A 144179-nucleotide genomic window follows, 5' to 3' on the forward strand; every position below is an offset into this window, starting at 1 on the left:
GCAAGAGGCACTCAAGGGTAGCGACTCGCTGATCACTGATGACTTGAAAAAAACACTAGAAGAATATAATGAGGGAGCGGACAATGAACAAAAGCATATGTGGAAGTATGCTGTGGCTAAATCTTACGGCGAGGAGGATAGATCAGGGTCAGTGCTGGCAGCATTCGCTCAACGCCAAAGAGATTCAGGCGGGGTATCAGAACTGATTGATGAAGATGGCAGCATATATAGTGATCCCTCTGAGATAGTGCATACATTAAGCAGATATCATGAAGATCTAAACAGCTCCAAAATAGCACTCAACGACAATGCCATATACAATTATTTAGAACATGTGGAGTTGCCTTGGCTCTCCAATGGGCATTGAGCGTACTTGAGACCTCTGTATTCTACTGAGATTCAGGTTGCCTTGAGCTCTATGCGGAAGGGGAGTGCTCCAGGCCTAAATGGGCTAACTGTTTCCTTCTATAAGGCCTACAAAGATCTATTGGTCCCCCATCTAATTAGATTGTTTGAGGAAATCGGCAAAACAGGCATAAGGCGGTCAACAATAAGGGATGCTTATTATTACTCTGCTTAAGCCAGGGAAATCCCCACAGACCTGTTCATCCTATAGGCCGCTTTCCCTCATTAACGTGGACATGAAAATATTTGCCAAATTATTAGCCAAGGGGCTTGCTCCCCTTCTGCCGAAGCTTGTGGGCCCAGAACAGGCTGGCTTTGTGCTGGGGCGCAAGCGGACCCAAAATCTTAGGACAGTGTTTGGTGCTATACAACACGTCAGGCCAGAAGTCAAAGCAGCAGCTGTATTCCTGGACACAGAAAAAATGGCTGATACGGTAGAGTGGTCTTTTATAATGGAAGTACTACAAAGACTGGGCGTAGGAGAGATCTTCCTTAGATTGGTCCCAGTTTTTTTACAATAGCCAGAGTTTGGTCAGGAGATTGTTACATCTCCCTTCAAGATATCCCGGGGCACCAGGCAGCGTTTCCCTTTGTCTTATTGTACACCATTGAGGAAGAACCCTTAGTGTGTGCACTCAGAAGTACCATGGGCACCGGAGGATTAGTTTTCCAAAATATAATCTCATAAGGTCTGCTTATGCAGACGATATGCTACTGTATACAAGGGATCAAGCCACCAACCTGGCACCGTTGATCCGAGAGCTGATAAGATTCGGCTGTATCTCTAGGCTGAAAATGAACTGGAATAAGTCCATCATTGTCCCTTTAACGGCAGCTATGGTTCCTTTCGACTTGGACTTTCCCCTTCAGTGGACCGCTGACTCAGTGCAATACCTGGGAATACAAGAGCATACAGATTCGGAGATAGTTATGTGGGACAATTATGGAAAAGCGATAACTAAGCTAGAGGAAGACATTGACAGGTGGATAAGGCTAAGACTATCGCTTAATGGCAGGGTCTCACTGATGAAAATGATTGTGTTGCATATATTATTATTTCTCTTTAACGATATCCCAATGGTTATATCGAAATATATCTTCAAGAGGGCGGGTGCTTTGATAGTACGATTGGCATGGGCAGGAAAATTCAATCGTGTCATTATGGATACACTCACACTACCATACTCTATGGGTGGGCTGGGTGCCCCAGATCTAGAGCTATATTACAGAGCAGCGCAAGGTTAACAGGCTTACACCTGGTGTCATGGCCAACACACACTCGCTAATCTTCAAATTGAGAACATAGCGGCCGACCCTTCCCCTCTCCCTAGGCTGCTCACTCAATGTCCGAAGGGACATTGCGGAGTGTTAGACTCTATAAACTAGACAGTACATGCCTGGCACGATTTATTAAAAAGACAAGCAGGTACATTATTGTACTTTCCTCGGTTGCCGGTGGAATGGTGTTAATGGCTCTCAAGGAGTACAAAGACAGGGCTGTACGGGCACTTAAGTCTATTGGTATCCATACTATGGGTGACTTGGCTTGGAAGGTAAGGTCAGCACATGGGAAGAGGCTACCACCAATGACCAGCAGGCGTCCCCACTCTCGAAGTTTCATTATTTCAGGGCTCGACATGCAATGCAGGTACTGCTAGGCGATGATTATCAGGAGCCCCTGGCCCTTTCTTCCTTCACTTATCTCCTACGTGCAAAATTTCCAAATAAATTGGTGTCCAATATATATGAGATGTCGCAAGAGTTTAGATGCACACAATACACCAAAGCTAGAATGCTATGGCAGGCAGATTTAGGTATAATACTAGATGACAGTAAATGGAAATATTGCTGCGAGGTCACACAAAAGGTGTCGCTAAACATCGATTCATTCACTTTAAGTACCTCAAAAGGGTATATTAAACCCTGTAGATATTGCACAGATATGGTTTAAAAAAGACGGACCGCTGTGAGCGATGTGGCGTAAGTGGTGCCGACTTTCTGCATGTCGCCCGGTTATGCCCTCAGATCGCTGCCTTCTGGAAGCAAATATTTCATTAATTGGGAGAAATATTAGTAATGCCACTCTCCCCAGACCCTCTGACTGCTCTCCTGGGATATACAAAATCCCTAGAAAAAGATGTGAGGAAATGGACAGGACTGGGTTTGCTTCCAGCGCAGGGGGCTATGCGCTGGTCTCGTGGCCCTCCCCCCTAAAAATCCAAATGGGAAAAAGATATGATGTTTTTTAATACGCAATCTGAAGCATAGTGACCTGATGCCCCCACAGAGCTGCCCGAAAAGTATTTGGGGTTTGTACAAACAATACATTATGGTTAGAGATATGGGCGAGTCGAGTGAAGATTAGTTTAAAGGCACTAAGGCATGACACTTAGTCTTAGGCTGTTTGAGTCAGTCGCCATGGAATGTAGTGCTAATTCAGCAATGTTAATGTACATGATAATGACCTGTATGTTTAGGACGTGGCAGATCATGTATACGGATCCTTTAATTCCTAGAACATAGGAATTCTGTAATGTTTTGTGCTTGTTTGATTTCCTCTCTGATTGCCATATATCCATTGTGAGTGAAATATTGTACGCTGCTGTGAAGTGTTTAAATAAAAATTCAATAAAAAAATGAACGATGCGTCTGGTAGCACAGTCTGTGGAACAGGGTCGAGAAAGGGCTGCCCTTTGGATACATTTTGTGTGTTCCACCACTGCAGAGTGTGATGGGTGCGGCCATCTACCAAAACTAGATCGGTCAACTGACCCAGCGATTGGTTCCACTGACTTGCTAAGCATTCTTGAAGGGGAAGCATGTGAAGTCTTGCGTGGGGAACAATTATAATGCAAGACGCCATCATTCCTAGCAGTTGAATGAATACTTTTGCTGGTAAAGATTGGTTGGGCTGAAATGGAGTGAGAATGGACTGGATATTGTGAATCCTGGCTGTACTGGGAGAGGCTAGAGCTTTCTGAGCGTCTATTCTGGCTCCCAGATAAGTTTGTGTGTCGGAAGGCTGTACATGAGACTTTAATGCATTTACTGTACGCCCTAGTTGGTGAAGTAAGTGAATAGTGATTGGAGTGTGTTAGAAACACATTTGTTAATTGCTGGCTTTGATGAGCCAGTTGTCCAGGTATGGGAAGACATGGATGTGTTGTCTTCTTAGATGTGCTGCGACTGCCAGCCATTTGGTAAAAACCCTGGGAGCAGTGGTGACTCCGAACTGAAATACTTTGCATTGGTAATGATGACCCTCTATCATGAATCTGAGGTATTTGCGGTGAGCAGGATGAATTGGAACGTGGAAATATTTGTATTAAGTCTAGAGTAGACATAAAATCACCCCGCTGTAAAAGTGGGAGCAGTTGGTGAAGTGTTGCATGTGAAAATGCTCTGAGTATGTAGAGGTTTAGTTCTCAGAGGTCTAGAATAGGTCTAAGGGAGCCGTCCTTTTTGGGGATGAGAAAGTACAGGGAGTACACACCTGTTCCTTGATGTTGTAATGGCCCAGGTTCTATGGCTCCTTTGGACAGGAGTGACTGGACCTCTTGCTGAAGTAGATGTAAATGTTCTGGCGACACTTTGTGAGAATGTGGCGGAATGTTTGGAGGATAGTTGGTAAGCTCCAGGCAATAACCATGTTAGATAATTCCTAGCACCCATTTGTCTGTAGTTATCGATTGCCAGATGGGGAGGAATGGTAAAAGACATCCCCCAACAGGTGTTAAATGATCGGGGGAAGAGTAGGCAAATCACTGTTTGTTAGGAGAGGGGGGGGGGAGGCACGCGTTGTGGAACCTTTACCTCTACCCTTGCTATTGTTACCCCTGAACCCTCCTCTAAAGAAGCCTCTCAAGGAGGATTGATTGTTGCCATTGTAGGGTGCAGCAGTAGTGTCTGAAGAGATGGTCTTGGACTCCCAAGATAGAAGGAGCAACAAGAGGAGCCACGATTAGGAGACTGTAGGGCTCCCATAGATTTAGCTACCTCTGTATCCTTTTTCTTCCTTTCTAAGGACTTCTCTACTACGGGTCCAAAGAGATGATGTTTATCCAATGGTGTATTAAAAATGGATTGCGGGACTTCAGGTTTAAATACAGAGATCCTGATGTATCCCCTGAAGTCTCGTAGGGGCCGTCTCATCGCCATAGCACTGGGGGCAGCCACACCAAACATATTAGCACACTGGAGAACACCACAGCCCCCCGCCCCCCACACACGGGTTGGTTGCACAGGTTGTGGATGGTACTTGGCATGGAGAAACTGTCCCTGGTACAGGTCGGGCGGGGGGACGAATTTCCATAGTTGTGGCGACCCTTTCTAACATTGCTCACAGGAGAGTTTCGCGAATTGAGCTGCCCCAGATACCTACGGCTTCTCCGATTGTCAGACACCCCAATCCCGGAGCCGAACACATCCAAGTGCAAGCGGAAGGGCAGGCGCTGATAACCCTCACCTAATTGCTTTCTCCTTGCGGTTTTGGGGATATTTCTATAATTGGTGGACGGTAGGGACACGTTTGATTGTTCAATAGTGATATATATGGCCTATGTTATTGACCAGCTCCAGCGGACACTGAACATGCCTCACTCACTCACACTAGAGCTTGACATGTCATACTTGTCTGATAAATGGTGGTTCTATTGTCCTATTTTTGGTGGAAATTCAATAAAAGATTTAAACCATAAATACAGAGATCCTTAACCATGCATCCCTCCTTAATATACTAGTATTGGATTGCTCCAGCTGCAGTGTCAGCAGCATCTCAAGCACACCTAATTGATGAATTTGAGATGAGCTTTCCCTCTTGGACTAGATCTTGAGCTTTAGCCTTATGCTCATCTGGTAGAAATTGGAGCAATTGCTCCATTTCGTCCCAGTGTGCCCTATCATAACTGGCTAGAAGGGCCTGGGTGTTTGCAATATGCCAGTGATTTGCTGCTTGAGCCGCTACCCTTTTAACGGCGGCGTCTATTATTTTTGACTCTTTGTCTGGAGGAGGCATCCCCTGAAGTTGGTGAATTGGTACGTTTACGGGCATTAGAGACTACAAAAGAGTCCAGTGGTAACTTCCCTTTAATAAAAGCTGGATCTGTTGGGGCAGACTTGTACTTTGTGTCTATCTGGGAAGGGGGGGGGGGGGAATAAGAGCATGAACAGGGTCTTTGAATAGATAGTTTGTATGTCTCATCATGCCTTTGAGCATAGGGAGAGTGTGAGTGGACCTATGTGAGTTACTATGGGTTTCAAATAGAAAGCCCTCTTCTAAGGATTCTTTATGTAATTGTACCCCATGATACTCTGCAGCTCTAGATAGTAATCCTATGTACCTTACATTGTCGTATGGTGGGGGGGGGGGGGGAAGGCTTTGTAGAGTAAAGGTCTGGGTCATTATCTGTGGGTGAGTCAGTGTTATAGTCTTTCCTGGGATCTGCTGGTGAAGGATCATCCCTACCTTTACCATCATCCTTATCAGGTTGTTGAGGAGAGTTAGTTGTTGTAATTAGTAAGTGATTTAACTGGGGGGAAGGAGGTGGAGGAGGTGAGGATTTAGTACCAACATGCTTCCTCTTCAAAGGAATATGAGAAGTGTCCTGACTCTGGTTTACGTTTGAGGCAATTTGGTAGAAAGATGTCCTCTGAGGATTAATATAGAGTTCTTTCTGTTTGGGGTCCGATTTCGGGTTGGGGCATCAAGGCATCCTGCTGCTGCAGAGGAGCATATTTCTGTTTCGGACCAGAGATTTTCGGTGCCTGGGTCAGATGAATTTTTGGTGCCAAAGGTTTAAGTTCAGAAGCCGGGTTTGGCGTTGAATGTTTCAGCTCCGAAGCAGTTTTCAGGTTCGAGCCCGAAGGTTTCAGCTCCGTGCCAGACTCGATCCCAGGCCGGAAGGCTTTGGTGCGTATTTCGGTGCCAAGCAGGAAGGCGGGGCGCGTTGGAAACACCTTCTCGGTGCAGACCGTGGCCGAAGGCGGAGGAGGGACTTGAGCCTTTTGCTTGGGCTGAATAGGTATTTGGGGCAAGGGGTGTTCAGTACTCACAAGACGCTGACCTTGCAGCACGTGTGTTTCTATGTCAGAGTCAGATTCCAAAATGGATACAGGTTCTTCCTCGGCCCCATGCGCATCGTAATGTTGTTGCTCAGAACCTTCTCCAAATATGTCCGGCGTGGATTCAATGTTTTGGCTCTGCATTTGACGATGTCAAGCCTTTTAACGGAAAGATGTGCACGCATCCAGGCTCTGTTAGTTGTGCTCCGGAGATCAGCAGAAGATGCACACTTCGCGCGAGTCGGTGTGTGGATACTTTGCGTGGCACAGAGGACAGAATATGAATTGAGTTTGTTCCATCAACTGCGAGGTGGTCGGACGCGGTGAGGCACGATAGCCTTCCAGGAGTTTTCCGATCGAAATAGAAGTTTTGTCCACCAATACAATACGCGGAGAAGTGGAATACAAGTACGAAAACAATACAGTCGAGGGTAGAATGGATTGCACACCAAGGGGAACCTGAAGAGAGGTTTCAAACCGGAGCACAGCAATACACTTTCAAACCCGATGGCGGAAAAAACCCAAAAACAATGGAGTCGATGCCTATGCGCACTATCACTGAGAGGAGGAGTCACCTACCTCGTGACTGCAAGTTGTTTTTCATTGAAGTCTTTCCAAACATCCAGACCCAACACTAAATGGTAGCTCACATGCCTTGAACCAATTGTTTTTCCTGACCGAACCCCCCAGACACTTCCCTAGAGATGCTGGCAGTGGCCTCCCACATCCTCTTGTACCAGCTGCCCATGTGATAACACCAGTCCCTTCTCAGCCTCAGGATGCTTAACCTGGACGCCGGTAATTGGCTTCAAACTTTCACACCCAGGATGTCTGTGTGTTGACACGGTTCTTTCTTTACTCTGATGAACAGTAACTTTTCGTAGAGATACCACACCATGGCTGCCTCGTGCACACACCCCGATGCACTCCAGCTGGCAGTACATCCTTACCTCTGGGCTTCCTGCCCACTCCTCGTGATTCAATTGTCCCGTCTTCTCCCACATCAGCACGTGCAAAACGGTAACCTGATCCTGAAGATGACCCTAACTTACCACGGGTCGAAAGGCTGTTGACCTCCTAGCGCAACTTTCGGCGCTATGCTCTGGTTCACAAAATGTTAATCCTTTGTAACTCTTGTAAATAACTATTTGTGAACCTTAAGTACCTCGTAAATATTATCACTATTGCTCACTCTGCGCCGCTCTTCGCTGTGTCACTTGTCACCTGCGCCATCCACCTTGTTTGTCACGAGCACTTATGTGCACAAAGTTTTTACGGGTTACACCCAGATTCAGTGTAAATAGTGTTGATACTGTTGTTTTCCCATACATGTTATGAATATATAGTGCCCATGGCAGATCCTTTAACCTTGAAGCCTCCCTGCTCTTCATTTCTGCAACTATATGTGCATGTTTTATTTAATAGCCTATCAAATATTACCTGTTGAGACATTGTTTTTGATACAATCAATTAAATGTCAGGCACAAGCCTCACAGGTAAACTTGCCATCCTACATCCTTCAGATGCCAAGAAAAAAAGCTCCTCGATTCTTTCCCCTGCATAACAAAATGAGTTCATCAAGCATTGAGTGGCAAAGGTACACAAGAAGCTTGTAGGGACGGTTGTGTAGAGCATAGGAGTGAGCAGTCTCTCTCAAGATTAAGCTCTTAAATTGCCTTGGTAGCAGCTCTCCCCATCCTCATAAAAAGGTCTGAAGAGTGGAACACAAGAAAAACATCCTGTCAAAAATACTGAATGTTAAGCATGCTGGATAAAAGTTTAAATCACTACCATGGAAATGATCGCCTCAGGTGGATAAAATAAAAGCCAACCTGATATACCATTCATAGGCATAGTCCTATCCATTTACCCGTTTGCTGAAACTGGTGGTACTTGAATCAATTTACCAGAGAGGGGAACAAAATCCAGCGTAAAAGAAGGTGGGTAGGAGCTGAGTGAAGAGTAATTTGAACTTCCTGCTGAAAAGTGTTACTAAGTGGAGTATGATGCTCCAAAGATCCGACATCAATAATGGCTACTGTCCAGTTACCTCTTTGCCACCTCCCATGCATGAAAGGATATTCTTCCATTTGTAAAAGACGTTTTGCATGTTGGTTATCCAGAGATTACAGACATGTTCTCCCGCAAGATAAAAAAGTAACAGGGTCAAAAGCAAAGGCAAGGATTTTAAATGACTTTCAAGTTCTTTTTTTTTTTTTTTAATGGTGATGCCAAATAAAGCGCACAGACCATGCCTATAACTTAAGTCTTCTTTAGATTAAATACAAATACCTTTAGGTGTTATATCTGCAAATTGAAATAAAACTGACAAACATTTCATTGGGGTGCGGTTTTATTGTTTTGGAAATCGGAGTTAAGTTAAGAATACCACAAGACGTATCAAAAAAAAAAAAAAAACACTTCAGCTGTTCAGTCATTTTGGTCATCATCCCAGTCCTTTTTTCCTGTTGGAGCTTTTGGCCCACCAGACGGCTTTGCCATGATGATCTAGGAAATAACCAGGAAACAACCAAATTACAAAACAAAATCCTCAAGGCCTCGAGCATGCTAAGCAACATGCACATTTATTCATGCAAACTCAAAACACAAAATATGTTCAAAATATTAAAAGAATAAATCATTCATATGGTTCTACCATTAAGTCAGTGCTCACAAGGAAGCCAGCCTATATTAAAAAGGAGTGAAAATAAAATGATTTTCATCTTATCGGTTAATGTACATTCCATTTGCAAGCAACTGCACTATCACTCAAAGGTCACAGTGTTAAGAAAGTGAATATACCCAAACAAATGCATTTGAATGTGAAAAACGCCTGTTAGTTGTGTGTCAAAAATCCTTTCATGCAACACACAGATCATTTACTTATAAATTCAGCAATGTAGGCACCAGATGTTTAACAGATCACTAAAACGTTTCAGGTTCATCTTGCCAATCGTCTTTATCCCAGTGTCCTTGTGTTTTGGGGGCTTTAGGTCCACCTGCTGCTTTTGCCATAATGATCTATAGGAGTTTACATACATCAATATGAAAACGAGTTTCTTTCAACTTCATCTAGAGTACAAACATTTAATAGGTCACACTACAAAGGTACATTACTCCAGCTAATCATTTCACCAGCAGTCCTTTCTTTTGGGTAATGAGCAGGACAACAAAAAAGGTGGATAAAGAAGTTTACCATAGCACTAATCCCTAGCATTAGTTATCCCAGTCACTCCAATTTCATACTTTGTTAGTGTTTCTTTGTAACAATTGGTCCATTTGCATGTCAGAAGTGTAGGAGGTAAGCAGATAGGAGCTTTGTGAATGTACCACAAGAAATGATCTGAGGGATATCAGATTCTGTTAACATTATATTATTGCCCCTAAAACAAGATAAGGTGTTACTTGTTTACAGGATCTCTGAGAGACAAGTTGGTTAGTGTGGCACGAAAGGACCATGTCTCACTGGGAAGGCAGTGAACACTCCGTGCACGCTTACATTTTTGCTGGCCTGCCCTGTGGTTTTCTGCCAATGGATGCGGTCGGAAACTGGGTTTTTGTTGTGGTTTACCCCCAATTTTTGTCTAAAATGTGATGCAACTTTTACTGAAGTGCACTGGGAGGCTACCGACAGTATCTGTCCAGGAAGAGGTACCTGTGCACCTACAGATCAGATCCATCCTCCATCCAAGTGTGGGGACCCCAGGACCGACCGGAGCTGCACAACGCCCAATACTTGAGGTATTGGACCACTTGCGGCAACAAAGGCTTGTTGTGACTAGACCGGACAATAACAGCGAGGAACACAAACCTGCACAGAGGTACATTAGGAACAGTGAGACCCACAACGAGAGTGGCCCAATTGTCATGTTTGCCCACTTCTGCAGAAACCAAAGACCAAGAGTGAGTCCTCGACCAACCAACTAACACCTCAAAGCACCCCAGCACCAGAGTCAGAGTGAGGTGACAGTGCACATGCGACTCACAAGAGCAGAGTCCATCCTTGGGTCCAACCACGAAGGGCTCCAGCATCAAACCAGATGCCAAAAGACCACTGCACCCGAACCACACAGCTCGAGAAGTAGGCCAACGGTGTCCCTACTTGCCCAAGCATCTCAAGGGTCGTTCCCCCGGACTTGTCCCCCAGCTTGCAGCCTCTTTCTGACCAGACCATTCCCCACTGAAGTAATGAGACCTGTTGGTGTGGCCTTGGACCTTGCTCCATACTCACCTTAAGTCCCAGAGAACAGTCCTGTAATTTGCCGTTACATGCCAGAATGCAGTATATGCTCCCCCAGGATAACATTATTGCACCCAAACATTGCACTGTCAACTTTAAAAAACCTGTAAAAATTCATGAATCCAAAAGTACTTACCCGATCATCTTGGTATCTAAATTTATGTAGAAATATGATTCTTTTTTTAATAAATTGGTGTCGGATTTCTTTACAGCCTTTCCATGTGCAATAATTACTTAGCAGTATTCTCTGATATGCATAACTGCTCATCTACTCTACCACAAAAGAGAGCATTTGGCGTGTCATTTGTACCCGAATAAACTGATTGGGTTTTGCCTGGACTCTTTACACAGGGTACCGCTTTTTGGTCCACTATATAAACAGCCAGCTTCCTACAGATGTAACTATCTAAGAGTCCACTGAAAGTCTTGCGTGTCAGCAACAACATTCAACAATGCAACTAAAGGAGCTACTAAAAGAACAGGGTTAAACACGCTTCATATAGCTCACCATTATTTTAATCGAAATTTCCATCCTGAAAGATAACATTCTGTCTGTGGGACTGATGGAACTGAAATGTATCTGGCCTTGGTGGTGTCAGAAAAACTAGAACAGTTTGGTCTCAACATCTCCACAGCATCATGAAATTTCTCACAAAGTAACAATACCCAGGTCCAGTAATTTAAGATATACCCAAGAGTTTTAGGTTTTCATGCTCAATTACTAGAAGAGCAACATTTGTTTTCAAATTAACAGAGAAAGCTATGTTTCACTATATAAATACCCTTTAGTTCGTTGTCAGACAGCTTTAAAGAGTGCCTGTGTTTTAAAAACTGCTTTTCCAGTTTACGATATGGTCATGAAAAAGATTAATTTCAGGTTATTAGCCCTCGCATTTTAATATATATTTTTTAAATATCCTGAAAACCCTGTTCCTGGATCAACAGACTCACCTGATCGACTCTGAGTACTGTTACTGCAGCATTTGTTGCCAGTTTAATTGCCCAGAATTTCCCAAGATATGTGTCCAAAACACCACCTTCTAACATATCTTTTACAGCTGCAGCTTCAGCCTGGAAGAAAGTACAAATCGATATCAAAGACGGACACCTATAAATCAACACATTTTTTACATGGTCTCTGCCCTGTGCATGCAAGCCCTAAGTAGGAAATATGTAGGCTTACACAGAAGTTACCTTAACTGTAAATTCCTAGGAGCCATATCACTTATTACCAATATGTGACAACCCTTACCATTAAAGACACTACTGTGTGGCCGGTCATTTAACTGTTTAGCTAGACTCGGATTGTATTGGAGAGCAGGTGCCCCAGTACTGTAAAAGCCTAGAAGCCGAAGACTACATGCACCAGATAGTCACCTCTGTTAATTTCAATTTAACACCCCCTGGATTGTACCGAGCGCACTTACTGTTAACTCATTTGTAGCTCTAGCGTCGTCAACGTATTTTGTTTGAGAAAAATATATATTTAATAAATGACATATACACACACACACTATATACATTTACAGGGGCTTTCAGTCAACCCGCTTCATCTACTGGACTGCTGCTGTGCCATTCAAGTTTACTAAAAAGCACCAAAGCTTAACAAAAAATTCATAAAATTAGCAAGAACTAGCAAAGCCAAGAGAGCAGCAGCTAGTTGGCTTTGCCAATGCCCGTTTTCCCTGCAACACAAACATCTTTAGCTTGTTATGTTGACATACATTTTGTACAATCCTAAAGGGTTACCAATTTGACTTCATGGTTGCACTTTTATAGTATTCTCTTCGCATTTCGATTTCCTACACTTCGCATCTTTCTTTGGTGGGTGGGGGGGGGGGGGGGGGGGAGGAGAAACACTATTTTTTGTTTGTCCTATTTAACCTACAAACGCTATCTAAGAAGATGTGTTTTACCCATTTTTTTGTCATTAGGATGTATTATGGGTTGTAACAAGGAATACGTTAAGTTAATAATCATTAAGAAGCATCTGATTGAAATGCTCGTTTTTCTAGCTCCAATCAAATTTACTGCCTCATTGCACACATTTTTTTCAGTAAACTCCAGGGACAGGATTACCAGGAGATGGTGTGTATGTATTTATATTTTTATATAGGAAATCTAGCTCAGGAGCAAGGAAAAGTTGTACTATACTGGAGGTGATGGGGGGGGGGGGGCCTATAAAAGAGCATGCACATCAACTGGGGATTTGCACCTTTGAACTGGGCGTGAACATTGCATTTAATACATTTACAAAAGCACTACATTTCATCTGCCCAGAATCACACGATTTAGTCAGGTGCAGGAGCCAAAACCAGAACCCAGAATGGACTCCAGAACCAGAATAAAAATAGTAAATAACCCGGATTGACTATTCTAGGTAAGGATAAACCTTCTCCCAAAATATAATCGGACTAAGAAGATTGATAAACGTTATAGGCATGACATATCTAAGCCAAGCACACAAAAAAAAGTGATGTAAAGCTAGTGAATGTTGTAGACATGGATTAGAATCTTTTTTTTTTTTTAGATTACAAGACACCTCAGTGTCACACTTTCAGCGACTGCAGTGCACTTTGTGGATGACATACACTTAACACTACATTTAAAAAAAATATTTTGTGACTAATCTTCTATGCAAGTCAATTGGTTCCTCTATCAAAGCTTTGCGGTCAATTATTAGAAGACATTAGATAAATTGAATTTATTACACATACCACAGTGGAAATAAACTCAAGAGAGCGCACTGTAGGCAAGTGTAACAAGCTATGCCAAGCTTACATAATTTTAATGGGATATTCAGAGAGCAGCACGCTTTTTAAACACTTACCTCCATATCGAAACCCATATTTTTGTTGCCTTCTTGATGAACGGCGTACAGCTTTGAGAGGACTTCATTGGCTTTCACTCCAGAGTTCTCTGCCAGAGCTCGTGGTATAGCTTCAAATGCTTCAGCAAATTTTTTGATGGCATACTGGTCAAGTCCTGGACACGTCTAAAACACATTTATATTTATTTAGAATGTTAGTATAAAAACAAAACATACATGGTAAATAGCAAAAGATGACCTTCCTGGTGGAACTAGCACTCTTCGTAACATTCCTCTCTCTGTCCCAATTGATTTGGACATGTCTGTACAAGCATGCGGGCTGGTGAAGCTTCACTCAAAAGAGCACTGCTACTGTATAAGAATTTGAGGCTGTGCCAACATTCCTCCAGGCTTTATATACCCACCTGCTTATTTGTACAACACCAGCCACCATATCCAGTTGCTACGTTTTTTCAGACACAAGGTTGCAGCACAACACATGTTAGCCGAGGGGATGGCTGTGTGGGTGCTGTGCAGGAGGAATAGCAAGCTTTGAGAGTAACTCTTCCAACCTCAACAGGCTGGGAATCGGATTATACAGCCATTAATGCTGGGGCGGGAAGAACGATGATGGATTCAACACAGAGAAGTGTGGCTCAATGGTTAGAGCGGCAGACCCTGATGCAGAAGTCTGGCCCGGGACCAGGGTTCAATTCCCGCCTCGGCAGGTCTCTGGCTCAAAATTTCCTCGGAGCTGATAATTCTCGCCTCGGTGCCTATTCTAATCATGAGTCCCACTCTACACCTCTGGGCAATAGCTTGCTTAATCTCCACAACGGCCCCAACAACGCTGAGGATGCCTGGTTTCACCTTGGGGGTGCCCAGGAGTGGGTCACCTCACAGGGAAAAGACAGGAAGGGTTCCTCAGCGGTATTCGTGCAAGCGCAGAGATGCCTCCGGGTAGTCGTACGCTATACAAGTGCGTAATTATCATTATCTGTGACTAGGTGGGCGTGTCTGAAAAGTTTCAGCACTCCGTCCATCATCTTCTTGTGCTAGCTGCACAAATAACTGTCAAAATCATCCATAAAGAAATGCTCGGACACGGAGGGCTACACAATTGTTTTATATTGGCAGGATGCGTTTAAGAGATTTTTTTGTTCAGCCTGCCAGGACATGCAACAGTCAATCAGCTGGGGAAGAAAGAGTAGGCCGAAAAGTAATTCCTAAGGTACTGTGAACAAACTGTGCAATCCACTGTGAATTTTATCGAGTGTCCGGAATTTGCTAGACATCTCCTTTCAGTGTGATTAGAAAACACTGACAAGCTGCAATGTCCTAAAGCGTTTGTGGGCATTATAGATCTAACAGGAAAGTGCAGCAAAAATGTTGTTTAAGTCAGGGACTTTTAAAGAAAAGGCTAGGCATCTAGAAAATGAACTGACTATCCTCATGAACAAGGTTCTGTAAGTAGCTATCTGCAACTGCACAAACGTTGCTTAATGTATCAAACATTGGCACTTAACTTTTATTCATGAACAAAAAGAGTAGAAACCAATTGTTTCCAATCATAGCCAAAAGTCTTCCTCTGCTTAATAAATATTGCCGACTTTAGAGTGCAAATGCGGAGGTGCGAATAATAAAACAATGGTTCTCTTATAGTGGTCATGTACTAGAGAAACTATCTTTGGAACTTAACGGACTACTGCCCCCCGCAGACATAGGTTACCCTAAAGATCAGAAGTGATATGAAACTCTTTAGAGATTAGTCCTAATATCTTAATAGGTTCAAATTTGCAGAACTTACTTCACCATAGGATGTAATATGCTTGGCTAATTCGATCTCTGTTGCACCACCGCCAGGAACAAGACGCTTATCCTACAGAAATTCAGAGGGAAAGGTGAATTAGTTAAATATTTTACAACACACATTTTAGTATGAAGTTCATAAACCAAATTGACTGTATTTAAATGGAACAAATATTCACAATACTGAGAAATTAAAAAAGAAAAAGTAATAAGTTAGAACATGCAATGGCAAAGACAACAGGTCTAGCCTTGGTCCTGTTTCACACCACGTGCAAAAGCTATAAGCAGTGTAAAAGATGGCAACACCGACCTAGCATAATGGCGGACACCAATTTATGTAGTCTATGATTTGCTGCATGTTAAAAATCTATCTTGATATCAAAAACATGTTTTAAATAAATCAATGAAGGTTTACTTACCCTAGTCAGAACTTTAAAAGTGTTAACACCATCATCAATAGCTCGTTCTATATCATCCATTAGATTGTCGGTAGAACCACGAACTACAATGGTAGAAATGGCCCCATCTTCCTTTTCTACAAAAACCAATCAACAAATAAGCTGCATGCAATACACAAAGAATCTCATTTCGGAACAATTAAGCCATGTTACAGAAACATACTGCTTTTGTTTATTAGACCAACATTTAAACTGTCATATTTGTGCATTCATTAATGGCATAAGTAAAAACCCATGCTATTGAAGGTGAAAGGTGTACATGGACCATGTCACAACCCTTCTCTTCACATGTACCTCATTAATCATCTCACTTCTAGTCCACTCGTACTCCCTCACCAGCACACCTCACTCCCATCAGCACTCCTACCATCTCAGCCACACTAGTTTTATTTTGTATTCAAAAGACAATTCATGACATTTTGCCAATTTAAGTGTAGGAAACTGGGTTTTTGTTGCAGTAGGCCCCCACTTTTTGTGTGGTACTTGATGCAACTTTGACTGGAGTACACTGGGGTCCCGCTAACCAGGTCCCCAGTGCCAGTATTCTTTCCCCAAAACATGGTAACTGGTCGACTGATCCGCAACTGACCAGATATTTAGCCCCTCTGTAAGCCCCTAGTAAGTGGTACCCCCTGGTACCTAGGGCATAAGTACCAAAGAGGGCCCTAAGAGCAGCAGCATATCTTGTGCCACTCTAAAGGACCCTGCACCAAACCCAGGCAGACAGCCTCTGCAGACAGCATGACCAGGTGCTATAAAAAGTGAAAACACCACATGGGGCACACAGTGTGTGCCATGTCCCCTAACACTGCATGTAATATTTGCATACAGCAGACCTTACAGCCCTAAGGCAGGGTGCATTATATTACATGCAAGGACATTTGCATGAACAGCTATGCGCTTGTTAGGTCAATTACTGACAGTACAAGTGAGCAGGGAAGCCATCTTAGGTATGTACTGGGCACTGGTCAAAACCAGTTTCCCAGCTACATAATGGCTTCACTGAAACCTATGGTGTTTGCTATCAAACATCTCATATTAATAAACCCACACTGATTCCAGTGATGGATTTATTCATAAATGCACCCAGAGGGTAGAGGTACTCCCTGAAAACCTACTGATCTCTAGTGTGTTGGCTGACTGGTCCTGTCCAGCGTGCCACCATAGACGGGTCTGTGATCCCCTGAAGATGAGAGCCCATGCTCTCAGAGGTCAGAAACCATGCCTGCACTGGCAGATGTCACCTCCTTCAAGCAAGATCACTGGTAATCTGCATGTCAAGGAAGTAGGGTTCAAAGCCTCCACCGACCGAGATATGCAGCTCTAGCTTACCCCAGACAGGGCAAATGCCACCCCCGACCCAGGGCCCATTTGGCACCAGGACAGGTGGGAAAATAGGCTGGTAAGGAGTTGTCATCACCATCAGGCCAGTACCACCCCTAAGGTGGGCTACCTAAAGTGAACACGACTAGGAAAATTCCCCCATCTTGGTTTTTGGTGGAATTAGTTCCTTTGTGTCCTTTCCACTTCCCACAAGAAGTGGTCATACAGAGGGTGCAGTTACGCTAAAGGTAGGCAGCCCATTGGCTAATACCCGACACTCCCAGTAACGCCACCTAAATACAATAGTTGGGTGAAGCCCTGATTCCAGGACTTCAAATTTGACAGACACAAAGAAGAAGTGGACAGAGAAGTTTGCTGCCGGAGAACAGAGGAGCGACAACTAACCCGCCATCAACCCTGCTGCACCAGACTCTCGTGGAGAAACAGACTTGTCCTGCCGCTGTGCAGACTCCAAGAAACCCAGAGAGTTGCCAGTGCTTCACAAATCAACAGAGAACTCCCTTGGTGCAGAGGATATACTCTCTTGCAGCCGCAGGCATCAAAAGAAGCTAGGTCCGGTTCCCCACCCTGCCACTTACCGGGACTACTGACACTGCAGCCGCCCAGGAAGAGGTCACTGTGCTCCCACAGGTCTGATCTGTCTTCCTTCCAAGTGTGGGGATGGCAGGACCGACCAGAGCTGCACAGTACCCATACCTGGGGTACCAGGCCCCTTGCAGCAACCAAGGTTTTTTATGTTCAGCCCGGACACCAACACCAAGGAAGACTGAACTGCAAATTGAGGGACTTCAGGGACGGTGAGACCCACATCGAGAGTGGTCCAGCTGTCCCATTTGCCCTTCTTCTGCAGAACCAAGACAAAGAGAGCACCAGACTGCCGCCACCAGACACGTCAAAGTGCCTCTGCACCCTCACCCCGCAGCCCAGGTCCGAGGGAGGTAATGGTGCCAACATGGCTCTGAGACCCTCAAAGGCTGAACCCACTTGGGTTTGCCTAGACTGGACTCCCAGTAGCCGCCTATAGCCTCTTTCTGCAGGCCCCTCTTAACCATGAGTGTCTCCTGTGCAGGAACCAGACACCTAAAGGCACCACTGCACCTGAGCACTATTTGCAGAGGAGAAGCAGACTGTTTCCCTACGTGCCTGAGCAACTCAATGACAAAGCCAGCCCCGCACCCCCCACAGGTGGGTTCAACCGGACAGGTTGCCAGTTCCAGCTTGCAGTCTCTTTCTGACCAGACCTTTCCCAATGAAAGTGAACAGACACCCGACACCAAAACAGCCCTCTGCCCCCAGACGCCCCAGAGCCTCCCGATGGGACCTGCTGGTGTGACCTTGGAGTAGTTCGAAATGGAGTACGCAGTACTGCCTGTCCAACATTAGATTGTTGGCGTGCTGCCACATCTACACAATAAAGGTTTTTTTAAAGTGTGTGGTGTGGGCCATGTTGCTGCTTTACATATTTCAGCAACTGGAATGTTCCCTAAAAATGTCATAGAAACCCCAATCTTTCTAGTGGATTGATCTTTAGGAGTAAACGATAGTTGCCTTTTAGCTTTTGCAAAACATGTTTGGATGCATTTAACTATCCATCTGGCAATACCATTTTTTTAAATTGTTCTCCCAGTGTGTGGAGGTGAAAAAGCAACACATAGTTGCTTTTTCTTTCTGAATGTTTTAGTACTGTCAATATAATACATGAAAGCTCTTTTGACATTTAAAGTATGAAGTGATCTTTCTGCAACTGAATCTGGGTTTGGAAATAACAGGTAGTTCAATGGATTGGTTCATATGAAAAGGATAGTCCACTTTAGGAAAGAACTTTGGGTTTGTCCTTAAGACCACCTTGTTTTTGTGCAGTTGAATAAATGCTTGGAGCTCACTAACTCGAAGTGAAGTAATTGCTATTAAGAAAGCAACTTTTCAAGATAAATACTGGAGCCTACATGAATCCAATGGCTCAAATGGTGGTCCCATGAGCAGTGTTAATCCAACATTTCCATTACAAGCTGGTGCTAGCTTGGGAGGAATGATTCTTTTAGGTCTCCCCATGAAAGCCTTAATAACATATCTTAAATAAAGATGTATGTTGTCTTTTTTGTAGACAGGCTGCAAATGTAGCCTTAAAGAAGTGTACGCAAGACCTGATGTTTGTAGAGGTAAAAGAGAAATAATTGTTTGTACTTTAACATCGAAAGGGTTTTGGTTTTGACAATAAACAAACATCTTTCATTTAACGGCGTAACACTTTCTGGTAGTAGGTGTATGCGCCTTTAAGAATATCCATACATGATTGTGGAAGGTTTAGGGGCCCACATTCTATGACTTCAGGAGCCATATTGCAAAGTTAATTTATTTGGGATTGAGATGTCTGATTTCTTATGTCTTATGGTTCTATGTGAGAAGGTCTGGGTGGGGAGGAAGTGTTCATGTGGTACCTGAGAAAGTTCCAGTAGAGTGGTGAAGCATGGTTGAAGAGCCCATGCGGGAGCCACTAGTATTAGCATAAGAGCGGTTCGCTGGAGTTTCCGGACCACAAACGGAAGGGGGGGAAAAAGCGTACCCAACATTCCCCGACCAATTCATCCGTAGAGCATTGCCTTTGGATAGTGGGTGTGGGAAACTGGCTGTGAAGTTTTAGCATTTTGCGTTTTCTGGGGTTGCAAATAGGTCTATTTGTGGAGACCCCCATCTGCGCAACTATGTGAATAGAACTTTGGGTTGAAGTTCCCATCCGTGTACTTGTTGCTGTATCCTGCTGAGGTCTGCAACTTGAATGCTAGTCTCCGTTCTGCTAGGAGATTACTGTTGTGATGTAAAGCTAAACGCCATATTGTCTGTGCTATGTGTGATAGCTGAAGAGTGTCCCCATCCCCCGTTTTTGTAAATACATTTTTGTCATATTGTGAGTTTGGAATAAGACAACTTTGTTCTGTAGGTGAGTTAGGAATGCTTTCGGTGCAAGGTGAACAGCTTGAAGCTTTTGGTAGTGGATATGGAGACTCTGGTGTTGTACATTCTTTATCCCTTGGATGGCTAGAAGTTGAAGGTGAGCTCCCCAAACCGTAAAAGAGGCATCCACTGTAAGAAAGAGTTGGGGAACTAGGTCTAGAAACAGCAGCCCTTTGAATAGGTTTTGTTGGTTCCATCAATGCAGTGTGAGATGCGTGCGGCTGTCTATCAACACTAGATCTTGCAACTGACCCCGTGATTGAGTTCATTGATGTGATTCTTGCAGCGGTCTCATATGTAGTTGGGCATGTGGAACTATGGCTGTGCAGGATGCCATCATGCCTAGTAGTCTTGGTACCAACTTGTCTGGGATTTGTACTCCCGTCTGAAATGGTTGTGCTCAAGATAGAATCCTGACCGAATTTGGATGTGCTATTGCTACTTGAGTATTTAGTATGGCCCCCCAAGTATGGTTGTATTTGTGCTGGTTGCAAATGAGATATTTGCAGGTTGACTGTGAACCCTAACTGGTGTAAGAGAGTTCGAGTTCTGAGAGTATATTAGCTGCATAAGCTTAATCAATTTGCTTTTAGAAGCCAATTGTCTAGGTAAGGGAAGACATGAATATTTTCTCCCTTCATAGCTGTGCTGCTACGACTGATAGGCATTTTGTGGAGCTGTGGTGACTCTGAAGGGAAGCACTTTGAACAATGTTTTCCTTGGAATAGAAAACGGTGAGCTGACTGAATGGGTATATGAAAGTAGGCACCCTTGAGGTCTAGTGTTGGACATGAAATCTACCAGCTGAATAACGGTAGGACTTCCTAAAGGCTAACCATGTGAAAGTGTTCTGCCAGAATGTATTGATTTAATGCTCAGAGATCCAAAAAGAGTCGGATTGCGCCGCCCTTTTTGGGTTGAGGAAGTATAGGGAATATATCCGTTCCATGTTGTTGAATTGGAACTGGCTCTAGTCCTCCCTTTGTTAAAAGGGCTGCTATCTCTTGTTTGATTAGAGCTTGGTGCTGTAGAGAGGTTGTGTTTGTGTGGTGGGATGTTTGGAAGAGTGGTGATGAGCTCCAGACAGTAACCATGTTGGATAATATCCAATACCCATTGATTGGTGGGAATGTCCTTCCATCGCTGTAGAAAAATGTAAGACGTCCCTCTACAGGTGTTAAATGTTTTGGGAGAACGTAAATTAAGTTGTTGTTTGTTATTGGGTGTGCGGGTGGAGTTTCCACAACCATGTCCTTTGAAATTGCTCCCCTTATATGATCCTCTGCAGAAACCTCTAGAAGGTGAGGATTGATTCTGATTTTTGATGGAGGTTGCTAATGTATCAGTAGGGGCAGACCTACCGCCTTGTCTAAATGAGGACACGAAAGGCACCACAAAATGTGGTGGTTTGAAGCACCCCATTGATTTTCGCACATCTGTGTCTTTTTTTTTCTTCTTCAAAGTCCGAGTCAACTTGAGGCCCAAAGAGGAGTTACCTATAAAAATGTAAATTAAGGACAGCCTGTAGGACTTCTGGTTTAAAACCAGACACCCTAAGCCAAGCAGGTCTACGAAGTAAAATGCTGGTATTGATATTCCTAGCTGCAGTGTCAGCTGCATCAAGGACACATTTAATGGAATTATTGGAAATTAGTTTTCCTTCTGTAACTAATTTAAACTCTTGTGGGAGATGATGGAGGAGCCCCTCCATCTCATCCCTGTGTGCTCTATCGAAGAGAGCGAATAGAGCCCGGCTATTAGCTATCATCCATTGGTTTGCTGATTGCGCTGCAACCTTTTTAACCAGAGGATTACATTAATTTAGATTCCTTGTCTGGTAGAGGTAGCACCATCAGTGGTTTGGGAATTTGTTATTTTTCAAGCATTTGCTACCACTAAAGAGTCCCGTGTTAATTGATCCATAATGTATATAGGCTCTGAAGGTGCAGCCTTGTACTTGTTGTCTATTCTAGGTATGACAATACAAGTTTTAACTGGGTCTTTAAAAATGTCATCAGCAGGACTAAGAACCCTTTTTAGCATTGGTAAATTATGTGTTCCTCTTTCAGCATTAGTGAGTCTCGAGGAGAATGGCATCTTTATGTAACGGGACATGACGGAAGGCTGCTACCCAATCAATTAAATCCTGGAAAGCTGAGGCATCGTCTGGTGGTGAAGGCTGTGAAGGATAGAGGTCAGGATCAGTATTGTCGTGTGTTTCTATAAAATAGTAATCCCAAGAGTCTTGAGGCTGTGGATGGTCTAACAAGTCCTCATCAATATCCTCTATATGTGAAGGGGATTTATGTGGTTAGATTTCTTCATCATGTGAATGTGGTGAAAAATGAGGAAGTGGAGTGGTAGGTTTTGAATGTGATTCATGGAAGTGTGACTGTATACGACTTGTATCGTTGTACTTATGTTTTTTAAGAGGGGGTGGTGAAGTGTCCAGAACTTCTTGAAAAGACAAAGGCTTCTTCGAAACTTTAGGCTTTGCTGGCTGAACAATAATCTTCTTTGTACCAGGCTGTACAAAGTTTGCTGTTTTGGATCGAGTTTTTCCAGACATTGCCTCGAGAATTGTTTGAGGAGGTGATTTCAATAAGTCAGCAAAAGCTTTTGGGCCCGAAAAAGAAACATTTTGGTCCAGGAATGATTTTCGATTTCAGCGCCTGCCCACTCGGTTCCAAATCAATGGATAGTTTTGTTTCAGTCCTAAAACTCCTGTTTTGGATATGGAGTCTGATTTGACAGAGGCTCCTGCTAAAAGCTGATCTTTGTGTGCAGAGCTAGAGGGCGGAGCTACTGAAGGTATTTTTTGGTTCACGCCATGGCTTTCATGCAGTGGCGGCCCGTGAGAAGTTTTATCAGTGGGCAGTGATTTTAAAAAAAATGTTCTGATCAGGGGCGGATGAAATCACTATCAGACGATCTTGGAAGGATTCCACCATTTCCAAATCTTGTTCGGAGTCGGAACAGTGTATCGAGATGGATTCTTCTTGGGCTGCGGACGCTTCTTCATCTCGTTCCCCTCGCAGACTGAAGATGTCTGGCGTGTTGTCGGTGTTTCTAAGCTGCATCTCTAGACGATGCGCACATCGGTCGCGAAGAGTTTACTTCGACCAGAAAGATTTACAAGACTCACAAATACTTTCCTGATGATCGGGCGAGAGGCATAAGTTACAGACCGCGTGAAGATCTGTATGAGGATATTTGGAGTGTCCCTGTGAACAAAAGCGAAACGGAGTGCGGTCCATTAACAGCACATTTTCTTGGAGCACCGTTAAGAGTGGAAAACAATCGAGTTGGGCGTGGTCCGTAGGCTGAGGAAGAAATCTGACAATCACAAACTGTTGAAATGTCTCGATACGGACAATAAACTACCCGATGGAAACAATATCGTCGAACTAGCTAACGGAACCGGAGGCCGAAAACATCCTCGAACCGGAGCGCAAAAAAGTACACCCGACCCAGTCAGCTGAAAAAAAGAATCTAACAATGGAATCGATGCCCATGCGCAGAGTTAAGGGAGGAGTCACTGCCTCACGACGTGAAAATAGTTCTTCAAAGAAAAACGAATTATAATCATCCGAGCCCAACACTAGATGGCGCACTTATGCAAAGTATGTGTCTCCACAGCCACACATGCATTGAACATACATTTATGAGGAAACAATAAATGGCAATCATTGTTTGTATGCACATGTATCATCTTTGAAATTGTGAATAATTCAATATTTCTGTTGTGTGGGACCCCAGCAGACACTTACATTTCCAATTTAGAAAATAGTTTATGCTAAAAAACATGCTAACCTGCAACAGTTAAAGATCTTTGTTTTTCCATAACAAAGTAAACCAACTCATACCTTTTAAGCATTTTTATATGGAAAAACATAAAAGCAGAAAATTGCGCTCCATGTTTGGGCCGACAACATGAAAGATAATCAAACTCTTACTTTAAGGATTATGGCAGCTGGAGGGTCACAGAGGCAGTGTGCCTTTTCACTCTGAGCTGAATCCTAGGACACTTGGCTTTTTGTGGGTTTTTGACAGAAAATTCAGTTTTGATGCTTTTTTGCCTCGATCAGTGCCCAAGAGACTCTAGCTCCATTTTTTTTTTAACTAATTGAAGGTAGAAGTCCTTTTAATCAAGTTAGAGTCACTCAGGCGCTTTCTCAGAAAGGAGCAGGTGAGTCTTAATGACTACTTCACTATGCAGCCAAACATTTTCCTTTTGTCACTCTCTACGAATGTCAGTGACTCATGTAACTGAAAAGACAGACTTACCATGTTTAAAGACTACGACTTGGGTGTCCCCAACCTCCGACAGGTAAACGCTATCACAATGACCCATTTCTTCTGGCGTTGGTGCAGTCTGTAAAAACAGTGATTTAATTAGCCATAACATCCTGGACATAAAAAGTTACTTGTCACTGCGTAGTAACTTTTTACTGCATAAAAGTATACTTTATATTTGTGCCAGAGTGTTTTTTAGGTCTCGCGACCTATCGATGCGCGCATGCGCATCGAGCGGAGCGAGAATTCAAGCGGCGAAAACATCATGAAACCACCAGCTTTTTGCTGGCGTTTTCATGAAGTTCATGTGAACCACGTGTTCAAACATGAACGCGCATCAGCCTCCCTCCATTTGCCGCACAGCACATCAAAGGGCTTCGCCCAGCGTGCGCTCTGCGGCTTCTCCTCCCCTAATTACGCCGCACACAGCCTTCCTTTCTTTTCTCCTCCCGCTCCCCAGCCAGCTTCCCCCAGGCCGTGTTCCCTCAGATATGCTATTGCATATCGTTTGCTACCTCTTGTATTTTGTTGCTCTTGATACTTGCACAACTGTCACTATTGCCTCATGTAACGTAACGTTTGCTTTTGTAACATGCTCACTTGTAATTTTTGCTTCATGTATCACTACTGTTGTCCGCACTATATAAAAAAACGCCTCCCTCGCTCTTCTGCTGCCGCCATTGCCTTGGGCTCTCGCGCTCCTTTCTCCCTCTCTCCCGCTGCCTAGTCCTCCCACCCCCTCCCTCTCCAGTGCGCGCTCCACTCGCATCTGCCTGCTGCTCCCCCGCCCACCCCCCCACCCAGCAATGCAGAGAAGCTGGTTTCCTCTAAGAACATATCGTTTGCTACCTCTTGTATTTTGTTTGCTCTTGATACTTGCACAACTGTCACTATTGTCTAATGTAACGTAACGTTTGCTTTTGTAACATGCTCACTTGTAATTTTTGCTTCATGTATCACTACTGTTGTCCGCACTATATAACAAGCATTGGCATAGCCAATAGGTCTCGCTTGTGGGACCTTAGAAGTATTTAGTTTTGCAGCACAATAGCCTTGTTGCATAATCGGATATTGTGCTGCAAAACTAAATACTTTTAAGGTCCCACAAGCGAGACCTATTGGCTATGCCAATGCTGGTTTCTGATGTGATAGTCTAGCACAAGCAGGATTCCTTGCTCATCTCAGCAGATCAGATCTTGGAACTGCTAGTAAATAGACCGTCAGAACATCATATACCACAGAGGTATATAGAACACTTTTACTACTGTATCATAACCGTCCAGTCCTCCTAAAACTACATTTATAGTGAAGTTTCCCATTCCAAACAGTTCCCTCCAAGGAGTATAAGGACACCTAATGAGGTAGAAATGGGTAAGGAACCGAAGTAAGTCACAGCAAAGGGAAGTAATAATTCTGTTTTAGGATTTTCCAGAACTGGGACTGATGGAGAAAGGCGCTATGAGACTGGTGACTGGGCCCAAGAAGCAGAGCAAGGAGGACAAATGCTCATGAAAAGTCACCTAAAAGAGGTTTTGCATCCCACAAAGCCACAGTTCCTATGGTGAACCACAGAGTTAAGCAAATCCTTGGGGATTGGTGGGCAGCACAGGGAGGATTACTAGCACTCAGGCCGGTCCAAAAGGATTCAACTACAGTAACAGCTATGAAGGGAATCTTTAAAATCTTGAAACGTGTTTGGTTGGGGAAGAAAGGAATGTAGAAGAAGTGGACAGGATTGATACAAATACCCATGCTGCGCACGGCTAACCCCACGCAGAGCACAGTGAATTTCTAAGCGTTTTGTTTTGTAAAGTAAGATATTATACCCGAATGTAACTTTAACCTTTGTTTTTTTCAGTGAAAATATATGGCTATAAGCACTCCAGGATGTCTTTCAATGACAGGCTGTTGGAAGTTTCTACGTGTGCATACAAAAATGTACTCCAATGTATGGAGACACCCATACTGTGCAGGTTAACAGCAGTGAGTGGACTTGGTTTGTGAGACTTATAGTATATAAAGAAAATCTTTATCTTACAATTGCAATAACCACTATGAAGTTATGGTTTAGCCACACGTTCCATTGAGAAGACCCCTCACCCTCCTATAACTTCTGAACCCATGGACGGATTTACGCAAACCTTGGAAATCATTTAAAATATTCACCTACAGTACGGAAAGCCAATATCCGTGCAAGGGAAGACAATTTAAGCGAGAGAGTTGAAGACGCACCTCTTTAAATAGGTACTATATCACAATGCATTAATCGTCCATAAACCAGGTACCTCTCCTATCATTTGTCGTCTTTATCCCTGCGCAGCGCTCTGCAGAATTTTGGCTAGCACAGACATACAAAAGACAGGGGGAGGATGGTGGTGGTGGTGGAGGGGTGTTTAAAAGAAAGGGGCAGGAGGGGGACATTGTTCCCCAATATAGATCCCATAGGCAATTTTGCTTGTACCTACAGCAAAAACAAAGGATGTTGGCATACTTGGCATAAAAGCAGAGCTTTATTAAAAAAATGCCTTTTTGGGATATGGATTAAATATGTTCAACAGTTTGAGATAAAACCTTTAGAAAAGGTGCAGTGTGAGCTTGAAACAGTTAATTTCATATATCTTGGCTGTTTTCTTCCCTACCATTGGTTGAGGGAGTGGTGTGCTTCTGTCTACCACATCGGGTCTGCGGACACAAAACCCAGAACATGGTCAAGGCACTAATCAGTTGAGGTCAAGATTAAAAGTTCCTGCAGTTTCTATTACAAGAGGCAGATCAGGGTCCATTGTAAAAAAAAAACACAAGGCCACATAAGGGTGAAGAGTAAGCATACTCTGTCCCTGCATGAGCGAACATACAAACCATATAAATAGGGGCCATTTAAACTTTTAAAATACCCTACTTTTAGCAACAAAGTGCCCCACTGATGCATTTGTAGATAAGGCAGTCAGGAGATGCACACCTGCCAGGAATAACATGTACACCCGGAAATGAAGGTGATGACTTTTTGCAGTGCCATGGCGACACAGGAGAGTAGCAGTCTACCACTTGGGGGAAAAAAGTCAGTTATGTGCAAAGTCTGCAAGGTCAAGCTGAATCATGGGACAAGAGCTCACTGTTCCTTCAGCACAAAGTCTGAAAGGTCAAGCTGAGCCACGGGACAAGAGCCCACTATTCCTTCAGCACATACCGATGCAGAGACACTTCGTTCAAAGCACGAGAAGGAGTACAAAAAGCCGAAAAAGCCTTATTGGAGACTCAAAAGTGCACAACACTGGCGAGCATGTCAGATAAAATGCTCCAGAAAGAAAAAGAAACAACCTGCACCTAATCGTGTTTGAACTGTACAGTATGGAGTTGAAGGTGCATAACTGGAACCCCCCCCCCAAAACAAGTGGTTTCTCAATTAATGGACTTCCCCAGTCAGGTGCCTATGCTGCCTATTGGACCTTAGTGTCTGTGGAAACAGTGACCAAAAACCAAGTAAACAGATCCTTCTGTTTGGAGGTCATAGACCCTATGAGAGCCTTCATACCTTCAAACATTCTAATGCAACATGTGTGCTCAAATGACATGAATAAATATGCAAACATTATTTACCAGGTGAACAGTTACACATTTTGAAGCACAATCTAAATGTACCAATCTAAGTGTTAATATCTAAAAACATACCATTCTGGGTAGGGCTACAGCACCAACTGTTTTGCACAGTCTTCTCAGATCCCATTTGGAGTTCAACCTAAAAAAGGGGAAACACAGGGTTATATATAAAGAAATAATTGGATGGAAAGTAAAATTTATATTAAGGAGAACATGACAGGCTCTGCCTTTAGACTTCTGCACATTAACTGACCTACCAAAATTGCCCTTGCATGTTAAACAAGGTCAACTAGCAGGTTTCTAGTCTGTCCATTAATAATTCGGAGTCAGAAAAAGAAGGAGTGTATATCTTTCCTCTTACACACCCTTTAAATGGGGATGACATATCATTTTGCACAAAAAATTAAAAAAAAACTCCCCAAAAAAATCGAAGTTCAAAGTGGAATGCAAGGTTATGCTAAGAGGTGCTGGTACAGATGTGCATTTAGATGTTCCCCGCTGACTGAAGACTTTCGCACTCTGAGTGCCCCATCCTGAAGTATATACTTTAAAAAAAAGTCCAGATTTGTGCTATTTATGCCAGCCGAGGAACCAATTTGGCCATTCTCGACATTGGCTTGCAGGCTTTTGGAGTGTATCTGTGTTTCTTAGAGTTTCCTAATGTTGCTATGTCCCACTCATGGCCGCCATTGATTAAGATAACCAATTTTAAGGCATAGACAAGAAATGCATACACTTTTCTTCACATGCGGAGCTCTGTGTTAGTTCCACGCAAGCTACAATGTTGAAAACTTTGTTCCGTCAAAGTGACTACAATGAAAAAGTTATTAGAACTGTAAGTCTTTTGCCAAATGTAGAAGCTATAGGGCTTTAGGATAGTACTGGGGTTTTGGTGCATTTCCCTTGAAGGTCCCAGGTCGTAGCTGTACAGGGTTAGACACTAGATGACCAGCTTCAATAAAACCATTAATATGGCGGCGGTCTAGCTAGAGGTTTACCCAGCAGAAGGATGCCATACTAGATCGGATCTAATGCAGACCTCTCTATGTAGGACAATGTTGGTGCAAGATTTTTTGCATGCATTTGAAAACTCGGTTACGCATCAAAGTCAATGTGGTGCAGGTTTTTGTAATCAGTTTCTGTATAGCTGCTTTCTGTACAGCTGCTATACTAGCTGCTGCTTTTTGACACAGAAGCAGGGTTAAAATATGGAATTCTGGTAGGCCTACAACCAGTATGCTGCTGCCTTCAAATTAAGAGAGAACGAGGGTCTAAGTGGCTGTACTGGTGCGTTAAGATGCATTCAAGGTGTATTACAAAAACAATGATAAAAAAAATACAAATCTCCTTTCTCAGACTTACCGCACAACCATGAGATTGTATTTATTTGCATAATGGAGAGCCATGTCAGCAACCTTTCCTCCGGTTACAATTATGTTTGCACCTGCATCAGCAATTGCCTTCACTTGTAACTCCATGAGATTCTCCTCTCCTTTGCTAAAATTCATAAGTTCATCTGCATTCTTAATAAGCACGGTACCCTTTAAAAAGAATATCAGTTTTGTTGTAAGTGCCAAGTTAAAAGTACTTTGTTACAATTCAGTAAAGGTACAATAAAAAAAACCACTAAGAAGTTAGAATATGATTTCTTGCTTGTACAAAGTCTTCCAATGTGCGTGTCCGTTACTGTAAATTAGCCGAATTACTGGAACCATCCAACTCCACTTCTGTCATTTTGGAGAATGGGGGGGGGGTGGAAGGGAGATCAGTGGTTAAGTAGAACACCTTCCAAAATTATTTGAAATGAAAGGACAACCAGTCATTAAAGCTAAGCACTTTTACAATGACAATTTAAAATCTGGGCATTAGTGGGAATCTTAGCGCCCCTTAAATAGTGGATAGATGTCACAACTCATTCATTGGGGCAGGGGGAGGTGTACACCTCTAGACAACTTAGCATGGAATGTGCCATAGGCGTTCTACTGCAATGTGATTCTCATCATCTAAGGTGGTACACCGTTTTAATAAGTTGTGACCATCAAAACAGTAATATAGGATTCTGTTTTGTTAAATTGGGATCCACAAATCTCATATCATAGATGTACGAGACACTGTCACAAGCAAGTACTCCATTGCAGAAAGGGATCCTATAGAGAGTTGTATGATAAGAGATTAAAGTATTTTATTCCCTAGGCTGCAAAGGAAGCCCAAAGGCATACACGGCAGCATCGGTGGGCACCCTCGGCAGCATAGGAGGGCACCCCCCTGCACAGAGGCGGCTAAAGCTCCGTGAGCCTGCTGAGCCGGAACCGCCCGCCCGCTCCACCGCAGTGAGACGCAGTGAGTCTCAGAGGCTACGGAGGGCTAAGTAAAGCCGCAGCAGAGGAGCTACAGCGAAAGCCAGAGGATTGAAAGTGGCCCCCCCACCGTCCGCTCCACGGTGGAGGACGCCGGCTGCTACGAAGGAGCAGTCCCCCCCCCCCACCTCCTCCTCCTCCTCCCCCCCCCCCCACACCGCAGCACCGGAGACAGGACACGGGCTCAGGAGATGGATGCGCCCGGAGGGTATTGCGCCGCCGCTGCCCAGGGGAGCGACTGAGGAGAGCCCTGAGACCAACAACGGGAGCGGTTCTGCGACAGAAGACTGAAGCCTGCCCCCATCGGCTTAGTTAGATACCGGGTGATTACCTATGCTGCGTCTCATGGTGATACAGGCTTGGAGCCATGATCTGATCTAATCTGTGGAGTTCAATCACAAGCAATTCACAAATTTTAGCAAATCGGAAGGGACTGAGACACTTTGTGGAATAATGCATTGCTTCTGAAAGACTCTACGGTCGGACTCAGGGGGCACACAGAGACTTGAGGTATTTGTATTTCTCCTACCCGCCTGCTCACTTTTAAACTACCTCCTCTGTCCAAAATGGCTGGAGCCATAAACCTGTAACAATAAATCCCCCCCCCCCCCCCACGGTACCTCCGTCCACGAGGCTCCTCAATTTAACTCCCCCACACAGAGATAAGCATTCCTCCCAGATAGCTGGAGCATTGCTGGCTCGGATAGAAAGTGAAACTCCTCCCCCTAGGCTTAAAGTAATAGCAGCAGACAGAGGACTAATATCTCCACCTCCCCTGCATGCATGAAGGAGAGGGGATACTGCTCTTCTATGCTAGCTAAGCAACAGCAACAAACAGAGGACTAATGTCTCTATCCCACCTATTTGGCGGACATGTTTGACTATTCTCTCTCATGGGCGGACATCCTGGATTAGTCATTTTCTTCTTTATCTGAACACTCGCCAAGAATTAATCACTCTAGACTAATCACAACTACTGAGTACTTGGCTCAGTTAGGTATCTACACCCTCTTGTGAAAGAATGCCTGCCTATTATTGTATTATTATTCTCTTAACTATACTCTGAACATATGTAATGCACAGAATGCCACCTCATATATGCAAGAATGTCTGCTTATTATTGCAGTACACTCCTAGCTTTACTCTAAACATTTGTAATGCAGATTGCTACACCATATCTGAAAGAATGTTTGCCTAGTTTTGCAGTATTGTACCTATACCTGTATGTTGAACACTTGTAATGCGCAGATTGCGACCTCATATACCTTTTACCGCAGTATTATTCTTCTACCTGTATTTCGAACATTTGTAATGCAATGCTACTTCATTTACCTTGGTTGCTAACTAATGTCATTTCTGCTCTCTAGGATTTTGGATTCTTGATGGTGGCACTACCCCATATATATATCTGGTTGATCACCAGTGACACTGTTGTACTCTATAACCTATTGTAACCTATTGTATGTATATGTTTCTCTGCACACTCTTACATTTGGGATACGCCGATTGATCACTAGTACTATTCTTACACCGTATAACCTACTGTATGTTTTTGTTTTTCCTACACATGTGTACCACTATAGTGCATTCTCCTAGTCCCACCTAAACCATCATCGCAACATGGATCCCCCCCATCACTCTCTCACTTCCTTTCTTAGTATAACTCCCCCTCCCCACAACATGACCACTCCCAATCCCATTTCCCCTCCTACTCTCAGCCCCCATTACCCTTCCTGCACCCCCACCTCGACTATCAGTCTCCCAGCATACACCCTGACCCACCCACCTACCATCATTGCCCTCACTCACACCACCAACCCCCTCCCCACCTCATACACACCCCTCCCGCCCAAAACATCCCTTCTCCCTAACACCCTCCCGTACACCAACACTACGCACATCTCCTCGAACACCAGCCCACGCTCCCACCTGCACACAAATTTCCTGGTCAGCCATTCCCCTCAGACGGCCGCCCCCACCTCCACCACCTACCCCACGGTGGACAACATCATGGCCACCCTTGCTCAGATCAAAGATGACATACACAACATCAAGGAACTACTCGCCACACACCCCATACACCCCTCACCCACCTCCCCTCCCAACTTATTCCCTACCCACCCGGCTGACTCACTCACTCAACACGCCCCAAACCGGGCGTCAATCCCCGCTCTTAGACGCAGCAAATACCCTCGTCGCCCCTGCAACACCTCACACAACTACACCTCCCCGCCCAACGGGTCCTCCATCCTTCCGTCGAACTCTCTCACTCAACCTTAATCATTTTTATTAATTGTCTGATTCCCACATGATTAACTTTGTAGCCATTTACGTGTGCCATTTATTTGTACTATATTGTACATAGGTTGGCTTGTAGCCACCTATTTGTACCATTTATACTATGTGACCTATTGATTTATCTGTCTGACTATGCGTCCCCAGGTACTCCTCTTTGTAAAGCGCTCGGATATCCGCAAGGATCTTGTCCGCGCTATATAAAACTTTCAAAATAAAAAATAAAATAAATAAATTGAGGAGTGAACCAATCTGCATGGTCAGATGCAAAATAAAGTAGAAACGTATATGAAAAATAATTAGAAATGTCATGAAAATAAAAAAATAGATAAGTACATGAAAATGATACACAGGAAGCGCCCATGACCAAGACTATCAACCATGACATTTCCTGCATAGTCTTAACACAGAATCAATCTTGTCAGTCATAGAATTGTCATCTTAGCAGCTTAGAGAAACGTAATCATTTTAGAATGTCAAGCCCTTAAATAAAAAATACAATTTGAGAAATTATTTTCCAAAATGCTTTCCACCCACTGGTACTTTCCTAAACTAGTTCTCTAACCTCAACATAATTTTAAAAAACACATTTTCTTCTAAAGGAGTGTATCCAGGCCAGTTCAGTTACTTAATAAACATCAAATACGATACTTAATACTAGCTACATGAAACTCTAAAAAGGGTTAGGACAGGTTACCATGACCACACCTTTCTCATTTATAAAAGCAAACAAAACCCCTACATTTTTCTGTCGTTACTCCTAAACTCACCCCATTTGATTATTTATTTTGCTGTAGTTAGTTTTGGGAGCAGGGCAAGTAGCCTTGCCCTTTGCTTTGGAATCGGAATCCAAGCAGTAACATTCCCACAAATAGAAAGAAAAGTCAATGTTGAATTCTGCCTAGGTGTGCTACGTAATGACCTATTAAATGTGGCTTCTTGGCACTGACCGCAAAAAGTCATAAGAAATTATGCACGTCATAAGGTACAGCTACAACTAATGTTTTAGGCTTTCCATGACGCCGATTATCAATGTTGCTGATGGCACACAGCAACTGATTTCTAACTTGGATGTTGCAGTGCATAGGTGTGTATTTGTGTGCAGAAGTGAACTAAACACACCTGGAATTCTAAAGAGAAACAGCATACCCAAATGTCAATAAAATTGATGTACTACATAGAGGAGTTCCATATGGATCAGTCTGGTGAGAAGTAGGAAATAAACTACAATTAGAATAAGAAAAGCATTTTCCTATATGCAATTTGAGAAGACGGTCTGCGCAGTTCAGAGCTGTGCAGTCTTACAGGGTGTTGCCCTGAGCGAGCCCATGAAACAAACATGTTAACAAATATGAAACTCACCACCGACAAAGTTCCCTGAGCAGTAGGTCCACATAGTTTTCTAGGAAATTCTGCAGGGAGCTCATGGTAAAACTAGTATTCAAAAATGAATAAAAAATGCAATGCGGATGTGACCTGAAAGGGGAATTGCCCAGATGTATCCCCCTCAGTAGAGGAATCGTCCACCGACAGAAATCACTGCCCACAGTGAGGAACAGTTGGCATTTAGGGGATGCAATCTCGTGCTAACAGAACCTACAGAGAGCGATGAAGTTGGATTATGCGGGCTGCCATCTTGGGGGTTTAAGTGGGGGATGTGGTCGGAGGCTAAGCAGCCGAGAAAGGGCACAGTAAAACACCTGCAATTCCTCGATGATAGCAGCAGAGGCCACTGCAGTGAGGCTGTGTGGCAGCAGAGCAGCATGATACAGACTGCTTCAGCACTACGCAGCAATCAAGAGCAACAGGGTGGACTGCTCGACCCTCTCCAGAAAGCAATGGCCAGTGGAGCTCGGCAAAGGAAGCAGTGACCACCGGAGGCATAAGGTGGCCAATCAGTAAAAGTGTACAGTCCTTTTGGTATTGGGGTGGTGGCAGGGGCCATTTGTGATCTCCACTAAAGAGGATGGTATAAAATTGTAACATGAGGCCCCGGTGAAGGATGAAAGGACAATGGGCTCAGATATGGAAGAATGTGCTGTGCTACTCTGAAGAGCATAGAAGGACGACGACCTAAGTGAAGAACAAAATGGCGAAGGGAGGAAATAGGGGCTAACTGGAAGCAAGAGAGCAAACTAGAGCACCCTAGAGAGGGAACGTGAGGTGACTCAGGCCCCACAGGGGATGGAGGGATAGGCCACAGCGATCTGACCCTTAAACAATCAGAGGCGATTGGAGTCGTTGAACAAACACTTCGGACAATCAGGAGTAGCCGCAGTGCCTCAATACCTGTGGAAGTAAGAGAAAACATGGGAGGTCCGAGAGCTTAACTCGGAGACCAGGTCCGGAAGATCTGATACGAGATCAGAGATACCAATGCACTGTCAGAGAGGCCTCAGCGGGTCAAACTGAGCCTACTCATGCTAAGCAGATGGCTCTTAAAGATGCAGAAGCCCCCTGAGAATCAGGGCAGTTGAGGACCCCCCCCCCCCACATCTCCATCAAGCTAATGAGAGAATGACAGAAGGAAGACGGGACATGCAGAAAGAACCAAGAACAGAAGATTGGGCAGGGTGACATCAGTACTGTCAGTAACACAGATCAGGTAAGGGTGAACATAGTGGCTTCCATGACCAAGAAAGAGCAACCAGTTAAGGAAATGTACAAGTCTAAAAAGGGTCCAAGAGCTAGAAAGGGGACCGAACCGAAAGACTGACTAAAGCATTCCCCAAAAGGAGAGTTACCAGCCCAGTTTGACACCTTAGGGGGAGGTAGTTGCGTCTCAAGAATTCCTGCAGCACTTTTTGCACGAAATAAAAGAGCTGGGTTCCATAAGGGCAAACATGAAGTCATGCCCACATGACTTAAGCAAGTCGTCAGTGCTGTGGGCCAGAGGATCCAGAATACCAGCACTTCCCGACTGGTAGGATCCAAATCTCTGGAAGAAATGCTTGAAGAGCATCAGACCTACTAGAAGATAATGAAACACTTCTCACACCAACATTTGGATCGGGGCTTACCGTAGCGGGTGGGACACGACATCCAAGTCTACAGTGGCAGATTACTACAAACTCTTAGGGGCAGACTAGCTGATTCGCCTCCCAAGCTTAGACCGATCAGTGTGATAACAGAAGCAGAAAAAATACCTTCCCCAAGTACACCATTAAGACAAAAAAAGGAGAAAAGAAATTAAGGGAAATTAACCGAAATTCCCTAAAGTGAGAAACTTTTTGGTAAAAAAGGATGAAGGACATCTGCAAAGGAAAAGGAACAATGTTTCCCCCATTTTACTTATTCAGAATATTTACAGGAGCCATGAGGTGACATTGGTCTCCTACAAAAGACCCATCTACTGAAGCAGGATTGGGGTGGGGATTTTTTTTCATCTGAAATGGATTCCCATTCAAAATTCTTCACCATGAAGGAAGGAGTAGCTATATCATGTTAGGAAGAATGAGATTGCCGATCACAATGGTACCGAGTGATACGGTGGGTAGATCAATATAGATGCTATTAGAACTATGGTGATGCATGTGGGAAAGTGCCCCTTTCTGACATGGTCACCCTCACTTTTGCCAGGTATCTGATGCAATTTCGACAGAAGTGCACTTGGTGTCTGCTATCCAGGACACCAGTGCCAGTTCTCCTTCCCTAAAACTGTACAATTGTTCCACCGTTTAGCAATAGCTTTAGGACCCCCTGTAAGTACCTTGTAAATGCTATCCCTTACACCTAGGTAAAGGAGGCTAAAGAGGGTCCCTAAGGGCTGTAGCATGTATTGTGCCACCCTAAGAGACCCCTCAGCACCCTCATACAATCTGCCATTGCAGACTGCATGCCTTAGTGCAGACTAAAGTGAAAATACTAATCACCCTGCCATTAGCACATAATTCTGATACTCATTTTCTTACCTTGGTTTCGGTTAACATTCCATCAAAAGCACACGAATACACTGCAATTTTGCCATCTTTAACAGAGGTTACATCTCCTTCGGTTTCTTTTTTGAATACCATGCCATGCAAAACAGATGAAGATAGCATCCCGGAGCCCTAAAAAAAACACATCAAAGCACTATATATAAGTTTGTATTGTATTCAAGCTAACATAGTAAATGATTGTAATCCATTATTTAAGAAATTCTAAAAGGGCCGTGTTCTTGGAGAAAGGGCATGGTTTCATAACTTCTATTAAAGCTTTATAACTTAAAATCTCCTCCAAACTTATTCAAGAGAACATATATTTTCTGACAACTGTTTAAGCAACAAACTGTTATAACCTGCATGTCTGAGACACAGGACCATAAATGAAAAGGCACATATGGGAATTAATTGGTGTGAGAGCCATCAATTTCCATCAGTCCACTTCAAAAGAGTGAGGAATCCAGTTAACCATGAAAACAGCACAATAAACATGGACTTCCCCATATAAAGGCCTTACTGCATTACTTTAGTTGTATTATTCAGTAGCACATGCAACCAGACCCTAGCTACCAATTACTCGTCAATGGCTTTCCATTTGGCTACTCAGCAGGTTATACATACGCTAACGGCGTAATTTGTGAATTTTGACACCATAAGTCACTTCCCTGCCCTATGATATTCTATTGCACAGGCACATTAGTTCGCAATTGAGACCAATTCATTTTAACATTATGGCACAAAATAAGAAAAAGAAATGCAATACGAAGGAAAAACTCACCAAAATTTTGCACACTCTGACGTTGTCAACATTGAAATTACCAGAATCTGAAAGGATGGAAACTGAAGGAAAAAATTAGTATGCATCAGCAACTTTGTATTGCAAAAACTGCACCTCAACAATGAGTGGAAATGATAAGGCATAAGGTAAACAGAATAAAGAAAATAGGTCAAGTAACTACATTTATAGAAATGCACCAAACCAACTTCACCAATTGCTTCAGTGATGCAATTTTATTACAGAAACCACCCCCAATAAAAAAAAGAGCATTAGATGCAATAGATTTCCCTATTTCAGATTTACAAATATTTAACTTGTACGGCTGGTGTGCTTTTATACATGGCAGGGCCTCACTGGGACAGGTTTGCCTTATGCTCATATTTTTAATTTGGACCACCCAACGGCGTGAGCCATGAACAAATAAAAACTTAGTACAAGACAAACAAACACTTAATTAAAAAACAATAAGAGCAAAATGATAAAACTATCTGCATATTAGTAACTTGGATAGATGTTGCGTTTTCTACACGTATTAACTGTGCAACTTTGAGTGCACACAGTTGGTCATCAAATTGAAACAGCAGAAACCAGGATGTCTAATTTATATTGTCTAAAATTAATTTAGTGTTCATATTTGTTTACAATTGGCTGTTCACTTTATAGTAAAACTAGCTTACCCGTCGCGCGTTGCTGCGATCTCCGAAGAAATGAAATTCAAGGAAACTCGTTATGATAACATTCAATTTACATTGTGTAATTTTTATTGAAACTTGTTCATTTTAATATGGAAAACTTTTCAAAGTGTCGTTTTAATTGTATTTATTTATTAGAGTGCTTGTGGATACACGATTTTTTGTTTTTCCGTCTGGTGCGCACATCAGTATTCGAAAGATTATGGAGGGCCCTGGGGAGCCGATATTTAAAAACAATTATGCCAGAAACCTTCGCGGGAGTGTACTCAACAACTTCCCAAAGTTTCCTGGCGATCGGATGAATGCTGTTTTAATTCTATTTATTTATTCAAGTGCTTGTGGATACACGATTTTTTGTTTTTCCGTCTTGTGCGTACATCAGTATTCGAAAGATTATGAGGGACCTGGGGGGCCGATATTTAAAAAAATTGTATGCCAGAAACCTTCGCGGGAGTGTACTCAACAACTTCCCAAAGCTTGACGGCGATCGGATGAATGGTGTAGTAATGCATAAAAGACAGACAGACATTAGTATATATATATATATATATATATATATATATATATATATATATATATATATAAATAAATAAATAACTTACCACATGCTTCGCCAATAAGCTTGGACAGAAAGTCTTCATTGCCGTTTTGTTTGCTCATGACAGACGTTTTCAGCAGAGATGACACTTCTTGAAGATCACGAAGATTCTTCGCAGAGCAACAGGTCAGGTCAGGGAGGATCTCTAGGGCTTTTTTGCAAGCCTTTTCATACCCTTCTATGACCTAGGATGTGGGTACAAAATTTACCATTTAGAAATGTATAGAGTACACACAAGTCGATAGTTTCTCAATAAAAAAAAACAGGAGCTAGCTACAGAAATTGGAAATGCGTAACAATCTATGTCAAAGCTGCTTATTGACTTAAATCAGACTGTGGTTGTTTCATGCCCTCCCTTTGCTGTGATGTTAGGACAGCCTAAGGAAAGTTTGGGACAACTGCACTAATCACACCATTGAGGAATCTGTTGTACCTCGGCACTCAAATGCTTGTTTATCATAGAAGCAAGTGCTTCTAAGGGAGTTAGTTCCCTGTCATGACCTGCTTAAGGAATCACGACTACTAATTGCTCATGTGAACAGCACCAATATTTAACCATATGAAGAGAAAATCGAATACGCGAGATTCCTTTGATGTTTAATCTTATGTCACACAAATATTGCCTGTACAGTGTTTTTTAACAGTACATGATACAAAGATGGTTAAAAATTCTTCTGTATTTGGATCCCCCAAAAAATGGAACAGGCAGCCGATACGTGTTTCGTTACTGGAACGTAACCTCCTCAAGGCTTATATGTCACGTAGTTGGGAAACATCAAAGCAGGTAGAAAGTCTCTCAAAAACTAATGGACTGTCGAATCTTAAATTAAGAGGACGAGTTGCCTCCCAATTCTGTGAGTAAAGCTGCAGTACCCCCAAACGTCCCAAGAATACAATTCTTTCCTCGAAATTTTGCTCATCTGTGTGGAATTTTATTTGTCCACAACCAATAGGCACATAGTCAGGACGATCATTGGGTAGACTTGTGTGAAAACTGTAAAGGCGACGGCGTGTGAAGTATGTATCTCCAAAGTTAAGATTCCAATCAGTTCTATGTGCATATACGAAAGCACATTGCCAAGTATGGGGTCTCAGTATGTGTATCCTTCGGCAAAGTGGTGGGAACTCTAATAGGCCCCTGAACAAATTCGGTAAAAAGGATCTGTGGCTGAAGCGGTGGGAACTATAATATGCCCTGAGAGAGCTGCCGCGCAAAACGGAGATCCAGGTAGTTCAGAGGAAGTGTTTGCCTCACCACTGCTCCAGCAAACGTTCCAAACATTACACAATATCAGATGTGCAAAATTCACCTGTATGTTCTCCCATGGGCATAAGGTTCTGCTCTAATGTGCATGCAAATTTAAGTAAAGAGACGGCTCAAAAACAGATTTGCTGTTAGCAAGCAGGTATTTTCAATTCATTGAAAAGTGAAAAACCAGGCACAAGAGACATGGAATCAAGATCTGCAACAGGCTTGTTTAAACAGTGAACTGTGCTAAACCTCCCTCTTACTTAGAACTCAACAGCTGAACATCTCACAACTTCTAGTGCCAGCAAGAAAAAGAATGGTTGAAGAAAATCGGTAGAAAATTACTCTCAACCGGTACAAAGCTTGAAAATAGCCTTTACAGGGGTGGTTCTGCAATACAAAGTAGTAATGCACACAGAATATTCAGGTTGGCCAACCATGAACTAGGGCACTTTCAGGATTTGCTGAACATCCAATCACTCATGTCCAATGCACTGTGTTTGTACTACTCTTTACATGGATAGGGAGGACTGCTGTGTTTGCCTTGCACTAAACGGAAAGAAAGCACAGTTTGTGAGTCTACAAGTTGAAGAGTGCATACAAACATGTTTATATATTTGTAAGCACACCGAGTGTCGTTAACTGGAGACCTACACGAATTGAACTTCTGAAATTCTACTTCTTGGCGATTTCAAAATCTAACATGCAAAGAGGGTAAACACGGGGTACAAAGAAATAGCAAGTCAGAAAATAAATCATTTTGGTGAGGAGTTAGCCAGCTGGGAAAGAACCTTAAAATGTAAGTAGTCAGTGTAAAACAAATACAAACCTCTGAAACAGACAATCCCATTCTCAACAGATCTTCTGCCATTTCGAGAAGTGCACCAGCAAAAACCAGGACAAAGTTTGTTCCATCACCAACTTCTTGTTCTTGCATGTGAGAAGCCATGACAATCATTCTCGCTGCAGGATGCTGGACCTTGAAGGGATACAATTTAACACTTACTTAATATTTTAAACCACATTGGTGCATCCCAAAACCCAAAGGTCATCTAACTTCAATGCATTGGCCTCTTTGGGAACCCAAATTGAAGTGGCACTGAGCAACGTGCAGCAGATGCCTTAAAACTTAATTTTCACATTTCCATAGTACAACTGAAATAGTGCACGTACTGCTAATAAAAGAAAAACTTTTTCTCTTTAAAACCCACTCCATAAAAAGATCAGTGTGCAGGCGTTTATTTTCTATTTGCTCGTCTGTTGATTGAATGTTGAAGGCAATTTTTTTGCTAGATATGCTCGATTTGTGCCAAATATCGTGAACCCCCACCCATTTTCTGCCCTCCTTTGGGTACTAGATGCTGATTATCGACTTAGACAGTGCACAGAGGTCTGCTAACCAGACCTCAGTGCCAGTGCTCCTTCCTTAAAACAAGGTAGTCTAATTGTGCTTCAACTGGCTAAGGGCTTTAGCATCCCTGTAAGTCCCTAGAAAATGGTACGCCAGGTACCTATAGAAGGCCTACTGAAGAGGGTCCCTAAGGGCTGTAGCATATCTTGCGCCACCCCAAGGGATCCACATACCAAGTCCACACAGACTGGCTGCCATTGCATGCTGCGTGACATGGTGCAAACATGACATGAAACACTCCTTTATGTCATGCCGAAGTCACTGCATCTAATATATTAAAGTCATCCCTACAGCAGACCTTTGAGCCCTAAGGCAGCGTGCATTATATTTTACGCGAGGATATATCTGTATGAGCAGATACGCCCCTGTGATGTCTAGTTCCGTTACTGGATAGTGCAAGTGATCAGGGAAGCCATTTTAAAAGCATGTGCTGGGCAATGGTTAAAACACAAAGGTGAAAACAAGTTCCCCAGTTACATGATGGCTTCACTAAAAGTAGGAAGTTTGGTATCAAACATCTATTACTGAACCCAAACTGATGGCAGCATAAGATTTGTTAATACATGCACAAAGAGGGCACCTTAGAGGTGTCCCCATAAAACCTACCAGCCCTTTAGTGTGCTAGCGGACTGGTTCAGTCCAGCCTTATGCCACAGACAAGTTTCTGACCCCCCCCACCCAAGGGTGAGAGCCGTGGCTCTCAGGAGGTCAGGAACAATGCCTTCTATGGGGAGAGGTGTTACTACTTCCTCCCCCAGGCAAACCTGGTAAATTAGCATTCTGAGGGAGGGGGCTTTAAAGACCCCCACCGCCTTTTGGAATGCAAGTCAGGATTCTCACAAAGGACCCCCTGGGTCAACTGGCACTAGGGCAGGAAGGAAAATTAGCTATGCACGAGGCATGTTACACTGCCAGACTGGGCACACCTCTAGGGTGAGCAAGTCTGACGGTGAACGCGACTTTAGAAATTCCACCATATTGTGTGGTGGAATAAGGAATTCTGGGACACGGTGATGCATACTCCTCACAGGAAGTTGTCATCTAAGGGGGTGTTGGGACCCCAGGGATACGTACCCTATTGGATGCTACCCCTCACTCCCTGTAACACCCCATAATTGAGTATTTAGAGGACCCCCTGACACCAAGACTTCAGATTTCAAAGAACACAAAATAAGAAGTTGACAGAGAAGACTGCTGACCTGAGAACCGAGAAGCACGACTCACTTGGTGCCAACTCTGCCAGCTGCACCCAGTCCTTGTGGAACTACCGACTCGTCCTACCGCAATGCAGACTCCAGGAAACCCGGAGGGCTGCCAGTGCTTCGCCAATTGCCAGAGAAACTTCCTAGGAGCAGAGGAGCTACTCCCCTGCAGCCGCAGGCACCAAAGAAGTAAGACCTGGTACGTCGCCCTGCCGCCTATGGGGACTACAGACACAGCAGCCAACCAGGAAGAGGTAGCAGTGCTCCTACAGGTCAGATCCATCCTCCCTCCGAGTGTGGGGATGCCAGGACCGATCGAAGCTGTACAGTACCAATCCCTGAGGTACCAGATCCCTTGCAGCAGCCAAGGCTTGTTGTGCCCAGATACCAACGCGAAGGAAGACCGACCTGCATGTCGAGTGACTTCGGGGACAGTAAGACCCATAGAGCTTGGCCCTGCGTTCCTGTTTGCCCCTCTGCTGCAAAACAAGGACCAGGACACAAGTCTGTGACCACCGCCAACCGACTCCTCAAAGCCCCTATGCACCAGCGTTTCAGAATCAAAAGATAGGTGACCGTGCCAATGGGGCCCCCAGAGACACAAGAGTCAAGTCCACGTTGCGGTTAGCCCAGACTGGTCTTTCAGTTGCAGCCTGCAGACTCTTCATGAAGGCTCCCTCAAACCACAAGAGACTCCTGCACCAGAGCACCACAGCCCGAAGAAGTAGATCAAAGGTATCCCTTTGTGCCCGAGAATCTCAAGGGTCAACCCCCCGTACCTGCTTGCAGCCTCTATGTAACCGGACCGTTCTCCCATTGAAGTGAATGCAACACCTGACGCAGTGATACACCTCTGCACCCACATGCCCCAGAACCTCCAAAGGTGACCTATTGATGTGGCCCTGGATCATGTCCCATACTATACTCAAGTCAAGAAGAACAGTTCCACAAGTCGCTGACAAGTGCCCAAATGCAATACATGTTTTTCCTCTATAGGATAACACTGGCAGTCCATAAAATGAATCAACGGCCTGATTAAGAGTTTGGAGATGCCGGAGCGGGGCGGCACGCCACCACCCCCACACCATATTACGAATTTTCTGTCTGGTGGATGGTCCTTTGGCATTCCCACAGTGGTGCCTTTCAAAAAGGCAAAGCAATGGAACACCAAAGCAAGTTCCTGCACGGCATGGACTGTTAAGTCCAAGCCATGCAGGAACTGGGCAGGCATGCACACAGGGGGTCACACCATGCCCCCCCTGCATGCATCCCATGGAGTATGAGGCACCTATGTTTTCTCACCACAACCTTAACAAATGCAGTCTCACAGCTGTGGTTAGGGTTGCAGTGAGAAAACTTGTAATATCCTTGGCGGTGCCGCAGCAGCACCGCCAAGCATACTGCTGCCTCAAGACCGCCACTCCAGGGATCGCGGATCCCTGGTGGCTGTAATGGTCCACCCACAGTCCGACCGCTGTGTTCGTTAACAAAGCAGTCAGACCACTGGTGCGGCGCTCCCCGACCACCACCAACGCTTGGTTGTCTGATGGACCGCCAAATTTGCAATCAGGCCCCAAGTGTCCATTTCTGAAAACTGTAAAAATTCATAAGTAGAAAAGTGCTAACCCGATTCCGATATCTAATTTATATAAAAGTGTTCTTTTTATAAATTGGTGTCGGATTTCTTAATTGAGTGTGTCTCTCATTTACTGCCTTTGTGTAATACATGCTTAACACTACCCTCTGATCTTTCCTTTGGGGTTTACCTGGACACTCTACACACTATCTCATTTTAGTTCTCTGTATAGAGAGACAGCTTTCTACAATCACTAAGTTTCTTTGCCCTTAGTGACCACAGTCAATTAAACAGTGCAGCTTGCATAGCGATGCTGCACCAGTAGTGTTTAAACAGACAATGCACAGGCATCTTTTCCTGCAGAGGAAGTAAAGGAGTCAAGAAAAAAAAAAACATTTGAGCTAACTCACTAGGTTAAAAGCAATAACATTGGTAAACAAACACTGTCACATGTAAACCAACATAGCAGTGTTGACGCATAGGTATGTTTGGCATTGCTTTAATATGCAAGTAGTGAGTACTCTTCAGTACAAAACAACAAACTGTTCCAGAAGAGTTAAAAGCAAATGGCAATGAGGGTAGAGGAGGGGTGAAGACCCATCCACATTTATGCCAATACACTGTTCCAGACAAAGGAGGACAATACAAGAGCTGAAAATAATTAGTTAAAGGCGCAGGAAATCACAGCAATGGTTCCTGGAACAGATGGACCGCTCAACTGTAAATGGAGAGTGTCAGTATGGCTCTAACATTCACCGCTTGCATCAAGGCAGAACCACTTGAGGCATTAGGGGATACAACTCTTGGTGCCAATGGTGGTAGAGTTAAACACAAACCTGAAGCATCTGTTGTCAACCTTTTCACTTAGTGAATAGCATTATGCTTTGTGTTGTGCTCCGGCATGCCACCATGTACATCTAGTTTCCTGATGTCTTCTCGTCTGTTATGTCAATGTGTTTTTACCTTTCTACTGGTCATTTTGCCTACTTTCAAGGTTTCTCTTGAGTTGTAGGCCCCACTGAGTATAGCCTCGTTTCAGCACCATTCTGAGATGTGTGACTGAAGTGTTTTCACATTAGGCACAGGAAGAAAAAATATTAAGTGAATCTAAATGCTAACGCATTTATCTACTGCTTATCCAGAAAACCTAACAAGGTCTATAGTGAACTAACCACATGAAGCCAAAATACAGAGTAGAACTATAACAGGTGTAGAAGAGACAGGGGAAGAATGAGAACGATATTCTGGGAAAGGATGGAAAAAAGGCTCACATGGGTAGAAGAGTAACTCAATAAACCTACTGAATTACTAAACAGTTCTCGACTTAATAAGGCTGCTGGTGTGCCAAGTACAGTGGAATACTGGGAGGGTGGCAGGCCAATTTTTGACACTGTGGTTTCATGTCTTAAGATGGATTTACTTCCCAATTTGTTGTGCCTTCTGAGATTTTTCATTTATCCACAAGATGGTGTGGAGGCAAATTTATGAATTACACAATAGGGCCATTCCCTAGATTCACCAAAGATAATACAGCACGCTAGATACGAGATGTGTGATCTTTTACCCTCTGAAATACTGTCCATGCATTTGTACTTGCTACTGTATATTAAGAAAACGGTGCTGTCATCTACAGGCAACTTCAAGTGAATGGAAATAGGAATCAACATGGGCACATCACAGCTCTCGTGGCAGCATTTAAACCATACTACAAAAGACTCTCCACGCTTCACTGCCAGATACAAAAAAAGCTAACGTTTATTTGCCACAAACTACTCTATCTATTTCCGATGGCCTGACGATTCTCCAAAAATTCCGAATAAAAATACACACAAAAATACATGGGCTTCTGATCAACTGGCATTCATATTTTCCATCTACTGGTCACAGCATAAAGCACGGTGCAACGGGTTAGCCCAATGCGTCCACTTGCTGCCTTGCACTGACGTTGTTGCATTTTGTCTGATCACATATGCATAACTGGTCGCAATAGGGGTGCAAAAAAACAGCGCGTGCTTACCAAACCTATTTGCTTCAATGCTAGTTACTCTCATGAGAAGATGACAACTCATTTTTAATCTTCAGCAACTACATGTAGTATGTACTAATAAAAATGGAGAGTTTGTAGAAGTGTAGTTTTGTTGGAAGCATAAAACAATGACTAAGGCCCTCCTTACGAGTGACGAATTTCACTCACTGTGCGGAACTGTGCCACCCACAACTCCAAGCATATCCAGTCTTGGAATTATTGGGTCTGCAATGTCCAAACCAGTTATTTACAGGCCCTTGGATACCAGTCCATGTTATATGAGGCAGCAGCTGCAGTCAGTAGCACAGCATGGCTCCCACCAGCCCCACGCTGCTGCAATAGGAAAATGCTCCTCTTGAATACGCCGGAATCTACTCCGAAATGTGATGACACTTTCTGCCTTTTGTGAGCAAGTGGAAAATGTCAGCAGTTCTCCCACTATAATCGGAAAAGGACCTGGCAATATCAGGACCATGAAGTTATTCCCTATTCGAGGAAGAAAAGCTGTAATCACTATACTGTTATGAGCTAAATGAAAGCAAAGGCCAGTAGTTTATTTCAGTGTTTAGAATTCCTGAACATAACATAAAAGCGACAGGAGTCAACTTCTGCTTCTACTGGGGATCATCACCTGGGCTGTTGTGAATTATTGACTGTGCAGGTTGTAAAAAAAAAAAAAAAATTAACATATATAATGTTATCTGAGAATACAAGTGACCCTAACAAAAAGCAAATACAGACATACTTCACATGGTTTTATAAAACCATGTCCAGCAAAGATGATGAGAGAAAATGTTTACTGGGTGTCGTATAACCTTCCTATAATAGCTCTCATTTGGGAAATACTGTTCCTTAACAACAATTAAAACACATATTGCATTAACATCCACCACAGAAAACAAGTTTGCATGCTTACCTCAAGCTCTCTTAAAATAGTTGCAGCATCGTTTGTTACAAACAGTTTCTCTAGATGGTTAATCACCATTTTATTCATTCCTACAAAAATAAAAACAGAAATGAGAACTGGTCATTCAAATAACACAATCACTTAAGAGCAAGTGCTGTACATCAAAGAAAGTGAAAGGAGCGCATTTTCAAGCAGTGATTCATACTCACGAGATTTGAAGTATATTTTAATTACGTTGCTACTGCATGGACAGCGTTGTTCACGTCAAATATAATGTCATCTACAGTGTTGACTACAAATCATTCACCCATACATTCTGCTAACATTCCAAACAAAAGATATGACTTAGCACTAGAAAACAAAACCTGGAGTCACAATAGCTAATCAAAAGTTGGACATTTACAACAAAGTGAAGTGTCTCAAAGGTCTATAATGAAGGACTGCTACCATTTGCCCACTGTAGGAAGCTGGCTCTGTATATGGGACACCACTAAGTGGTCATATTGTGCGCAGGCTCTGTATATGGGTCACCACTAAGTGGTCATATTGTGCGCAGAGTCCATAGATTACCCCAGAAGTGTACAGTGCTCAATGTAAACCCGAATTGCTCTATTTGTGGTAGTGTAGGAAAGCAGCCTTAGGTCTAACACAGAGGAGTGTAAGACATTTGTTACACACACAGATTAATAAAAAACAACACAACAAGCATTTGCAATGCAATAGGTTTTGCATTTACAAGAGTTTGAGCTATTGGCATTGTAAATGACAATGCCTTTTATTTATGTGTTTTTTTTTTTAAAACAGATAAAAGGGATTGTCATTTACAATTTTAATACCTTAAACTCTCGCAAATGCGAGACCTACTGCACTGCAAATGCATGCTATAAAAATTTTAAAAAGCGTTAGGAGAGAGTGTCCTGCCTGCAACAGCAGACCGGGCAAGGCCATTTGAGAAAATAGTGCTCAGAGGCTGTAATTAAAGCCTACCGAGGAACAACACACGTAACAGGGGGTGTTGCCATGGGAGGCTACAAAATGAGACACAGCGGTACTAAGGAGGGACTAATAAACCTTTTGACCAATGAGCAGCCACAGCTTACAGTGGACAATGACACAGGCCAATGAAAAATGTGGGAGGAGCTTCATGTCCCAGTGCATGCCTCGCAGAGCAGTGCATGCACTGCCCAGGCTCGACCTTAAAAGGAGATCCACACCAATTTTTTTAAAACATAAGACCAAGAGTTTTGCAAAAAAGTAAGCACAAGATTCAGGAAAAATCCTTGAGACTTTAAAAAGTGGATGCTTGGAGTATTTTTCAGTTCAGCAAAGTTATCCTAGGGATGAAAACAAGATTTCAATTTCACAGGTAAGTACACGACTTACAAATCCAGTCTTCAGGGTTTAAGGTCAGCACCGGGCAAAGATAAAGTTGGAACCAAAGGTGCACCACCAGCACCATAGAGGCGGCCGGGTGCAGAGGTCACAGTCAAGGTCGAACTAGCCAATGTTAACCAATGAAGACTGGGTGTGATTTAAAATGCGCTGCTTACAGGAGAGTAAAGCAGTGTCAAGGGTTGATCGCCTGGGGTTAAGGTAAGCATAGAGAGGCCCACAGGCAGCACCAAATTTACACCCACTGTGGCGGGCGGGAGCAGAGTGCAAACACAGCGTTGGGTGCCCAATGCTATTCAAAGATGAGAGCGGTTTGGAACAAATGCTCAGGCCAGTTGCCCAGGTAAGAGTAGATGCTAGGAGACATAAGGCTACTGTTGGGCAAGCTCCCCATGGCCCAGGGTCTTCGGGTGCAGGAGTGTCCTTTGGCGCCAGAAAACAGGTTACCAGGCAGGTCGTAATCCTCAGGGAGTCTTCAAGTTGAGGCTGCAGGCATCGAGGTGGACTTGATCTCAGAATCGCTGTGGAACCGTCGCAGGACCGGTGGGCCACTTGGGCTCAGGCCTTCGACATCCGGTGCGGAGGTGGGTTTTTTTTTTTGCAATTGGTTTCTTCTGGACAGGTCAGTTGCCCATGGGAGATCGGGAGTCTTTTTGGAAGGGAGGCAGTCCTCCCAGGGTTCTGCAGGTTGCTGGTCTGCAAGCCAAGTCACTCCTCTTCAGCAGGGTCTTTGGTGACTGCAGACAGGCTGTAGGGCTGGGGCCAAGTCAGTTGGTGTCTTCATAGGTTGTCAAAATGTAATTACTGGGTCTGGGGGAGCCACCTAAATACTAGATTTAGGGGCATTACAGGAGTAACAGGTAGGGACCAATGCGTTCCTTACCTGGGGTGTCTACACCTATTATGCCACCCTCCTGTGAGGGGGGGCATAGCACTAGCCCTGACTGGATAAGTCCCACCATCTTCAAGATGGTGGGCACTGAAGGGTGCTTAACTTCGCCTCTAGCACATGAGGGGTGGAGTTGGCGAAGGGGGGCTACACCTACTATTCTTACTAAGCTTTCTGCCGGTTCTCCTGCCCACAAGTGTGGGTTTGAACCGGAGGCTGACATCTGTTGCTAGCAGCAGAGGTTTGGGTTGCATAATGAAGGAGACAGGCCTTTGAAGCTTCCCTTTTGAGCATGACTGTGCCCATCCAGGGGGAGGAGATGGGACACCTTCGTCCAGAATGTGCTTTGTTTCTGGCCAGAGAGAGCAGAGACTCTCGACTCGGGGTCCGGAAACATGTCTTGTGGTGGCAGGCCGCCTAAGTTTCCAGCCCATGTTCTCTCGTTGATTTCCCTGACACTTACAATATCTAAGAATATACCTAAATATTGTAGGGGCATATCTGCTCATGCAGATATGCCCACAACTGTGATACAGCGCACCTATACCTTAGGCAGTGCTGGTTGGTATTGCACACAGGCAGTGTGCCATGTTGGCTTTGCCGTTTTTCACTGCACCAAGGCATGCAAGCTGCAGTGGAATGGCCTTGGTGAGTAGTCACTAGGGGACCCTCTTGATTTTTTTCTAGAGACTTACAAGGAGCCTGAAGTTACCAATCATGGTACAGTTTTAGGGAAGAAGCACTGGCACAGGTGGACCTGGTTGGCAGGGACCCTGTGCACTACAATCAAAACCATATCATTTTCCAGGCAAAAAAGTGGAGGACTAACCTTGTCAAAAGAGGCACTTTCTCACACCCACCCCAAAGGAACACATTTTATTGACCTTCAAAAAAAGGCAGATTAATTGCTGTTGGGATTCAACCCTCTGCCTTGCCAGCTTTGCTAGACGTCTGTAGAAAGAGCACTCATCTAATGTGCCCTGTTACTGCAGGCATCTTACTGAATTATATACACGCCATAAGGCATGAGAAAATTGTGTACGTTTAAATATGAAAGCAATGGCCATCACGATGTGCCATTTCACCTAAAATTGACACTAAAGAAATTACTGAATGAGGACATATGACATCATCGATATAGAAAACTGTAGCACAAAGACTATTAACATGAGGACATAAAGCATACTTCACTCACAAAAATATAATGAATATTCCTTTAGCCAGAATAAAAAGAACTAAAATAAGCGTTTTCAGTGAAAATCCAAGCTTTAGTCTACAAAACACCTAAAAATTTCTGTGGCTTAGTTTTTTAATGTGTTTTCTTTTTGAATAACCAAACTGAGGGCTGAATGGGGTAAATGATGAGCTTTTGAACTTTTCAGGGCAGGTTAAAATGGTAAAATCAGATTACCATCATTCCTCATTGGCTGGACCTCAATTGTTTCAAAGAAGTCAATGACAACTCCATCTTTAGGACTTATTAGTTTCAATTTATTTACCCTAGCATTTCGCTAAGTTTGGAGATAACCCCCACTCAAAAATGTAATTTATTGCATTTTACAATAAAATATAGTAAAGTTTGAGGGACAATAACAATATAGTAAAGTGTGAGGGACAATAACAATACGCAAATGTCTAATACAAAATACATTTTAGACGTACTACACAAGGTCCAAACAATACTAGAATGACAAAAGCACACGGGTCTCCCATAAAGGATAAGGAAATGATGATACCGGCAATAATGTAGTGTCTGCGATAAAGGTAAACGCAAAGTGGACAGAGACGCAAAAACTGATGTGCTCCTAAAGAGACCAGTAGAAGGTCATCACAAAATATAAAAATACTTCTTATTTAAATACAGTACGAACACAAATGCCCCTGGGTCAAATTAGGAATATGAAACAATTCAAATAATTAGATGTATTACAGCCTTTTCACCATTTCAAAAGTGTAAGGTCACTAAGGTCAATCACCATAATGTCAAAGGTCCATGCATCTCAATTTCAAAATGTAATGACGCCAGAGTATTATTAAAATGCTGTTTTTTACATTTTTTATAGTGTTTATTGGCATTTTATAACTTAAAACAAAAACAGCCAAGAACATGAGGAAGTCCACAATCCCAAAAGTATACATTTTGCATTTGTTACAGTTTTTCGTGATCAGCTTGATCACATTTACAATAATTATCCAGCCATATGTCCACCCATCTCAAGCGAACAATTTGACAGTATCCCCTTTTTATACACACAGAGCCTTGCTGTTTGGAGAGGGTCACAGAGGGGGATTGGGATCCATAATTTTGGCAAGCAACTATCTCCCAAAACAGCTAGATATTTCGTGACTCTCATCCAACATTTTGCTGTTTTAACTGCTAACATGCACAAAATGTAATGTCTAGACAGGAGGTCAAATGTGTTATCGTGATCATGGATGAAATGTGGATCAACAGTTAATGATGCGAGTGGAAAAGCAGGTACAAAGAGCCATCATTGTTCAGTAGCCATAGATCAATCATTTCAACACTCAACTACCCAACAGTAACTTACCTGGGAACTTTAGTACAAAGTCTACTAAAGATTATGCATCTTCAACAGGTTAAAAAAAATATACCAATATGCCAATTACAGTACAATAAATAAAGAAATAAGAACGGTTTGAGCTATGCAAGACATAGAAAATCAGATTGTCTACAGCAATAGTAGCACAACAGAAAATACCAAAACTGCAGAAATACCAGTACAACATCTCAACTGCACTTTTTAGGTCTTGCCTGAGATAGTGCACACGCGGTTGCTTGTGAGACGTTTAGTTAGCTTACAATGGGCTTAGAGCCCGCCCATTGCTTACTATTGGTTGGCTACATTTGCTTGCTTATGATTTGTTAGTGTGCAGACTTCATGTCCTCTTCTTGCGTTTGACCCTCACTTAGAGCAAGGTTAAAGCTTGTATCTTTTAAACTGCTTGCAATGGGAGAAACGTTTTTGTGGACACACACTGTTCAAGTGCTTGTGTTTGCTAGATGTTTACCTCGTGCTCCCTGCGCTCACTGTCAATCTATCTCACCTAGATGCTTTTGCCCCTCACTTACACTCATGTTACCTTCTCGCGCACCATGTGCTTCTTTCTGCCTTGATGGTCTGTTCCCTCCATGCCTGTGTAAGTTTCCTTCCAGATTGCCCCCAGTAGGCTCCTCAATTATTCTTTCCTTTGTATTTTTCCTTCTTTAATTTTCTCTCCAAACATCCTCATTCTTCCTGTTGATTGACCCTAACAGTCACCTGGGTGCCAGCTTTCTTCGCATTCTTTTCTTTGTCTCTCCAAGCTCTTGTTTTTTGTCTTACATGCTCCTATCTCTCCCCTCTACACCCGCATTCTTCCTATTGCTTGCAGCCATCTGTACTCTACATGCCCGCTTCCTTCGTTTTTATTGTCTCCCTTGTGCTTGCCGCATCCCTCACCTCTATGCTTACATACCCTACCACCCTCTGTGGTCTCTCTGGTTGCTCCAGAACTTCACTACCACCACCCACTGTCCCTCTGCTTGCCCCAGAACCTCTGTGATCCATGTGCTTGCTCCCAGCCCCTCCCTACTATGCACTGCTGTTAGTCCCCTTGGTCCTTGCCCCTCCCACACATCCTTCCTCTCTTCGTATTGCACAGATCTACAACATGGCAAGAAACTTTTATAAAGTAAATAGCTACGTAAGGTGAGACCTATTGACTTTTCCAATGCTGGTTAATGAAGGATTAACATACCATTTGGCCCGTAGGCAGTCCGAGTTGTCTGGGCAAGTTCTTTACAAGCTGTAATATTACGAAAGACTGCTTCCTCCAATCCTGAATAATGCTATAGAGAAAAGAAAAATAAACAAACTGTTTAACAAATGAGCAGGACAATGTTAAAGTGCAAGCAGCATGTAAAAAGTCTCTTTGAAACCATCATTAAGTAAGAAGTGGAAAAAAGCTAGCAACCGATTTGGAACGTGTAGGAAAGCGCCCCTTTTTGACATGGTTCCCCCACTTTTTGCCTGGGATTTGATGCAATTTTTACAGAAGTGCACTGGGTTCCTGCTATCCAGGTCCCCAGTGCCAGATCTCTTTCCCTAAAACTATATAACTTTACTGTAATTGGCAATATCTTTAGAGCCCCCTGTATGTCCCTAGTAAATGGTACTGCTGGTATCTTTGGCAAGGAAACTAAAGAGGGTCCCTAAGGGCTGCAGCATGTATTGTACCACCCTAAGGGACCAATCACCACACTCATGCAAGCTGCCATTGCAGGTTGTGTGACATGGTGCAGAGAAAAGTGAAAACACAACATGGCACACATTCTGTGAGCCATGGTGCAGACACTGCATGTAATATAAGTCACCATGCAGCAGACCCTGCAGCCCCACGTCAGGGTGGATTATATTACATGTGAGGAGATATGCCCCTGTGATATTCATGCCGATTCTTGGACACACAGAATGGGGTACCTGTTCCTATGCAGAAAAGGGATGAAGAAAGATTGGAGTAGACTGCTTTGAGGGGTGTGGAGATCGTGAAAAGTTGTGGCGAGGTGTGAAAGTGGTCTAAAAATACCTAAAGGGTTTCCAACAACAGAGTTATTCAAAGGTCACTTTGGTTGGGTTAAAAACAATTAAGTGTGGATGTTCAGCGCAGTTACAAAGCGTGACTATCTAGTGTGTGATGTAGAAGAACTTTAGTGTGGACATTTTCACGCCTGGATTGTCCAGGAGGGATCCGCGGCTTTTCTTCAGGACCAGGAATAAATAGATGCCCTAACCTTAATCAGGGCAGGTGCTACAATTTGGTTATATGTAACACTCAGTAGCTCACCCTATCATGTCTCCATATTCCAACCCTACACATTAGGCTAATGTGAGCTTTAGGTCAAGGCAGAGGACCGCGTGGATACTGCAGTTTTATCGTCTTGCACGCAGAGGATCGCGGTGGACCTACCACTCCCCCTGCCTTCCTGAAAGTCATTCTTGGACATAGTCAGTGAACAGGTAAGCCACCTTGAGTATATGTACCGGGCACTGGTGATTACGAGATTCCCCAGCTACATGATGGCTACTACCTGTCACTCCCCTTAACGCCCGTAAATTGAGTATTATGAGGCAACCCGATGCCAGGAACTTAGATTCGACCGATCCAGAAGAAAAGGACAAAGAAGAGCCATGAGAAAGTGTTAAGACTGCTGTGGACTTTTGGCACCAAACGTTGCATTCCTTTACCAGTTGACAGTTGTGACCAAGTTACTTGTCCTGCAGTTGAACAACTGCCAAGAACCATAGCAGACTGCAAGCCGCTCGCAAAATATCAGCAATCTCTCAGAGTAGAGGAGCTACTTCCCTGCAGTCCGCAGGCATCGAAGAAGCATAGTCCATTTTACTGTGTTGCCACCCCCCAGGAAGGGGTACATGTGCTCCTGAAGGTAAGAGCTGTCCCCCACTGAGTGAGAGGACACCAGAACCGACCAGAGCCACACAGCACCAAATACCCGTGGTACCGGGCCCCTTGCAGCAACCAAGGCCTGCTTAAGTCCAGTCTGGATTCTAAGAGCGCCCAGACCAAGCAGCCGTCGAGGGACGTCAGCACCACAAAGACCCACTTCCAGAATGGCCAAGCTAACCTGATTTGTGCACCCTCAATGTGAGAGATAGACAACCACAAGGGCCTTGTATGCACAAAGCCCAGAAGACCCATCTACTTTACACCAGAGCGCCCAAGCCCGGGTACCCAAAAAACAGCTGCGGCCCCTTGCTCCGAGAACACTTGTGACTGACCAGAGCCGCTATGATGGTAGCTCATGGATTTGCCCCCAAGTCCCCCTCTGCAGCCGCTTTTTAGGTCCCCACTTCTTTCCATCTGTGGTTCATGCAAAGCCACCAACACAACTAGCACCTCTGCACCCTGTCGACCCAAGGCAGGTAACAAGGAATTGCTGGTGGTACTTTGGACCATGGCCCCCCCACGACCCTAAGTCCAGGAGACCCCTAGAAATAGACCGTAAATAAGTGTATGCAACATATGCCCTTTTCCCCTCATAAGAAAGCACTGATGCGTGAGTGTGAATTTGTGAAAATGTTACTTACCTATAAAAAAAAATACATTTAAAAAAAAAAAAGTAGTTACTTGATAACGAAGTTCTTTGTATCAAAATTTACAAAACAATTCCCACAAAAAAATTGTAAATAGAGAGGGTTTGGAGTTAGCCCATAAAACTGGGTGGCTTTACTGACTACCTCAAATTACTCCTCCTTATTCCATGGCTTTACTCCCTCCCTCCAGGCGGTGACATACTTTAAGTGTTCATGAGGGGACTTGGAGTCTGAGGTACTAATTATCGACTTGCAAAAAAATGGCTACACCAACTTTTTGCAAAAAGAAAGGAATTTTTATACCCACCTATATACTAATAGGTCAGTTCACAAAATTCCATAACGTAGTGGGTCGCAATCCAACCTACCTCAAATATTATTGAGGGACTTGAAGGAAGTGCTGGATGATATTTCCCCAGGTGGTGAACTGCGAAGTACCTGATACTTCGGATGTCAATCTGCTAGGTTACACTGCTAAAATACTAAAATCGGTGCGGCAACAGGTGGCGGGTGCTTCTGTTATTAGCGTGTTCGCTCATCCGCTTTGCCGGATTCATGGCTTGAGTACTACTTATTGTAACAATGCATAAATGCTACCAATTAGATCTAGACGTAAACATATTTGAGCATCTCAGAGTTTAATTGACAGGGAGACAGTTTGAAACAACTGATTGCAGTGACCCGTACCCCCAATGAGGCTTAGCTGCCGTTACCATGCTCTTGTTGCTGTTCTCAGATGTTTCTTATTGTGATAAGTTATTTTGTCATGACTGCTGTATATTGTTTTTGACCTGTACGATGACCTGATTTAGACCTTGCCATACAAGATCCACAGCACAGGTGCCCGACATGCAGTGGTAGTACTAGTCTTTCACCGTCTATTTGATGGGCGACAGTGCCAATGTTCTGTACCATCTCAGTCTATAGAAATAGCACACAAAAAAAAAAAATAAAGGATGAAGGTCGCACAAAAGCTCAAGGGGACTCCTACCCATTTAGGAATGGGGTAGCACATCTTTTGAGGTGCTAGCAAAATGTGAATGTTTGCAACCGGAATTTGATTTCAAAACATTGATACATACCTTAATGAATCACTATTTGGAAGGGATACTTAACACAACCCCTTCAAATAGCGATTCATTTATGGGTTTCTTCTAAATACATTTTGCTAATTGGTGACCTGTTACCAAATTAGTTTAGTATTTTTTTTTAAAAAGCCATTTTGCAGTTACAAATCCTGTGATTTTGCAAATTGCAGGCTTTGCCACTGCGAAAAGTCTTTGTACTCTAGGTCATGTTTTTCTTTCGTATTTGGTTTCTTATGCACGTCTTTTCTCCTGGGGATCCCCAATGATCCATCAATCAACAAACTGCAGACAAAAACCTTTTAACAAAGGTAAATGACATTTTGGTGTCACACTTGTTCAAGTCACTTTCAAATACTAGCCATGTCATGCTGAGGTGTACTGCTGCACATTCTCTCAATTCAAAACGCTACCCCACATGTGAGATAGACCTTTAGCTAGAGGAAAGGAAAGGTTTCAAAATAGTGTGTGGAAACATCAACATTTTTCATTTGAATTGCAATCATTCTGAGGACATCTGCAGCCACCCACAATGGTCTGCGAATGTGGTTTGTAGGTTTCCCTGGGTGACATCTAGACATTTTTGTAAACTAGACACAAGGGTGGTGCGCCTTGTGAGGATCCCACTATTTTTGATACTTTGAATGCCCTGCAAAGGTCAAACCTTAGAAAACACTGCTTTTCCTCACTTTTCTGTAAGGGAAAGTTCTGGAATCTATGTGGAACAAGAGTACTATTCCTCAGCATTACCACACTTCTACGGATAGAAACTGTACCCCACACTTGTGTGCATAGACCTGTCACCAGGGGTAGAAAAAGCCCAAAAAAGAAACACACTGTGGAAACACCAAGAATTTTGCTTTGAACTTACACCGACTGGTTGGGATATTGGTGGCCACAATATTTGGGCCCGGGTTCGTCCGGCACCGGGAAAAGGGTGGGGTGGGGGTTGGGTCTAATAAAAAAGGATATTTCTGACAATTAGACACCTGGAAGAGTCTACTCTTTCTTATTCAAGATGCCTCATAACGTCTAGAAACACCCAATTTGCTTTCACTTTCCACGGGGAATGGCTGTAGTATATATACCCATGCTTGCGGGTCGGCAAGCACCCACAAAACCCAACCAGATTGTGGGCTTTTCTGAAAACTAGATACTTCAGAAGTTTGACTTGCAAGGATCCCAGAACATTTATTTACCTAGGATGCTCTGCTAATGTCAACTATGCCTAAAAAACACCGTTTTCTCTAACTTTTCATTGGGGTGGATGGAGCATTCAGCCAGCACCTAGGTAAACAGACAACCCGAACGCATTTCTGAAAACTGGAAGCCTGGCTAAATACCGGTCTGTACAAGTCACTTTACCTTACCCAGAATGCCCTGCAAACATCAAACTACCACATTTACCAGACAAGAAATTCTGGACCTGCAAAGTCCTACTATCATATAGTCTCCAACAATACTTTTGTGGGTGGGTCTACTGTACTGAACAAGAATGAGTCAAAAGTAGGAACATATGAAGTCAATAAATGTCTGCAAATGGTTATGGTCTGTTCCAGTCACAGTTTAGGCCAGGGGTCTCCAACTTTTTCTTTAACGAAAGCTACTTTTGTTCAATGAAAATTACCCAGAGCCACTAATATTATTAGTGCTGTAATAGTGACCACACAAGACAAGATTACACCATATGCAAAGTTACTGGCACTGGTTATGTCAGTGCATCAGGCTGGGTTTCAAGTCATAAGGTAAAAAAGGTTTTGATAATTTCAAATGCCTCTACATGTGTAATAGATAACTCAATGCCACTGGCTGCCAGCTAACTGAATCAGTTATATGTATGCACAATGCCACAGGATTTATCACTCAAACATAAGCTTTAAAAATATTTGTGAAATTGAGCCATTTTTCTCTAAATTACAACTTATGAATTTTGAAAATGCATACCTTTCCGTCTTGAAAAAACACATATATATATATATATATATATATACACACACACACACACACACATCTCTCATCTCAATTCAGTCAAGAAAAAGTGTTTAACTTAATAGGGTGGACTGCACACAGGAGAGCTATTTAGAGGTGGCTGGCGAGCCACCAGTAGCTCACAGGCCAGTAGTTTGAGAAGCTTGGTTTAGGCCCACCAATACAATGGCGTGATGTTCTTCTTCGGAGAAAGTAGGAATGCAGTTTGTTAGGACTTTTGCGATTGGCTGGACGCTCCTGAAATATCTAACAAGCATTTGCAATGCAATAGGTCTCGCGTTTACATAAGTTTGAGCTTTTGGCATTGTAAATGACAATGTCTTTTATTTATGTTTTGTAAAACAAATAAAAGGCATTGTAATTTGCAATGCTAATAGCTTAAACTCTCGCAAATGCAAGACCTATTGCATTGCAAATGCTTGTTAAGAAGAAGAGCAGGGATTTCTATATCTGCTTCCTCGGTGAAAATCAGAATATCGTCGGCATGGGCTGCGATTTAAAACCCTCCATGTTGAGTGCCCAAATTATATATCACATAGAAAAAGTGGTAACAAAAAGCAAGGTATGGTGCTTGTAGCGGTAGAATGGGTTGCAGACCAGAAAGCAGACAGGTCGTAACAGGGGAAACAGCAGACCTTATAACACGTGGGAACAGAGTCCAACTAGTGTGGAAACGAGCGTGATGCGCATGCGGATGAAAGGCTACATGTATTTTGCAAAACATTACTATTCGATAATATCCAAGTTTTTCATGCCCTTGTTTTTACAATGTTGCTCCCTAACATTGGCGCTCATGCACTTCCAGATCAAACACTGCAATTAGTACAAAAGCCCCCAGTGCGCCACTGCAGGATTGGGGGCTCAGGAATCCTACCACCCTCTCGGGTATGCCCCAGCCACAGACCATGGATTCTGTAGTTTTAGTCTGGCGTGACAGTTGGTAAGTGTCCCACTTACATTATGCCAGGTAAGTGTCTCACTTACATTATGCCTGGTAAGTGTCCCATTTACATTATGACTTTGTTTACACCATCGATCACTGGCATAATCATTGGCGCTGCAGGCCCATCTAGGATGGCATTTTGCGGACCACATCTCCTTGAAAGGCTGGGCGGTGAGGGGACGGCGGGCGTAAGCATTCTTAAGTTGCTACTTTCAGGCCTTTGGTTTCCAAGCAACTTGGCTACTATATTAAGGCAACTTTTTATTGGTTTCTAAAATACACATTTGCAACAGTAGATCGAGTACAACACTAACAGGTTGGCAAGGTCCAGTGAACGCTTGTTTAAAGTCTCAAGTATGTGCCAATTACATTTTTAGGGAGAGGTGGGGGGCGGGGAGAGAATCGAATGCCTAACATGGTTTGAGGCTGTCTGAGCCCGGTATAGGATAAGCACCTTGGGGGTTGACTTTAGGGCACTACAAGTACCAGAATGCTTTGTGTTACATGAAACCCTAGCCTGCATATCGTCCTCATGACAGGGTTGGTAGATTGCTAGGCCATTGTAATTTTAGACTGGCTCAGCAGACTCAGTATGGAGCAGGGAGGGGTGCGTTAACAAGGTCCACACAACCCACTAAATTAGTTTTTTTAATCATTGTCAAATACGAGAAGTGGGAATAAAATGAGGCATAACTCACTGTTATACACAGATCGAGATTGGTTTTGCAGGTGGAGTTTACGAGTTTTGTTGTTGTGCCCCCGGGTAACATGCAAGCTAGAGAGGCGCGTGGAGCACCACAGGCTGCCTGTATACGGACACAGACACACGCCCTCAAACATCTGCATACAGACAAACGCACACAAACACATCTACATACTGAAACACGCACACAAACACTTCTGTATACGGACACAGACAGGCTCACGCAAACACATTAGTATTCTGACACTCACACAAACACATCTGTATACGGACAGACACGCTTACACAGATCAGATGCACACATGCGTACATCAACACGTTCACTCTGACACTCAAGCACATCTGTACCACTTCCAAACCAGCATCCACGCACAATCATATCTACACACCTACAATCTGATAGGCACGTGCCGAAAAACACACATAGATAAACACTCCTTGACGCTGAAACCTAGACAAAAGCACATATGCAAAGTCACTGAGAATTACAGTTTCCAAAAGACACACACACACTCATCTGCACACAGATATCTGTTTGGACACAGACACTGACAACTCCACGCACCAACACACCACACAGTGCTCAGAACACACAGTGACAGGCACGCCCTGGCGCGGACAGGCGTCTGCTGCCTGTCACCCATCTGTTCACACACACATGCTACAGGCATATGTGCTCACACTCCGGCTGCGAGGTGAAAGCTTGCTGTCGGCATCAGTGCCAGAGGGGGCTGCTCCCTGGCAGCTACTGCCAGTGAGCCCCGAACTGCATGCACTGCACAGAGGCTCCTGTGAAGGAGACGCGCGCGCACGCAGGTCTGAATGTAATGACAGAGCTGCAGAATACGGAGGCGAGGGAGGGCTCTATGCTAAGCACAGGGTTCTAGCTTAGGTGTTTTATGACATGCCCTTATTACATCAGCCATGCCCCTTTGAGAGACTCCGAAGTTTTTTCATCCCACTTGAAGCCCTACCTTTACTGGTTACTGACGCCGAATTTCTTCACAGATGAAATGCGGGGTCTCTGGCCTGTAACTAGACAAGGACGGAGGAAGCGCAGTCCAGTGCTAGTCTGCTTCTACGGCTGCCCCCCCACAGAAATGAAGAACAGAAGCGAGGCACAGTTTTATTTGCCCTTTCTCCCTCGAACACAGCGAGGCCGGTCTGCGCCCCAGCCCCTCCTGCAAATGTATTAAAAAGTAGGAGTGTTAACGCAGCATCAAAGCTGTGCACATAGCTAGACTGCAACCTAAGCTAATGCAATTGTACACATTCACCAGTTTTTGGCCTTGTGGGGCGGCGGCTGCTCCTCTGCAGACTCACCCTGCTCTCCGCTGCCCTTCCTCCTGCGCTTCTGCCGCCTCCGTTTGTGCTCGTCGTGGTGCCTCATAACTCCCCGTTGCCCTGCTCCTCTTCACCCCAGGTCTCCGAGTAGGGGATCTCCGCCACTCTGTCCTTCTCTCCACCGGCCTCCTCACCCCGGGGGCGCCTCACCGCTACACGCACGTACGAGTGAAAAAGACGAAACCTAAAGGCGAAAAAGTCACGTGAACTGTTCACGAGGCGCGGGTCGTGATCTGATTCTGCCATGCTGTCAACGGTAGAAGCTCACGCGCGCGACCAAATCCCATTGACAATGCTGCGCGCGTGGCCATCTCTTGGCTCTCCCATTGACAATGCTGCACGTGTGGCCATCTCTTGTCTCCTCTCGTTGTCGGCTGAGCCGACGACTATAGTTCTCGCAGCGAGAACATGCTTCGCGGTTTTCGCAGGCGAAACCTAAAAACAAATGTGGGGATACTGTGTTTTCTGATTCGTAGTCAGACACTTGGAGGGTATTCTTGGTAGGAAAACATATTTGGATCTAGGCAAGACACATTCCATTGGATTGAGGTACTGGGTTTTTAAGAACCGGTACAGAACCGGTAACCCAGCGGTGCCAGGGGATCAACACACCAGAGACCTCGGGTTCTCCTGAGTCAGACCCACAGAAACTTCAGAGTCTTCCAGGTGAAGTCAAAGATTAGTTTATTGGCTGCAACCAAGGTGACAGGGTCCTAGAAGTACAATACCAGTATATTCAGGAGACTGCACACTTTCACAAAGTTAGGCTTCCCTTCTTATACACAATATTCACCCTTTGGCGAAGCATTCCTTGGGTGCGTGGTATTTCATTTATGGTTACTGTTTTACAAAAGAAAGCAGAGTCATGATGACATGTACATATTTCACGTCGTGCTGCCCATAACAAATCATCCGGCAAGGCCCAACATTTCATCAGATATCGCTGGACCCCTAATAAAAATGGTCACCTCCCCACCATAAAATAAGTGAGGAAAAGGAGTGGAGAAAGATGTGAGCGAGATATGGCAGGTGTGCGTGCTGAAATGGCTTTATGGCCGGTTGGGCCTAGATACTATCTTGCTCGGCCGCTGGGAGGGAACTGACCTAACGAGCTCGGCCTGGGGCAATGGTTCTAACTTGTACTGGGGTCAGGAAGAAGTCGATTAAGGAGTATGTGTCCTTGTGGAATCAAATTCGACTGGATTAAGGCTTATGTAGAGAGCAACATGCAGCTAAGGGTTTAGAGGGCAAATGGCGATTTCGAGGCGAAATCGTCACTCGGATATGCCGAAAATACATGTACTTGATGTACTCGTCATTCTCGGTCTTTTGATACCAAATTCGTCCTATTTCGACGAAGTTTTTATTCTCGAGTCCGGTACTATTACGGATCCATATTTTTCAGAACCACAGGATTACCCGGGACCTCTAGTTTTCAGTAATGCCCAGGACAGAGGATTTCCCAGGTTCACCCTGGCTCCGAATACTGCAACCAGAAGATTTTTTTTTTTTTTTTTTAAAGCATAGGTTGGACATTCAGCGAGAAAAAAAGTGTGCTAGAAACTGGTCCCAGGATGCTGGTTTCCGGTCAAGGGAAGACATGGCTTGGCAGTTCAGGCTGGTCTGTTACCATGAGGTACAGGGTCAAGACTGATTTGCATATAGCTGTGTCTGAACTGGGGTGGTGAAGTGAGCTAAAGAACGATGTAGGATTCAACCCAGATCAGTGACTGAAAGGTTTCAGCGCTCCGTCCATCATCTGCTTGTGTTTGCCTTATAGGATCCTCACCAAACCATACTGGATTGCCCTCTGCCTTCATTTATCAGAAATGGCCAACATTGCCCATCATCCCTCAGCCACAAGAATGGAACTATCCAGAGGGAAAACTTACAGGATATTGACCTGTCTTTGATCTTAATTTTGACCAATAGACAGGTACGGAGGAGTAAGTCTCCCTAAACCATGGGAGTGTGCGCGATCTGGTGCTTGCCCCCATCCAGATTATGTATGTATTTTTTTTAAACCATTCCCTCGTGTTTAGTGGTCTTACTGCCCCAGGGGAAGAAAGACTGTGGCTAAACCCCCCCAAAGCTGCAGAAAGAGTCTCACATGGTGTGAAGGCAGCACGCGTGTCAGAGAGGCGGAACCCACACCCCGTTCCATTAAAATGGGAACCACTCAGAGGGACAGAAAAACTGTCTGGGAAATTGTTGAGTGGGAAGGTCGTCAATGCATGGACAGATCACCCGCTAACCACATACCTGTTTTTTGTTAGCCGTTATTATCTGGGGGTCTATTGGGCTGTCTACTAAGCAGAAGACTGGGGGTGAGGGAGGATAGCTTGCGATTGGATTGGCCCCACCCCACACCACTTTTTAGAAGAAAAAAAAATCATTTCCCAGGTGGAGACTGGACTTTCTGCCTTTCTCCCACCCTCCCAGCTGTATAGGGCCTGAGGAATGGAGGGTGCTAGCACCAGCGGGACTCTCTGCCCTTGCTGATAGGATGCAACTTTTCCCGCACGTAAGGGTGTAAGTAACAGGAGGACTTCTTTAAAGAAATATCTTAGTTATGCAATACTTGAACACAAAAAAGTTACTGGCTAGACAACAAAAGTAAAAAAATGTATTAGCCCATCTGCAGAGACAGATTCCTCCTGTTAACGTTCTTTGCACAGAAACAAAGATCTGAATAGGTTGGTCAATTTTGAGGAGAGGAATATCTGCGTAGAGATGGGGAAAAAGGTCAAAACGAACATTCTGCTTTTTACTTTAATAGACGTCAACAACATGCTCTAAATCTTTTAAGAATGTTTCAACACAAAGCTTTGGGGCTAGTATTCAATGCCTAGCTCTAGCTTAGATGATGCAGGTATGAGGTCTATAGAGTAAGAAACTGAGACTGTTTCGATATTTAGTGCAGCATAATTTTCAAAAGATTTCAAAAACAATAAAAACTTTCACAAAATGAAATTTGCTTAATTTGGATGTCTGCAATTCTATTCTACATTAATTAAACACTCAGTCGCCAGCAGCAGATGTATGCTCATTTGGTTGAATTCTGATTTGTATAATATCGATGAAGCATGTTGTCAGCGGGAACAGAAGACAGAACACTGAAGAGCTGTAGTGAAGTCTTTATCTCTGTGTTTGAATCAGTTGGAGCAGTGTCCGCTTGTGCGCTGAAACAAGACTTTTTGGCAGAACCTATAAAATAATCCTTCTTAGAGGCATGCACCCGGGTGAAAACTCCATGCCACTGGTGGGACATTAGGGCAATGCCATCCCAACAAGCATCTTTAAAAAAAGCTGAAAAGTCCACCATTTCATCAATACTTCGAATTGACGAAAAACGTGTTGTTCTTGCAGTAGGTTTTAGAATGGTTGATACATTGCAAAATGTTCGACTTTATTGTATACCATTCATAAAGCATGACCTATCTACCCACGGTAACTGTTTTAAGTGACCTTTCACTGCATTATGTGTCTAATTGTATTTACTGTTAACTGTACAAAGCAATCAACATGTTACAGCTAAAACAGTGAGTAGAAAACATTTAAAATTTTAGCACGGGAGGATGTGTATCGCTCAGCACGACCTAACAAAAAAAATCTGGGAGGGATTTTGAGTTTTTTTGTGCAGGCAGATTTTTGTAGACAAACGGTAGAGCTTACATGGCAGCTTCGCAAGCGGATTCCATCAAAACTGAAAGTGATCTTCAAGGATCGCACACATTTCTTTTCCAATGAAAGTTCGGCTAATGAGTTTTTGAAATCAATTTAAGGGGCTAGTTTACTTTAGTTATAGCACAATTTAGCGCTAGGTCACTTATGGTTAATCGATTAATGTTATTATCTTTATTTGTGTAAATATTGCTATGGATATAGCCATGAATAGGGGGCAAGGGGGAGCACGATCACCTGCATCAACAGGACCGTGGGTCCTAAAACCTTGCTCAGAGGGGAGTGGGAGTGGAGGGTTGGTGAGCTGGGATGGGGACGGGGAAAGGGTTGGGGTGGGGCACTGAGGTGGGGGGAAAAAGGGCAAAAAAAAAAATCATAGTAACTCAAGGAAGTAATAAAGTTAGAAATGTTTGTCTAGTCTATTGAGCAAAATGTGTTGGTCAGTAGGACGGTGCTAATACACCACTATGATGTCTAGGGGGGTAAGCATCTGCTCATTTAATGTTTGTGGTCTTAATTGGCATAAAAGAAATAGAATCTCGGCAGAGCTGCGTAGTATTTATCCAGACTTGGTGTGTCTCCAAGAGATACACATACCTTGGTCTCAGAGGGCAACTCTAGAAACGTTGGGGGTTTCTTTAATTGTTGCCTCTCAACAATCTGTTATAGAGTACAAGAGAAACCCAATTTGAGCAGTAGGTCTGGGACCTTGGGTATATATATTATTTCAAAGAACAGTGGTCCCTAGATATTTAGGGGGGATAGTCATGACAAATAAATATAGATCAGAGATGGATTCTATATCGTCTGTCCAGCCGGACAGGGTTTAATAATGCAAAATAGAAATGTAGCCAGAATTCTATACAATATCAAGTGGGACACAGCCTGTGTCCTACTACCACATGTAAACACGTGTGACATACATAGAAGGTGGGTATCAGGCAAGCTGAAGCAATCTGCATATAATTCAGATTAATGAAACAAAAAACACTATTGCGGCCTTTCATATATTACGGTCAAGCACATATAGTGTAGGGTGTCGGCGGCGTTTCGATCCTTATTTAACAATTTTAGGATCATCATCAGGACATTGTAATTCATGCCTTATTAAGTATTTCTCGGCTGAAATAGCGGGAGCGTCGGTGGTTGACAGTCCACCTGAGCATCGGCTCGAATGCACGGCTTGGAACCCCATTGTAGATCTCCACCGGTCACCACTCCGGTTTACTATCCCTTGACCCGCAGCATTACTATCCCTGTGGTTTTAAACTCACTCCCCATTCCGGTTTCCACTTTAGGCCGACGCTCCTGCTATTTCAGCCGAGAAATACTTAGCTAGCAACGTGGGGTACACCTCTTATAATATGTGAGGACATTAATATTTCTTTATCCACAGGAGAATTGAAGAATGAGCCCCGGTTCTATAAGGGACGCAAACCAAAAGTATTTAAAGCTTTGCATAATTTAGTAATAGATCATGGGTTAGTAGATGCCTGGGGCTAGCTAAACCCTGCAGATCCAGGGTATACTTATTCCTTCCCCCACGAAAAGTTTGCGCGTTTAGACTATTTCTTTTTATCTGCCTCACAAATTGTGGGAGCTTCAATCCAAACGTTGCCTAGAATTACATCTGATCATTCTCCAATTGTGCTTGGGGTTCCTGCTCCAGCTTTGGCTTTGCCGGCTAAAACATTTTATTTTGATCGTAAATTATGTTTGAATGAAGATTTTCAGAGACATGTGTCTGAGTCGATTAAAGAATTTTTCTCCATCAATCGGTACACTGCGCAACATGCAATAGTGTGGAACTCATTAAAGGCATGCTTGAGAGGTGAGGTATTGAGCTTTGTTAGTCATCAGAACAGGAAAAGAAAGCAGGAGATACAGGAGCTATATACGAGATTGAAAGACACAGAAAATAAATTAATACAGGGGGCCACTGCACGTGCAGGAAACTTAGAAGAGAAGAACTAGAGGAAGCTGCGGAGGTAGCGAGGTCCAAAATTAAGGGAGTTTGGAATGCGGATAATGCCAGGAAATACCTGGTCCATAAAAAACAAACTCACGAATTTGGTGAAGCTGTCGGTCGGTGTTTGGCGCTTCGCCTACGTAAGAAAGAATCAGGGTGGCGCATTGCTGGGTTAAAGGAGAATGCCGGAGTAGTTTGCCAGGATCCCAAAGGGATTTTAGCTATTTTCCATCAGTTTTATTAAGAATTGTATGCGCAACAGATACCTTAAAGTATATCTACCCCATATAGTATGGATTGGGCTATAGCACAACTTGAGATTAGTGAAAGGGAAATTTTAGATGTCCGGTCACTATGGAAGAGCTGGAAGCAGCTCTCAATAGATTAGCTTTAGGGAAAGCTGCTGGACCTGATAAACTTCCAGCAGAAATTTATAAGCTCTTTTTTAGTGTCTTAAAAGAGGATATGCTACGCACATTTAGGGTAGCACAGAATGGATCCGCCCCTAAATCATGGTGAGAAGCCACTATTGTGGTTTTTGGCAAAAAAGGTAAAGACTCTGAACTGGTGGGCTCCTATAGGCCAATTTCATTAATGAATTGCGATGTCAAAATATATTCTAAGATCTTAGCCACCCGACTGTCTCAAGTCATTAACCCTTTAGTGTCTCAGAACCAACATGGCTTTATTCCTGAACGCAGTACGGTATCACATGTCAACAAAGTGGTGACGCTGTTTGATGTTGCACATACGGAAAAGTGGGAACTAGGCCGTATATTATTAGACGCAGAAAAGGCGTTTGACCGTGTGGAGTGGGCTTACTTGTGGGAGCTGATGTCACGGATGGGTTTTGGTACACGGTTTATGAATGCCATACAAGTATTGTACACTCACCGGTCGCCCGGATTACATCAATGGGTCTAATCTCCGAAACGGTCAATATTACTCGAGGCACAAGGCAGAGGTGTCCCTGCTTCCCATTACTGTTTGCGCTCTACATAAACCCATTCATAGAACAATTAAGCAACAACTCTCTGATTAAGCCTTTTACGGTTCATATTGTACCTTACTCAGTGTTTGCATAAGCAGACGATATCGCAGTAACTACTTCTGATCCCGTGTTAGCGCTCCAAGAGATCGAGCAACTGGCACTATTATTCGGTCAGGTATCTGGCTATAAATTAAACTTGATCAAGACACAGGTTTTAATTACTGATCAGGTGATTATGCATGAAACCAGAGTGGTAAAAGAAGCGACATATCTGGGTATTAGAATTAGATTATCCATGTATGAACTGGTTAATGTCAACTGGACCTTGCTACTACGGAGCATTCAGGATTCATTGGATAACTGGTCTAGACTACAACTTACTTTGATAGGCAGAGCAAATATCATTAAGATGAATATCGTATCCAAGGTGTTGTATGTCTTCCGAGCTGTACCGTTGGAAATTTCTGTGGCACAATTGCAGCATTTACAGTCTATTTGTTATTAGTTTATTTGGGCTCCGAGTAAACCTAGACCTGCCATGAGATTTTTGACTTTACCAATTGAACGGGGGGCTCGCTGTTTTTCTGATTTTGTTGGGTCCTGAGGCACGTCAATGCTTTTTGAAAAATTGAAATCAGCTACTACAAGCGCACAAGGTTTAAGGTGTTGATATCAGCCTTTAACGTTTGGAAAAAAATACGGAAGATCTGCCTACTTAAGAAACTGTCCTGCTATACCCCAACAAATGCTGTTACGCTTCTTCCCCCTATTCTTTGGGATGCGATTGCTCTGGGCTGGAGGGCAAAGGGTGTAGTCCAATTGGGGGATTTTTTTTGTAACTACGGTTTTCTGAGGCCTTATGAAGAATTATCCCGTCAATTTAATTTGCCTAAAAATCTATTTTTCAAGTTCTTTCAGCTTAGAGATTTCATTTTCCGGAAAAAAGTTAGATCGGACTCCAGTAGTCATTGCTGTCCACCGCCAGGTCAAAATTGGGGTGATGTATCAATTAATGCTGTCATATAGAAAGGTTGACCTGGATAAACACAATGCTAAATGGGCTGTGATTTTGGGCATTGAAAATGTAAGCTTAAAGGATGCTATAATTAGATCTGGGTTGTCTGCGATTTTGAAAGTTCAATGCGGGGGGGAGGGGGGGGGACAATGCGGATATGTTGCACATCTTTTATTCATGTCGTTGTCTGACAAATTATATTCAACACACTGAGCAATTTTTGACCAGAGTTATAGGAGTTCAAATTGATTTAACATTCACAATGATGCTCTTTGGTATGGGACTCGAAGTGGGCAAGGGCACTCCCCTATCTATACATAGACATTTTTTGTTTATAGCAATGACGATCGATTATGCATTGCGATGGGTTGGCTACAGGTTGAACCTCCCCCTTTTGAACGACAGAGGGCATATATGTATAATTTATTCAATTTAGAGTTCAGTTTGTATTCTTTTAAAGGGATTAAGAAACAAAATATTGGGTTAGGAATATGGGGGAAGTTTTCTGAGTATGTGTCTATTTGAGGTTTTTTCTTAATTTATGTATCTGTTCATTGAGATACTGTGGGGGAAAAAAAACATTACAATTTTTGGTAAAAGGAATTTGCCGCCCATCCCCAGTTCCACCACAATCAGTATATATTTATTACATGCATTTTCTAATATAAAGCAATTTGCGAGTCACTGGGCGTTATCTATGCTAATAAAAACTGCTAAAAAATGTAGTAAAGAAATCTTAGTAGCAAAAGGGAACAGAAGTGCCTGTGTCTATTTGGAAACTGGTTTCGAACAAAATGTTCCTTTCGGTCTACTTCTGGTTTACTTCGAACAATAAGTAAAAGAGTGTGTCCTGTGAAAGCACCTACAATGGCAATTTAAATAACCATTGCTGAAGCCAAAATGGAGGCACAGAATCCGAGAAGTGCCACACTGGTAAGAAAAAAAGTGCCACACTGGTAAGAAAAATTAATTTAAAAAAAAATAAAAAAAAGAAAGCGCTTTTACACAGCCAGAAGCATCACCTGTAGGTGCATGCGGTTACAAAACTACATTTTTGTTACAGATCCAAGTTTATTTTTAACGAGTGTTTGAGGAGGAAGTAACTTGGGGCACATGGGCCACGGACTGTAGACAAGTTTTTAAAGATGGAGGTGGGGAGCGTGAATAAGGGGCAGAAGCAACGAAGGGGATCATATGGGCAGGAGCTGGTAGGCAGAAAGTACACTGGCGAAACGAACAGAGCACAGCAGGGAGTGAGAAACACAAAAGGGAGACAATGGAAAAACACATGCACTCTCAGAGTGAGTAAAAAAAAAAAAAAAAAAAAAAAAAAAAAAGAAGAAAGAAAGCTAGCACTTGAACAAGCTAGTATGGAAGAACATAGTAATGCGTCCATGCTCCAGGACAGGAACACTAAAGTCCTAAACAGAATCCCTTTGGGTAACTACATACACTCTCCAAACATGCTCAAAAGAGAATTTTCTATCACCAAAGAATAAACAACGTATAGCCTACAAATTATCAAAGAAAGTAAAAGAATGGGTCAATTGGAGATAACAAATGTATTATTCATAGATTAAAAAACCCAGTTAAATAAAATAATTGATTCAACAGTTTCTAAAAACTGGTGTCAATATGGCTGTCCAAAAACTTTGTATCACAAGCCTTCACAATTCATAAAAAATCCTTTAAAAACATTTATTGCACAAAGACCTAAAAAAAACACACTATGGGAGAACAAGCCAGAACGTTATTTCTAATCATGAAAGCACCAAAACAGTCTAGCACAGAACACTTAGAACACAAAAACAATGAATTATCTTCTCCTTATTTTTTGTTTAACAGTTGTCCTGAAGGATCTAGGGTGGGCTTTATCATCAGTCCATCGACACGTTTCGGTGGGTACTATAATTTGACCACCACCTTCATCAGAACAAAACAATATCTCCAAAGTGCAAATCCTGGTCTGTACTTCTACGACCTCACAAATAGACCCCTCAAGTTTGGAGTATATCAATCAATCAATCAAAGCATTTGTATAGCGCGCTACTCACCCGGAGGGTCTCAAGGCGCTAGGGGAGGGGGGTTCCGCTACCGCTCGAACAGCCAGGTCTTGAGCTGCTTCCTGAAGGCGAGGTGGTCCTGGGTCCGGCGGAGATCGGTCGGGAGGGAGTTCCAGGTCTTGGCGGCGAGGTAGGAGAAGGACCTTCCCCCTGTGGTGGCTCTTCGGATGCGGGGGACGGCGGCGAGGGCGTGGCCGGTCGATCGAAGCTGGCGTTTGGGGGCGTAGAAATTGAGGCGGCTGTTGAGGTATCCTGGGCCTTGGTTGTGCAGGGCTTTGTGTGCGTGGGTGAGGAGACGGATGGTGATTCTCTTGTTGACCGGGAGCCAGTGCAGGTCTCTCAGGTGTCCGGAGATGGGGTTGCGACGGGGGATGTCCAGGATGAGTCTTGCTGAGGCGTTCTGGATCCGCTGGAGTCTCTTCTGGAGTTTGGCGGTGGTTCCGGCGTAGAGGGAGTTGCCGTAGTCCAGTCGGCTGGTGACGAGGGCCTGGGTGACCGTCTTCCTGGTCTCGGTGGGGATCCACCGGAAGATCTTGCGTAGCATGTGTAGGATGTTGAAGCACGACGAGGAGACGGCGTTGATTTGTCTGGTCATGGAGAGGGAGGAGTCCAGGATGAAGCCCAGGTTGCGTGCGTGGTCTGTTGGTTTGGGTGCGCTGCCTAGGGCGGGGGGCCACCAGGAGTCGTCCCAGGCGGAGGGTGAGGATCCCAGGATGAGGACTTCCGTCTTGTCCGAGTTCAGTTTCAGAAAATGATCCAATATCTTAAGCCCCCCCCCCCCCCACTGGAGAAGGAAGGGCAATATCGTTCTCAGCTCCTTCCTCCAGTATTGATCTTCGCTCACCCTTCAAGTGGCGATCCTTGGATGTTCCCCAAGTTTAGGGAACATTTCTAAGGGTCCAATTTCTTCAGACAACAACTGAAAAGTACAGGGCAATGTTGATCACTACTCCTTCCTCCAGCAGAGGTATACATCCTCTCAATCACAGAGGCGTATAACCCCTGCCACTACAACTGAGTTAAGATATAAACAAATGATTTATATTTGTATGTCATGAGGCACTGGATATTTCATAGCAGTCACAGAATTGTTTAGGAAAAACTAAAGACTAGCTCTATGGAGCAACCACGTTAGAAAGGGGACAAAGATTACAGAGTTGCCGTGACCCGGGCACTATAGATTGACATGGTTGCAGTGTCATGAGAAAGTAACGATACAAGACCTGCAACGTTGAAGCAGATTTCAGTTTGCTTTCTTTACTGCTAAACCGTTAACAAAGTACCAACAAAAACGACGACGAACTAAGACAAAAACAGGTAAATGTCAAGGCATGCCGCAAAAACGCAACTATCTTAGAGATGCTAACTCTTCAGCTGCTACAATACCATTGCCCTCAAATCTCTTCTCTACCATAGACACTTCCAGAATTAATACATCCCTTTTCACGTCTCTCAAGGCCGCATGTTATTCTTATTTTATTTTACTTTTTCAACTAGCCCGTTTGTAAACCTAATGTGTAAGTTTGTAAATATCCTCATGTAACGTACTTTGTTCTATTGTAAAGCGCCCGACACCTTTGGGTAAAGATTGCGCTATACAAAATTGCATAAATAAATAGACAATCACTAATGGAAGATCATCAGTGGCAACTTTAGTTTTCAAAGTAAAGTACGTACTACCCCCTTAAAACAGGACATAACGGAAAGTAAGACCGCATTAAAGATCACACCCAAGTCCTATACAGCTCAAATCTGGCAGCAGATCTTAAGAATCCTATGGCTGTGTTAGGGCTGTTAAAAATTCGGAAATTCGCCAAGTAAAAATCGCCTCGGTGTACGATTCAGTTTTATATTTTTTTGCAATAATGGGGGTCGGGCGACTTTAAGCACTAATGTGTCGACACAGGGCGCCGCCTTTGATCAAGCCTCCACGGCAACCACCGCATCAACATTTTACGACTGCACCATTGAGATGAGCACAGGCAGGGGGAGGGCGCTGGAGACAGAGGAGAGTGCTCGCGCTCCATATAGGGCCGGGTGATGGAGAATGACAAAGCACCACTGTGGCCCACAGCAGTTCGCTGCGGACCCGTGTGCATTCCCCTCCGTGGCCCGCGTGGGGTAAGCAGCGGTCTCAGCTCATGCTATGCTGACTAATCCTGCGTGAGCCCAAGGGCAGTCTCCCCTCCCGAGTACCGGCTGGACGCTTCCTGACACCGGAGCAGCCCAAGAAACATCTAGAAAGGGGTGAGCCAAACAAAGTCCTCCCCCGTCGCACTTACTTTGGCTCCGTCCTTGAGCATCTGGGCGAAGCCCGGGGCTTTGGGCACGTGCAGGGCCATGGTGAGTGCGGGCCGGGGCGAAGAATGACAGGAAGAACCGGCTGCCGCTGAGAAAGAGAACACGCCACACGCGCTCCGACGTCACTTCCCGCAGAAGTTCATCCGCAGACAGAAGTAGACGCCTCTCCGAAAGCATCGAGCGGCGGGAGCGAAGGAGGGAAGATGTTGAAAGGCAAAAGCGAAGATGGCAGAGCTTGGGTGACCAGATTTTTCACAGGCAATTAGCATTGGCAAAGCCAAAAGGTCTTGCCTTATTAATATCAGACAGACAGTGCCTACCTGCTGCTACCTTTGCGAATGTATTGTTTAAACAAGCATTTGCAATGCAATAGGTCTCGCATTTGCAGGAGTTTAAGATATTGGCATTGTAAATGACAATGCCTTTTATTTATGTTTTAAAAACCAATACATAAATAAAAGGCACTGGCATTTAAAATGCCAATAGCTCAAACTCTCACAACTGCGAGACCTATTGCATTGCAAATGCTTGTTATAATTGCTCCCTTTAATTTAATTGCTCGGTAGGGTTTTGATGTATTTTTTTCTCCCTCTCACATAATAATAAAATACACGATACAACTGAAAAGCTTGTTAGAAAGCATCACTAGTAAAACAGTCAGCTGTTATTATTTTTAATTTTACAATATTTATTGCACGCATATAATAGGTTGATCACTTAGGTGCCTGTTATCTCTTTTTCTCTTCGTGACGCCTGCTTGCAATAAAAATGTTACACACGGACTCGTCCCCCGCCAGGCCACATTTTGCGCCTGTGATCATCACCACGATGTCATGTTTCTTGTTTCTGATACGCAGGGGCTCAGTGTCCTCCTGTCTGTGAGTGAGAAATTAATTAGTCACTCTATGTGGGCCTAACGCCGGGGGTTTTATTGATCAGTCAGCAGCGCACGGCACCGAGTACTCAACTCTCAGATTGAGTCCCCTGCGGCGCCGCTTCTGATGACACTTTACCTCGAAGTTCCTCCACTCCGGTGACGGTCACATTCGGATTATTAATCCCGGCTCCCGACAGCCAGAAGCAAGCACTGCTGAGGGCAGTCCACGCTCCCCGGTCACGTCACGAGGTGCTTGTCTGAAAAGCGCGGCACCAGCGGGCCTCAGAAAATATGCAGGAAGGACAGGCTGCCAGGCAAATTTTAAACATTTAGCAGCATTCTCAGCCACTCCAGAGCTGAGAGCAGGCAATGCCAGGCATCGTTAACCATTAATTTACTGCTCGAGCCCAGCCGCTGGCAGCACGTCTTTGGGGAACAGCATGCACAGCGCCAATGGAGTGCGCTGGCACTATCCAGAGTTTTAGAGTGGCATTAAATGCATGACAATGAGAGGTGCTCTGCCTGTTTGTCCTTTGCCGATGCAGCTCACAGCGGGTGCCGCCGGTCGGTGCCTGCGCTCCAGCTGCTCCCACGTCAGTGTTCATTGCGAAGTCTCACAGAAGTAATACGGCGGCCTTTATAATTTATTTGGGACACTGTACCCAAATAAATTATAAAGGCCGCCGCAACGGGCCAGTGCCACCCTCAAAATAGTGCCGCCTGGGGCGGACCGCCCCCCCCCCCTAGCTACGCCGGAGCTCGAAGGCCTAATTTCACACCAGCGTATTCAAAACTGAATTAATGGCCGCTTCTAACCACACTGATATGCATTAACTCTGACATGCTGCCTTACCTAGGCTTCAAAATGTACGCGCGCCGGTGACAAGTGCTGAGTAAACAATATGCCGCCTCGAGCCGGCAGGAAGTGCGGGTAAATCACCTGTGTAATGAGACAATCAGAGCTGGCAGCAGTGGCCGATTATAGCGCGAGCCTTGTAACGGGCCCTTCTTCCAAATTCTCGGCTCGTGGTGCCTTGGCGGGGCTTGCTGGGCTTGCTTGTGTGCTTCCCAGAGAAACAGGAGATTGGGAACGCGCGCGCGCGGCCGGCGCCGATCGCTTTCCAGAGCGTGCGCGTGACATCTCCTGTCTCCTGGGAAGCATAGCCGGTGACTATAGTATCGCGCCTGCGCGATGGCATATGGCTTCGCCATATGCATCGCAGGCGCGAGACCTAAAAAAGTGAAATCAAAACATGGAAGGCAAAGCAAACACATATCCGTAGCAATTTAACAAAAGTATCACATGAGCGGAGGTAAGAGTAGAGGTGCTATCTTTACCAGAAAAAATAGCTGATCTTTGTTCACGTTTTAAGATTCTGCAAAGACCCAGGCGTGAAACTTTAAAGGAACTCAATACAAGTCTGTTTTCATTTTCAACATGGACTTTGTGTCTTTAGTTACTTTAATTATCTGCCAGACATCATTAAGGTATCTCTGGAATGCAGTTTAAGTGCTTTCTTCTTATATTTACTGATAAGGGGGAAAAAGATTCTGGCTTTAGGTGATTTTCCTTAGACATTAAAATACTGGTCATGCCGGTGAAATAACTGTTACATCTAGGTGACAACCCTCGGTGGGGGTCATCAATTTATTAATACGTCTAACTACGAAACTGGCACTAGAATGAAAAAAACATTTATAAAGCGTGTAGCTACCCTTAGGTATCCCAGCGCTGTTTGCAGATACAGACCAAGAGAGTGACTTTACTACCAAGTGGTTTTAAAAAGCCATGTTTTTAGTAATTTCCAGAAAGACAAATGATTAGTTTCCTGCCGTATTTGGAGTGGCAGGGTATTCCACAACCTAGCCGCATTGTAAGAAAAGCAGCGGCCTCCACTACTCGCTTTCTTTATTTTTGGCACTGTGGCGAGCAGTAAGTTCGCTGAGCGCAGGCTTCTAGTCGAATGGTAAGGGATAATTAAGGAATGGTTATTTGCTGGGACCTTTCCCACGAATTACTTCTGGGTAATACAGAGTGCCTTGAATTTGACTATCTCCAATATCGGAAGCCAGTGTAAGGATTCCAAAGCAGGTTTGGCTGATTGCCGATAAGGGACGTCTAAGGGCAAACGTGCTGCACAGTTTTGAATAATCTGGAATCTAGCTATAGTGGTTTTGGGTACTCCTAGGTAAAAAGCATTTCCATAGTCCATGCGTGAGAGAATCAGCGCCTGGACCATGATCTTTCTTGCCAGGAAAGGGAGGAGAGGGAGGACTTTCTGAAGCAGTCTCATGATGCTGTAGCATGTTGCCGACAGTTTCGCTGTTTGGTGCCCAAAAGTCAAGGAATGATCCAGCCACATGCCAAGACTTTTTATCTGGCCTTTTGGTGGAGGGGCAGGGCAAGGCAGTTTGGCCAGTGCAATTCAGTGTTGGGGTTCAGAGAGTTGCCTAGAAGCATAAGCTCCGTCTTGTCTCAGTTCAACTTTGAGCAAGAAAGCTCCATCCATTTGGCAACCTGGTCTAAGCAAGGGCCTAGACTCGTAGGAGAGTAGTCTGGGCGATTCAAGGCCACGACCAGTTGTGTGTCGTCTGCATAAGTGATGATTTTTATGCCAAATGTTGGACTATCTTGGCCAATGGCCTCATATATACATTAAATAACGTGGGGCTCAAGGAGGATCCCTGAGGCACACCGCATTTGAGAGCCATACATTTTGACACTACTTCTCCCTCGAAGACCTGAAAGGCAGGGTCTCCTAAGAAAGATTGTAGCCAGGTGATAACACCCCCTGCCACTCCTAGGCTCCCAAGTCTTAGAATCAGGGTGTTATGATTAACGGTGTCAAATGAGGCACTGAGGTCCAGGAGAATAATCGCTGCTGCGCCACCCTGATCGGAAATCCTCCTGGACTCTTCAGTCACCTCTAGGAGTGCTGTCTTAGTCCCATGTAGGGAACGGAAGCCCGATTGTGATGGGGGCAGTACGTTGTTAGTTTCTAAGACTCCCGATAGCACTGCGTTCACATGCCTCTCAAGGATTTTGCTGATCATAGAGAGAAGGGAAATGGGCCGATAGTTCCCTAGCATCTCTGGGTCTAGATTCGTTTTTTTTAATAATGCCTTTACCATGGCACATTTCCATGTTAGAGGAACTACTCCAGATGCAACTGAAGCATTGATCAGATCTCGAATGACTGGGAGAATTGTAGTCTTTGCTAATTTCAGTACGTGAGGGGGTGCTGGATCCCTAGGTGATCCTGATTTAACCCAGGGCAGGGTGTCTTCTAGAGAGTTGAGATCAAGCTGGGGGATCCGATCAAGCAATGCTTGGGCACTCGGAGAGTGGGTAGCCACCGGATGCCGGTTCTTGTGGGTGATTGAGCAAGGAAATGTGAGATATATATTGCGGATCTTTTTGTAAAAGATTTCTGCCAGGTTATTGTAGCGGATGAGTGCCCCATCTGTCAAGACTTGTGGTGTAGGGAGCTTAATAAGTGTTTTGGCAATACAGAAAATTTCCAGTGGCGCGTTGGAGGCCGAGGTGATTATTGCCTCATAGTACGTAGCTTGTGCCTTTTTGATTTCTGTTTGATATATTTTAATACCCTCCCTATATGTCTGTTTTCTGGGTGATTTATAGTCTTTTCTCCATTTCCATTCTAATTTTTTACAGGCTTGTTTGAGATCGCAAAGCTTCGGCGAGTACCATGGCGAGGCCTTAGATCTAATTTTGTTGTGGCATGATTGTTTAGGGAGGGCAAGATCTAACGTGTGCTCAATCCATGTGTTGAACCTGTCATTGGCCCCGTTGGATTTGAGTCGTTAGCAACATTAGGGGGTGTAGTGGCATCTAGAACTTGGATCCACTGATCGATTGGAAGTTTAGACTATGGCCGTTTCTGACTCATAATCTTCTTGGATTGCAATGTAAATGCTGAAGAGAGTGGGGCTCAGGGAGAAGCCCTGAGGCACTCCGCAGCTGATCTCCGTGGGTTCAGAGTGTAACATTGGTAGCATGACTGTCTGTGTCTGGCAGGTGCGGAAGTAGTGGAACCATTCCAGTGCTTGTCGCGGATGCTGGCATCGTGGAGTCTTGTTTATAGAGTGCGGTGGGAAATGGTATTGGAGGCGTGCGAGAGGTCCAGAAGGATGAGGGCCGCAGTTTTGCCATGATCGAGAAGGGGACGGACATCATCTGTGGCGGCGAGGAGGGTGGTCTCAGTGCTGTGGTTGCTTCGGAAGGTGGATTGAGAGAGGTCCAGGATGTGGTTATCTGCAGTGAACTCGGAAAGTTGGGCTTTGATGGCCTTCTTGATGACGTTGGCTGGGAAGAAGAGTAGAGAGATAGGCCTGAAGTTCTTGAGGTCTGTGGGGTCAGCAGAGGTTTCTTCAGCAAGGGGTTGATCTCTGCATGTTTCCAGTCTTCCAGGAAGGTGGCAGAGTTGATGGAGCAGTTGATGGTGAGGCAGAGTTTGGGGGCGATGGAGCTGCCGGCTCTGTTGGAGATGTGGTGCAGACAGGGATCTGAGGGATCTCCAGAGTGGATGCTCTTTGTGACTTTGAGGGTGTCGTCAGTGGTGAGGAGAGTCCAGCTGAGCAGGGTCTGCTGGGAGCCGGTGCTGTTGGGTGCAGTGGTTGCGGATGGGAGGGTCTTGGGTATTGAGGCTGTCGAAGCTGTTGTAGATCTACTTAATCTTGTGGTGGAGGAAGGTGCTGAGGTTGTTACAGAGATCTTGGGAGGGTGCGATGTCTGCTGTTTCTGTGCTGGGTTTGGAAAATTCTTTGACCAAGGCAAAGAGTTATTTGCTATTGAGTGCGTTGTTGTTGATCCTTTCATGTAGAGCCTCTTTCTTTGTTGTTCTAATGAGTTGGTGTTGTTCGGTGACAGCTGTTTTTAAGACTGAATGGTCTTCCAGGGTCTTGCTGCTCCTCCATCTCTTCTCAAGCCGTCCACAAGTGTGTCTGGGCTCATTAAAGGTGGGAGAAAACCAGCTGGAGTGTTGCTTGCCTTGGGCTTTCCTGAGGGGAGTCAGTGTGTCGGTGAAGTTGGTGAGCCATCAATGGAGATTGCGTGCTGAGGTGTTAGCGTCCATGGATGTTGGTGGTGGGGTTTTGCTGAGAGAGGTGGTGAGCTGTTCTTCAGTGACCTTGTTCCAGCTTCTGTGAGGGTAGTGGTGGACGTGGTGATGTACGGTGGGTTTGGTGAAAAACAAGTGGGCTCAGCCGTAACAGGTCTCGAGGAACTCGGAGGCGCAGCTGAAGGTGATGTTGTCACTGGAAGAGAAGATGGGGTCAAGCGTGTGTCCTGCTGAGTGGATTGGGGAGGTGACTAGTTGTGTGAGGCCTACGGTAGCGAGGTTCTCCAGCAGGAATGAGGTGTTCTTGTTTTTGGGGTTGTCCAGGTGAAAGTTGAGGTAGCCGATGAGGATATATTCAGTGGAGCGGAGAGCGTTGGGTGCGATGAAGTCAATGATGAAATCGCTGAAAGGTGGACAGGGTCCGGGGGGGTCTGTAGATGAGGGTGCCGAGGGTGTTCTTCGGGTTGGTCTGGACCTAGAAGTGGAGGTGCTCTGTGTTGGTCGAATAGTCATTCAAGTGGGTGGTGAGGCGGAGGGTGCTTTTGTGTACGATGGCGATGACTCCACCTGGTTTATTGATGCAGTCCTTGTTAATGATCTAGTAGCCATCTGGGATGGCGGTGGCAATGTCCGGGTCAGAGGTGGAGTTCATCCAGGTTTCCATGAGGAAGGTGATGTCAGGCTGGACGGTGTCGGGTAGGTCCCAGCTCCATACGGCGTGCTTTTGGAGGGAGCGTGTGTTGAGCAGGATACAGCTGAGGTGGTCGGGTCTGGTATTTGTCATGTGGCGGGTGGGGCTGGTGTGCGGTGGCAGGTGAAGGTGCAGCTGCAGTTTCTGCAGGAAAGAGGGCCCTGGGTGTCATTTGGGGACGCCCGGCGGCAGGTGGTGTAGCTTTCAGTGTTGAGGGCGTGAAGTGTGCTGGCGTCATAGTGGGGGCCAGAGTCTGTGGCATTGGGCGTGGTCCGGGCATGGACAGACACAAATGGGCTTGCCTTTGGCACGCCTTTGACGCAGTCGCCATTAAGAAATATGAGGGGTAGGGCTGGACAGTTGGGAGGCAGGAAAGCGACATGGGATGGGGGCAGGGGCAAGAAGTAGCAGGGACACAGCGAGAAAAGGCACACAAGTACGGAAAAGGGATGAATGTAAACAGAAAAGATAGAAATGTGAAAATTAAGGAAAATCAGATGTCAGAGGAGAGAATGGCAGAAACAGAGAGACAGAGGGCAGAACAGAGATGCTCCCCAATGGACCACCAGGGATGAAGCACAGGCGCTGCCTGCGGGTGCAGGAGGAGGGCAGGGCCACAGGGGGACAGCAGCAAAGGGACACGTTGAGGAAAATTGCAAAAGTGCAGAAAAGGCAAGAAAGTGAACAGAAAAGCAAAAAAGATAGAAATGTGAAAATTAAGGAAAATCATAGGTCAGAGGAAAAAATGCAGAAACAGAGAGACAAAAGGTAGAACAGCAGCAAAGCAGAGATGCTCCCCACTGGACCACCAGGGATGAGGCGCAGGCAGGTGCCTGTGGGAGGAGGAGGGCCTTGAAACACATGACCTGGAAGGGTCAGGAGAGAACAGCTACCAGGTGGAGCTGTGTGGTGAGGGGGGCTACTCACTGACAATGTCAGTGAGATTGCTCTTTTACTGCACAGTGTATGGCGTTAAGTAGAATGAGGGGGAGGGATGGATAGCTGGGAGACGGGAAAGCGAGAACTAGGAAAACTGTGCTGGAGGATGGCTGGGCCATAGGAGGCAAACCGCGGTGGGGACACGGCGAGGAAAGGCAAAACATGCAGAAAAGGGAAGAAAGTGAATAGAAAAGCAGAAAAACTAGTAATATGAAAATTGAGGAAAATCAGAGGGCTGAGGAAAAAAAGGCAGAAACAGAGAGGTAGAAGGAAGAGCAGTAGCAGAGCAGAGATGCTCCCCACTGGACCACCAGGGATAAGGTGCAGGCAGGTGCCGGTGGATGGAGGAGAGCCTCGAACACAGGACCTGGAAGGGTCATGGGGCAACAGCTACAAGGTGGAGCTGTGCGTTAAAGGAGGCTACTCATTGATAATGTCAGTGAGATCGCTCCTTTACCGCGCAGCAGCTGCCTTTAAGTAGCGTGAGGGGGAGGGCCGGACAGCAGGGGGGCAAGCAGCAGCAGGAACACAGCAAGGAAAGGTAGAAAAGGGAAGAAAGTGAACAGAAAAGATAGAAATGTGAAAATAAAAAGAATTCAGAGGTCAGAGCAAAAAAACTCAGAAACAGAGAGACAGATGGCAGAGCAGTAGCAGAGCACAGATGCTCCTCACTGGGCCACCAGGGATGAGGCGCAGGAGGGTGCCTGCAGCTGGAAGAAGACCTCAAACACAGGACCTGGAAGGGTTAGGGTGCAACAGCTACCAGGAGGACCTGTGCCTTGAGGAAGGCTACTAACTGACAATGTCAGTGAGATCACTCCTTTACTGCACAGTGCCTGCCATTAAGAAGCGTGAGGGGGAGGGCTGGACAGCTGGGAGGCTGGAAAGCGGCATTAGAGGGTGGTGGTTGCATGGGAGGCGAGCAGCAGCGGGAACACAATGAATAAAGAGGGAGGGCTGGACAGCTGGGAGGCGAGAAGGGGGAAAGCGGCACTGGAGGGGGGTGGGGCTACGGGAGTGAGCGACGGTGGGGACATGTTGAGGAAAGGCACAAAAGTGCAGAAAAGGGAAGAAAGTGAACAGAGAAGCAGAAAAGACAGAAACGTGAAAATTAAAGAAAATCAAAGGTTAGAGGAAAAAAAGGCTGAAACAGAGAAAGGCAGAAACAAAGAAACAGAGGCAAAGAGCATCAGCAGAGCAGAGATGCTGCCCATTGGACCACCAGGGATGAGGCACAGGCAGGTGCCTGTGGGAGGAGGAGGGCCTCGAACACAGGACCTGGAAGTGTCAGGAAGCAACAGCTACCAGGCGAAGTTGTGCAGTGGGGGAGGCTACTCACTGATAATGTCAGTGTTGGAAGACTTTGGCGCCGATGTTTCCTGAGTCCATAGTGTATGGAGAAGGTAGTTATGGATCTTAACACCTAGTGAAGTTTCATTTGGGTATGTCCACATTTAAAGTCTATCTTGGAAAACCACTTTGCTCCGGTTCCCCTGCCACAAAGTCATCCATTGTCAAGGTAATATGGCAATTTTTCTTAATAGTCTTGTTACGCAGCCTTAAATCTACACTAATCCTTACCTCCCTTGGCTGTTTGGGCTTTTGGGCATTCACAGTGGGAGAGAACCACATGTATGGGCCCTTCTACCGTTTTTAATATGCCAGAGGCCTCTAGGGTGTTCTTTCAGGACTTGCACGCTGAAATGGAAGTGATTTCGCTTGTGTAATATCGCCACTGGTTGCACAACTTATCTATGTGGAGCTACACCCTTTCTTTAGGTCTCGCCTGGTGAAAGCAGCGCATGCGCTGCTCTCGCCATGGAGAGGACCTTTTGGAATCGATTCTCCCCAACGCTTGCATGTACGCGTCTGCATGGACAAAGATGGCTGCTCTCGCCATCTGTCCAATGCAGACAGCATGCCAGTCCGACGCCATCTTGTGCTAAGCTTGCCATTGTCATGGCAACTGGCGGCGTGCTTTTGCTTTCACGGGCATGGAGGGACAAAGATGACATTGGGCTGTCCACATGCGCGTGCATAGTCCGCGCTGCTCCTTCAGCGAAGCAGCTTCCTTTCCGGTGGCGCTCTTCTGTCCTGGGTGCACTCTGATCTTCTTTGGGCGTAGTGAAGCCCCGGTCGTTAGAAGGTACAGGGCGCTTGCTCGGAACTCAAAGCTGCTTCCGCCGAACGAGACTCCCTGTTGCCCGGCAACCCGCGACGGTGCCTATGCTGCTACATTTGCGGTCTTCCCCGGTATGATTAATTAATTTTAAAGCATACACTTACACACTATTTCTGGCCCTCAAAAAAACTCTAATCTGTTAGTACTCCATGGCCATTACTGCCCTTGGTCAGAAGTCAGCGGTCATGTTGCTTGTTGACTTTTATGAACTGCTGTCCTACACTATGCGGCATAGGAGCTAGAAAGGAGGCTTGTAGGATGGGTGACCACAAAATGACAACTTTGAATAAACTGATGAAGCTTCCAAGAAGTTCATCATCAATGGCTCTTGAAGTAGATATGACTTTTAATTCATCTTCAGAGAGTTCAGGAGAGCTGCGCGTTCGCTGCAGATACCTCGAACCCTACATTGAGAAAGCTTGGGCCGAACATCCAACCCTGGACAAACCTCAGCTGGTGTGCGGCCATCATATCAGATAATGGTAGCTTGAGCATAGAAAATCTGCTTCATTCCAATGTCCTCTTTCCAGAGGAAATATAACTCATTTCAAACACTCGCAGACCAATCAAAGCGGAGCCATGACGGAGTGCATGCCATATGTTTGGGTGGCAAGGTATTTCTAATGAAAGTAAACTCACCCTGGGTGGTTTACGTGACATTTTAAGGGCGCAGTGACGTCATCACTCAAGCTGTTGGTCAGCGGCACGTGGTGCTCCCTTGTGACTTCTAGGCACAGTGCATGGGGGGCATGAATGGCTCACTGGGTTCCGACTCATGCTCAATGAAGAAGAGGTGTGTTGATCCCAGCTGGTGTTTTCAGAGTCATGGGTGATTGTGATCCCCACCAACGGAAGGCCAGTCAGCAGGTTGGGAAATGCTGCATTGAAAAGCGTCGCGCCAGCAAACCCGTGGTTGCCGAGGAACTGGATTTATCTCAAAGGGAGGATCCCTCCAATTGCAGGACCCTAGCTGAGATACGACCTTTGCACTCTGTGTGAATCGGGCATCATAGAGCGCGCTCTGGTGAAGGCAGCCCTCATACCCCGTGATGGGATTGGCTGGGTAGTGAATTTGACTTAACGCTGAGCAGCTCCTTCAAGCGGGTGGAGTTCAAGGTGTGCTGTTGGGCAGTGCGGTGAGCAGGCTCTGGTGTGCAGTGTGAGGCGCTAGAGTGTGACAAGCTGGCACTGTTGGGAAGCTTCAGGAGCTGGCACTGTGCAGTGTAAGGCACTAGAAGTGTGACAAGCTAGCACTGTTGGGAAGCTTCAGGAGCTGGCGGGCAGGGTGAGGCACCAGGAGTTTGATAAGCTGGCACTGGTGGGCAGTCTGAGGCACTAGGAGTTTGATAAGCTGGCACTGGTGATTTGATGTGATTTTGATATTTATATAGAGCAGCAATCACCCGAGGGCATCAAGGCACTAGAGAAAGACTGCAAATAGCACACGTCTAGATAAAGAATGGAGGAGCTACAGCTCACCGTTTACCAGAGAAAAACCAGGTCTTGATGGCTTCTCTGAACGGGAGCAGAAGAGGAATAGATCTAAGTGCCAAAGGTAGAGAACTACAGAGCTTGCGCGCTGCCTCTGAGAAAGCCCTATCCCCCCACTTCTTCTCCTTGGTCCTAGGTACCAGAAGTTGCATTTGATGAGAGGAGCGAAGTAGTCGACCTGGGGAATACCATTTAAACATGGTCTTCAGTCTTAGAGGACAGGAGTCATGCAGTGATTTATGGACCATACACATTGCTTTAAAACTGATACGTTGTTCAATGGGGAGCCAGTGTAGGTATTCCAGTCCCTTTTTAGCTGATTGTCTTTTGGGAATATCCAGAATGAGTCTTGCCAGTGCATTCCCTAGCACCTGAAGTTTATGTTGTAAGCCCTTACTAGCGGCCAGGTACAGGGCATTGGAGTTATCTAGTCTGGCCATTACAAGAGCCAGAGCTACCTGGATCCTAGCTGAATGCTGAATGAAAGGGAAGATTTTTTTAACATCCTTATAAGCCAGGAGCATGTGTAAATGGTACGGTTCACTTGAGCCTTAAAGCTAAGTTCCATATCCATCAAGACTTCCAGATTCTTGGCCTTTTCACTAGGGACGGGACAGCATCCTAAAGATATAGGCCAGCAGTTACTGTTCCATTTGACTGTCCCTGCTCTGAATATCATCACCTCCATTTTTCCCCATTAAGTTTAACTCCTTCGGGGCTGATGACAAGCTCAGCTCGTCATGGGCGTAACCTGCCCTACGCTGATGACGAGCTGAGCTCGTCACGTAACGCGGGTTTTTTAAAATCGCAGCGCGCAGCGGGAAAACCGCTAGCGCACATGCGCTTAAGGAAGTTATCCGACATCCAGTTTGCTACTCCGGACATACAGCCGCAGACATCTCTGAGCATGAGTCAAACCCCTTAGGGACGGTACCATAATTTGTGTGTCATCTGCATATGACACCACCTCTAATCCAAAAGAGTGTATTACTGTAGCGAGGGGTGCCACATACAGATTAAAAAGGGTGAGACTCAAGGAAGACCCCTGCGGGACTCCGCAAGGTAATGAGTAGGAGTTGGAGTGAAAGGATTTTAAATTCACTCTTTGGGATCTCCCTGTCAGGAACGAGGACAGAAGGGCAAGAGCTTGATGGGATATACCAAGACTCCGGAGTCTGTCCAGCAGCAACATAGGAGAGATGGTGTCAAATGCTGCTGTCAGATCCAAGAGAATTAGTACAACTCCCTGCCCTTCGTCCACTGTGCACCTGGTGTAATCCGAGGCTCAAACCAGGGCCCTTTCTGTGCCGTGATGCCTTCTGAAACCAAACTGTGATTCATTGAGCCAGGATTGCCGATCTGCAGTTTCCAAAGGCTGCTTATTGAGATTTGCCCCCAGGATTTTTGCTGGAACAGAAAGCAGAGAGATGGGACGGTAACTCTTACAGTTTCTAGAATATAGATTAGGTTTCTTCAGAAGAGGTCTACTTATGGCTTGTTTCCAGGAATGGGGAAAAATACCAGAACGGATGATGATATTCATTAATTTACAGAGGGGTTCTGCTATAGTATCGGCAACCATATGTAATATTGCCGGTGGGCATACCTCCTTAGGAGAGCCAGAATGCATTCTCCTTAGATACTGTACGAGAGTAGGGGGTGTCTGGTCGCAAAATATTGGAAGGCCTATGTATTCATCAATAACCATCTGTGGACCGTCTTTGATAGGGGTGTTTACTGTAGGATTTGCAGTGGGCATATTTGAGATTGCCTCTAGCCCGTTGTATATGTCTGTGATCTTATTCTGGAAAAAGGAACCCAAATGATCACAAAATATTTGTGATGCGTCTGGTTCGGCCAAGGATTGGGAGGATGAAAGCTGTTGTACCAGCTGAAACAGTTCTTTGTAGATTTAGAATGATCAATTACCTGTGTGCACTACAAAGATTTTTCTTTTGCAAGCGCAACTTTTATAGTCCTTAACCCTGGCTTTGTACAAATTTCCATCATGGTCCCCCTGGGTTCGTTTCCATGCCCGTTCAGTACGATGACAGCATTGTTTTAAATGTCTTAGTTTGTCATTGTACCAATGAGCGGCATTTTTTCTGAGTATATATTTTAGAAGGTGCCACTAAATATGCTGCTGATTTCAGCCATGTATCAAAGGCCTCAGCTCCTAGATTAGAGTCTTCATTAATAGTACAGGAAATGTTTTCTAAGATATTAGTCAAAGTGGTGGCTGAGATACCTTTCCAGTTTCTAAATGTACTAGGACCTTGGGAGGATCTATGTTCTTTGCTTACTACTGGAGGCGAGAATTCAAACTGAACTACACTGTGGTCTGACCAACAGATATGTATTGTGTGTTGGAAGGCAATACGTGAATCACTGAAAAAAATACCATCCAACGTATGCCCTGCCTTATGAGTCGGCACTGTTACTAATTGGGCAAAGCCCATACTTTCAAGTGTCTCTAGGAGGGTATTTGAATCTATATTGTCTTTTTCTTCTAAATAGAAATTAAAATCCCCTAGGATAGTTTGTGCGTTGTCAGCTATGAGTGTCTCTAAAAGTTGCTTAAATTCTTGCAGAAAAGGCACCCTAGGACCGGGGGGGTCTATAGATCAATAACCCTCCAAACATACAGGTAGGTGACAAAATGAGTTTAAAATGAAAGGCCTCACAGGTAAGAGTCTTCTGGTCGGATTCAACTATACACTTGTACTTAGGTTTAAAAACAATAGCTAGCCCCCCACCTATGCGACCTACCCTATCTAGCCTCTGAATGGTGTAGTAATCTGGGATAGCATCAATAAGGTCAGGCCCTGAGGCCGCATTTGCCCAAGTTTCTGTTGCAAAAACCCAGTCAGGTTCTTGATCATCAATGAATATTAAGAACTTGGTTTTGTGCTTAATCAGGGAGCGCGCATTAAGTAGTAGTCCCTTGTATCCTCTTATGGCCACTGGTGTAGTCACCAGTGGGGATATAAATTTCCCTTTTCTGTGATTAGCTATATTGTTAGTTTGGGAGGAAATCGAAAAGCCGCATATCGTGCAAGTGTGACTAGGATCAATCACTCAATCATAGCATTTGTAAAGCGCACTACATACCTGTGAGGGTCTCAAGGCGCTAGGGGTGGGGTGCTGCTACTGTTTGAAGAGCCAGGTCTTGAGGAGTCTCCTGAAGGTTAGAAGGTCTTCGGTCTGCCGTAGACGGATGGGGAGGGTGTTCCACGTCTTGGCGGTGAGGTGGGAGAATGATCTGCTGCCGGCGGTTACTCTCGGATGAGGGGGACGGTGGCAAGGGCGTGGTCTGCAGAGCGGAGCTGGCGGGTGGGGGTGTAGAGGCTGAGTCATCTGTTGAGGTACGCTGGTCCGGTGTCGTGGAGAGCCTTGTGTGTGTGGGTGAGAAGCTTGAAGGTTATCCTCTTGTTGATGGGGAGCCAGTGCAGGTCTTTCAGGTAGGGTGTGATGTGGCTGCGGTGGGGGATGTCGAGGATCAGGCATTCGAAAGCGTTCTGGATGCGTTGGAGTCGTTTCAGGAGTTTGGCCAGGGCCCCTGCGTAGAGTGTGTTGCCATAGTCCAGTCTGCTGCTGACAAGGGCCTGGGTGACCGTCCTTCTAGTTTTGGTGGGATCCACTTGAAGATCCTGCGAAGCATGCAGAGGGTGTTGAAGCAGGAGGAGAAGACGGCATTGAGCTGCTTTGCCATGGAGAGTGTGGAGTCGAGGATGACCCCTAGGTTTCGTGCGTGGTTGGTGGGTGTAAGGGGTGCTCCTAGTGCCGTCGCCCACCAGGCGTTGTCCCAGGCCGAGGGGGTGGAGCCGAGGATGAGGACCTCCGTCTTGTCTGAGTTCAGCTTCAGTCGGCTGTTCCTCATCCAGTCGGCGATGGCCTTCATTCCTTCGTGGAGGTTGGTTTTGGCGGTGTGGGGGTCCTTGGTGAGCGAGAGGATCAGCGAGAGGATCAGCTGGGTGTTGTCGGCGTAGCAGATGATGTTTAGGTCGTGCTGTCGGGCGACGTGGGCGAGTGGTGCTATGTAGATGTAGATGTTGAACAACGTTAGGCTGAGAGATGAGCCTTGGGGTACGCCGCAGATTATCTAAGTGGCTTCGGAGCAGAAGGGGGGGTTCTCCCGGAGAGGAAGGAGGTGGTCCAGTCCAAGGCCTTCTCTTGGATTCCGGCGTCGTGGAGGCGTGCTCTTAGTGTGCGGTGGCAGACTGTGTCGAAAGCGGCTGACAGGTCCAGGAGGATGAGGGCCGCGGTTTCTCCGTTGTCGAGCATGTTCCTGATGTCGTCGGTGGCGGCGATGAGGGCAGTTTCGGTGCTGTAGTTGCTGTGAAACCCTGACTGAGATGGGTCCAGGATGTTGTTTTCTTCGAGGCAGCTGATCAGTTGTTTTTTGACGCCTTTTCGATGACCTTCGCCGGGAACGGGAGCAGGGAGATGGGTCGGAAGTTCTTGAGGTCCTTGGGGTCCGCCTTGGGTTTCTTTAGTAAGGCCTTGATCTCTGCATTCTTCCAGCTCTCCGGGAAGGTCGCTGTCTCGAAGGAGATGTTGATGGTTTTCCGGAGGTGGGGTGCGATGGTGCTGCTGCCTTTGTTGTAGATGTGGTGTGGGCAGGGTTCTTCCGGGGAACCGGAGTGGACGATGTTCATGATCTTGATAGTGTCGTTGTCGTTGATGTTAGTCCAGGCGTGCAGACGGTTGGTGCGGTGGTGGTCGTGAGAGCGGGGGTGTGGGATGTTGCCGGGGTGGTGACGGCGTCGAAGGTGTCGTGCATGTCTGTGATCTTGCGATGGAAGAAGGTGGCCTGCGAGTCGCACAGGTCTTGTGACGGTGGAATGTCGTTAGTGTTGGAGCTGGGGTTGGAGAGTTCCTTCACGATGAAGAAGAGCTCTTTGCTGTTGTGTGCATTGTTGTCTAGGCGGTCTTTGAAGGCGGTCCTTTTGGCAGATCTGATGAGTTGGTGGTGTCAGCGGGTGGCGTTCCTGTGGGCTGTGTAGCTTTCCGGTGTTCTTTCGCGGGTCCAGTTTTTTTATAGTTTTCGGCAAGTTCGCTTGGAGGCCTGGAGGTCTTCGGTGAACCAGCTGGCTCTCTTGCTGGTGTGGGTGTTCGGGGGTTTCTTGAGCGGGGCGAGGGTGTTGGTGCATTGTCTGAGGCTGTGGGCTGCGGCGTCTGGGTCAGATGGGTCTGAGGGTGGGTTCCGGGCGAGGGCGGCAGTTAGCTGGTCCTTGGTGATCTTGCCCCAGCTGCGGCGAGGCATCTGCTGGGGGCGGTGGTGTGTGGTGGGTTTCCGGAAGGTGAAGTGGATGCAGCGGTGGTCAGTGCAGTGGAGTTCGTGGTGAGGTCGAAGAAGACATGGGTGCTTGCTGAGAAGATGGGGTCAAGTGTGTGGCCGGCGGAGTGTGTGGGTGCTGTGAGGAGTTGTCTGAGTCCGAGGTTGCGGAGGTTGTCGATCAGCATGGAGGAGTTGGCGTTGTTGTTGTTCTCGAGGTGGAAGTTCAGGTCCCCGAGGAGGATGTAGTCCGTGGAGGCGAGGGCGTGTGTGCTGACGAGGTCGGTGATGGAGTCGCAGAACTGCGGTCGGGGTCCAGAGGGTCTGTAGATGAGTGTGCCTCTCAGGGTGGTGTTGGGGTCAGAGTGGATCTGAAAGTGCAGGTGTTCGGTGGTGCTGAGTGTGTCGTTGGCGTGTGTCGAAATTTTGAAAGTTTTTCTGTGGACGATGGCAATTCCTCCTCCCATTTCGTTGGTGCGGTCCTTGCGGGTGATCTTGTAGCCTTCCGGAATGGCTATGGCGATGTCAGGTGCCGAGGAGGGGGCCAGCCAGGTCTCAGTCAGGAAGGGGACGTCTGGGGCATTGGTGTCGAGTAGGTCCCAGAGTTCGATGGCATGTTTGCGGGCAGAGCGGGTGTTGAGCAGGATACATCTGAGGAAGATGGTTCTCATGTTGGGTGGGTTGGCGGGCCGGATGCTGGTGAAGCTGCAGTTCCGGCAGGAGAAGGGTCCTTGGGTGCGTTTCGGGGTGGCCAGGCAGCAGGTGCGGGATCGTCCGGCATTGAGTGCGTGGACAGTGCTGGAGTCGTAGCGGAGGCGGGTGTCGTGGTGTGTGCGGGGTCCAGAGTTCCTGCCGCTGGGCGCGGTCCAGGTGCAGACGGGCGCAGACGGGCTTGCCTTAGGTGCGCCTGTGGCGTGCCTGGGGCGTGTCCGCGCAGGTTCCGGCATATATGGGGAGGTGGGAAGGAGGAGCAGCTGGGAGGCGGAAGGCGGGCGCAGCGAATGGGCAGTGGTCAGTCAGGGGGGCGGGGCCGCAGGGGACACAGTGGCGGGGGAGACGAGTGGCACAGAAGGAAAAAATGGGGCACAGGAGGGGTAAAAACAGTGGCACAGAAGGCAAAACGGGGCACAAGGAGGGGGAAAACAGTGACGCAGAAGGCAAAACGGGGCACAAGGAGGGGAAAAACAGTGGCACAGAAGGCAAAAAAATGGGGCACAAGGAGGGGGAAAACAGTGGCAAAGAAGGCAAAAAACGGTGCACAAGAGGGGACAAACAGTGGCACAGAAGGCAAAAAAAATGGGGCACAAAGAGGGGGAAAACAGTGGCACAGAAGGCAAAAAATGGGGCACAAGGAGGGGCAAAACAGTGGCACAGAAGGCAAAACACGGGGCACAAAGAGGGGGAAAACAGTTACAATGAAGGCAAAAAAAAGAGCACCAAGACAGAAAAGCACACTTACGAGTGAGACCTCAGCAGCGGCAGGGGCACACAGGCTGAGCTGTGCGGAGGGGGAGCGACCTACCAGGAGGGTCAGGGGTCCTGATACACAGGATAGACTGTTACATTCTCTATAGGAGATATGGTGTCAATACAATTATTGCACCTTGCAGCGTTCCTAATTTCTAGTAGCACTTTTGCCGAGTAGGTAATGGGTTTTAATCTGGCTAGGTCAAATTGGGGAGCATGCCTGGCGCCGGGCTCAGTCCGGACGTGGAAGGGCGCAGACGGGCTTGCCTTTGGCGCGCCTTCTGCGGTGTTGGGCAGTCTGAGACACTAGGAGTGTGACAAGCTTGTACTAATGCTTAGAGTAAGGCGCTCAGTGTATGACAAGCTTGCACTGTGGGGATGTTTCAGGTGCTGGCACTGGTGGGCAGAGTGAGGTGCTAGGAGTGATAAGCTGGCACTGGTCCATGGAGTAAGGCGCTAGGAGTATGACAAACTGACCCTGCTGTGAAGTATGAGGGGCTAGTAGTGTGGCAAGCTGGCACTGGTGGTGGGCAGTGTGAGGCGCTAGGAGTGTCACAAGCTAGTACTGGTGCATGGAGTAAGGTGCTAGCAGTGTGACAAGCTGGCACTGTTGGGATGTTTCAGGTGCTGACACTGGTGGGAAGTGTGAGGGGCTAGGAGTTTGACAAGCTAGGACTGGTGCATAGAGTAAGGCACTAGGAGTGAGACAAACTAACAGTGCTGTAAAGTTTGAGACGCTGCCTGTGGTGGGCAGTGGGTGAGGCTGGTAGTGTGACAAGCTGGCACTGTTGGAAAGTATGAGGGCCTGGTACTTTGATGTCCTGGCACAAGTGATCGGTTTAAACACCTGGCACTGGTCGGCACTGCGAGGAGGCTGTGGAGGGAGGCACTCGCAGTAAGATACACAGCTCCGAGCGCTTTCTATGCAACACCTTTTCACACATAACATAAACACTTTACTTCTCTCAAGCGCCACAATGTGGTCTAGTTTGCAACGTGTGCTATAAACGAAGTGACGAGTCCACCATACCTTCTATCCATGCTTGAGAGAAACAGAGCAGCTACATTAACGCTGTGACACTACATCAGTTCACGTCAACCGTACTTGGGGCAGAGGAGCCACAGTATCCTAGACATTGCACTAGAAGACTTAATTTGTACAGGCGACAGGGAGAGCCGCGTGACTGGTGACCTCACATAATGAAGCACCTGTAGGTGAGTGAGGGACAGGAGCCGGGTGACTTTTCACAGCGCAACATGTTCTTCACATGGGAGACGACTGACCTGTGTGAGTGACAAGATCACACAATGACGCTTTGTGTCTTCAGCGGAGACGTGTGGGCATTAGGACGTCACACAACACATCGTAATTATTACAACACATTGTGGAACGTCCTCTACGTAGAAGGGCGGTCGATATTCCTGTGCATTATGACATCAAACGTGACGTACTGCGGCGGCAAGCTGTGCTTGCATTATGACATCACAAAGTGAAAAACGGGGCATAGGGGGGCCTCGTACATTATGACCTCACACAGTGACGCGGAGCTGCCACAACGAGGCCTCGCTGCATTATTGCATGTTTTTAATTTCATGGTTATTATCCTGATTGTATTTGGAACTCATTGGTGAATAAATCTCCTCATGTAACTTACTTGGCTCTATTAAGCGCTCTGACACCTTTGGGTAAAGTCTGCGCTACATAAAACGGCAGTAAATAAAATAAATAAATAAATCCATCACTAAGTGAAGGGGGGGGGGTAGAGGGACCTTGAGCATTATGACCTCACATGTCTTAAAGAGCAGACCATGGATGCTTGGTGTGCATGCCCCCCACATGACGTATAGGGGAGCCCGTGGGGCTTGCGTCAATTAGGACCTCACACATCAGTAATTGCACCTGCTCTGACAGAGGAATGAGAGGAAACACAGAAACTGACCTCTTTCCTTCAATGAATCTTTTAATTGAAACTCGGTTGACATTGACTAATCAGGTCGAAACTAAAATTGAATTAAGAGGGTGCTGTGTGTAAATGAAGGGGGACGGCTATGACGAAGTTAGGCAGCAGGTGCGTTTAAAAATGCAATAGGTCTCGCCTTTCATTAGGTTAAAGACATTTGCTTTACTATACAATACCATTAGCAAAACAAATGGCTTTAACTTAATCAAAGGCGAGACCTATTGCATTTTCAATGCTTGTTGTTTTTAGGCACCCAATACCTTTGAAAATGTCAGCAAAGTCCTGTAGCATGTCATCTGATGGTGTGCTTTTGTACAGGGAATGCAAAATCGATGAGGTGTAGTGATTCTGCGGCTTGGCAACTGACTAATGTCATTTTTTAAATTATTTTTTTGCAGATTTTTTATAGTGCAAACTCGACCCGAAGGTATTGGAGCGCTTTACTCGAGCACCGGTTACGTTACACATTCAGGTACAGGGTAGGGTGACCAGGCGTCCCCGTTTTGCCAGGACGGTCCCTGTTTTTAACCAGCTGTCCAAGCAAATTTCAAGAAATTTAGCTCATGTCCCCGTTTTTGGAGAGGGTCGACTGAAAACGGTGGGAGGTGTTTTTTATGTTTTACAAAGCAGGGTTAGCAGCAGTTGTTTCAAGAAAGCAATTTAATTAACAGGCAAGCTACTGGGCTTAAAAATTGCATTTTATGTATGTTCTTACTGCCTGTTCTGTAATTCTCTGCTGTGGCGCGCTCTCATCGCTTGAAGTAAAATGGTAGTCCTTCTTCTATTTTTGTGAAATGTCCCGGTTTTTGGCTTTAAAATTCTGGTCACCCTAGTACAGGGACATTAAGTGATTTGACCAGAATCACAGAATGTGGACACGACCCTGAGGCTCGAACGCTGGTTTCCAGCACCAAAGTCTGCAGTCTAGCCGACAGACCACATCATTCCGCCGGTCACAAAGAACATGCGGGAATGGTACGGTTATCATACGTCCCATTAGTATGGAAGGCTCCGGCAATATTTCTTGCTGCCGTACACATACTTTGGTGTTCATGGTCTTGAGTCTGGGGCTAGGCTGTAGAGAAGTTTATGGTCTTCTTCTGTCTCGGACTCATTCTGTAACTAGTCCAGCAGGAGGCACTCTTGTTTAAAGCCAGAGTTGATTGGTTTGTCGTTGATTGATTTGGTGGCTAAAGAGGCATCAATGTGTGCTGTACCAGCTCATGAGATCTGAGCATGGTGCAAGCAGTATTTTGTCTTTTTTCAATTTTTTTCTCCCCTTGCCCAGATCTCTTCATCGGCGTTAGTGAATCTGCACATAGAAGACATTGAGTGATTTGTTTGGATCTCGTTGGGCTTGGAGCAGTATAAACCTTTCATAATCTATTATCTTGGGTGCTGAATTGCCTGTTGAGCAGTAAGGGGTGTGAGCAGTGCATCATAGTCAGTTTATTGTCTTTTGTTGGAGAGAGTGATGAACATATTGTGTATTTCTTCTCCCGCGACAAAGAGCTGCAGGGAGCGCTTTGTGGCAGGGTCTGTTTCCGTCATTGCCGCAAGTTAGTTTTTAACTCTTGAGACCTGGGTCTGTCACCTGACAACTGCTGATGAGGGGGATAGCATGTCAAAAGGGTGGATCATATTTGCAGCGTTGGGCAGCGATGCAAAAAAGAGAAGTATGAACTGAACGTCAGGTGCATCTTGGGCCGAGCAAATGGTGTGCTACCCTGCAAGTAATCTGGTGGAGGTTAATACCCTATTTTTTCACTTCAATCAGGGATGGCGGTTGACACAGGAAAGGAGCATGGTTTTTCTACCTATTCTATGTGAACACGTGATGGTCAGATCAGTAGCACTACTCCAATAAGCAACTGAGTGAGACTTACTGCCCTAGTGGTGATGAGAGGTACTGCACCAACTGCATATATCAGCTGCTCTGTAAGGCTCCTTGGCTAGTGTAGTCATCCTTTGTGGAGGTCCCTCCTTGTGGGGGCAACGCAGCACTGCTCTGAGCATGGTGGCAGCTGGCAAGGACTCACGCAGCAGGGCTCTCAGGAGTGAGCTGACAAGTATAGGCCTTGTGAATGTAGCAGGATGACACATGCTAAACAGGTGTGGGAGGAACTGCAGTGCAGGTGGTTGATGATGGCAGGTTGTGGCTTGCCTTGTTGCAGTTTGTTGTATACATGAATGGGTACACCACGTGTTAGGAATGACATGCACAAGAGTTTACCCTCTCTCGATCATCGGTGCCTTATATACACAGTGTAATAACCAGGGTGAGAGACTGCTGTCGGAAACACATAGGGGCCATTCTTCTCTGTCTCATACAGCAGTGTAAATGCCCAGTGGACATAACAGGCCTCCAGGAGAAGTGTCATGCTAAATACACACTTCTGTCTCAGACTCCAGCTGAGTGAGTTCAGCATATGGCCCTGCCCCACTACTGTAAAAGCCAAAGTTTGTACTTTAGTGCAATATGTGGAATGTAGGAGATAAAACAAAACAACCCTTAAAGTCTGCTTTTAAGACCTTTCCCAGAAGAAATATCCCTGTTGCTGTGCTTTCACAGAAAGTTGGTAGGGGCGGGGAGTAACACTGCATGGGGGCAGTTATGCAGTGTTTGGAGGGGGAAGCAGCACACACCAGAGACACATAGAAAACACATGTCCTTCATTTGGAGTGTTGAAGGAAAAAAAGTGGTTTACAAAATGTGAGCAGTGGAAGGATACAAGTCAGCCATTCAAATGAATCTTAAAGAGCGTCCATCTGGAGATTCTGTTTGATCACATGTCATGCCCTCTGCTTCTTGCATTGAGAAAAAGTGTATTCATGTACAACGAAAATTTATAGAATTTACCATTATGTGCTTCAGATGATCAGATTTCAAAGTGCTAGTCCATTGAAATTTGATGCTTGCTTGCTATTTGTTTGTTATATATGTGCTAAGCTTCTATGAGCTTACATGAATGTCAGTTTCCTTTCACAAAGGACATACCTGTTAAAAAAAATGGGTTGCTGGTTGACTAGGTTGTGAGTCCTGATCAATCAGTAATCACACTTACGAGGGTAAGGCACAAGCAATTCCCAAATTAACCTGTGCTCAACCCCCTGGTAGCTTGGCACAGAGAGTTAGGCTTAACTTAGAGGCAATATGTAAAGTATTTGTTAAACTCTTCAAACAGTGAAACAGTGAAAACACCACACACAAAGATCCCACACCAGGTTAGAATAATAGATCTTAATTTCAGAAATAAACCAAGACCAAAGCAACAAAAATCCAATCAGTAGAACCGGAGTTCTGAATTTTTAAAGCAGAAACTGTAAAATTATTACAACGAGAGGGAGAAGAACTATAATAGTAATGAACAACTAAATACAGCAAAGAAACCTTTAAGTTTTAGAGTTCATGTAAACTTAAAAAGATCAATTTGAACATCAGAAAAATCACAATATTTGGTAGGGCAGAAACCCAAACCCTTAATTAGTACATTGATTTCAACATTGTTCAAAGTATAGTCTGACAAATTGACAATCAAATTGACAGCATTAGGAGAACTCTCCATACCAGTGCTCATGCCAGTTATTGCTTCCTCTTCGTTTGCTGTCTTCTTCTGATCACCGTGTGTGTATCTGTTTTGTCTTGTTTCTCCCCGCCTGCCACCTCACCTTGTATTACGTATGTGGGGTTCTGTTTGAGGCTCATTCTGTATCTTTATAGTTCGACTAAAAAAGTAGAGGAGCCAAGTGGATTAAAGTTTGGCTTAGATGTACCTGGTGTTGCCTCATCAATGAGGAAACATCCAAATTGCTGCCTCTACTTGTAAGTCTAGCCATATCTTCTTGCTGGTTCTGTTTCTGAAGGGTGGCTGCTTGATCAAATCTTCTCGCGAACATGTACACATGACCACCATTATAGTCGCAAGCATACCTTACTATTATTCACATTTTTATATATTTGACAATATTTTGATGTTTCTGTATTCTTTTAAAGAACATACGCTGAATTAAAATGGAAAGAATCCTGAACAAAGAATTGTCCAATGGGTTTAAGACAAGCCTTTGGATTTTTGTGGTAAGCTAACAGTAATTAATTGGACTTACTAAGGGGTGTAACTATTATTGAGAAATGAGATCCTTTGTTTTAGATAAGGAGATCTTAATCACTCAGGGGCAGATTTACAAGCCCCTTGTGACATCTTTACGGCACAGTTGCGTCACTTCTGTGACGCAGCGGCGTCGTAAACAATGCGCCACTGTGTGACAGATTTACAACGTGATGCATCTAGTGAGATGCATCAAGTTGTAAAGCCCTGAGCTACATTATACCTGCGTCAGGTATAATGAATGCTGGGTGGGCTTTACGTCGTAAGGAAGCCCCGTAAAAGTGACGTAGTGAAATTTACTAGATTTCACAGAGTCACTTTTACGTCCCCGCTGCATCAAAACTTTACTCCTGCTTGTAGCAGCCGTAAGGGATGACGCAGCACTATAGGTCTAGGCCTCCCCTGAGCATTGCTGGAGTTGCGTTGTGCTTGCAACATTACTCCAGCAATGCGCTGCCCTTACATAAGATGCGACACGCATCTGACTATCCTAGCTCCATGGTGCATCACATTGTAAATGCAATGCATCCGTGGTGGCGCAAGGGTATTCCTGTGTCACATCTTTACTGGCGCATCCCTGCTAATATGCAGGGATGTGCCAGTACTTGTAAATCTGCCCCTCAGTGTCTCCATGGGCCTTACCCTCTTTTGGATGAATGAACTATTCAACAACTTAATGTTATTTGAGAGTTATTGAAGTTGAATCTGTTAAATAATGTGTTGAGTTATCACACTTTTAAGTTTAAGAATGAAAGATAGTGTGCAATATTTGAGATGTATAATTATTGTATATATGTATAATCTGTGTCAGTTTGCCTCTTCATCTGGTGTAAGTAGTGACTAAGCTAAGTGTTGAAGTGCTAGTGTGCATCATTTGGTCTCCGTTGGATGGCGTGTCACACATACTAAGGGTGCACCGTTGGTATTTTACGTCACGTTTGCCCATTTATTGATTTTAACTAATTAATTGTTATTTCGCTTTCTTGTGTTTGCAATGTTTATAATTTGCAGCCTGTGTTTGTTTTGTCTGTTTGGCTTAAATGTCTGTTTTACGTGTTTTTTTTTTAACAGCCCTGAAGAAGTCCCAATGTTTCGGGATGAAACTAATTGGCTGTGTCCTTGTTTCTATTGTAAAACGTAAGTAAAAAAATAACCATAAACATTAAGAATAGATGTGTCTCGTGCTGTATCAATTCAATAACTGGAACTCCTTGTAACTCTTTGACTCTTTCTGGGACATTAGACCCCATGTTAAGGTTCTATGTAGTTGTTATTAATATTAGAGTGAATCTCCCTCTCGTTGTGATAAGTGTAATTGTTGGGGCATTCTGAACGGTTGGCCCTGGGAGTGAGCATCTTGTTTGCAAGAAATGTATAGAGTGCGGTGATATTGAACCATAAACATTCTGGTGGTGCTTCTATAAAGTATAAACGGTAAACTAGCGCCTTTTAGCAGAAAGTGCTAACCACGGCTATCTGGTCATGCTTAACTGGATCAAAGTCACAAGTTCAGGTTGACCTCGATGAAGTACGGATACAGTCCCAGATTAGTTCCGCTGAAGTTTTAACTTCTCAAGTTTGTGCCAAGAGCCCCATTCGAATTGGAGAGGATTGCAAGGAGAGTGTTGTGAGTGGCAGTCGGCGTGGTGCGAAAAGCAGGCAGGGTGTCGGAGATGGGTGGGCAGTCTCCCATGTGTTGTCGATGCTGCTGTGTAAAGAGACTGGCTAGCGGCAGGTTGCGCTGGATTTTGATGTAAGTGGTGCAGTTCCGGTGAGAATGTGCCTGTCTGCGGTCGCTAGGAGCCCAAAAGCTTGATTTAAAGAGTCTGTGAGCCACACCAAGGGTCCAGGACCTGAGAGACACCACATACTGGTCAGGAACTCACTTAAGATGGGTCTAGGAGCTTTTGGGGAGCCTTTTATGTCCCTGAGGCTAAGATCAGGAGGCCAGCAGACTATCCCTTTGGGATCCTGGGTTCATGATGAAGTTGCAGGTCCAGTTCTTCCCTCGGCAAGAGGGCAGAAGATAGTAGGTCAGCACAGCAGGGCAGCAGTTTATTTAGAGCAGCAGTTCAGCACAGCAGCAGTACTTGTAGCAGCACAGCAGTCCTTCTTCCAGGTAGAGTATCCACAAATTCAGTAGTGTAATGAAGAGTTGGTGTCATAGTTCCTTCTTTTATATACAGTTTTCACATTAAAGTGGGAAGTAACTTCTAGAGGCATGCCTTTGAAATGCACAGATGCCCTGCCTTCCTGTCCCTGACTCCAGACTCACTGCAGGGAGGTTTGCTGACCTTTGTGTGGAGAGAGGACACAGTCTATTCAGGTGAAAGTTAGGCTGGGCACAGCTCCTCCTTACCATCCTGCCAGTGATGGCCCATCCAGTTACACATAAGCGCCCGTTGTGTGTGCTTTCTAGGAGGAATACACAAAGCCCAACTGACAATTACACCCAGTCATGTGATCAGAGACAGGCTGCAGGCACCAAATGACTTAGGCAAAAAAATGCCAACTTTCTAAAAGTTATCCAAAAGGTTGCGATAATATGCACCCATATGTCGCACTGCTGATTCAGGAATGTATCCAAACCAGCAACAACTTCTCTATTCTTTTTAGTTATGCTACTCTTTTTTATCACAGTAAACCAATCTGTATTCCAATACTTTTTCCAAAAGTTCATCCATACTTTCAACATCACTGTGATAGCAGCGGAATTCCAACATGATTCGTTTAAAATTTTCACATATCTCCTGCATGCCTTCCAGGCCTTCAACAGCGACACGCTGAAAAGAATCATAAGAAACTCGTTTAGCTCAGAAGATGTTTATTTCTTTTCACCCAATGCATTTCAGGCCACAGGGGCCCTTTGTCAAGGGTCACTGAAATGGATAATAAAAGACTACTCAACGTTTTATTCAATGCAAGCTCTCTGTGATAAAAGGAAATTATTTCCTTGATGTAACATAAACCCACATATTTGAAACCCACTAAAATTCAAACCTGAAAACTCATAACACTAATCTCCACCCTCCCACGTTTTATCCCCTACCCAAAACAAAAATAAATAAATACTGCGCGGTAAATACAACATGTGGAAGCGAATTGGTGAACATATTAAACCGCAAGCCTTGCTCACAAACCCTTTGAATGCGTGGCCTTCCATAATTAAAAACCACAGTTACATTCACCCATTACACTGATATTAATAGTGACCATCCCTAAAGTGTGCTGCAAGAAATGAACAGATTAAGCACCTTAAAAAAACCTTAAAAAACCACGAATGGCAGTCTCATCGTAACGTGCAGCTCCCATTAACACTGTCAGCATTCGGTTGGACTGAAAACGTTTCGTCCGCGCTTTTAAACTAGTGCTCTATGTTGAACTTTCTAAAAGTGGCATTTTCAGATTTGCAATTTAAAATCCAACTTCACCATAAATTAGGATTTTATATTGTGAATTCATAGACACCAAACATGAACTGCATATCTCTTCCCATTTGGAAATTATACTTAAAAATTGTAATAAGGTAACTCCATTGTTACCCTATGAGAAAGATGGGCCTTGCAGTAGTGAATAACAAATGTAATTGTTTTTTACTACCAGGACATGTAAAACTTATAAGTACATGTCCAACATTTTAAATACACTGCACACTACCCTTGGGCTGTCCAGGGCCTACCCAAGGGGTGACTTACATGTATTCAAAAGGAAGGTTTGGGCATGACAAAATGTTTATTTTACCAGGACGAAATTGCAGGTTAAAACTGCACACACAGGCTGTGCAATGGCAGGCCTGATGCATGTTTAATGGGCTACTTAAGTGGGTGGCACAATCAGTACTGCAGGCCCAATAGTAGCATTTAATTTACAGGCCCTGGGGACATGTAATGCACTTTAGTAGGGACGTATAAGTACATTTAATATGCCAATTGGGTATAAGCTACAGTTACTATGTTTTATGCATAGAGTGCACACGCACTTTAGCACTGCTTAGAAGTGGTAAAGTGTGCAGAGTCATAAGTCCAGCAAAAACGAAGTCAACAAAACAGGAAGTCTGCAGGCAACATGTAATGAAGAACCAAGCCAAGGATGCCAGGTCTAGCACAATCAATGAGCTAACCCAAACTTCTGTCTTAACATTTGAAGGCTCTTATTTTGTTTGGGTGTGGGCTCTGTTGCCCGTGCTTGAAACTTGCAGGGCAGGCTTTGGCCAGGTTTTTGCAAGCTCCCTGCTGTCCTACCAAAACTGGGACAATCTTGCATCCTGGCAGTGTCTCATGGGACTTCCGGGTTTATTACTGAAAACTGGTACAGTTCCTATAAACCAGGAAGTCTAATTGCAGTAGAGCACCTAAAAGAAGTTTTGGACAAGGTCAGAACATATGGCTTTTTATTGTTTCATTATTCACCGTGCTGAAAATAGAGGTGGGCAAGCCAAGAAATTCATAAGACCAGCTGAGTTAGAGCTGAGCAGGGAATCTGGCTTGCCTCTAAGCACATGAGCAGAGCCACCAATAGATTGTCACATAAATGGTACAGCAAACATATCGTAAAAACATGATAAAGACCCTGCCTTTCAGTTTAAAAATAGGTTATTTATTTAACTCCTGTGCTACATTTTAGTACATTGTGTTATGTCACTCCATTGACATAATCTGTTAAAAGTAATAGTTTTTTAACATTACATTTTCCCCACCTCCTATGCAATGACAACACTGCCATGGGTGAATGAAGTGATGTAGTGACCTCAAATCTCATTCATTGTGCATTCAAATAAGATAGATTGGTTTTAGAATCAGCTGTCACACTATGACAGACGGTTTTCATTCACTTTGTAATGCAGCGACAACGCTGGATGGCTGGTGGAATCGCTGATTACGACCATCATAACAAACAAAAGTGGGCCCAAAGATGCTCTAGCCATGCATCCTACTCTGACTGGACATCCTGTAACGTGTTTCACATATGGTTTGGAATTTTCAGTGTGAGGGTATGGAGCTGACCACATTGGTGCTCATACTTCATAGTGCAGTTAGGTCAGTCTGTGACTCTCTCAGCCTACTTTGACCTGCTACTTTAGAACCCTTCTTTTCAGTGAGGCAATAAGCTTCTGCCTCCAGAGACGATGCACTGTGCAGACATAGTCACAGGCTGACTCGGGACTGCATTAGACAGGCCTCCTTGCTCCCCAGTGTAGTGAGTCTTGTAAGTGCTACTGCTGGGAATGTGATACAGACAGGGGCGGCTCCTCCATGCAGGCATCGGAGCCTCGCCTCACTGCTTTCTCGCAGTGTGAGAAGCAGAAACGTAAAATAGTATAAATACCATTTTATGTTTCTGCTTTTCGCACTTCGAGAAAGCAGAAGAAGGGAATGCCTGGTTGGAGGCGGGTGGGTGGGCGGATCGGGGAATAGTGGCTAGCCCAATGTTATGGGCACTGACTGTTTGGTCGGCTCCAGGGCCAACCAAACCAGTCATGAGCACTTTCCTGTTGTCTCCATACAGGCTGCATGCAGCCTGCATGGTGAAAACGGCCTCCCCATAGACGCCTGTATGGACGGCGTCCTAGCCAATCACAACACTGCCATTGTAACATTGTGATTGGCTTAGGGGAGGATAGGGAGGCTGTCTGCTTCTGCTTCCTGTGAGCAGAGAGAGAGCAGGAGACGCGACACAGGATTCCGGGACTAGAGGCGAAGGTTAGTTCAAAAAAAAATTTTTTTATTGAATGAATCCCATCACTCCCCACGCGACTCCCCGCGCTACCATGCGCGAGGGATGTGCCGGCCACGACTGGATCCAGGAGTTTACTAAGCTTTCACGGGGCACAATTGCAAGAAAGTGGATAATTAAGTGGGGCGGGTGAGAGTTTATCCCAAGTAATAAGGCTAGTAGTAAGGCCACAAACCTGTAGATAACGTTCAGTTTCAATAATTTAAAACCAGGGCTCAACCCCATGGTGGCTATGGCACAGAGCAGACAGGTTTAACTTACTAAAAAATCTGTAAAGTATTTAGCAGGAACAAAACAGTTAAATAGTCAAAACCTGAAGAAATATAAACCTCCTAAGGGGTTCACAGATACACCTGGTCCTTTTAAACCAACAAAGAAGAGATTGGCACAGAAGCTGTAATATCAAGAAAACATATTTATTAACCTCAGGTGAGGGAGCCTATGTCACACAGTACCCTCAGGCCACTGTACAAGGCATTCTAAGGAGTACAGAGAACAGGGGACTTATATATGCATAGGTTACATAGTCAGCATAAAACCAAGGGGAGGTCCTGGCACCTAACAGCATGCTTACTAACTAATATGGCTATACAAAATTTGCTTTCTCAACAAAGTGGGAGGAGAGATATTTCTCCTTACATCAGCAAGAATAGCGTGACAGTTCTATACTAGAAGCAGGTGCATTCTATCAGCTAGGCCTTTCTGAGCATGTGCAATGATCCAGAGGAGGGAGAAAGCACATGGCAAGCACATGGCTAACTAAGATGGTTGCCAAGTACAAAATGGCTTTCAGCTCATGCTAACAGCGATCCCTGCAATCTTTAACAAACCCAACACAGGAAAAATTCCAGAAACCAATTTATAAAACTAGAGACAAATTCAATGAACAAAATGCCACCAAATTACAAAAATCCATAAAGAGGAACCAGAGATATGTATTTTTAAAGACTGAAGTCAAAAAGCACCAAGAAATAGCAGAGTGAGCATCAGAAGTTACTGTTCGTAGTTAGCTAGGACCATGGGTACCATTTCAGGACGACTGTGATGGAGCGCAGGTCGGATACACCAAGCAAGTCACCCCAGTTAGAGATTTTATATTCTGTTTTAGGACCCGATTTATAAATGGGTGGATGGCCCGTTGTTCATCTTTGTTCAAGAGGTGAGTGCTATAAAAAAACTTTGATTTGATCACCAACAAGTTGGGGAATTATGTAGGTTGGGCAGACAGCATCACTACCATGGAGTACGTTTTAACTATGTAGTTATGAGACTTGAGTTCTAATCTCATCTTTGCCAATTGAAGAAAAGCGGATGGTAACAAAAACGGCGTCAACAATCTCTGCAGGTTTCCAACTCATTGACATGTTCCGATAAATATGAGTGTCATTACCAGCGGCGAGACAATGCCGCGCAGCTCTGAATAATAACCCACTCAAGAGGTCCCGTGTATATATATCTCAGTTAAAATGCGTCTTCCGCGACGCACCAACACGCGTATTTCAAACCCTGTCAGGGGCCTTCATCAGGGCATCACTGGAGTAGATTATCAAACCACAGACGCCAAGATCTTCGATGGGTAGTCTTTTTGATACAAAAACTGGGTAATTAAAAATTAAATTTACAATAATTTTCTCCAGACCCATCTATCAGGTCTCATCGTTTGAACTACTGAATTACAATACATTTTATGATTTTATTATAGCCTCCTGTTATTAAAACATCGCTGGCTGTCTACTGGTCATTATTGTTATTGTGTCAAGTCAAAAATCACAAAAGCAGGCCACGTCTGCCTCCTTGTGGAATTTGTTGGTACTACTGCTATCTTTCAATGATCGTACCTCGACATTTCTGTTTGGACATTCCAGAAAGCGTTCAACTTATGGTGACTGGCTGGGTGCAAATTCAGAACGGTCAGTGTAAAAATTCAAGACAAAGGGTCAAAATTCAGGCCACAAATCCAGGACAGAAGGTCAAAATTCACGACAAAAATTTGTGACAAAACATACGTTTTACAGACATATCAGTGGAGGTCGAACTATAGTATATAAGTAAAAAAAACAACCGAAATAAGTCCAAGTCAAAAATAAGTTTGTATAAGGTTTAGACAATCGTGCATGTCACAGTTTTTCAGTATACGCACACTCGCGCAGCTTTGCAAAGGGACATCAGGCTCTTTCTGCAATCAAAATTTATGCAGGAGAAGGCACACCACATGCTGCCACTATAATATGGCCCATTGTCATTCTATCTGTGATAATGTTCTGCAGTCTCAGAATGACAATGGTGCAGTCCACAGTCTTTTCGAGGTCCGGGAGGTGCTGCTGCAGGCAGCCTCAGTCTACAGATTAAAAGATAAGAGCAAGAGGCCCGAGTGGAAACTTTTAAACTCATTGGGCCTCTCGCAAGGGAACAGCATACCTTCCTGAAATTCCCCAATTTGATTTTAGTATGATGTCTGTAAGGCATCCACACCTTACAAACATTATACTAAAATATTGGACGGTCCGTGAAATTTACGGACTGTTGGTCACTCTAGTTCAACTACTACTAATTTACATATTTGTTCAAGATTGCCCTCATCTTTTCCTTAATCCTTATTTTAAAGCATTTAATAGCTCAATGATATATATATTACACATCTTGTCAGTCAGTCGAGTAAACAAAAAATTTGAAAATGCTCAGTGCTCTGTGCCTCTAGGTGTTTAGTGAAAAGTACACACCAGTGTGGTGATCTTTAAGAGCATGTGATTTTCTAATATTTAAAGACCTAGATTACTTGCGAAGAGAGGTCTCCTAGACGGGAGGATGCTCCACCCCTTGAACATAGCAAACACAACAAGATGATGGCTGGAGTGCTAACACTTTTCACCCACTCACCCCTAGTCACAGATCTGGGTTTAATCCATCGTTCTTTTGCTCACTATGCCACCCCAGTTTGGACCCAACCATATGCAAATCAGTCTTGACCCTATTCCTCATGGGAGCTGTCCAGCCCAAACTGCCAGGCCAGGACTTTCCTGAACCAGAAACAAGCATCCTGGGACCGGTTTCGGGGTATCGACGAGTTAGAGCTCCTTGCCGAAGCTCCGGGGCTTGGGATCACTTGTAAGTGAATATCCCTGAATATGTCCCCCAGCAACCCTTTACTCTTGTCTCATTTCAGAGAGGGAGGCTTTGGTGGACAGCAGATGCCATTTCAAAGCCCAATCTACCTTTTAGGGATCATAGGACATGGATCCCCCTTCTCGTAGACCTGACTAAGGGTCATTGGGAGAGACTGACCTGACCTGACGGATTCGTTCGAGTGTCTGCCTCGCGGAGCGGTCCGGATTGGAGGGTGCTGATTGGAGCTGGCTGCCAGCAGGAGTCCCAGGGGAGGCTTGTCTGTGCTCTTCGACAGATGGCAGAGCGATGTGACATCCGGGGGTTACTTTGAACTTGCTGGTGGTCAAGCATGCATCCATTTTCTTCGACTGGCACTACAGCGTTTCCAAGTGAGTTGCTTCTCACTCCTTTCCGCTTTACCGGCGCGGGAGGAGGCTGACCACTTCATGATCTACAACCGCTGCCTCCCTGTTTGCGGCTGGAACGCTGCTAGCTGCGGTGGGCACATTTCGCGGTGAACAACCTTTACAACGCAACTTTTACCACGCAGTGCCTTTACGACATAACTTTTACAACACAAACAACGCATTGCGCTGGGGGGCGCTCTAGGATAGGGAATAGGTTTAATGTACTATCCAACACCTTCCCTACTATCCACGGGGACTGGAGTTGGAATAGTAAATTAAACTATTCACTATCCAGCGCCCAAAAGCATTATGCGTTGTAAAGGTATTCGTTGTAAATACCGCATTGTAAAGGCATGCGATGTAAAAGTATGCGTTGTAACGTCATACATCCACATTTCGCTCTCACATTGTTCACCATCACCTTTGCCTGCTAAAACTGTGTTTTAAAACTGTTTTTATACTTGCACTTACCTGATCCTTGATCTCCCGGCCCCGGTCCGACGCGGCAAGTGCCGTTTGATCGGAGGGCCTTGGGAGCAGCATGCACAACTACCGGCTCGGACAGCGGACTAGTTGTTCCGCCACCACCACTACCGCAGCGGACGCGCGCAGCGGGTGCGCCAAAGGCAAGCCCGTCTGCGCCCGTCTGCGCCCGTCTGCGCCTGGACCGGGCCCAGGGCCCGCCCCCCCTGGCCCTCTGCCGCAGACCATAAGAAATTAAGTTATTCACGATTGGAACTCCTAAAACTACGTCCACTAACTAAAAAGGACTGTACCTGCATGGTACTGGATACTCCTTCCAGTGCACCCCTCAAAGCTTGTCCCCATTGCTATTTTAAACCTCATAATTGTTTAAACTCAGACCCCATTGACATACAATGTCTTCACAATAAGAGAACTATCACAGCAGCCCTAATAAACGCCCGCTCACTGTGTAAACACAAATACGAAATAGCAGACCTGCTAATTGATCACAATCTTGATCTGCTTTTCATAACGGAAACATGGACAGATCCTGCTTCAGGACCTGATCTTACGGTGGCCACATTGCCGTAAGAGAAGAAAGACTACATAAAAAGGGTGGTGGGCTGGCGCTAATCTATTGCAGCAAATTCACAACTAAAATTGACCCAATTCCATCACTGACCTGTGAAGCAATTTTTTTTTCGAATTCTTTTTATTAAAACACAAAAACAAATCATAAATACAAATCATAAATACAAACCATAACGTACACTGGGTTCGATAAAGCAAAATAATAAATGATGCCACTTCCTCTCAATCACAAAAAATACAATACAAATAATGACCAACGGGTTCAGGGATCCTCCGACTGAGGTGAGTCGTCCAACACAGCGGGGGGAGGGCAAATATCTCCTCTATAAACATTCCAAGCCCCCAAATTTCCCCCCACTTCCTGGGTCTCCCCCTGGCCACATACACAGCACGCTCTCGAAACATACACCAGTCCAGGTCTTCCATCCATTTCCCGATAGTAGGCGGTTGAGCTGCCCCCCATAATTGAGCAATGTTACGCTTGGCAATAGCACACGCTAGCGTGGCCCACACCTTTCCGTGGGACGTAAGATCAGTTGGTTCCCAAACATTCAAGAGACAATGCCGTGCCTCCAGCTCAAAGCCAACTCCCCACACCTCGTGTACTTTACCATGAACCGCAGACCAATATCCCTGGATAAGGGCACAGTCCCACAGCACATGCAGGAACGTCCCAGCCTCACCACAGCCCCTTCTGCACTCACCACTGGCAGCCAAACCCATGCGCACCAATCGTGCGCCAGTGACATAGCATCGGGGAAGGATCTTCAATTGCACCAACCTGAGTCTCATCTGGATAGCAATGACTCTAGGCGAAGCCACTGCCTCCCTCCAATCCTCATAACCAATGATCAGCCCATCAGCAGCACATTGATCTCTGAGAGCCACTAGTGGGTCCCTCATATGGTTAACTAGTTTTTTATAAACCAGGTAGATCGTTTTCATCAGAAGATGACCGTCGAGCACCCGATCCTCCAGCGGGGAGGCATCCGGGGGGTCACCTCCCAGGGAAAACTGGCTAGCAACGCGTGTCTGATCTGCAAGTAGCGAAACCGCTCACTCCCCTGCAGTTGATACCGCTCCTGCAAAGTCTCAAATGCTAGGATCCCATCCTTATCCCACATATCACCTACTCGGGAGATCCCAATAAGGTCCCACTTATCAAAGCCTTTGGTCTTCTATAGGCTACCCAAGCATTCGGCGTTCCATAGCGGCGTGGCCATAGTTATCTTCTCTTCCCAATTAAGGGAGCGAGTAGCATCATGCCACACCTGGACAGCCACCGCCGTAGGCCCCACCAAGGGAAAACGCCCCTGTCTGGCATATAGTGCCCTAGAGAACTCACCACCGGATATCTGGCCACGGTCCATGGCGTATCCAGGGTCATGCGGCGAGCCGTAGGTGGCATGGTTAATTGCCGCCAGCCGAGACGCCCAGTAATACTTCCGAATATTCGGTAAGCCAATCCCCCCGTCATACCAGGGCGACCTGTGAAGCAATTTACTTCACCATTCAGCTTACTCCCGCCCATACTTTCAAAGGCATTCTACTCTATCGTCCACCAGGATCTAGAACTGAATTCCTCTCTACGTTAAGCTATTTGGTAGAACCTATAGCAGCTGAACAGACCTATAATATTTTAGGGGATTTTAACTTTCACCTGGAAAATCAGTTTGATAAAGACACTAACACACTACTTTTAGACTAGGAAGTAATGGGCCAATCACAGCGAGTTCATAGTGCTACGCATAAAGCTGGTCATACCTTGGATGGCCTTTTTTCCAATGCGCAAGAAATTCTTTTGAAAAACATTCTTCCGGTGATTTGGACCGACCATCACGTAATTACATTTGACATTCTCATTAACAATAAGTACCCACGATTAAGTCTAATAACTTACCTGTGGCATTCAAAGCCTGGAAAAGCATAGACAATCATTTCCTTAAGGAACAATTGTCCTCCACCCAACCAGAGGTCCCTTCAAATCCTAATATAGCGTCAGCAATTTATGAAAAGTGGCTGCATAATGCATTTAACAGGCTGGTGCCAAATAAAATCTTTTCTAAAAACCTTCAATCCCCATCCGCCCCTTGGTTCTCTGAATCACTCAGGGAACAAAAGAAACTGTGTAGAAAGAGGGAAAGAGAATGGCGTAAATCGTACACCAATCAGGAGAAACTCCTCTATAAAGATGCTCTTGCCAAATATAAAACCTTAATCGCACAGGAAAAAAGTAACTACTATATTGCACAGATTGAAGCTGCGAAAATTCCAACAAGCAACTCTTCCAAGTAGTCACCGAATTATCTGGTTCCACATCTACAGCTGCCTCTGTCCCCTCTCAGTCAGTGTGCGACTCCTTAGCTAACTACTTTTTTGAAAAAGTCAATAACATCTATCTCAGACCAACTCCATGGACCTGCCTCTCATAAAGGATGCCCCATATCATACGCTAGTACAATTCGAAAACACAACACCAGACCAGATTGTTAACATAATGTCCTCAGTGAAATCAGGTTCAGCCAATGATCCTTGCCCGCCTGCTGTGCTCACTCCTGTCGCTGAATAGGTCGCACCTGTTTTGGCTAATATTTTTAATGCTCTGTTCTCTTCAGGTACCTATCCCACCTGCTGTTAGAAAACCACCCTGAAACCTTTATTAAAAAAATCTAATTTGGACCCGGAAAACACAAAAAATTACAGGCCCATAGCCAGCCTACCATTTCCAGCTAAAATCGTAGAGAAAATAATGAACACCCAACTCTCTAAATTTATAGAAGATCTTCATCTACTAGATGATACTCAATTTGGTTTGCACAGAGGGTATGGAGCAGAAACCGCGCTGATTAAGGCATCGGAAGACATCAGAATTATCCTGGACCAGGGCGGGACGGCAGTCCTTATTTTGCTGGACCTTTCAGCCACTTTTGACACAGTCGATCACACCATCTTGATCGACCATGCCACTATAATGGGCGTTCACCTTAAGGCACGAGACCTGCTGTCATCCTTTCTCACCTCACGCACCCAGTCGGTAAACTTGGGCACTTTCCATTCTGCCCAACTGGCCCTCCCGTGCGATTTACCACAAGGTTCATCGCTGAGTCCGATGCTTTTTAACATCTATGTGTCGGACTTAGCGAGAATCATTAAATCACACGGGATGGGCCTTACATGCTGGCCATCAGTAGTTGGATGGCCAGCAAATGCCTTAAGCTGAACTCTGACAAAACAGAGGTTATGGAAATCTGTCCCCGCCTGGTCTCAGTCCTGGTGGCCTCCCACTCTGGCCCCCCCCCCCGATTCCAGTCACTAAGGTCAGGAATCTGGGCGTCATATTTGACGATAGATTGACCTTTGCACCTCATGCCAATTCAGTGGTCTTTTTACAAATTGCGAATGATAAAAAAAATCTTACCATTCCTCCCTTTGAATGCCCGAAAAACTCTGGTCAATACTCTAGTCTTGTCCTCTATAGACTACTGTAACGGGCTACAAAATAAGGTCCTCAAAAGTTACAACCTGTCCAGAACTCAGCGGCCAGAATGTTATCCAGAACTCCCAAGTTTAAGTCAATCTCTCATGTCATCAAACAGTATCACTGGCTCTTTGTGAAAAATCGCATCAAATTTAAGGCATTGTGCATCGCCTTTAAGGCCTCGCGTAACTTTTGACCTCCATTTCTAATAAAGGAGTTAGTTAGGTACACTCCTAACCGGGCCCTTAGCTCAGCCACTGCGCTCTTGCTGAAGGTCAAAACTCCACATGGGGCGATAAGCGATTTATAGTCTCCACTGCAAAACTTTGGAATTCACTTCCGTTACACATCAGATCATGCCAGTCTCTGCTAACCTTCAGAAAAATGTCCAAAACCTGGTTATTCAACCAATAACTCACTCTGCCAGCATATGCTGTTGTCTGTAGCGCCAAGACACCTTAGGGTATTTGAGCGCTTTATAAATCTCAAAAACAAATAAATAAATAAAATGGGTATGCAAACATGGGGCTGCATGCGTTTCGTCAAACGCACTTGCTGCGTTTTTGAGAGTCCTGTGGGCTTCATGGAGGTAGTTCTAATTTTGCCGTTTGATCCGCTTACGGCAACTGGTAATCGGCTGAGCCTTCCAACTCTTATCCTCGCTGCTGTCTAGTGTGCTTCCATGGATATAGTCCCTATTTCAAGATGGCGCCTGTGTTCGAGCTTTTGAGATTCCTTTCTCCTAGATTGCTGCCTGTTGCCGGATGCACTTTATTCCCTCCAGGAATCCATTTTTTCACACTGGCGCCAGATCCTAAGATGATCAACACGGGTCTAGACTTTTAGTGTTTATTACGAAGTATAGGCCTGTCTAAAAAGAGAGGCAGTACCAGCCTTTCGACTATTATTATGAGCTAACCTGGTCATGGAAAGTAAAGTAGGACCACTCATTGTGCCTTAACACTTTGCAGGAAAGCTAAAGATATGACTACCTCACTACCTAATTACCTCGGACATCTTGGAATGTGTCCCTCTCACAGTGCCTTGTATTAGAAATTGTATTTATCCAGTCACACCCAGGGCAGCCTGAAGTCTTTAGTAGTCTTACCCAGGACTTACATTTTGTCATCATAATTACGCCCTCACAGTGTGGCTGTTTGTATTAGAAATGTTATTTATCCAGTCCCACCCAGGGCAACCTGATGTCTTTCATAGTCTTACCCAGTGTCTTTAATTTTGTCATCATATTTATGCCCTCACGGTGTGGCTGCTTATTCACTCCGTTCACTGCCTACTTAGTTATACCTTCCTCAGAATTAAAATCACTTTCACCACTTGAACACGTTAATTGATCCCACTCCCTTTTCAATACCCGCCGCCGACCTGTTTCAGAATGGAAATTAGTCCTGAACTTACAGGATCCAATGCCTTCACTATCAACTATCCGGCTAACCTCTCCAAAAATGCGGAAAAAATCAAACATCGCCTATTCAAATCTAGACCTGAAACACTAATCTACGATGTCTACATCTGCTCAAAAAATGGGATTCTATCTAATGACCTCATCTTCTACACTAGAAAAAGGGCATGCTGGCGGAAGGTCCTTTACTCTATGCTTCGAATAAAGGATGCTAGGAAAACCCCACATGTCCTCAAATTAACAACTGCATCCTCGCCTTTCCTCAAAGCTAACGCCACCATCACTCTCTACAATAATGGTATCATTCTAATCCAAGCCTCTAGGTTCAATCTAGCCAAGATGGATTATATTTTCCCTATCCTCAAGAAAGCAGTGACTGCTAAATCTGCTGATCTCCTTCCACACCCTTCTAAATCATTGGATTTATCCAGCTCACCTCCCCCCACTTCTGGGAGTTCTCCAAGTTCTCATAATTCCACTCTCTCTACAGCGGATTTCGGTGAGATTCAATCACCTGTAGTAGTCCAGCATTTCAACCGATCATCGACACATCTGGATGGCAGGCTTATTGTATCATGCATCGAGCCGATCACAGATTCTCTGCGTTTCCCCAATCGTGATACCCTCTCATGCCTTAACCCCTCTTCTCTCTTCGGACGTTCTCTAACCCAGGGCCTCACTAACTTCGTCTTCTCCGATGATGGAGCACAAAAGTATGCCCTCAATGGTATCCTCTCATCCTAACACACTGAACCTCCATGGGAACACCTCCAATACACAACATAACTGACCCTCCACCCTCATACCTTCCCCAGCTACACTTACCAAGCAAGCAGGGACTCTGCAAGATTATAAGGAGGCACCCTCTCCCCCAATACATCGCATTTCTGCCTCACCACAGCCAGACATCCTTAGAGGCCCCTCTTCTCCCCCGGATCTCTCCACTCAGCTTCTATCCTCGAACCAATTATCAGACCTGGTTGCGTGTCTGAACAAGCTATCTCTCCAATTGCACCTCCTCTCACACGAATTCCACGAACTGAAGGCCCTTTCACTTGACCATCTACCCCTGTACGGTTCACTTATTTCCTTAGGAAAGTTGATGAAAATCCACACGAGCGCACCTACTGACCTTGATCAGCTTTCCTCACAACTTATCTATAAAACCCTACCCCTCCCTAATGCCCCCTCCCGCCCTAGACGATTTAAGGTCGATCTTGCGACCAGTGATATTGAGGATCTACTCCTTTCTTACTCTATCATTCTAGACACTGACAAGATTCCGACGGCCCAAATTCAAGCCATTCACGCCAACCTGCACAGGGAACCTTTTAACAACCTTCAGAGTCGTAAATAGCAACAACCTCAAGCAAGTACACACCACTCAGACACCTACACCACACATGCCTGTAGGGTTAAAATGAGCACTACTCAACTGCAGATCAGCCAGTAAACATGCCTCGGATATCTTTGACCTCATCCAAAACAATGAGCAAGGTATCATCATCCTCACAGATACTTGGCTAAAATCCTTTTCCACACCTATCCTAGACCTCTTAGTACCTCCTAGTCATGACATAATTCGTCGAGACAGACCTGACAAGCAGGGCGGTGGACTAGCTTGTATGCACCGGAATACATTATCTGTTTCCTTCATAGAGACTTCCACCTTATCCGCAGTTGAATACCTCTGCCTCCACATATCTCATGTAATCACCTCCTGTGTCCAAATGTCATACTTTCTATCACCCTGCATGTGATAACCTCCTCTTCATTGAACAACTAATGGAATCATCGCTTCCAATGACGACCCCTCAGTGTCCCAAAGCTACCTCTGTGATTTCAACCTTCACTGGTCTAACCCTGAGGACCAAGCTGTAATCTGCCTAAATTCATTCCTATTGGATCTGGAACTTACCCAATTCTGTGGCCGTCCAACTCACAACAAAGGAGAAATACTGGACCTCATCATCTCAAAAGGTAATTCCATCACACTGGAGGTCATTACCCCTATCAATCAATCAATCAATCAATCAAGAAATTTGTATAGCGCGCTACTCACCCGGAGGGTCTCAAAGCGCATGGGGGGGGGAGGGGGGTCCGCTACTGCTCGAATAGCCAGGTCTTGAGTTGCTTCCTGAAGGAGAGGTGGTTTTGGGTCAGACGGAGGTGGATGGGGAGGGAGTTCCAAGTCTTGGCTGCCAGGTAGGAGAAGGATCTTCCTCCTGTGGTGGCTCTTCGGATGCGTGGAACGGTGGCGAGGGCGTGGCTGGTCGATCGTAGCTGGCGGGTGGGAGTGTAGAAGGTCAGGCGGTTGTTGAGGTATCTGGGTCCCAGGTCGTGGAGGGCCTTGTGTGCGTGGGTGAGGAGTCGGAACGTGATTCTCTTGCTGATGGGGAGCCAGTGCAGGTCTCTCAGGTGTCCGGAGATGTGGCTGTGTCGAGGGATGTCCAGGATGAGTCGAGCTGAGGCGTTCTGGATGCGTTGGAGTCTTTTCTGTAGTTTGGCTGTGGTTCCGGCGTAGAGGGTGTTTCCATAGTCCAGTCGGCTGGTGACGAGTGCCTGGGTGACCGTCTTCCTGGTTTCGGTGGGGATCCATCGGAAGATCTTTCGGAGCATGCGTAGGATGTTGAAACATGACGATGAGACAGCGTTGACTTGTCTGGTCATCGAGAGGGAGGAGTCCAAGATGAAGCCCAGGTTGCGTGCGTGGTCCGTTGGTATGGGTGCGCTGCCCAGGGCAGGGGGCCACCAGGAGTCGTCCCAGGCAGATGGTGATGATCCCAGGATGAGGACTTCCGTCTTGTCTGAATTCAGTTTCAGGCGGCTGTTCTTCATCCACTCGGCTACATCTTTCATCCCTTTGTGTAGGTTGGCTCTGGCGGTGGCGGGGTCGTTGGTGAGGGAGAGGATCAGCTGGGTGTCGTCGGCGTAGGAGATGATGTTGAGGTTGTGTTGGTGTGCGATGGCCGCGAGGGGGCTCATGTAGATGTTGAAGAGGGTGGGGCTGAGAGATGATCCTTGTGGTACGCCGCAGATGACTTCGGTGGCCTCGGATCTGAACGGGGGGAGGTGGACTCTCCGAGTTCTTCCGGCGAGGAAGGAGATGATCCAGTCGAGTGCCTTCTCTTGGATTCCGATGTTGTTGAGGCGCTGTACTAGGGTGCGGTGGCAGACGGTGTCGAACGCTGCGGAGAGGTCCAGGAGATTGAGGGCCGCTGTTTCCCCGTTGTCGAGCAGGGCTCGGATGTCGTCAGTGGCTGCGATGAGGGCGGTCTCGGTGCTGTGGTTGGCTCGGAAGCCGGACTGCGAGGGATCGAGGGATCCGTTCGTCTCGAGGAAGGCGGCAAGCTGTCTGTTGACGGTCTTCTCGATGACTTTGGCAGGAAATGGGAGGAGCGAGATGGGGCGGTAGTTCTTGAGGTCGGTGGGGTCCGCTGATGGTTTCTTCAGGAGGGCGCTGAGTTCGGCATGCTTCCAGCTCTCCGGGAAGGTGGCGGTGTTGAAGGAGCAATTGATGATGTCCCGGAGTTGGGGTGCGATGACAGCGTTGGCCCTGTTGAAGACGTGGTGGGGGCATGGGTCGGTTGGTGATCCGGAGTGGATGGTGTTCATCGTGCGGATGGTGTCTTCGGTGCTGACCGGGGTCCAGGCGCGGAGGATGGGGGTGGGGGCGTTGGTTCGGTGTTAGGGTGCGTGGTCTGTGCGCCGAAGCTGTTGTGTATGTCTGCGATCTTGCTGTGGAAGAACGAGGCGAGTGAGTCGCAGAGGTCTTGCGAGGGAGTGATGTCGTTGTTTCCGGTGCTGGGGTTGGAGAGCTCTTTGACGATGCTGAAGAGTTCCTTGCTGTTGTGGGCGTTGTTGTCTAGTCGTTCCTTGAATGATGTCTTCTTGGTGGTGTGGATCAGCTGGTGGTGTTTGCGGGTGGCGAGCTTGAAGGCGGTCATGTTGTCTGTAGTCGGGTCTTTCCGCCAAGCTTTCACGAGGGTACGGCAGTTCTTCTTGGAGTTCTTGAGTTCGTCGGTGAACCAAGAGGCTTTCTGGCTGCCGGGTCTGCTGGGAGGGGTCTTCAGTGGTGCGAGGTCATCGGCGCAGTTGGCGATCCACTGTGTGAGGTTGTTGGCTGCTTGGCAGGGGTCCGTTGAGCTGGAGGGGGGGGTTCTGGCTCAGGGATGTGGTGCTCGGCTTGGCGGGAGCGGTGCAGGTCCGGAGGCAGGTGAACTTGCAGGCTTGGCAGGTGAAGGGTCTGTGGGTGCGTCTTGGGGTGGCTCGGTGGCAGCCGGGGATCCGGCCGGTGTTGAGTGCGTGGAGGGTGGCGGCGTCGTAAGTCCGGCGGGTGGGCTGGCCTCTGCGGGGACCAGGGGTTCTGGCGTTGGCGCGGTCCAGGCGCGGACGGGCTTGCCTTTGGCGCGCCTTCGGCGCACCATTGGCGCGCCCGCTGCGCGTCCGCGTGCACTCCTCCATAAATGGCGAAGTGGGAGGGAGGAGCAGCTGGGAGGCGGGAGCGGGGCGGCGAATGGTAAGGGATACAGAAAGGAAAGGGGCGGGGGCCGCAGGGGAGCAGCGGCGGGGAGCGGGGAGAGGGCGGGAAATGCAGCAGGGGCTGGGCACAACAAGTGGGGCAGAGGTGCGCTGGGAAACAGAGGCAATTGACGAGAGAGCACGGGGCAAAATACAAATAACGCTACAGAGGCAAAGACAATTTAAACTCAACAGAGGCAAATACAAACGCTGGGAAACAGAGGCAAAATACAAATAACGCTGCAGGGGCAAAGACAATTTAAACTCAACAGAGGCAAATACAAACGCTGGGAAACAGAGGCAAAATACAAATAACGCTACAGAGGCAAAGACAATTTAAACTCAACAGAGGCAAATACAAACGCTGGGAAACAGAGGCAAAATACAAATAATGCTGCAGAGGCAAAGACAATTTAAGCTCAACAGAGGCAAATACAAACGCTCAAGGACCAGGAGCACGGCTGCGGGCAGCGGCGGCACTCGGCGGGAACGGGGGCAGCCTGGGCTCACTCACGGGGAGTGTGCGCGGTGCGTGGGGTGACCGGCCCAGAGGGTCAGGGGTCACTGCTCACCACCGCGTGCACTCCGCCATAAATGGCCAAGTGGGAGGGAGGAGCAGCTGGGAGGCGGTAGCGGGGCGGCGAATGTGAAGGGATACAGAGAGGAAAGGGGCGGGGCCGCAGGGGAGCAGCGGCGGGGAGAGGGCGGGAAACCCGGCAGGGGCTGGGCACAACAAGTGGGGCAGAGGTGCGCTGGGAAACAGAGGCAGTTGACGAGAGAACACGGGGCAAAATACAAATAACGCTATAGAGGCAAAGACAATTTAAACTCAACAGAGGCGAATACAAACGCTGGGAAACAGAGGCAAAATACAAATAACGCTGCAGAGGCAAAGACAATTTAAACTCAACAGAGGCAAATACAAACGCTGGGAAACAGAGGCATAATACAAATAACGCTACAGAGGCAAAGACAATTTAAACTCAACAGAGGTAAATACAAACGCTGGGAAACAGAGGCAAAATACAAATAACGCTGCAGAGGCAAAGACAATTTAAACTCAACAGAGGCAAATACAAACGCTCAAGGACCAGGAGCACGGCTGCGGGCAGCGGCGGCACTCGGCGGGAACGGGGGCAGCCTGGGCTCACTCACGGGGAGTGTGCGCGGTGCGTGGGGTGACCAGCCCAGAGGGTCAGGGGTGATTGGTCCGACCACTACAGCATCTTCTTCTCGATTAACAGGAGGTGATACAAAAAAGGGATCAACCGAAGAAAATCAAACAATGGAAAAGGGACCTCAGGAACATTAACACGGGAGGTCTAGCAATGGACTGTAAATATGCCTTGTCTCCCCAAGATAACATGTCTCATATACATGACCTCACTGACTTCTATTATTTCACTATCTCTGGCATCATAGATTCCATAGCTCCTCTACAACAAAAAAATGCCTCCTACAAATTCTCTAAACCATGGTTCAACGACAACCTACACTCTGAACGCCGCAGAACGTGTCTGGAGATCCAAACCTTCCTTGGATCACCTAAAAGTACTTAGATCGGTAAGGAGCTAATATAATAAAAAAATCTAAACGGCTAAGGCCGACTATTTCAGATCCCAACTTACTCAAGCCACAAGACGCCCCAAGAAACATTTTGAAATCATCAAGCAACAATCAGCGAAAGTACCCAAACACCTTGAATCAGGAGTGAACTCCCCCTCATGCGAAGATCTGGCTGCTTTCTTTATGGAGAAAACTAAACTCCTCAGTACTGACCCCGAATCTAAGAAGTCTCATCTTCCATCATATGAGATTGTGGATCTTCCTGTTCTCTCGAAGAGGTTAAATCCACCTAGTATTAGCACCAAGAACAAGGCCACTTGGGACTCTTTCACTCCTCTCAATGAACACGACATCTATAAAACTCTGCTTAGTGTCAACCCTTCTAATCACTTCAGCGATCCGTTGCCACTGACTGTCAAAGAAATTAAGGTTGCCTTCATCCCCCTTTGGACAAAGATTGTCAACGCCTCCTTATCAAAAGGAAAGATCCCCGAATGTTTAAAAGCAGCTCAGGTATCACTTATTCTTAAAAAATCTAATGCAGATGGAACTGATCGCAACAACTTTTGCTCCAGCTCCATCATCCCCACTCTGGCGCCTAGAAAAATGTGTGCAATTGCAACTTTGCATGCACATTGAGAATTTCAATCGCCTGGATCTTCATCAATCCGGTTTTCGGAGCGGCCACAGCACTGAATCGGTGCTCACCCACATTATTGATGACATTTTAAAAATGCTTGACCAAAACAAATCTTGCCTCCTTATCCTCTTTGACCTTTCTTTCGCATTTGACACGATTAATCACGACAAACTCTTAGCCATTCTGGAACACAGGATGGGCCTTTCCCGCCTGGTATTGCAATGGTTCTCATCCTTCCTTCACAACAGATCAAAAAGAGTCAAGGTGAATCAATCCCTTTCCCAGCCTTCTGCAGTCTCCATGGGGGTCCCTCAAGGGTCTGCCCTTTCTCCCATACTCTTTAATATTTTCCTGGAACCTTTAGCAAATGCACTTAATTCCATGAACATTCTTTTTCATATGTATGTGGACGACAAGCAACTTTATCTGAAGATCACCTCTTCTGATGACTTAACTCAACTCTACCCTGACGAATACCGAAAATTGGCTAACTGAGAACCACCTCCTGCTCAATACCGCCGAAACAGAATTCCTTCTTATATTTCCTCCTAATTACACCTCCAAGATAAACCTCTGGATGAAACACCTCACTGCCTTCAACTGTGCCCCTCTTATCATTGATTCAGCTAAATCTCTCGGAATCACCCTGGACATGCACTTGAACATGAAGAATCATATTAGTAAGATATGTAAGGGTGCTAACTACCAAATGAGGATTCTTAGAAATCTAAAACCATTCCTTCCACAAAAAGACTTCAAACAGGTGGTCCAAGCGCTTGTCCTGTCAAGGCTAGATTATGGTAGTGCTATGCACTGTGGCCTCCCTAAATATACTTTGTCCCTTCTCAGGGCCTCCTTGAATGCTGCTGCCAGACTGATCACATTGCAAAAAACACAGTTGATGGACAGAATGTAGAACAATGTCATACATTCACCCCAGTACAAGGATCTGGGCCTAAATCCATCGTTTTTTTTTGCACTCCACACCACCCTGGGTTAGACACTGGCTATATGCAAATCAGCTCTGACCCTGTGCCTCATGGGAACAGTCCAGTCCGAACTACCAAGCCATGTCTTTCCCAGACCGGAATCAAGCATCCAAGGACCGGTTTCTGGCTATCAGCCTTCATCAGCCTGGATAGCTTGACTCCAGTGGTGTGGAGAGCCTGGGACTCACGTCTGAGCATCCCCAGCCCACTCGGGGTGACATTGCAAAAAACACAGTTGATGGACAGAATGTAGAACAATGTCATACATTCACCCCAGTACAAGGATCTGGGCCTAAATCCATCGGTTTTTTTGCACTCCACACCACCCTGGGTTAGACACTGGCTATATGCAAATCAGCTCTGACCCTGTGCCTCATGGGAACAGTCCAGTCCGAACTACCAAGCCATGTCTTTCCCAGACCGGAATCAAGCATCCAAGGACCGGTTTCTGGCTATCAGCCTTCATCAGCCTGGATAGCTTGACTCCAGTGGTGTGGAGAGCCTGGGACTCACGTCTGAGCATCCCCAGCCCACTCGGGGTGACATTGCAAAAAACACAGTTGATGGACAGAATGTAGAACAATGTCATACATTCACCCCAGTACAAGGATCTGGGCCTGAATCCATCATTTTTTTTGCACTCCACACCACCCTGGGTTAGACACTGGCTATATGCAAATCAGCTCTGACCCTGTGCCTCATGGGAACAGTCCAGTCCGAACTACCAAGCCATGTCTTTCCCAGACCGGAATCAAGCATCCAAGGACCGGTTTCTGGCTATCAGCCTTCATCAGCCTGGATAGCTTGACTCCAGTGGTGTGGAGAGCCTGGGACTCACGTCTGAGCATCCCCAGCCCACTCGGGGTGACATTGCAAAAAACACAGTTGATGGACAGAATGTAGAACAATGTCATACATTCACCCCAGTACAAGGATCTGGGCCTAAATCCATCGTTTTTTTTGCACTCCACACCACCCTGGGTTAGACACTGGCTATATGCAAATCAGCTCTGACCCTGTGCCTCATGGGAACAGTCCAGTCCGAACTACCAAGCCATGTCTTTCCCAGACCGGAATCAAGCATCCAAGGACCGGTTTCTGGCTATCAGCCTTCATCAGCCTGGATAGCTTGACTCCAGTGGTGTGGAGAGCCTGGGACTCACGTCTGAGCATCCCCAGACCACTCGGGGTGACATTGCAAAAAACACAGTTGATGGACAGAATGTAGAACAATGTCATACATTCACCCCAGTACAAGGATCTGGGCCTAAATCCATCGTTTTTTTTGCACTCCACACCACCCTGGGTTAGACACTGGCTATATGCAAATCAGCTCTGACCCTGTGCCTCATGGGAACAGTCCAGTCCGAACTACCAAGCCATGTCTTTCCCAGACCGGAATCAAGCATCCAAGGACCGGTTTCTGGCTATCAGCCTTCATCAGCCTGGATAGCTTGACTCCAGTGGTGTGGAGAGCCTGGGACTCACGTCTGAGCATCCCCAGCCCACTCGGGGTGACATTGCAAAAAACACAGTTGATGGACAGAATGTAGAACAATGTCATACATTCACCCCAGTACAAGGATCTGGGCCTAAATCCATCGTTTTTTTGCACTCCACACCACCCTGGGTTAGACACTGGCTATATGCAAATCACCTCTGACCCTGTGCCTCATGGGAACAGTCCAGTCCGAACTACCAAGCCATGTCTTTCCCAGACCGGAATCAAGCATCCAAGGACCGGTTTCTGGCTATCAGCCTTCATCAGCCTGGATAGCTTGACTCCAGTGGTGTGGAGAGCCTGGGACTCACGTCTGAGCATCCCCAGCCCACTCGGGGTGACATTGCAAAAAACACAGTTGATGGACAGAATGTAGAACAATGTCATACATTCACCCCAGTACAAGGATCTGGGCCTAAATCCATCGTTTTTTTTGCACTCCACACCACCCTGGGTTAGACACTGGCTATATGCAAATCAGCTCTGACCCTGTGCCTCATGGGAACAGTCCAGTCCGAACTACCAAGCCATGTCTTTCCCAGACCGGAATCAAGCATCCAAGGACCGGTTTCTGGCTATCAGCCTTCATCAGCCTGGATAGCTTGACTCCAGTGGTGTGGAGAGCCTGGGACTCACGTCTGAGCATCCCCAGCCCACTCGGGGTGACATTGCAAAAAACACAGTTGATGGACAGAATGTAGAACAATGTCATACATTCACCCCAGTACAAGGATCTGGGCCTAAATCCATCGTTTTTTTTGCACTCCACACCACCCTGGGTTAGACACTGGCTATATGCAAATCAGCTCTGACCCTGTGCCTCATGGGAACAGTCCAGTCCGAACTACCAAGCCATGTCTTTCCCAGACCGGAATCAAGCATCCAAGGACCGGTTTCTGGCTATCAGCCTTCATCAGCCTGGATAGCTTGACTCCAGTGGTGTGGAGAGCCTGGGACTCACGTCTGAGCATCCCCAGCCCACTCGGGGTGACATTGCAAAAAACACAGTTGATGGACAGAATGTAGAACAATGTCATACATTCACCCCAGTACAAGGATCTGGGCCTAAATCCATCGTTTTTTTTGCACTCCACACCACCCTGGGTTAGACACTGGCTATATGCAAATCAGCTCTGACCCTGTGCCTCATGGGAACAGTCCAGTCCGAACTACCAAGCCATGTCTTTCCCAGACCGGAATCAAGCATCCAAGGACCGGTTTCTGGCTATCAGCCTTCATCAGCCTGGATAGCTTGACTCCAGTGGTGTGGAGAGCCTGGGACTCACGTCTGAGCATCCCCAGCCCACTCGGGGTGACATTGCAAAAAACACAGTTGATGGACAGAATGTAGAACAATGTCATACATTCACCCCAGTACAAGGATCTGGGCCTAAATCCATCGTTTTTTTTGCACTCCACACCACCCTGGGTTAGACACTGGCTATATGCAAATCAGCTCTGACCCTGTGCCTCATGGGAACAGTCCAGTCCGAACTACCAAGCCATGTCTTTCCCAGACCGGAATCAAGCATCCAAGGACCGGTTTCTGGCTATCAGCCTTCATCAGCCTGGATAGCTTGACTCCAGTGGTGTGGAGAGCCTGGGACTCACGTCTGAGCATCCCCAGCCCACTCGGGGTGACATTGCAAAAAACACAGTTGATGGACAGAATGTAGAACAATGTCATACATTCACCCCAGTACAAGGATCTGGGCCTAAATCCATCGGTTTTTTTGCACTCCACACCACCCTGGGTTAGACACTGGCTATATGCAAATCAGCTCTGACCCTGTGCCTCATGGGAACAGTCCAGTCCGAACTACCAAGCCATGTCTTTCCCAGACCGGAATCAAGCATCCAAGGACCGGTTTCTGGCTATCAGCCTTCATCAGCCTGGATAGCTTGACTCCAGTGGTGTGGAGAGCCTGGGACTCACGTCTGAGCATCCCCAGCCCACTCGGGGTGACATTGCAAAAAACACAGTTGATGGACAGAATGTAGAACAATGTCATACATTCACCCCAGTACAAGGATCTGGGCCTAAATCCATCGTTTTTTTTGCACTCCACACCACCCTGGGTTAGACACTGGCTATATGCAAATCAGCTCTGACCCTGTGCCTCATGGGAACAGTCCAGTCCGAACTACCAAGCCATGTCTTTCCCAGACCGGAATCAAGCATCCAAGGACCGGTTTCTGGCTATCAGCCTTCATCAGCCTGGATAGCTTGACTCCAGTGGTGTGGAGAGCCTGGGACTCACGTCTGAGCATCCCCAGCCCACTCGGGGTGACATTGCAAAAAACACAGTTGATGGACAGAATGTAGAACAATGTCATACATTCACCCCAGTACAAGGATCTGGGCCTAAATCCATCGTTTTTTTTGCACTCCACACCACCCTGGGTTAGACACTGGCTATTTGCAAATCAGCTCTGACCCTGTGCCTCATGGGAACAGTCCAGTCCGAACTACCAAGCCATGTCTTTCCCAGACCGGAATCAAGCATCCAAGGACCGGTTTCTGGCTATCAGCCTTCATCAGCCTGGATAGCTTGACTCCAGTGGTGTGGAGAGCCTGGGACTCACGTCTGAGCATCCCCAGACCACTCGGGGTGACATTGCAAAAAACACAGTTGATGGACAGAATGTAGAACAATGTCATACATTCACCCCAGTACAAGGATCTGGGCCTAAATCCATCGTTTTTTTTGCACTCCACACCACCCTGAGTTAGACACTGGCTATATGCAAATCAGCTCTGACCCTGTGCCTCATGGGAACAGTCCAGTCCGAACTACCAAGCCATGTCTTTCCCAGACCGGAATCAAGCATCCAAGGACCGGTTTCTGGCTATCAGCCTTCATCAGCCTGGATAGCTTGACTCCAGTGGTGTGGAGAGCCTGGGACTCACGTCTGAGCATCCCCAGCCCACTCGGGGTGACATTGCAAAAAACACAGTTGATGGACAGAATGTAGAACAATGTCATACATTCACCCCAGTACAAGGATCTGGGCCTAAATCCATCGTTTTTTTTGCACTCCACACCACCCTGGGTTAGACACTGGCTATATGCAAATCAGCTCTGACCCTGTGCCTCATGGGAACAGTCCAGTCCGAACTACCAAGCCATGTCTTTCCCAGACCGAAATCAAGCATCCAAGGACCAGTTTCTGGCTATCAGCCTTCATCAGCCTGGATAGCTTGACTCCAGTGGTGTGGAGTGCAAAAAAACGATGGATTTAGGCCCAGATCCTTGTACTGGGGTGAATGTATGACATTGTTCTACATTCTGTCCATCAACTGTGTTTTTTGCAATTTTCACCCCGAGTGGGCTGGGTATGCTCAGACGTGAGTCCCAGGCTCTCCACAGTACTGGAGTCAAGCTATCCAGGCTGAATGAAGGCTGATAGCCAGAAACCGGTCCTTGGATGCTTGATTCCGGTCTGGGAAAGACATGGCTTGGTCGTTCGGACTGGACTGTTCCCATGAGGCACAGCGTCAGAGCTGATTTGCATATAGCCAGTGTCCAACCCAGGGTGGTGTGGAGTGCAAAAAAACGATGGATTTAGGCCCAGATCCTTGTACTGGGGTGAATGTATGACATTGTTCTACATTCTGTCCATCAACTGTGTTTTTTGCAATTTTCACCCCGAGTGGGCTGGGTATGCTCATGCGTGAGTCCCAGGCTCTCCACACCACTGGAGTCAAGCTATCCAGGCTGAATGAAGGCTGATAGCCAGAAACCGGTCCTTGGATGCTTGATTCCGGTCTGGGAAAGACATGGCTTGGTAGTTCGGACTGGACTGTTCCCATGAGGCACAGGCTCAGAGCTGATTTTGTAGTATCCTGCATATTATACTGTAAGGTGTTTTACCAGCCCTGCTCTGCCAGTGCCCTTGCTCTGACTCATTAGAATGTTGGAGTCTGATGATGCCTCGGAATGTTGGGACTGAGGGAGGCAGAGTGACAGTTGGTCATGGGTTGAGCAGCTGACAGGCAGCTCCTGGTGGGGCTCTGATCTACCACATATCTACATGATGTCTTGTATCTTACAGCCTGTTATCTTCATGAAATAAATCATCTTGCTATACTACCTTCCTGAGTGGACCTTCATCACTACATATTTTGGCGACGCGGTGACGAAGAACCTACAGCTACAAGCAAATCTCAGGTACCTGATTTAAAAGTGGACCTGGAGATGGCGAAAATGAAAGAAACTACAGTGGCTACAACCACAATGTTAAGAAGAGGAGGTATCCACAAGAAGGAAATAACTGCAGAGAAGAAAAATTCGTTTTTGAAACAGTACAATGAAGACAACTGTAAGGAAGAAAAAAGAACTTCAATGAAAAGAAAAAGAAGACAACAAGTAACAAGTAAGCACTAAGCTCTACGCCTTTAAGCCCCACCAGTGGCCACTCCACCGGCCAGCCCTAGCCCAGGCGTGATGTGCTTATCATCTCTACTCATCCTGGACTTTTACTTTATCATCTCAGTCTGTTACACTGCAACGTGCTTTCTACAACTTACAGACACCTGGTTGTTTCATCTTGATTTAAAAAAAATAAAAGCGGTAAGATGTGGCAGCTGAAAGATATGTCTTTTTACTACATAAAGCTGTGTGATCCTCAGCACTTGCTCCCTGCAATGTGTGATCTTGTGCACCTTTTGATGACTTTTGAATGGGGTTGCACTAGTGTGGCTGCAGTGATGTTTCACGATGTATTTCTGTGGTGGCATCATCCACTGAGTAAAGGCTTCAACCTTTGCCTCATACATCGTGCTGGAATCACCCTTCAAATAAAGTGTTCCTGATATCGTCGAAAGGCTTTTCTGCTCTAAATCTGCGAGGGACAACGTTGGTGGTAACTGACATATTAGACACTTTTCATGTGTATTTTACTATAAAGGAATGTTACTTAATTATATAACATCTGCACAAAAATAAAATAGACAGTTGCATGCTACTGTCAATTCATTGCAAGTTAGATTTCTGCTCATAAAGAGACTTGTGTTTATTTCATCAGTTCAGGACCTTTAAACCATTCATCTAGTCGTGTTGTCAACAAGTACTCTAGTTAACTGGGAGCAGAGGAAGGATGAAAGAAACTTGATAATATTCTTGGAGCGTGAAATTATTCATGTTGAAACTTAAAGTATTTAAAAGTGAATGGAGGATGAAAACTGTTTCGAACATCAAATTATATTATCAATAACTCAATTGAACAGTGTTTGGAAAGATTGTGCAGTATTTTTAAGGAAATCAGCAGAAAGGCAAAGGTTAAAATCGAATATTATCGAGTGAAAAATAAGAGACATTGCTATTGGTTAAATGGTGTATACAAGAAATAGTTTTAGCCTGTTTAAAGTGCATTTTGTTAAAGAATTGTCATTTGCACACTTTCAGCAGCGAGAGTTAATATTAAGCAAACAGACTTTTCAAATATAAACAAAGCACGAGCAGGGAAGCACGAAAGGCAGCACGAGCTCGTTATTTGAATACAAAGTTGACATTTTGGCACAGAGATGCTGTTGTTAATGGGCATACTTTGCCGTACTCGTGTTAAACAATTTCTTGTTGAACAACTCTGTCCTGCGTAGGTTCAAACTAGCACGAGGCAGTAATTGACATATAAGTGAAACTTCATTTGTAATTTAAAGAGTTCAGCTGTGCGTGTGCTACAGAGATTAAGTGTAAGGCAGTAATTGGCGCTTGTGAAGACCAGCTGCTTTGACAATGGAAAATTATCTCAGTCACGGAGTCTTTTTCTGTTTAACTTATGAGCCATGGCAGTTTACATGTGCGCTCAATTTACCTCAAATAGAAGTGCGCAGTTGAACGCTACTTCAACCGCCTTCCAGCGCGCGCATTTCTCTTCACCTGTTGAGCTGCGCAGATTTCTCTGTGACGACACGCCTTTCGACACGTCATGGCTGTGCAAATATTAGTTTAAAAGTTTAGCGCATTGGCGTGCCGGAAGCCTCCCAGCCTTGCACAATAAACGTGCCGCCATGTTCCTCTTCGATAATCTTCTACCGTAAGCCCTAGAGCTCAAATACATTTTTACATGGAATGGCATAGTCAGCACTTGCCGGAATGTAATGAGACACTAATTCCACGAGCATTTCAAGTTACAGATCGCGGAATGATGAATCTTCTACTGCAGCTTCATTCTCAACTGGCACTGGGCTTTGGTAGATCTCTGTGGAAGTCATCGTTGTTTTCATGCTTCCATTCAGACGCCAACACACTTTTGGGAGAGAGGGCGAGGGGTGGGAGAAAAGTAGACCAAAAGTTGTTTGTGTGTGTAAAAGGCCGCTTTATTAAGACACAGGTGCACATTACAAACACAAACCTTGGCAACGCCTTACAAAACTAAACCTCACTAAATAAATAAATAACTACAAACTCAGCCCCCCGAACCCTCCCCCACCCCTAAAAAATTTGAGCCCTCCCGCTCCCAACAATACATCAATAACAATATAACAGCATTATAACATTACGTCATCAATAAAACATTACATCATCAATAAAACATTTCGTCATTAAACAAACATACGTCATCGTTAAAACTTTATTCGTCAAACCACAATTGCAATAACAACGGTCAGGTCCTCCATAACCATAAACCCTGCCTGACCCTGCACTCCTGCAGATACCCCCCTCACAAAACTGAACGGTCAAACCATGACCAACATACCCCAGCACTTGTCAAAGAAATACTCGAACTAATACTCAACCAGCAATCTGCCTAAAACCGTAATGATACCCAAAAACACCGCACAGCACCTGTGTCTAGCGACGGATACAAATACAAGAGAAAAACCCCTGCACACCGGTGGCCCACAAAACAGCCTTTTACTTAAAAAAGAAAATTGGAGCAAAACCCCCAAAAATGGGAAAAAACTGGGCAGCGAGGGAAAAAGGAACATTTAAAGCAAAAATTGAGGGAGGGAGGGTGGGACAAAAAAGCTATAAGCCCACCTAGCCACCAGGTCACCAAACCTAAAATGGTGGCTGGTAGGCAGTGGGAGGGGAGTTTATAATTGGGCTATTCTGGTCCTACTAGACCAGCCCAAATCTAGAAACTTCTGTTCACTCTTAAAGTGATACCCCTCGCAGCCCTCCCAAACCGCCCGGGGGAGGAGACCTCCCGGCGGTCGGCTCCCTCCCCCAAGCCCCCCTTGGGAGAGAGGGCGAGGGGTGGGAGAAAAGTAGACCAAAAGTTGTTTGTGTGTGTAAAAGGCCGCTTTATTAAGACACAGGTGCACATTACAAACACAAACCTTGGCAACGCCTTACAAAACTAAACCTCACTAAATAAATAAATAACTACAAACTCAGCCCCCCGAACCCTCCCCCACCCCTAAAAAATGTGAGCCCTCCCGCTCCCAACAATACATCAATAACAATATAACAGCATTATAACATTACGTCATCAATAAAACATTACATCATCAATAAAACATTTCGTCATTAAACAAACATACGTCATCGTTAAAACTTTATTCGTCAAACCACAATTGCAATAACAACGGTCAGGTCCTCCATAACCATAAACCCTGCCTGACCCTGCACTCCTGCAGATACCCCCCTCACAAAACTGAACGGTCAAACCATGACCAACATACCCCAGCACTTGTCAAAGAAATACTCGAACTAATACTCAACCAGCAATCTGCCTAAAACCGTAATGATACCCAAAAACACCGCCACCCAGAAAGGTAGGCGGGGAAGACACGCCTCCCTTTCTGCCCCCCAACCGCGAAGCGAAAGAGAAACCAGAAAATCAGCGCTGCATGGCCAATGCCCGGGCTAATACCTCACGAATCTCCAACAAGTAAAGTTCCATGCCCACACGGGACAAATGAACTCCATCATCCCTAAAGAACTCAACAGACTCAAACTTAATGTCCCTGTGTGAAATCCTGCTGAAACCAAGGCTCCTACAGCAACGAGACACCTCCGAATTCACTTTCTTCCTAGCCCGATCGACAGCCCTGGGATTCACCGCTCCTCTCCATATCCTGCGAGGGATTAACTCTGTCCAAAAAACATGACACCCAGCCCACCGTTCCTTAATGAGGCCTAAATCTCGTTTCATAGCTCGCAGCAAGACTACACCTTTCGTTGCACATAGGTCATTTTCTCCCAAATGAATGACTAAAATATCCGGGCAGACACCGCCCACCATGTTGTTGTTCAAACAAGGGATCAACTCTCTCCAGAGCATCCCGCCTTTACCCTTCCAAAGAACGTTAAACATTCGATCATTGAAACCAAGTAGATCTCCAAAGTAACTCCTCGCTGCCTGGACTCTGGCCCACTTGACAAAGGAATGCCCCACTATCCAGACCGTTACCACCGAGGAGCGAGGCCCAGCAACGGATCCTGAAAAAGAAAAGAGAGTTAGAATCCTGTGAAGGAGGATGACGCATGCGCCTCCTCCACCGAGCTCCTCACATAACGCTGGAAACAGTTAGAAGACCAGCGCCCCAATCGCTTAATATCCCTTTCAGACCAATTTCTGTGAAAAGCTTCAGTGGCTGCACCTATTCTGAAAGAGTGAGTACCATAAATATTGCCATCGAGACCTATGTGCTGTAGCGCTTTGCGCAAAACCATACGTAATTGATAAGGTGTTACAGGGGTGCCATTGATATGTTGGAAAACCAGGACTTCATCGCCACCCCCACACAAGGAACGCCAGCGCCGCGCCAGCAGTAGAGGGCAAGTAAGCTTCGGAGCACATGCCTGTAACCACACACCTTTCCCCTTACCCGTCTGATCAGTTTTAGAACTGGCCAACCATACATGAACTCCCTCATCATAACAAAAAACGTCCTTCCAAAACAATCCACACTTATATTTCGAACCCAACAACTCCGATACACTGAAAGCACCAAAAAACATGAACGCCATCAACATTGAGAAAAGACATGCCTCAAAATCATCCGAACAAACTAAAGGCAAAACCGTAATTAACCTGGCAAGAACTTGCCAAGATATAGGGGCTCTGGATCTACCAACGTGCCCTTGCTCCCTGGCCCAGCCCTCCAGCATCCTTCTACCAATTTCCCCCGCAGATGGAGGATAGCCCCACCACAACTTCCCCATGAAAGCAATCCCCGCCAGTTTCCCAGCAATGGTTACTTTGGTCAAACCCTTATCCATGAGGTCCAGTATAAAGTTGACCACATCATCCGACCGACTCGACAGATCCTCTCTTCTGACAGCACCAGATTCCAGAAATTCCTTCCACGCAAGGGAATACGCAGAACGCGTGGACACAGACAGAGAACCTACCACCAATTGAACGACCCGACCTCGCCGACGTGCCACAGATGACTCGGCATCGGAGTCGGGGATCTGTCCGCATCCCTCGCCAGTCCACGGAATCTCCCCCACTGTGAACGAGACAGAGCATCCGCAATGTCATTGTCCACGCCAGGAATGTGTAAAGCACGAAAATGAATATCGTGTTTCAAACAACCAAGAACGAAAACTCTCATAAGTTTCAACACTTGTTCGTCCCTGGCCGATTGGCGATTCACTATCTCTACCACCGCCATGTTATCCACACGAAACAGCACTTTCTTGTGCGCCAATTCCTCCCCCCACAGTGTCAAGGCGACCAATAAAGGGAACAGTTCCAGGAAAGTGATGCTGCGACCTCCATTCAACCATTCATCAGGCCAACGTTCCGCACACCATTTGCCATTCCAAAAGAGCCCAAAACCATCACTGCCAGCAGCATCCGAAAACATTTGTACATCCCACTGAAAGTCAACCTCTCTGACCAAGGGGACACCATTGAAGGAGTTCAGGAAAAACTTCCACATTCTCAAATCCTCCTTGACACCAGCAGACAGACGAACACGATGGTGGGGCAAATGATGACCTGCCAAAGCCCTGCCCAGTCTCCTACAAAAGGTCCTGCCCGCTCTCACCACTCTGCAGGCAAAATTCAAATGACCCAAAAGCACTTGAATCTCTTTCACCAACACTTTTCTCTTTGACAACATCACATCCAGTAATTCAATCATGTTGACCCTTTTGTCCTCGGGCAGTCGAGCAGACATACCCACAGAGTCTATTTCAATACCCAAAAAGGAGAGGACAGTGGCAGGGCCCATTGTTTTCTCGGGAGCCAAAGGAACTCCCAAATCCTCCATGAGCCCTTGGAATGTGTCCAGAGCCTTCTGGCACTCCGCGGAGCCCGTGGATCCGACAAAGAAAAAATCATCGAGATAGTGTGTTACCAGGGTATGACCGGACTGATGGGAAAAATACCATTGCAGAAAAGTACTAAAACACTCAAACAAGGCACATGATATGGAGCAGCCCATCGGCAGCGCCTTGTCCACGTACCATTTACCAGCGAACTGAATACCTAAAAGGCTCCAATCGTCCGGGTGGACAGGCAATAACCGAAAAGCAGACTTGATGTCACACTTAGCCATCTCAGCGGCTGCGCCCGCTGTCACAACAAGTGACATGGCCACGTGAACCGAAGAGTAAGAGACAGACACTGCCTCTGGGTCAATGAAATCATTAACAGACGACCCTTCAGGCCATGACAAATGTTGAATCAGTCGAAACTGTCCCGGTTCTTTCTTCGGGACAACTCCAACCGGTGAAACAATCAAGTTATGGATCGGCCAATCGTGAAACGGGCCAGCCATCCTCCCTTCATGTACCTCCTTATTAAGTTTGTCTTGTACCACTGTGGCATGTTCCGAAGCTGATTTTAAATTGGCAGACCACCTCCGTTCCCTAGAACCTAAGTAACCGAGTCGGAACCCAAACTGAAAACCTTCCAACAGTGTAACTTTTGCTGACTGATCTTCGAAACCATGGAGGGCAATACGCAGCCTTTCTAAATTAACTGGCGTACGAGCCCTTGGACCCAGCACCCTTAGCACCTCTGTATCCCCTTCCTCCTGAAAATTGTGAAGTCGTATTTGATGTTCCTGAAACAGTTTGCTTTCCATGTGTACCCTCCGATGGCTGATTGTCCCAACACTTGGACAACGGGTGCTTCCTACCACAACCTGAGCATTCATGTTTAAATTTACAATACTCCCTGGTACAGGAGCCCCTATTAAATTCCCAACAGAAACCAGACCCTGAGTGCAAGGTTGCAGTGGCCCCCACCCCTCCCCGGGTGGGCTTCCCCTGAAAGGGCCGATAAACTAACGGCAAACCACTGGCCGTAAAAATGGTTTTCCCCCCTGACGCCGACCCCATTGTGTGTTGCCACAAGTCATTATCCAGCTCCCCCCACTTAGCCTCCGGGTCCCAAGCCATCCTGGCCCTAAATTCCTCATCATATTGAGACCAAGCAAAACCACCCCCGGTGATCTGGGCCTTGCGAATGACGTCCATGTATTTAAAAAGGGACACGCTGCGCTCAGGGAACTTTTCGCAATATACACTGGCATAAATCAAAAATGCAGCTGTCCAGTTTTCAATAGTTAAAGGCACTCTGGGGCGTTTTGCCAGCTCAAACTCCTCCTCCTTAGACCCCTCTTTAGACCGGACTTCCCTGTGGAGTAGCTTCAGTAGTTCCACATACTCACCATTCCAAATTCGTTCCTTGGTACTTAACATGAGATGAGCACCTAACGGTTTCGTAACCCCCATGTAAGGCATTTTCTTGATTTTTAATTCTTTACTGGCCACAGGCTCTTTAACCTTGCTGGAAGCACCAGCCATAACACCACCTACCACCTTGTTCATAACGTCTACCACATCATCTGTACCAACTGCTGTGTCTTTTACATATCGACCTTTGACCAGACGGCCATCACCACTAATCACTTCGGTTTCACCACCTGTACCCACAGACACCATCGTAGGTTTGGCCTGTGTGGCTGATTGCTCACCTGGCAACAGAGAGACCACTCTCGATGGCTCCGCCCGTGTCTCCGAGGTCAATGCATCCGGTCTGCGAGGCGCCCTACTCGATGGGCCGTGCTCTCTTCTCCCTTGCACTTGACTGTGGACCACTGGAGCCTGTAACACACTACAAGAAACATGAGAGGGCACCCCCCCTTCCGGATCCCGCACTTCACCTTCTTCAGGACTCTCTTCGTCGTAGTCCAACACCACTGAATCAACACTGGTATGCAACAAATCACCACGGGTCTTACCCAACCCGGTATCAACCACCGTACATTTAAATGATTTTGAAACTCCAGGAGGGGGAGCAGGCTGTACGCGCCTGTACCTCCCTGCGCGTTGACTCTGCAGCTCCATAGCCGCCGGCAAGGCCTGCCACCTATACCTGCTACTCGTTGGGGCCGGCGGGGCCACGCCAGACCCTCGTATGCCGACCGCGGTGGGATCCCCCGGTGGAACAGAGAGGGCCGCGCTAGGCACTCTCCTCACTTCCCCTTGGCGAGATGGGACTGGACCGCGCCCTGCCAAGTCTGGAACTCCGCACCTATTCCTATCCTGAAAAGAAAAAGTTTGGACTGGTGTACTAGGGTCCCTAAATACAACACCTGAAACAGACCTTGACCTCTGCAAATTAGCCTCAACAACTATCCCTTGCAACCTATCCAGTGAACGCCCTCTAATGCCGCCCCTCGCAGGCCGTCCCCTGACCGGGGAATCGCCTATCATTTCTTCATCATCGCTCACATCCAGGTTACCCCCTGCCACCGCCGAAGATGGAGCAATAAGAGGGGCCCCCGCACCACAAACCTGGCCCTCATCATCCCTTTGAAAACCACGCTGCGCTAAACCAGAGGTACCAAAATGTCCCCATCCAGGAGATCCCCACATAAAATGTGGACCTCTTGCATCTCCAGTCCAACCTGGGACCGCCTCTCGAACCCCTTGAAGGGGCCCGCCACTCCCTTGCCCGTGAAACCCTTCCTGACCCAAAGACGTGCCCCGGAAACCCACTGCCTCTGCATACCGCACATCTGGTCGTGAAAGCCCCACCAAATGCTCCACACCCTGCATCCCAAGCCCCGCCAAACCTGAGGCATGAGCAGGGCCAGCCCCACGTCCCTCCCACGAAAAGGCTCCCTGACCCACCTGTGACGCCCTCCTGTCCTCCCTCTGCAGACCTACCTCCATCTCCTGAAAACCGGAAACACCTCCCCTTGACCTTGAAAGCTCCTGACCCAAAGTACAACCAGACAAAGAACCCCCTTCACCCATCTGGGCCCACTCTCCTTCTCCCCTGGAACCCCCCCCCACTGACAAATCAGCACCCACCGATGAACCAGGGGTAGAAAACAGTAAAGGGCTGCCCACATTAGCCCCCATTTCATCCTGTGCAACACCAACACTATGTGAGGAAACAAGCGGGACAAAAGGAGTCTCACAACCCCCATGTGTCACCACCCCACCTGCCCCAGACCGACTTGACAAAATACCCTCTACAGCACAAATTCCAGGAACCAACAGGCTGGAAGGGGACAACAACATCTGTGCACCTGCGTCCGTGGTAAGCTGTGTCTCCGCCACCACCCGCTCTGACACATGTACTGGAGGCTCCATATGCCTTTGTGATGCATCACGAAGATCAGCGAATTGTACTGAACCCCTTCGTGCACCCCTAGCCAACACAACGAACTCAGGCTCCAAAACACGCTCCCCCAGGGGGTCGGATGCGGAGCGCTTCTTGCTCCCTCTCCGCCCCCCCTTTCCCCGCTTGCCCGCAGCATGTAAAAGCGGCAGGAACGTTTCAACGTTCCGCACACTTCCCGCCTGCACCGCCGGTGGAAACAAAAGCGCGCCTGCCCCGCCCGAATGTCCGGGAGTCCCGACAGGGACCGCCGGAGCCGCTCCCACCCCAACCACCACCCGAGCTCGCACCACAGCCGGCCGCGCTGCAAGTGCGCCCGCCACAGGAGCGCCGGACTCCAGCAAAGCACCCCCTTCCCCCCCAGCCCCACGCGCCTGCATGGAAGGGGCCGGTTTCCTCGTACGGGACCGGCCCCTTTCGCTTACCTGTCCCGAACGCCTCTTGGTAGGCGGGGAACACGCCAGCACAGCAGCGGAGACGCCGGCGGAGGCCTGGCGCTGGGGGCGCGCCGGCCCCCCTCCCACCAATAAGTCCATGCGACCTGCTTCGGACAGCAGCCTCATGGCCTCCAAAACGCGATAGTCCTCCATCACAGTAGAAGAAATGCTACAAGAAACTCTACTAAAAGTATCAAAATGCACCCAAGTAAACACTCCACACACAAAAAAGCTATAAGCCCACCTAGCCACCAGGTCACCAAACCTAAAATGGTGGCTGGTAGGCAGTGGGAGGGGAGTTTATAATTGGGCTATTCTGGTCCTACTAGACCAGCCCAAATCTAGAAACTTCTGTTCACTCTTAAAGTGATACCCCTCGCAGCCCTCCCAAACCGCCCGGGGGAGGAGACCTCCCGGCGGTCGGCTCCCTCCCCCAAGCCCCCCTTGGAGCACTGGTGAGCTGTTTTCCTATGCGCAATCGTTTTTTGTACATGGGGACTGTTTTCAGAGTGCTGTTGGACCGAGATCTTTGTTCTCACTCTGACACATTCAGGAGCAAGATAAAGGCATTTGCTCACACATGTAAATACTATTGTGCCTGAGATGTTTGAGCCCACATAGACTGGCAGATTCAATTTGCACGTCGGACCTCTTCTACGAGCTTACATTTCAACAATACTTGTGTTAATTCAAATGTATGCTGCCTGTCTGTGTGCCTTTCACATTACAATGTCTGCTGTATTTTACCTCTGCAAATCTGGGTATCATACATACTCCAGTAAGGGTCACAGGACGATGGTGACACACACACCTATTTTCTTTAATGATTATAAATTGATTAGTGAAACATGATGGCACATTATCTTTCATTGCTGACATAATGTGTTTAGGAATTTTGAGCACACATTTTTAAGGGTTCAGTTTTCATTTAACTTGTGTATACCACACACTTTTCTCTTCCTTACATAGGGAGGACTTAGTGCTTATTTTCAGGTATTAAAACACTATATTTTACACCCTACATAGAGATGGGTATGGGTTCTAGCCCCATTTGCCCATATACGTGCCTACACAGGCCATTCACGGTTTTCACCCTCACAAAGGGCACAATTATATACTGTCTTTACCCTCACACAGGGATGGGAATGGGTACTAGCCCCATTTGCCCATATACATTTGCCTACATAGGTTAAAATTTTTACCCTACAAAGGGATGGGAATGGGTTATAGCCCCATTTGCCCATATACATTTGCCTACATAGGTTACAATTTTACCCTACAAAGAGATGGGAATGGGTTATAGCCCCATTTGCCCATATACATTTGCCTACATAGGTAACATACACATTTTAGCCTTACACGGGCACTGTAGTTAGGGTCACATCCCCTTCTACGTTTACACGAGTTTCCTCACACTGAGAACCGTATTATGGGTAGCAGTCCCATTTACATATTTACCCTCACACTGGGCGTATGATGGGTCACAGTCCCATTTAAAATTTTCACCCTCACACAGGGTATGTTATGGGTTACATTCCCATTTACATTTACGTGGTCACCCTATATAGGGCGTCACTTGGGTTTCAGTCCCATTTATAGTGCTCCTCACACTCCTACACAGGAAGTAGAGGACGGTCATGGGTTTTAGCCCCTGCCTGATATTGTCTATTTACATTTTGTCATTATTTTGCTGTTTTTAATAACGCAATGCAACATTTACATCGTATTTATTCTGTTTATTGGAAACAGAGGGAAGTTGTAGTTATACTGTATGTATCTACTTTGCCTCTTCTCTGTTTCCCTATTCGTCCAGCTTTCCTCGTGATGTCATTCTCTTGGTCATCCCTGGTTCCTGGATCTACACTTCTTGTTGTCGTCTTTTATCTCCAGCCTTCTTTTGTTCATTCTTCGATTCTTTTCCTCCCTGTTCTGGTGGGAATCTGTTACTCTTTTTTCCTGTGTCTATGTAGAGACTGGTGTCCATTCTCCGTGGTGCCTTGTTCTTTCTTCCCTTCCTGCCTGCCTGGCCAGTGGGTGCGTTCGGGGTTAGTCATTGGTGCGTGTGAGTTCTTCTGCTCCATGTTGTTTCCATTTTCTGATTACTTGTTTTTTGTTCATCTTTTCTATGTCCGTGAGTCTGTGTTGTCTCTATCGGTTTCCGCATTACTCTTCGCTTCCTCCTCATATTCTTCCACCTGTCTCTTCACGCTGCTTTGCTTACACCTTTCCTTGTCGTTGTTTCTGTTCCTCTGCTTATTCTTCCTTGTTATCTCTTCCTTGGTTCACCCCCGCTAGTTGTAATTCACGTAGTGGTTTATGGCTTCTGTTAGAACGAAAGGGGATATGTAGTATCCTGCATATTATACTGTAAGGTGTTTTACCAGCCCTGCTCTGCCAGTGCCCTTGCTCTGACTCATTAGAATGTTGGAGTCTGATGATGCCTCGGAATGTTGGGACTGAGGGAGGCAGAGTGACAGTTGGTCATGGGTTGAGCAGCTGACAGGCAGCTCCTGGTGGGGCTCTGATCTACCACATATCTACATGATGTCTTGTATCTTACAGCCTGTTATCTTCATGAAATAAATCATCTTGCTATACTACCTTCCTGAGTGGACCTTCATCACTACAGTGTCCAACCCAGGGTGGTGTGGAGTGCAAAAAAACGATGGATTTAGGCCCAGATCCTTGTACTGGGGTGAATGTATGACATTGTTCTACATTCTGTCCATCAACTGTGTTTTTTGCAATTTTCACCCCGAGTGGGCTGGGTATGCTCAGACGTGAGTCCCAGGCTCTCCACACCACTGGAGTCAAGCTATCCAGGCTGAATGAAGGCTGATAGCCAGAAACCGGTCCTTGGATGCTTGATTCCGGTCTGGGAAAGACATGGCTTGGTAGTTCGGACTGGACTGTTCCCATGAGGCACAGGGTCAGAGCTGATTTGCATATAGCCAGTGTCCAACCCAGGGTGGTGTGGAGTGCAAAAAAACGATGGATTTAGGCCCAGATCCTTGTACTGGGGTGAATGTATGACATTGTTCTACATTCTGTCCATCAACTGTGTTTTTTGCAATTTTCACCCCGAGTGGGCTGGGTATGCTCAGACGTGAGTCCCAGGCTCTCCACACCACTGGAGTCAAGCTATCCAGGCTGAATGAAGGCTGATAGCCAGAAACCGGTCCTTGGATGCTTGATTCCGGTCTGGGAAAGACATGGCTTGGTAGTTCGACTGGACTGTTCCCATGAGGCACAGGGTCAGAGCTGATTTGCATATAGCCAGTGTCCAACCCAGGGTGGTGTGGAGTGCAAAAAAACTATGGATTTAGGCCCAGATCCTTGTACTGGGGTGAATGTATGACATTGTTCTACATTCTGTCCATCAACTGTGTTTTTTGCAATTTTCACCCCGAGTGGGCTGGGTATGCTCAGACGTGAGTCCCAGGTTCTCCACACCACTTGAGTCAAGCTATCCAGGCTGAATGAAGGCTGATAGCCAGAAACCGGTCCTTGGATGCTTGATTCCGGTCTGGGAAAGACATGGCTTGGTAGTTCGGACTGGACTGTTCCCATGAGGCACAGGGTCAGAGCTGATTTGCATATAGCCAGTGTCCAACCCAGGGTGGTGTGGAGTGCAAAAAAACGATGGATTTAGGCCCAGATCCTTGTACTGGGGTGAATGTATGACATTGTTCTACATTCTGTCCATCAACTGTGTTTTTTGCAATTTTCACCCCGAGTGGGCTGGGGATGCTCAGACGTGAGTCCCAGGCTCTCCACACCACTGGAGTCAAGCTATCCAGGCTGAATGAAGGCTGATAGCCAGAAACCGGTCCTTGGATGCTTGATTCCGGTCTGGGAAAGACATGGCTTGGTAGTTCGGACTGGACTGTTCCCATGAGGCACAGGGTCAGAGCTGATTTGCATATAGCCAGTGTCCAACCCAGGGTGGTGTGGAGTGCAAAGAAACGATGGATTTAGGCCCAGATCCTTGTACTGGGGTGAATGTATGACATTGTTCTACATTCTGTCCATCAACTGTGTTTTTTGCAATTTTCACCCCGAGTGGGCTGGGGATGCTCAGACGTGAGTCCCAGGCTCTCCACACCACTGGAGTCAAGCTATCCAGGCTGAATGAAGGCTGATAGCCAGAAACCGGTCCTTGGATGCTTGATTCCGGTCTGGGAAAGACATGGCTTGGTAGTTCGGACTGGACTGTTCCCATGAGGCACAGGGTCAGAGCTGATTTGCATATAGCCAGTGTCCAACCCAGGGTGGTGTGGAGTGCAAAAAAATGATGGATTTAGGCCCAGATCCTTGTACTGGGGTTAATGTATGACATTGTTCTACATTCTGTCCATCAACTGTGTTTTTTGCAATTTTCACCCCGAGTGGGCTGGGTATGCTCAGACGTGAGTCCCAGGTTCTCCACACCACTGGAGTCAAGCTATCCAGGCTGAATGAAGGCTGATAGCCAGAAACCGGTCCTTGGATGCTTGATTCCGGTCTGGGAAAGACATGGCTTGGTAGTTCGGACTGGACTGTTCCCATGAGGCACAGGGTCAGAGCTGATTTGCATATAGCCAGTGTCCAACCCAGGGTGGTGTGGAGTGCAAAAAAACGATGGATTTAGGCCCAGATCCTTGTACTGGGGTGAATGTATGACATTGTTCTACATTCTGTCCATCAACTGTGTTTTTTGCAATTTTCTCCCCGAGTGGGCTGGGTATGCTCAGACGTGAGTCCCAGGTTCTCCACACCACTGGAGTCAAGCTATCCAGGCTGAATGAAGGCTGATAGCCAGAAACCGGTCCTTGGATGCTTGATTCCGGTCTGGGAAAGACATGGCTTGGTAGTTCGGACTGGACTGTTCCCATGAGGCACAGGGTCAGAGCTGATTTGCATATAGCCAGTGTCCAACCCAGGGTGGTGTGGAGTGCAAAAAAACGATGGATTTAGGCCCAGATCCTTGTACTGGGGTGAATGTATGACATTGTTCTACATTCTGTCCATCAACTGTGTTTTTTGCAATTTTCACCCCGAGTGGGCTGGGTATGCTCAGACGTGAGTCCCAGGTTCTCCACACCACTGGAGTCAAGCTATCCAGGCTGAATGAAGGCTGATAGCCAGAAACCGGTCCTTGGATGCTTGATGCCGGTCTGGGAAAGACATGGCTTGGTAGTTCGGACTGGACTGTTCCCATGAGGCACAGGGTCAGAGCTGATTTGCATATAGCCAGTGTCCAACCCAGGGTGGTGTGGAGTGCAAAAAAACGATGGATTTAGGCCCCGATCCTTGTACTGGGGTGAATGTATGACATTGTTCTACATTCTGTCCATCAACTGTGTTTTTTGCAATTTTCACCCCGAGTGGGCTGGGTATGCTCAGACGTGAGTCCCAGGCTCTCCACACCACTGGAGTCAAGCTATCCAGGCTGAATGAAGGCTGATAGCCAGAAACCGGTCCTTGGATGCTTGATTCCGGTCTGGGAAAGACATGGCTTGGTAGTTCGGACTGGACTGTTCCCATGAGGCACAGGGTCAGAGCTGATTTGCATATAGCCAGTGTCCAACCCAGGGTGGTGTGGAGTGCAAAAAAACGATGGATTTAGGCCCAGATCCTTGTACTGGGGTGAATGTATGACATTGTTCTACATTCTGTCCATCAACTGTGTTTTTTGCAATTTTCACCCCGAGTGGGCTGGGTATGCTCAGACGTGAGTCCCAGGCTCTCCACACCACTGGAGTCAAGCTATCCAGGCTGAATGAAGGCTGATAGCCAGAAACCGGTCCTTGGATGCTTGATTCCGGTCTGGGAAAGACATGGCTTGGTAGTTCGGACTGGACTGTTCCCATGAGGCACAGGGTCAGAGCTGATTTGCATATAGCCAGTGTCCAGCCCAGGGTGGTGTGGAGTGCAAAAAAACGATGGATTTAGGCCCAGATCCTTGTACTGGGGTGAATGTATGACATTGTTCTACATTCTGTCCATCAACTGTGTTTTTTGCAATTTTCACCCCGAGTGGGCTGGGTATGCTCAGACGTGAGTCCCAGGCTCTCCACACCACTGGAGTCAAGCTATCCAGGCTGAATGAAGGCTGATAGCCAGAAACCGGTCCTTGGATGCTTGATTCCGGTCTGGGAAAGACATGGCTTGGTAGTTCGGACTGGACTGTTCCCATGAGGCACAGGGTCAGAGCTGATTTGCATATAGCCAGTGTCCAACCCAGGGTGGTGTGGAGTGCAAACAAACGATGGATTTAGGCCCAGATCCTTGTACTGGGGTGAATGTATGACATTGTTCTACATTCTGTCCATCAACTGTGTTTTTTGCCATTTTCACCCCGAGTGGGCTGGGTATGCTCAGACGTGAGTCCCAGGCTCTCCACACCACTGGAGTCAAGCTATCCAGGCTGAATGAAGGCTGATAGCCAGAAACCGGTCCTTGGATGCTTGATTCCGGTCTGGGAAAGACATGGCTTGGTAGTTCGGAATGGACTGTTCCCATGAGGCACAGGGTCAGAGCTGATTTGCATATAGCCAGTGTCGAACCCAGGGTTGTGTGGAGTGCAAAAAAACGATGGATTTAGGCCCAGATCCTTGTACTGGGGTGAATGTATGACATTGTTCTACATTCTGTCCATCAACTGTGTTTTTTGCAATTTTCTCCCCGAGTGGGCTGGGTATGCTCAGACGTGAGTCCCAGGTTCTCCACACCACTGGAGTCAAGCTATCCAGGCTGAATGAAGGCTGATAGCCAGAAACCGGTCCTTGGATGCTTGATTCCGGTCTGGGAAAGACATGGCTTGGTAGTTCGGACTGGACTGTTCCCATGAGGCACAGGGTCAGAGCTGATTTGCATATAGCCAGTGTCCAACCCAGGGTGGTGTGGAGTGCAAAAAAACGATGGATTTAGGCCCAGATCCTTGTACTGGGGTGAATGTATGACATTGTTCTACATTCTGTCCATCAACTGTGTTTTTTGCAATTTTCACCCCGAGTGGGCTGGGTATGCTCAGACGTGAGTCCCAGGTTCTCCACACCACTGGAGTCAAGCTATCCAGGCTGAATGAAGGCTGATAGCCAGAAACCGGTCCTTGGATGCTTGATGCCGGTCTGGGAAAGACATGGCTTGGTAGTTCGGACTGGACTGTTCCCATGAGGCACAGGGTCAGAGCTGATTTGCATATAGCCAGTGTCCAACCCAGGGTGGTGTGGAGTGCAAAAAAACGATGGATTTAGGCCCAGATCCTTGTACTGGGGTGAATGTATGACATTGTTCTACATTCTGTCCATCAACTGTGTTTTTTGCAATTTTCACCCCGAGTGGGCTGGGTATGCTCAGACGTGAGTCCCAGGCTCTCCACACCACTGGAGTCAAGCTATCCAGGCTGAATGAAGGCTGATAGCCAGAAACCGGTCCTTGGATGCTTGATTCCGGTCTGGGAAAGACATGGCTTGGTAGTTCGGACTGGACTGTTCCCATGAGGCACAGGGTCAGAGCTGATTTGCATATAGCCAGTGTCCAACCCAGGGTGGTGTGGAGTGCAAAAAAACGATGGATTTAGGCCCAGATCCTTGTACTGGGGTGAATGTATGACATTGTTCTACATTCTGTCCATCAACTGTGTTTTTTGCAATTTTCACCCCGAGTGGGCTGGGTATGCTCAGACGTGAGTCCCAGGCTCTCCACACCACTGGAGTCAAGCTATCCAGGCTGAATGAAGGCTGATAGCCAGAAACCGGTCCTTGGATGCTTGATTCCGGTCTGGGAAAGACATGGCTTGGTAGTTCGGACTGGACTGTTCCCATGAGGCACAGGGTCAGAGCTGATTTGCATATAGCCAGTGTCCAGCCCAGGGTGGTGTGGAGTGCAAAAAAACGATGGATTTAGGCCCAGATCCTTGTACTGGGGTGAATGTATGACATTGTTCTACATTCTGTCCATCAACTGTGTTTTTTGCAATTTTCACCCCGAGTGGGCTGGGTATGCTCAGACGTGAGTCCCAGGCTCTCCACACCACTGGAGTCAAGCTATCCAGGCTGAATGAAGGCTGATAGCCAGAAACCGGTCCTTGGATGCTTGATTCCGGTCTGGGAAAGACATGGCTTGGTAGTTCGGACTGGACTGTTCCCATGAGGCACAGGGTCAGAGCTGATTTGCATATAGCCAGTGTCCAACCCAGGGTGGTGTGGAGTGCAAACAAACGATGGATTTAGGCCCAGATCCTTGTACTGGGGTGA

General features: G+C 46.0%; 1 protein-coding gene across 3 annotated transcripts; it reads right to left on the minus strand.

Moving 5' to 3' along the window:
* Positions 1-8800: 8800 nt before the first annotated feature.
* Positions 8801-73611, minus strand: CCT8 (chaperonin containing TCP1 subunit 8). 3 transcript variants are annotated; one of them, XM_078658382.1, is made up of 16 exons: positions 73447-73603; positions 53025-53115; positions 46991-47070; positions 40689-40838; positions 38615-38795; positions 37321-37382; positions 36534-36671; positions 29333-29511; positions 28043-28109; positions 24365-24452; positions 15743-15858; positions 15322-15393; positions 13536-13700; positions 11657-11776; positions 9373-9486; positions 8801-8973 (listed from the first exon to the last, which is right to left on the minus strand). In XM_078658382.1, the coding sequence occupies exons 1-15, from the start codon at positions 73504-73506 to the stop codon at positions 9391-9393; spliced, it is 1665 nt and encodes a 554-aa protein (XP_078514508.1). In that variant the 5' UTR covers positions 73507-73603; the 3' UTR covers positions 8801-8973; positions 9373-9390. The 3 variants fall into 3 exon arrangements, with proteins under 3 accessions (XP_078514508.1, XP_078514507.1, XP_078514509.1); XM_078658381.1 differs by having other exon boundaries at positions 9349-9486; XM_078658383.1 differs by lacking the exon at positions 9373-9486 and having other exon boundaries at positions 73447-73611.
* Positions 73612-144179: the final 70568 nt, after the last annotated feature.

The sequence above is a fragment of the Lissotriton helveticus genome, chromosome 8 (assembly GCF_964261635.1).
Source record: "Lissotriton helveticus chromosome 8, aLisHel1.1, whole genome shotgun sequence".
Taxonomy (NCBI): Eukaryota; Metazoa; Chordata; class Amphibia; order Caudata; family Salamandridae; genus Lissotriton; species Lissotriton helveticus.

Bases quoted from the DNA above. Each gene is read 5' to 3' on its own strand.
- CCT8 (XM_078658382.1), bottom strand. From the start codon at position 73,506: ATGGCCCTGCACGTGCCCAAAGCCCCGGGCTTCGCCCAGATGCTCAAG. The intron at 15,859-24,364 runs GTAAGTCTGTCT...TGGTTTTTGTAG, and splicing joins AGTCGTAGTCTTTAAACATG to AAAAGGAAGATGGGGCCATT. The intron at 9,487-11,656 runs GTGAGTCTGTTG...AAACTCCTATAG, and splicing joins CAGTACTCAGAGTCGATCAG to ATCATTATGGCAAAAGCAGC.